Source organism: Somniosus microcephalus, chromosome 19, assembly GCF_052327205.1.
Source record: "Somniosus microcephalus isolate GS21.2 chromosome 19, FLI_Smic_1.0, whole genome shotgun sequence".
In the NCBI taxonomy this organism is placed as follows: Eukaryota; Metazoa; Chordata; class Chondrichthyes; order Squaliformes; family Somniosidae; genus Somniosus; species Somniosus microcephalus.
The window spans coordinates 19,686,917-19,831,095 of NC_141005.1; the positions used below are offsets into that span (position 1 = coordinate 19,686,917).

The 144,179-nt window shown below is 46.8% G+C and overlaps 2 protein-coding genes across 2 annotated transcripts in view; one reads left to right on the forward strand and one right to left on the reverse strand.

Moving 5' to 3' along the window:
- Positions 1 to 919, forward strand: part of unga (uracil DNA glycosylase a) — a 10,031-nt gene extending 9,112 nt beyond the window's left edge. Inside the window, exon 7 of the mRNA XM_086012054.1 lies at positions 250 to 919. Coding sequence (XP_085868180.1) covers positions 250 to 390 — 141 coding nt within the window. The 3' untranslated portion in view covers positions 391 to 919. The remainder of the gene's footprint in view (positions 1 to 249) is intronic.
- Positions 920 to 9,023: 8,104 nt separating this feature from the next.
- myo1ha (myosin IHa) lies at positions 9,024 to 80,965 on the reverse strand. The gene is made up of 29 exons (XM_085961308.1): positions 80,767 to 80,965; positions 76,236 to 76,316; positions 71,664 to 71,843; positions 66,911 to 67,009; positions 65,492 to 65,605; positions 62,217 to 62,288; positions 59,872 to 59,991; positions 59,441 to 59,508; positions 56,507 to 56,612; positions 53,294 to 53,374; positions 51,332 to 51,423; positions 49,285 to 49,379; positions 46,967 to 47,013; positions 45,580 to 45,660; positions 42,546 to 42,651; positions 41,854 to 41,971; positions 40,506 to 40,619; positions 38,509 to 38,585; positions 35,661 to 35,729; positions 34,010 to 34,094; positions 33,124 to 33,286; positions 31,824 to 31,907; positions 30,480 to 30,573; positions 30,330 to 30,385; positions 28,117 to 28,252; positions 23,583 to 23,653; positions 21,930 to 22,027; positions 16,498 to 16,597; positions 9,024 to 9,794 (listed from the first exon to the last, which is right to left on the reverse strand). Exons 1-29 carry the CDS (start codon positions 80,932 to 80,934, stop codon positions 9,768 to 9,770), a joined length of 2,802 nt encoding a protein of 933 aa, XP_085817434.1. The 5' UTR covers positions 80,935 to 80,965; the 3' UTR covers positions 9,024 to 9,767.
- Positions 80,966 to 144,179: the final 63,214 nt, after the last annotated feature.

The following is a 144,179-nucleotide window of genomic DNA, read 5'->3' on the forward strand; positions in this document are numbered from 1 at the left end:
TGGGGATTGAACCGGAGACCTTTTGCTCTGTGTGGCTTTATACCACACTGGACCAATGGGGGAGCTTGGGGTGTTTGCCTTTACCTGAATAATGTATGAGCCTGTACTGTATATACACAACTGCTCGATTCTGGGTGAGGGGTGTGTTGACGCTATGAAGCGTAGAAGCCCCTCCCACAAGACTGCGTGCTGCACTAGGAAGAGGCGCTGTCCACAGTCTCTCTAACTGGGATTGCCCCTTTGTTACAGAAACGCCACCACGTCCTGCAGACAGCTCACCCGTCTCCGCTCTCTGTGCACCGGGGCTTCTTTGGCTGCAGGCACTTCTCCAGGACCAACGAGTTGCTGAGGAAATCGGGGAAGACTCCTATCAATTGGAAGCTGCTGTGAGCCCAGCCTTCACACAGGAACGGGAGAGGGTGGGAGGAGAAAGGGAGCGTTGGTGGGATCATCCTGGGGCCTAATGACTGAGTAATTGGGGATTTACCATTAGCCAGACCTGGGCAGGATAACTGAGTTCATGCTAACTGTGGGTAAACGGGCCTTGTTACTAGATATTTACACAATTTGAAATCTATTAAACTTCTCTTGGAGTATAACACTCACTTGACAGATTAGATTGAGATTTTATTGTCTTCCAATGGCTCATGTGTATCTGGGTGTAGGTGTAAAATTCTTTTAACTACAGCATTGCCACAGAAATGTCGGTGACATTAGTCCATGGCTAAGTTTTTTTTTAAATGTAACTTCATTGTAAATATGTCTCTGTGCACCTCTGCGTATTTCAGATTTCCAGCATCCGCAGTATTTTGCTTTCGCCTCTGTGCATTTCATTTGTTCCTCTGTTAATGTTCCGCATGCTGTAAACTGCTTTTGCGTTGACTTGTGAATATGTTAAATAAAAGATTTTATTTCTTTATTTTTGCATTGCTCATTCATCATGCGTTTTGAAAATAATTGTCTTTAAAATGCTCACGTCTTAATGTTCACAACTTTCATAAGAAAAAGACTTGCATTTGAAACGCACCCTTCATGTTCTTTTGGCTGTGGGGCATGTCGGGCCACTCAAATCCATTAATTTTGAAACGGTAGTCGCTGCTATTTTGGCAAATGTGGCTGCCAATTTGCACAAAGCAAATCCCACAAACGACAAGGTAAATGTCCAGTTAAGATGTTTTGGCTGAAGGATAAATGCCCAACAGGGCACCGGATCGATTCTGTCCACCTGTACAGCAACACGACATCGGGTTTAATGTCTCGGCTGCAACACACCGCCTCAGACCATGCGCCATTACGACAGTACTGCACCGAAGTGTCGGCCTGGATTAGGGTGAAATCATGCAGTGGGGCCTAAGCTCTCAACCTTTTTGTCTCTAAGGCAAGAGTGCTACCTGAGCCAAGCTGACACCTTTTTTAAATTCCTCTTAATTTTGCTACGTCGCCACAAGTATTGACCTGGATTTATCTTCTCTGCCGTTTTGAGTGGAATGAGTAGAGTTCAAAGTGCGGTTGAGTATTGGGCTGGGTGAATTGGAAAGGGACATGATTCAATAGCCATTCTTTTACTCTTCAACTTCAATGGTCTGTACTAAAATATGAAGCAAGTCTAAGGTTGTAATTGACATGCTGGGTTTGGGAACACAAACCGTTTAACAACTGAACATTGTGAAGTCTTCATGAAAAATATTAGATACACCGGCAATGTATAACCCTGCAATTTCAAGTTACAGTTCACTCCTGGCCATCTTCTGAACCTGTGGATTGGACTGCAGCTTGTAAGCATTGACAGGTAGTCACTGTAAATGCTATTGAGGTTTCATCTGTTAATCTGATCAAGGTGAAGTAGCTGGAGAATGAAACAGTCAAGCATTCCTAAGCCAATGATCTACCTTACCCCTGCAATTAATGGATCCGCCCCAATCTCAAAAGAGCACCTCATAGTCTTTTTATTCGTTCATGGGATGTGGGTGGTGCTAGCATTGCCCTCGAAGGTGGTGGTGAGTTGCCGCCTTGAACCGCTGCAGTCCAGGTGGTGAAGGTCTTCCCACAGTGCTCTCTGAGGGAGTTCCAGGAGATTGGATCGGCGATATATTTCCAAGTCAGGATGGTGTGTGACTTGGAGAACTTGCAGGTGATGGTGTTCCCATGTGCCTGCTGCCCTTGTCCTTATAGGTGGTAGAGGTCACAGGTTTGGGAGGTGCTGTGAAAAAAGCCTTAGCAAGTTGCTGCAGTGCATCTTGTAGATGGTACACACTGCAGCCACGGTGTGCCGGTGGTGGAGGGAGTGAATGTTTAAGGTGGTAGATGGGGTGCCGATCAAGTGGGCTGCTTTGTCCTGGATGGTGTCGAGCTTCTTGCGTGTTGTTGGAGCTGCACTCGGAGTATTCCATCACACTCCTGACTTGTGCCTTGTAGATGGTGGAAAGGCTTTGGGGAGTTGGGAGGTGAGACACTCTCCGCAGAATAGCCAGCCTCTGACCTCTTGTTGCCGCAGTATTTATGTGGCTGGTCCAGTTAAGTTTCTGGTCAATGGTGACCCCCCCACCCCAGTATGTTGATGGGGGGATTCGGCAATGGTAATGCTATTGAATGTCAAGGGGCGGTGGTTAGACGCTCGCTTGTTGGCGATAATCTGATTTATTTGTTACCTCCAACAGTCACCCTTGTGGATTTTCTGAGTGTGGCAAATTGATAGGTCAGTGAGTGTGGCGAGCTGGGTTGAAACTGCCCAAACTCACTTCAGTTAGGACCCTGTCCAGTAGATTTGAGCGACAGGTTTTAAGATAATGGGCAATTCACTTTACTATTCCTCAGTGCCATATTCCTCCATTTTTGAACAGCTGGGGTCGAATATTCAACGGTCTGTTCTAGTTTGGACCCTCAACGTCCCTGCAATAGGCCCGAACTTAAAACTCAACAGCATCCCTACTGCGTGTAATCTCTTTTATTTCATATACGAGCCTCGGTGAATGAGGCTGATCATTTGGCGATGAATTATGGACACGTGCCATGGAAGAACATGTTCAGATTTGTTTCACTTGGCCTGTTACCTGGTGGAGATAGGAAACTCCTCCACTCAGCCTGGGTTGGGTTTGAACCTAGGCCCAGAGGTGAAGCCTGATCTCTCCTGTTGAAGGCATTGTAACTGTCGTTACTTCAGTTATGTGGAGTGAGGAATCTCTGCTTGCAACGTTTCAAACTCTACTGCTGATGGCGGCCTGCTCCTTCATTAGTGGGTTACGGCAGGGGGCTGATTTATAGTGACTGAATAAATCAAACTCTTAAATCCTGCTCTTTGAGAATTGTTCCAGTTACGGTCCAATTAAGGGTTTTCTTAATGAGACACAATGATGGTCAGCTTTAGTAATGTGGAACGTCATTGGGAGTCTTTCAAATGGAAGTTTGGTGTCTCTGAACTGCAGAAGACTGATCAACTGCATGCACCACTTGTGGGCAAGAGGCTGTCTGCTGCCAAGCTGCATGATTTTAGCCGTTTTATCTCCAGCAGTATGGGTACAAAAGTCGAGGCTTTTGACGAGCTTCAGTGTTCTGGGTTTGGGTTAGTGCATGTGTGCACCTATGGGGAGAATGTGCACCCTCTGTCAAGCAAACAGAAACTTGAGTAGCTTAGTTTGGAGACTCGCCTATGGTGCTGGGACTCTACCTGTTAGACATCTGACTACAAGGTTTCGTGTGTCTGCAGTGGTTTACTTCAAATGTGTGGCGTTATTCATCTTGGCTTGCAATGTCTCCTGCTGATAGCGACCTACTCCTTCATTATTATTCCAGATGGACGATTATAGCGACAGAATAAATCCAATTTCGAGGGATACTGGGATTTTTGGTGATATTTTAGCGGTTCAATTCCTCAACTGTTTTCCCATGAGAATTGCGACCTTGTTCCTCCAATTTTTCACGGAGCTGCCCACGAACTCCAGAATCTGGTTTCCTTGCAGAACTGGGGCCACCAAAACAACTTGGTACATTGAAATTTCAGCACGGAAACCAGGCCATTCAGCCAAACAAATGCGTGTCGGTGTTTATCCTCCAGACCTCCACGCGAGCAGTAATGCTAATCCCGTGCGCGCCGCTCTCTTCCCCATATTCTTATTTATGGGGAGCGGGCGGGGAAGTGGAGTTGAGGCCAAGATCAGATCAGCCATGATCTTCTTGAATGGCAGAGCAGGCTCGAGGGGCCAAATGACCTACTCCTGCTCCTACGTCTTATATTCTTATCCCTTTATTCCCCTTTCTTTAAACCACCTATCTAACCTATTCTTAAATGTCGACATTGACTCCACGTTAATCGGCAACTCTGGTTAGTGCATCCCTGTTAACCCGGAGAGACTTGCTTCGAATCGTAGAATGGTTACAGCACAGTAGGAGGCCATTCGGCCCGTCGAGCCCGTGCCGGCTTTCTGCAAGAGCACCGATGACACTTGAGCAAATGTGCTCAGTGTCACTTAGAAAACAAATCTAACATGAATATTTTTAAATAAAATTTTCAAATGCAAAACACTGGTCACAGATTATTCTAGAAAGCATAATTACACTTTTATTTTTCTTCTATGGAATGTAACAACATTCATATTATGTACACAAATTCTTACTGGTGTATACAATACTATTCATTGCTTCCATGGATAATATATATATATTTATTTATTCTATTTTTGTCACATTTTCACAGATTAAAGATGACACAAATTAAAGGTTCCCACCCCCCATGCTTTTCAACTTCATAGTTGAGCTGTTTTACGGTTCCCAAAAGTGACCTTTGCCCCGAGCCTAACATCTGAGTCGCACCCACTGTGGGTTAACATCACAAGTACAGCTTCATTTAAATAGCGAGGGTGATTCATTTCTATTTTAAACTGTTAAAACGAAGGGTGGGCCACAGAGGTAAACAACAGCGTACACATATTTCTATTTTACTTTTAACACGAAGGAGGTCCCAAGGTACTTCACAGATAGGGAAAGCTGACGCCAGTTCGGGGAAGGCGGTTCAGAGGAGGGGGGACGAAGTTTTGTTGAGGTTTTTGAAGGAGGAGAAACATAGAAACATAGAAGAGCAGGAGCAGGAGTAGGCCATTCGGCCCCTCGAGCCTGCTCCGCCATTCAATGCGATCATGGCTGATCATCCAAACTCAGTACCCTGTCCCTGCCTTCTCCCCATATCCCTTGATCTCTTTAGCCTTAAGAAATATATCTAACTCCTTCTTGAATATATTTAATGAATTGGCCTCAACTGCCTTCTGTGGTAGAGAATTCCACAGGTTCACCACTCTCTGGGTGAAGAAATTCCTCCTCATCTCTGTCCTAAATGGCTTACCCCTTATCCTTAGACGGTGACCCCTGGTTCTGGACTCCCCCGCCATCGGGAACATCCTTCCTGCATCGAGTAGAAGGAAGGAAGAGAGGTTTAGGGAGGGATTTCCAGAGGGCAGAACCCAGGTGGCTGAAGGCTTGGCGACTAACAGGGTGAAAGGGGAGGGCAAGAGTTCAGAGTCAGAGGAACAAAGGCCCAGAATTTGAATCATGCAGCTTCCGTTTGCAAGCCAAAAAATGGGTGCTGCAGGGTTCAAGATGGCGTGCAATGTGCGCACTCACTTTCCGCCAAGTACGTGCCACACACCATATTGGTTAAGGTGCCCTGTAGTCTTTAGACCGTTGCATATGCAAATCAGGCCACTTTAGGAAATTGCTTCACGGTATGTGGCCAGTTTTCTCAAGTGATAGGCAGTCAAACCAGCGGCCTTTAAAGGGACCGCCGGAGGCTGCCAGCAAAATGGCAAGCATTTTTTTTTACTCACCTGAATGTGGAGCCAGGAGAGCGGGAGGTTCTCCTGGCTCCACATTACAATTGCCAGCCGCTATCAGCCACCTCTCCTTGTCGTCGCCCCACTGCGCGCCCCCCCCCCCCCCCCGGCACTTGACGTGGATCCGGTGGTGTCATCCCCTCTGGCCGACTTTTGTCCACTTCAGGATCAGCGACTGCCTCATAGGGCGCGACCTGATGTTCCCCGGTCGGGTCCTGATGCCGCATGAGGACCAATCTCGTGTGTGGGCCCCTTGCGCATCAGTTTTGGCGCACTGGTTTGAGGCAAAGGCGCTGGGGTATCGGGCTGGAGGAAGATGCGGAGGTATAGCGAGGTGAGCCTGTGGAGGAATTTAAAGACACGCACCAGGATTTTAACTTTCAGATGGGGATGGGTAGCCAATGTAGTCCAGCGAGGACAGGGGTGATGGGTGAGTGAGGCTTAATATCGGACAAGATACATGCAGCAGAGTTTTGGACAATCTGGAGAATGGAAGGCCAGCAAGGAGAGAATTGGAGTAGTCTGGAGATAACTAAGGTATAAGGGTTTCCGTGACGGGGGAGTGGCTGAGGTAGGGGGCAGAATTCAGCAGTGTTGGGGAGGTTAATGTATGCGGTCTTTTTGCTGGACAGAATGCGAGGGTCTGAAGCTCAGCTGAGTGGAATAGGATTCAGAAGTTGCAAACAGTCCGATTCAGACTGAGAAAGTGGCCAGGGAGGGTGATGGAATCAGTGGCAAGGAACTAAAGATTGTGGTGAGGGCCGAAGATGATGGCTTTAGTCTTCCCAATGTCGAGCTGCAGAAGTTTAGACTTGTGCAAGACTAGATGTCAGACAAGTGGCAGCACGGTGGCATAGTGGTTAGCACTGTTGCCTCACAGCGCCAGGGACCCGGGTTCGAATCCGGCCTCGGGCGACTGTCTGTGTGGAGTTTGCACATTCTCCCCGTGTTTGCGTGGGTTTCCTCCGGGTGCTCCGGTTTCCTCCCACAGTCCAAAGATGTGCGGGTTTAGGTTGATTGGCTATGATAAATTGACCCTTAGTGTTAGGGGGATTAAGGGGATAGGGTGGGATATGTGTTGGTGACGGGGATCGGGTGGGATATGTGTCGGTGCCGGCTCGATGGGCCGAAATGGCCTCTATCTGCACTGTGGGGTTTCTGTGATTTCTGTGACAAGTAGTCTGAGAGCACAGAGACGGTGGAGGAGTCAAGAGAGGTGGTGGAGAGGTAGAGCTGGGTGTCATTGTCTGTAGATGATGTTGCTGAAGGGACAACATGTAGATGAGGAAGAGGAGGAAGCCAAGAATAGATCCTTGGGGGACTTTAACTAAAAGTGTGGGGGTGAGAGGAAGAGCCAATGCTGGAGATACTCTGTTCAGATAGGCAGGAAGGGAACCAAACAAGGGCAGACCCAAGGAGCTGAACAATGGAGGAGAGACATTGGAGGAAGATGGCCTGCTCAACCATGTTGGATGCTCAGAAAGGTCGAGGAGGGTTAAAGCACCACAGTCACACAGGATGTCCTTAATGACTTTAATTAGGACCTTTGTGATGCTGTTAGAAGGATGGAAGTCAGACTGGAAAGATTCAAACAGGGAGTTGCAGGATAGATGAGCAGAGTTGACCACACAGTTCCTTTAAGCGACTGAAAAATCTGGTCTGCAGGTCTGAACAAGTTGAATACTGGATGAAGATTGGGTCAAGCTTGGCTCTAATTCCCCCCTCCCCTTAGTGGTCGAAAACCCTACCAGCACTCGCTGTCTAGCTTCACACATGGAAAATTACATTTGGGCAAAAGTATTGAAGGATGAGCGGAACCTGTGGAATCGTATCCCAGGAAGAGTCAGTGAATTCAGGAAAGGGGAAGAAAAAAATGAGGGGAAACAAAAATTACAGTTCCTGTAACTTACCTGGCTTGGAACACTGGATTTTACTTAATTTCTTGACTACCTTTCGCACTCCCTCTACAGCACAGAAGGAGGCCATTCGGCCCATCGTGCCTGTGCCGGCTGTTTGCTGGAGCTATCCAATTAGTCCCCCTCCCCTGCTCTTTCCCCATAGCCCTGTAATTCTTTTCCCCTTCTAGTATTTATCCAATTCCTTTTTGGAAACTGTAGAACTGTTCTTTTACCTTAAGATGTCACTATACAGCAGCAGGAAGTATACGCTCTAGTGTGTCTATTGTACACGCTCAGAGTCCAAATCTCAAACCATGGATCAAACCCAGGATCTCCTGGTCTGTATGATGCAGGTTTACACTGCCTTCACCAACTGAAGCACCGGGGAGTCTACATCCTATTTTTATGGGTACCTCTCCTAGGATAGATTTCTTTCAGAAAATCACATTTTGGGATACAGTATATGAGTCCTTTGAGACACGCCGTGTGGTGAGTGTAGTGTGCTTGGAAGGAAAAAAGTGACTTTGGACCTATGGTTCCCAAAGCTCTCCACTACTGGGGTTTTTCCTTGTGTCATTTCTGGGTCTGTTGTAGACTAATTGATAGAGGTTGATTGCTATGATTAGTCGACAACTCTATTATCGTGCGACTAAACAGGATGGTAGACGGCAAACTAGATGGACCTTGGTCTTTTTTCGTCCTGCAATTCCTATGTTCCCATTGAGGTCATCGACCTGAAACGTTAACTCTGTTTCTCTCACCACAGATGCTGCCTGACCTGCTGAGTATTTCCAGCATTCTCTGTTTTTATTTCAGATTTCCAACATCCGCAGTACTTCGCTCAAGCTTAGGGTTGTTTTTTCTCTCTCGCTATCTCCTCATTTCTCTTAAAGGTGCCGATGCGAGCTGGGAATATGGGTCCACAGGTGCCCCATGGTACTTTGCCAAACTTGACATTTGTTACACTCGAACCCAGTCAGCGTCAACAAGCTATTAATTCAGGGAGGGCAGGAGCACCAAGCACAATCCCGTCCACACACACACATACACGCTTCCCTGCAGGGGTCACTGCACAACCATCAGGAGCAAGAACCCTTACTGATTCTTCTCATCCTCACCGAGGGACGCTGAAGTCAATTGGAACACTGCTACTGCCACCCGGGCTGAGATCAGTTAACAGGACAGGACGGGGACTGGACCAGGGACATCCTGATTTGTGTGGCTGAGTTCACACGCCACCTTTACCAAGATATGCCACCCCCCCCCACCCCCACCCTCGGTCCCCCCCCCCCCCGGTTACCCCCACCCTCGGTTCATTGAATCCAACCACTTCTGTATTGGGCTGTTTGTGGCTTGCAGGCACTGTAGTGCATTGTGCAATGAGTCAGTATTGGATTGGACAGGCCCATTGCCCCTGACATACACTGTACAGGAAGGAAAGAAAGAAAGTCTTGCATTTATATAGCGCCTTTCACAACCACCGGACGTCCCAAAGCGCTTTACAGCCAATGAAGTCCTTTTTGGAGTGCAGTCACTGTTGTAATGTAGGAAACACGGCAGCCAATTTGCGCACAGCAAGCTCCCACAAACTGCAATGTGATAATGACCAGATAATCTGTTTTAGTGATGTTGATTGAGGGATAAATATTGGCCAGGACACCGGGGAGAACTCCCCTGCTCTTCTTCAATATAGTGCCATGGGATCTTTTATGCCCATCTGAGAGGGCAGACGGAGCCTTGGTTTAACGTCTCACCCGAAAGACGGCACCTCCGACAGTGCGGCACTCCCTCAGCACTGCACTGGGAGTGTCAGCCTAGGTTTTGTGCTCAAGTCTCTGGGGTGGGACTATAAACCCACAACCTTCTGACTCAGAGGCGAGGCTGCTACCTACTGAGCCATTGGCTGACACTGTAGGACAACAATTAGCAGGTCATCACGGTGACGGGTCATTGAGTGGGTAACACAGCAATACAACGAATGCCTTTGGGGCTTGCAGCAAATTGATACTTCCCATGAAATATAAAAAAACAGATGAATAATAATGGAAGGTCATCGAGACTTTACCCTTGGGGTCATCTGTGAAAAGGAAAAAAGAGAGAAAATTTGTTACAACAGCTCAGCCTGAATGAAAATTCAACAAGTGTCTGTGTTTAACACACAACGTGATGACCTTCAGATGGGTGCTCTGTGAACTTCTGGTCATTTAATCACAGGCAGGATTTCAGAGGGTACAAAGGTGAGTAGTGAAGATAATTTGGGAATCTGACTGAGGGGCCAGCGAATTCTCAGATCTGCTCAGAAGTTCACTGCTCTTGGGACGAGTTACGTGAAATAGCAAATCACACAGTGTACAAATTCATCTCAGGCCGTGCCAGCTATGAGGGACCGTAGGTTAGGCTTCTTCTTTTTGCAAACTACGAAATTTGAAATGAACTGCTCCCGCACCTGGTGTCCCCCAAGGATCTATCCTTGGCCCCCTCCCATTTCTCATCTACATGCTGCCCCTCGGTAGGGTATCAGGAAGTTAAGTTGGGAGGAAAGCTTAAGGAGGTTCTGACACAAGGTCAACATTCCAAAAGGGAGTTGGCTAAGTACCTGAAAGAAAAAAATTTGCAGGGCCATGCGGAAAGGGCGGTGGGAGTGGGACTAGCTGAAGTGCTCTTGCAGAGCGCCGGCACGGGCTCAACGGGCCAAATGGCCTCCTTCTGTGTTGTAACCATTCTATGATTCTACCTGAAACGTTAGCTCTGTTTCGCTCTCGACAGATGCTGGGCAATGTCGCTGGAAGCTGCACCGCCTCCCCCAATGCGCAGCCGATTCAAATTTCTGCTCACGTGCAGTATCTACAGTGTAAAGGCCTGCACGGGACCTCTCAGACCACGGCACGGCCACGCACGCGCGCACCTTAACGGGAACTCCGCTGCTGAGGGCTTCCAGCATTTTCTGTTTTTATTTCAGATTTCCAGCATCCGCAGTGTTTTGCTTTTGTTCGGGAGGTTGGGCTCTGTTCATACAATCACACAGTACAGAAGGAGGCTATTCGGCACGTCGTGCCTGTGCCGGCTCTTTGAAAGAGCTACCAATTAATCTCACTCTCCTGCTCTTTCCCCGCATATCTGCAAATTTTTCCCTTTCAAGTATTTATCCAATTCCCCTTTTGAACGTTACTATTGAATCCACTTCCACCGCCTTTTCAGGCAGCGCATTCCAGATCACAACAACTCACTGCGTTAAAAAAATCTCCTCATCTCCCCTCTGCTTCTTTTGCCATTTATCTTAAACCTGTGTCCACTGGTCACCGACCCTCCTACGAGTGGAAACAGCGGAATGTTCTTATTCAAAAAGAGGAGACTTATAGATGACCTAATTCATGCTTTCAAGATTAGAAGGGGACTGACACATTTGCTATAACTGGTACACGTACTACCTTGAAACATCTCGGTGACACTCACTGTTTAATTACAAAGAATGGACCAGATTCATGATATCATACAGAGCCATGGAGCCACCTAGCCTCCTTCTTGGATTATTTTTCTCCCCCCCTCCACTGCCCACATCCCCTGCACTGTCGCTGGCTGAGGGGCTGGGCAGGTGACTGGATCCCATGCTCCCTCTGTAACTAGCCACTGTGCGCTAAGTGAGACTGGCATGCTCCCTTTGACCCTTTCTTTCTTTCTCCCCACTGCTCTATTGCCCCTGTACCGAGATGGGGAGCTCGCTCTTGTGTATGTACCTTTAAGAGAGAACTGCTTTTATACTGTAGTACCGGCAGTGACCACACCTGTATATAAAGCCGTAGCAGGCTTCTGTACTTTCAGTTCCAGCATACCCTCTGTTCAGTAAACACTTGTTATTACCGTTCCCCTGCAGTCCGTGTGTTATTGATACGCGGACACTACACTGGCGACGAGCAGGTTCGAACTCACCTGCAGTACTGCATCACCTCACGGGGATCCATCCCTGAAAAGAAGCTTCTTGGAGGTCGAAGTCAGAGCAACGGGCGTCGACCACGGGCAACCGCCCAGTGATCCATCGGAGTTCAGAGAATCGCAGGGGAGGCTGTGGAGAGCTGGGCTTGGCTCCCCAGTCAAGGTGTTCCAGCAAATCGTGCTGGTAGCAGGTAGTGCGCTGACCATTCCAGACTGCGGCGGGCTTGAGCCCGATCGAGCGGCTCTGCAAAGGGGCCGTGCAGCGTCGTCGGGAAGGAAAAGAGAGAGAGAGGGTGGAGCGCACAGGGCGCGGTCGGTGCTCAAGAGCCGGGCAGCGTCGAAGAAGAATAAAACTAAGGAATTTAACTAACAAAAGAGAGACGCGCCGAAGCCGCGGGGCGCCACCATTACTATTTAGAACGCTAGGAGCAGCATTGGCAGCAAGGGGAAGAAGGAAAAGCGCGGGAGGCGCCATTTTAATCCATTGGGGAAGAAGGAAAAGCGCGGGAGGCGCCATTTTAAACCACCCAAGATGCCGAAGAGTGGCAGTATCACTGCTTTCAACAACGAAATAGAAGACTGGACCACGTATGTGGAAAGAATTGAAGTGTACTGCAAGGCAAATGAGGTGGCCGATGGAAAGAAGGCGTCGGTATTATTAAATTTGATGGGCTCGAGAACGTACGGCCTATTGCGGAATTTAATTACCCCAGCTAAACCAATGGAGAAAAGCTTTGAAGAGATTGTCAATATCTTACAGGAACATCTAAACCCTATACCACTGCTGATAGCAGAAAGATTCAAGTTCCATAAAATAAACCAGCACAAAGATGAGAGCAATGCTGACTATCTTACGGAACTACGCAAGTTATCGAAGCACTGCCAGTTCGGAGCAGGACTGGCAGATACCTTAAGGGATAAGTTTGTCTGCGGGCTCCAGAGTGAAGGAACCCAGAAATGACTACTTTCGGAAAAGGACCTGACGCTAGAAAAGGCTTTCAGCGTGGCAGTATCCTACGAAGCAGCAGCACGGGGAGCTGCGGAAATACAACAGAAACCACAAGAATATAGCACCAACGAAATGGCATGTGGAGCAGAAAAGTGCTATCGCTGCGGCAGAACAACCCATGACCAGAAGGACTGCTGGTTTAAGGACAAAGTATGCAGGCAATGTGGGAAAGTGGGACACATAGCAAGAGTCTGCAGGTCGGGAAAGAAAACCAACACTAAAAAGAACTACTAAGGAAAAGTACAAGAAAGTAAAAAAAATGACAGACAGTAGTTCAGAAGAGCAGGAGAGTGATAAGGACTCCGGGAGCAGGAGACTAAGTTGTCTAAAGTTACACAACGTGATCGCAAAGGAGGATCACCGAACCATTTGGGTCACCCTCATGATAGCAGGGTCCCAAGTAAAGATGGAATTGGACACAGGATCAGCCCTAACTGTCATGAATTGACGAGACTATGAGCGGCTATTCTCACACATACCCTTGAAGGACACGTCCGTTGTATTGAAGACATATACGGGGCAAAAAGTCTACCCCAGAGGAAAAACAAGAGTGCCCGTTAAATACAACGGCAAGGAAACACAGAAACTGTATCTATATATACTACAAGATGGAGGACCACCATTATTGGGACGTGAATGGATCCGAAAAATACAATTGGATTGGCATTCCATTCAGGCGCTAACTGTGGCTGACAAAAAGGATGATGATGTCACACCTGGACGACTGTCAAAAATTCTAACTGACACGAAAGAGGTGTTCCAACAAGGACTTGGGACTCTAAAAGGAGTAACAGCAACGATAAAAATTGAAGATAACGCAAACCCAAAATTTTTTAAGGCCAGACCGGTACCGTACGCGATCCACCCAGCCGTCGAAGCAGAGCTGGAGAGTCTGGAGCATTCGGGTGTGCTGTCCAAGGTGGACTGGAGCGAGTGGGCCACACCCATCGTTCCTGTAATGAAGAAATCATTGAGCAGCACGCCTGGGGAGCCGAAGAAGGTTCGCATCTGTGGGGACTTTAAGGTAACTGTGAACCCAGTCCTGCACACAGTACAATATCCACTTCCACGGATAGAAGATATTTTCGCCTCACTATCTGGAGGGAACTGCTTTACGAAGATTGATCTGGCCCAAGCGTATCTACAAATGGAGGTAGAAGAAGCATCTAGGAAATACCTCACGATAAACACTCACAAAGGTCTTTACCAGTACAACCGACTGGTATTCGGGGTAGCATCAGCTCTGGCTATTTGGCAGAGGGCGATGGAACAAGTCCTGCAAGGGATCCCGGGGACCCAGTGTTATTTGGACGACATCCTGGTTACGGGTGAAAATGACAGTGAACACCTTGCCAACCTGGAGCGGGTGCTCACTAGATTACAAGAATATGGGCTACGAGCCAACCGCCCCAAATGCGAGTTTTTCAGGAAACAAATCTCGTATTGTGGTCACATGATTGATGAGGAGGGGTTACATAAGTCCCCAGACAAGATTGAGGCAGTCGTCAAGGCTCCAGCACCGGAAAATGTGTCGCAACTGAGGTCGTTCCTCGGGTTGGTGAACTACTACCATAAGTTCTTGCCGAATTTATCTACAATTCTGCACCCACTGAACGCCCTGCTGCAAACTGGAGTAGCATGGAAATGGAGTGATGAGTGTAAGCGTGCCTTTCAGAAATGTAAATGCCTAATCACTTCAAAAGAAGTATTGGCCCACTACAATCCAACACTACCGATTCGGTTGGCATGTGATGCGTCTCCCTACGGCATTGGAGTGGTGCTGTCACACAAATTCCTTGACGGTTCAGAGAGGCCAATAGCCTTTGCATCGCGCTCGTTAACCTCAGCCGAGCGTAACTACGCCCAGATTGACAGGGAGGCCCTCAGCCTGGTGTGGGGGGTGAAGAAGTTCAATCACTATCTGCACGGGCAGAAATTCACCCTACTGACTGATCATCAGCCTCTGGTCTCCATTTTTAACCCAAAGAAGGGCGTTCCGGTGATGACGGTGCACCAGCTGCAAAGATGGTCCCTTTTTCTAGGGGCACATCAATACGACATAGAGTACAAGGGTACGAAACAGCATGGAAACGCTGATGGGCTGTCGCGCCTACCATTGCCTACGGTGGAGGAAGCACCTGCAGTGGACCCTGTTGAGATATTCCATTCGACCATAGTCGAATGTCTACCTGTTACAAACTCAAGTATAGAGAAGGAAACCCGAAATGACCCGACACTCTCTCGGGTCTATGATTTGACGGTGAAGGGATGGCCAGCACATGGCGACTCACTGTTGCCAGCATTCTTGCCAAGGAGAGAACAGCTGTCAGTGTGCCGGGGGACCTTGATGTGTGGATCCCGAGTGGTAATTCCACCCAAGTTGAGAGATAGAGTGCTCAATGAGCTTCATGAGGGTCATCTGGGAGGGGTAAAAATGAAGAGCCTAGCCAGGGCGCTTGTGTGGTGGCCAGGAATCGATAAAGAAATCGAGGATATGACCAAGAGATGCACAGGATGCCAGAAAGTCCAAAACGCTCCACCACAGGCCCCGCTACACCCATGGGAGTGGCCCTCATCTCTGTGGCAACGGGTACACATTGATTTTGCTGGTCCATTTATGGACTCAATGTTTTTAATCGCTGTGGATGCACATTCGAAATGGCCAGAGGTCATCAAAATGTCCTCCACCACCACGGAGAAAACTATTGCAGTCCTACGGACCATCTTCGCCAGGAATGGCTTGCCAGAACAGATTTGCTCCGACAATGGACCACAGTTTGTGTCCGAAGATTTCCGGAGGTTTTTGAGGAATAATGGGGTAAAACATTACACATCTGCCCCATATCATCCAGCCACAAATGGATTGGCTGAGAGGTTTGTTCAGACCTTTAAAAAAGCAATAAAGGCGATGTATAATGACGACATACCACTACAACACAAGGTGGATAATTTCTTGTTTGCTTACTGGAATGCGACACATGCAGTTACCAACCAAGCTCCAGCCATAATGTTCTTTAACCGAAGGTTAAGATGTCGCCTGGGTTTGCTCAAACCAAACATAAGACGAGATGTTGAGGATAAGCAATTCCAGCACATCAATGAGAAGCCAACCAGGAGCTTCAAGATAGGGCAACCAGTCTTGGCCCGCGACTACCGAACAGAAAAATGGCAGCCAGGAACGATATGCACACAGCAGGGACCACTAATGTACACAGTGGACGTTGGAGAGAGCATCGTGAGACGCCATGCTGACCAGATTCTAGAGTCACAGGAACAAGTCAAACCCATACCACGAGCATGCGCGCCTGGTGATGAACCCGAGGTACAGATTGCGTCTACCTCAGAATCAGTGGTATTGGAAGCTGACGAACCAACCAATGACAATGAGCCAGAATCGACTCCACCGCAAGAACAGGATACGCGAGAAAGGCGCTATCCAGACAGGATCAGGAAGCCTCCTCAAAGACTGAATTTATAAATGATTACTTCAGTTGATGTATATAGTACAGAGAAAATTGTAATTGTAATTAGTTATTATTTAATTGTTAAATGAATGTTATGTACTGCTTATCTAAAAGGGGAGGAATTGTTGTGTATGTACCTTTAAGAGAGAACTGCTTTTATACTGTAGTACCGGCAGTGACCACACCTGTATATAAAACTGTAGCAGGCTTCTGTACTTTCAGTTCCAGCATACCCTCTGTTCAGTAAACACTTGTTATTACCGTTCACCTGCAGTCCGTGTGTTATTGATACGCGGACACTACAGCTCTGTCAGTAATAACATTTCAACCAAATCCTTTACACCAATAACACTGATATAACCATTTGGTCTTCTTACCACCATCAGATGACCATTCTTGCCTTTGAAGACCTGAGACTCATGGCCTGAGGTGAAATCGACTATACCTTCCTTTCCTGGTTGAATTGTGAATTTCAAGCTGAAATGCAATCATTTACATACAGAGTGAGTTATTAAAACCACTATTGAATTATCATATACACAGAATGGTAAATACTTTAGGAGAGAGTAAAAAAAGATATAAAATGCTGCACTTTCTCTGTTACATCTCCTGATCTTATTATAAAGCTCTGTTATAATACTCTCTGTTACATACCCCCTCCTCCACTGTGATATAAGGTTCTCAGTTATATACATGTTCCCCCTCATTATAATAGAATCATCGAATGGTTACAGCACAGAAGGAGGTCATTCAGCCCATTGAGCCTGTGCTGGCTCTCTACAAGAGCACTTCAGCTAGTCTACGCCTCTATTTATGAAGCCCAGGATCCTGTATGCTTTGTTAACCGCTTTCTCAAACTGCCCTGCCACCTTCAACGATTTATGTGCACATATACCCCCAGGTCTCTCTCTTCATGCACCCCCTTTAGGATTGTACCTTTTAGTTTATATTGCCTCTCTTCATTCTTCCTACCAAAATGTATCATTTCGCACTTTTCTGCATTAAATTTCATCTGCCATGTGTCCGCCCATTCCACCAGCCTGTCCAAGTCCTCTTGAAGTCTATCACTATCCTCCTCACTGTTCACTATACTTCCAAGTTTCGTGTCATCTGCATAGACTGTCGGCTGTAACTTTCTCTTCACTGCACTTTAATCCACATAATCACATTGTTAATAGCATCGTCACACCTGCTTCTGTTTGTCATCAATGACACCTGTGAACTACATTAACTTCACGGCTCTGCTACTTCATATACCAGGCAGGTAGCACTATCACTATATTTTTTAATTCGTTCCTGAGATGTGGGCGTCGCTGGCAAGGCCAGCATTTATTGCCTATCCCTAGTTGCCCTTGAGAAGTTGGTGGTGAGCCGCCTTCTTGAACCACTGCAGTCCGTGTGGTGAAGCTACTCCCACAGTGCTGTTAGGGAGGGAGTTCCAGGATTTTTACCCAGCGACGATGAAGGAACGGCGATGTATTTGCAAGTCAGGATGGTGTGTGACTTGGAGGGGAACTTGGAGGCGGTGGTGTTCCCATGTGCCTGCTGCCCTTGTCCTTCTAGGTGGCAACTGCAGTGGTTCAAGAAGAAGGCTCTCCACCATCACCTTCTCAGGGTAACTAGAGATGCTGGCCTTGCTAGTGTCGCCACAACCCCAGATTGAATTTTTAAAAACATTGCCCCAGTTGTGACCAGAATCTCTCCTCTTCACCCTCTTTAGCGCAGTTAAATCGTACCTTTAAAACCTCACCATGAATAGGACATTTTATTTTAACTTGCAAATTTCAATTAACAATTTAAGGAGCACAAAATCTTTGTTGCCGATTCAGCAAACCGTTCAGAAAGTGAAATAAATGCCCCGGGCTCAATCTCAGTCTGTGCTGAGTTGCTGAAATCAGCCAAGGCAGTGGTTGGGACATTACGATTGGCCTGAATACCCCTGGGCTAGGAGGGGGCAAACCAGCCCCAAGGTTCTTACTCATGACTGTTATCCAATGTCCCTGCTGCGAACTACATGTATGTGGAGATCGGGTGATGACAGAATTGCATTCCTGTGGTTGAGCAGCCTGCTGTCGAAGCTCACACATGAAGAACAACCTCATGGATGAAGTACAGGAGGGCTTGTCATGCCAAGCCAAACATGAGTCAATGCCTTCAGAAGGTAAGAAAACTTGGATACATTACACTCAGTCCCTTCATCTAGGTCATTAATATAGATTGTAAATAGCTCAGGCCCCAACACTGATCCTTGCGGCACCCCACTAGTTACAGCCTGCCAACCTAAAAAAGATCCGTTTATCCCTACTCTCTGTTTTCTGTCTGTTAACCAATTCTCTATCCATGCTACTATATTACCCCCAACCCCATGAGCCCTAATCTTGTGTAATAACCTTTTATTTGGCACCTTATCGAATGCCTTTTGAAAATCCAAATATACTACATCCACTGGTTCCCCTTTATCGACCCTGCTAATTACATCCTCAAAAAACTAATAAATTTGTCAAACATGATTTCCCTTTCATAAACCCATGCTGACTCTGCCTAATCATGTTATGATTTTCTAAGTGCCCTGATACTTACTGGGATATGTGTTGGTGTTGGTGTAGGGGTTACGGGGATCGGGTGGGATATGTGTCGGTGCAGGCTCGATGGGCCGAAATGGCCTCTATCTGCACTGTGGGGTTTCTGTGATTTCTGTGATCTGTGATACCACTTCCTTAACAATAGATTCCAGCATTTTCCCGTCGACTGATGTCAGGCTAACTGGCCTGTAGTTCCCTGTTTTTTCTCTCCCTCCTTTCTTGAATAGCGATGTTACAATTGCGACCTTCCAATTCGCTGGGACCATTCTAGAATCTTGGGAATTTTGGAAGATCAAAACCAATGCATCCACTATCTCTTCAGCCACCTCTTTTAGAACCCTAGGATGTAGGCCGTCAGGTCCAGGGGATTTGTCGGCTTTTAGTCCCATTAGTTTCTCTAGTACTTTTTCTCTACTTATATTAATTACGTTAAGTTCCTCACCCTCATTAGACCCTTGGTTCCCCATCATTTTTGGTATGCTTTTTGTGTTTTCTACTGTGAAGACAGATACAAAATATTTGTTTAACGTTTCTGCCATTTCCTTATTCCCCATAATAATTTTGCCTGTCTCAGCCTCTAAAGGACGAATGTTTACTTTTGCTACTCTTTTCCTTTTTACATACTTGTAGAAGCTCTTACAATCTGCTTTTATATTCTATTTTTTCCCTTATCTTCAATTTTTTGGTCAACCTTTGCTGGTTTCTGAAACTCTCCCAATCCTCAGGCTTACTATTATTCTTTGCAACATTATAAGCTTCTTCTTTCAATCTAATGCTATCCTTAACTTCTATAGTTAGCCATGGTTGGATCACTTTTCCCGTGGAGTTTTTGTTTCTCAATGGAATGTATTTTTGTCGAGAATTATGAAATATTTCTTTAAATGCTAGCCACTGCTTATCTACTACCATACCTTTTAATCTATTTTTCCAATTTACCTTAGCCAGCTCGCCCCCTCATACCTATGTAATTGGCTTTGTTTAAGTTTAAGACTCTAGTTTCGGACTTAGGCAAATCATTCTCAAACTTAATGTGAAATTCTATCATATTATGATCACTCTGCCCCAGAAGATCCTTTACTATGAGATTGCTAATTAACCCTGTCTCATTACACAATGCAAGATCTAAAATAGCCTGTTCCCTGGTTGGTTCCCGACATATTGTTCCAGGAAACTGTCCCGAATGCATTCAATGAACTCGTCCTCCAGACTACCTTTGCCAATTTGTTTTGTCCAGTCTATATGAAGATTAAAGTCCCCCACGGTTATTGCATTACCTTTGTTGCAAGCCTCTATTATTTCTTGATTAATATTCTGTCCAACAGTATAGCTACTGTTAGGGGGCCTATATACTACTCCTACCAGTGTTTTCTGTCCCTTGTTATTCCTTATCTCCACCCATACTGATTCTACTTCCTGATCTTCCGAGCCGAGATCCTTTCTCGCTACTGCCCTTATGTCATCCTTTATTATCAGAGCTACTCCCCCTCCTTTTCTATTCTGCCTGTCTTTTCGAAACGTCAAGTACCCTGGAACATTTAGTTCTCAACCTTGGCCACCTTGCAACCACGTCTCTGTAATGGCTATTAGACCAAACCCATTTATCTCTATTTGTGCCACTAGTTCGTCTATCTTGTTACGAATGCTTCGTGCATTCAGATAAAGAGCCTTTAATTAAATTTTTTACCATTAATCCCTGCTTTGACCTTATTCTCTGCTGCACTGCTACAGTTAAACTCTCTGTCCCTTCCTGTCACAGTCTGCTTGTTTTTACCCAAATTGCTGCACTGCTCTATTGCCTTGACCTTTCTCTTTAGATTTCTAAATTTCCCCTCACCCTCCCCCTCCCCCCCCCTTTTTTTAAGTTTAAAGCCCTAACTACAGCCCTAGTTATTCAATTCGCCAGGATGCTGGTCCCAGCCCGGTTTAAGTGGAGCGCGTCCCGACGGAACAGCTCCCTTTTTTCCCCAGTACTGGTGCCAGTGCCCCAGGAATTGAAACCCCTTCTTCTCACACCATTCTTTGAGCCAAGCATTCAACTCTCTGATCTGCTTGACCCTATGCCAATCTGCGTGTGGCTCAGGTAGTAATCCAGAGATTATTACCCTTGTGGTTCTGCTTATTAATTTAGACCCTAGCTCCTCAAACTCCCTTAGCAGAACCTCATTCTTAGTTCTACCTATGTCGTTGGTTCCTACATGGACCACGACAACTGGATCCTCCCCCTCCCACTCCAAGTTCTTCTCCAGTTGCGAGGAGAGGTCTTTAACCCTGGCACCAGTCACGCAACACAGCCTTTAGGACTCTCTTTCACGGCTGCAGAGAACAGTCTATCCCCCTGACTATACTGTCCCCTACTCCTACCACATTCCTTCCTTCTCCCCCCACTTGGATGGCCCCCTGTCCTCCTGTACCACTGTGCTGTGGTCAGTTTGCTCATCCTCCCTGCAGTCCTTTTCCTCATCCATACAGGTAGAAAGTACCTCGTACCTGTTGGACAAGGTCCAGGGCTGAGGCTCCTCCATCATTACATCCTGGGCCCCCATACCTTCCTGACTCGCAGTCACACCCTCCTGCCCCTGACCACTGACGAACTCTAAAGTACCACTTAACCTAAAGGGTGTGACTGCCTCCTGGAACAAAGTGTCCAGGTAACTCTCCCTGTCCCTGATGCATCGCAATGTCTGCAGCTCAACAATCCTGTTCCGCCATTCAGCCCCTCGAGCCTATTCCACCATTCAATTAGATGACGGCTGATCCATATCTTAACTCCATCTATCCGCCTTGGTTCCATTACCCTTAATACGCTTGCCTAACAAAAATCTATCAATCTCAGTTTAGAAATTTTCAATTGACCCCCAGCCTCAACAGCTTTTTGGGGCGAGAGTTCTAGATTTCCACTACACGTTGTGCGAAGAAGTGCTTCCTAACATCACCCCTCAATGGCCTGGCTCTAATTTTATGGTTATGCCCACTTATTCTGGACTCCCCCACCAGAGGAAGTAGTTTATCTCTATCTGCCCTATCAACTGCTTTAATCATCTTCTACACCTCAGTTAGATCACCCCTTAATCTCCTACACTCAAGCGTGTACAAGTCTAGTCTATGCAACCTGTCCTCATAATTTAACCCTTTTAGCCCCGGTACCATCCTGTGGTGCATTATAGCCAAGGACTGGCGCATGCAATGCATTTCCATCTCTGTCATTCTGTGCAGTTTGTTTTACCTACCTGCCCTGTACGATTTTGAAGCTGTTTTGCTTGCTGGCCATTGTACAGAGCTTGGTCACTGTCTCAAACACGTATTCACACTGCAGAATGACATCGCCCTGCATACATGAGACAGACAGTCAGTACAATACCTGGTTGACTGCCATCACCACCATCTTCACATGAGGCACAGACCTTTATCTTAAGTAATGTGTATCACAGCGGCAAGGCACGATACAGCGGAAGCGTGGAAAACATGTTTGCACTTGTGATTCACTACATGGTTGAATTCCCTGATCTTTGCACTGGTGGTAGGGTGAAAACCAGCCTCCTTCCCCCCCAGTAAGAAAGGGAAGAAGCTGATTTAAGCCACATCAAATCAAATCAACTTTTATTGTCATTGTTAGTGCACAAGTGCAGTACAACGAAATGTAGGCTTGCGGCTCCCAAGAGTGTACAATTTGGATTAGGACACTTAAACATTTCAACATACATTTGTACATATATATTAGCATATATATGCTAGATGGAAAAAGACCAAGGTCCATCTAATTCACATTTCGCCATTCTGGTAGTCGCATGATCCAACAATAATGGAGTTGTTGACCAATCATAGCAATCAAAATCTCCATCAATTCATCTACAACAGATGCAGATTAGTCTTCTGATTAACTGCTTTAGAATGGCACTGGGAGACACCTGGAATTATCCACCTCCCTGACTTCAGGTAGGAAGGGTACATCTAGAAAGGGTCAAACTGCAGAAACACTACCCCCTGTTTGAGAATTGAGAGACATTCCCTTAATGTCAGTCGGTGCTGGTGTTAATACTGCAATTAGGAAACAAGTTCGATTTAGACTGAAGTCAGTCTACAAGATGGACGGGTCGATTTTAATCCCCAGTGGGTTTATGGCAGGAATTCACGGGAGTCAGTTACTCTCCGACCCGAAATGAGGCCGCTGCGATTTTAACTGCCGGGCCTCAGTGCCATTCCGCCATTCCACTTCCGGCCCATTCCAGGCAGGAAATAGGCAGGAAGCAACTGCTGGGGCCTTGCGAGAACTGGGCGGCTCATGGCCACCGGCCGGCATACAGGTAGGTGCGGGGAAGGGGGTTCTGTGGGAGGATCTTATGGGAGGGAATGGTGGGGGTGGGGGGGGGGGGGTGGTGGGCGGTGGGGGGGGGGGGGGGGGGGGGAGGTGAATCCGGGGCAATGGAGAACTAAACTTTCCTCGTGGGGCCCGGAGGCGGCCCTGGATCACCAGGAACACGAGCAGCAATATGACAAAATAAAACCTCAAAAAACCCTGGAAGTTGTGGACTTAATGTCCAGCAAATTTATCAGGATTACCGAATTTCTTTTTATTATTATTTGCTATTGTGTTTTTTTGTTTTTTCCCCCCCCCTCCCTTCGTAATACATTCATTTTTCTTTCAGTCACAAAATAACACAGCTCGAATTCTATAGGGGGTCATTTTGACTTGAGGGCGACAGTGTGAAACGGGCGATATATCGGATCAGCCGCCCAATGTACACCCTGCCCAAAGTTCCTTTCCATTGGAGGCGACGGAAATGAAAACCGGGAGAGATTTATAAAGTTTCACACTGTCGCCCCAAGTCAAAATGACCCCGTGTGTGAGAAGAAACTATCGCAGACAGAAGCGGAACCTTTACTTTCTGCTTGTTGTTTTCACAGGGCACATGGACGACAAAGACCCCGTCACTCAGGTTGCTGACAGACACACCTAGAGGAGACAGAGAAACACAAGTGGTCAGCAGTGTGAGGCCAGCACTGTTAAAGAAAGACTTGCATTTCTATCGCGCCTTTCACGGCCACCGGACATCCCAAAGCTGCTTTACAGCCAGTGAAGTACTTTTTGAAGTGGAGTCACTGTTGTAATGTAGGAAACGTGGCAGCCAATTGGCGCACAGCAAGATCCCACAAACAGCAATGTGATAATGAGCAGGTAATCTGTTTTAGTGATAAATATTGGCTAAGACACCAGGATTAACTCCCCCCCCCCCCCCCCACCCTTCTTTGAAATATTGGCCCAGAAATTCGGGTCTCCACGGGTGAGTATGCATGGGGTACTCACCCGTAAGCCCAATGGAAGTGCTGGTTTCCTGCAAGCACTGCGCATGCGCGGGAAACCGGCACTTCCGTTCCCCTGAAAGAAGGCGTTAAGAGGTGGAAAGCGTGCGCAGGAGAGGCAGCGCGTGCGCATCGAACTTAGGTTTTTTTTGCAGGTTTTCCCGGGAAGGTAAGTCTCCAGAAGTTAGACATGTAAAAAGCAGTCGCAAGGCCTGCTTTTTACAAGGTAAGTGGTGAATTAATTAAAATTAAAACATTTTTTCCACAGGTTTATTATTTTTAAATACTTTAAAGAAAGGTAAGTTTATTTTTAGTCCCATTAGAAAATAAAATTATTTTTTTTCAAAAATTTAAATTGTTTAAAATAGTTATTTCATGTAATTTATAGTTTATTTTTAAAATGTGATGGTTTAAAAAAAAATTATTTGAAGATTTAGTGATGTTTTGGGGCTTATAGTATTTATAGGTTTGACAGGTCTTCCTGTCAAACTTATGAATGAAGCATTCCCTGCTACCATTGGCTCTCCATGGCCCACGTGATCCCAGGGGACGCATCAAACTAACTGCGCCCCTGGGATACGCAAGCACTGCGCACCGGCAGTTGGAGGTGGCCCAGGATCGGAATTCCACAGGGGCCCACAGCACAATGGCCAGCGCGCTAGGTAAGTGCAGGTCAGGGGCTTACACCCGCGGGAAGCCCCCGACCTGAATTTCTGGGCCAATTATTGCCTTTTACGTCCACCTGAGAGAGCAGACGGGGCCTCGGTTTAATGTCTCATCTGAAAGACGGCACCTCCGACAGTGCAGCACTCCCGCAGCAGTGCACTGGGAGTGTCAGCCTGGAATTTTTGCGCTCAAGTGTCTGGAGTGGGATTTGTACCTCACAACCTTCGGACTCAGAGGTGAAGGTGCTACGGTACCAACTGAGCCACTGGCTGACACTGTTCTCCGATTCACACAAAGCCTCTGGGCAGGGTGATAAATGCAGCTTCCTTGTTTTAATAACCAAGGCCTAGTTTTATCACGGGGTGGAGTGGGGGAAAGGGACGGGTAAAGCTGTGTTACTGTTTCTGCGATGGGTTTACCTGGCCTCTGACCAGCAAAACTGTATGGCTCTTGGTAGTGGGCACGATGATGTTAGTGCCAGGCGGGCAGAGCAAAGCAATCGGAAACACGAAGGTGAATTACTGCCCTCCTCCTATTCGTGCCCCCTGGAATAAGAACAAAACCACCACCAAAGAAAAATACGCAGCCACTATCAATATATTGATTACATTTTTTTTTCAACACAGCCGAATACAAACCCAGTCCCAGAGGTGAAAGGACGTTCTTCTAAACCCACTGTGCCACCCAAAACAGAAACTTGTATTTATACAGCACCTTTAACATATGCTTTTAATTAAAAATATATATAACAGTTCCGTAAAGAATGGATTCGGTTGCTGAAAAATGCTCCAGGTAAATATTCTAGCAACTCCCTCAGCTAAACAACAATAACAACTGGCATTTCAAACGTCCCAAGGCGTTTCACAGGAGCGATTATCAAACAAAACTTGACACCGAGCCACATAAGGAGATCTTAGGACAGGGCTTGGTCAAAGAGGCAGGTTTTAAGGAGCGTCTTAAAGGAGGAAAGAGAGAGGCGGAGAGGTTTAGGGAGGGAATTCCAGAGCTTGGGGCATGGGCAGCTGAAGGCACAGCCACCAATGGTGGAGCTATTAAAATCAAGGATGCTCAACAGACCAGAATTGGAGGAGTGCAGAGATCTCGAACGGTTGTAGGGCTGGAGGAGGTTACAGAATAGGGAGGGGGTCGACCATGAAGGGATTAGTTCACCGACTTTAACACTGGAGCAGCTTCCTTTAAAATGCATTTTGACCCTACCCACAGGCACCTGTAGACAACAACAACAACTTGTATTTCTATAGTGCCTTTAAGGTAATAAAACATCCCAAGGCGCTTCACAGGAGCCTTATCAAAAACAAAATGACACCATGCCACATAAGGAGATGTTAGGGCAGATGACCGAAAGCTTGGTCGAAGAAGTAGGTTTTAAGGAGTGTCTTAAAGGAGGAAAGAGAGGGAGAGAGGCAGAGAGGTTTCGGGAGGGAATTCCAGAGCTTAGGGCCTTGGCAGCTGAAGGCATGGCCGCCAATGGTGGAGCGATTAAAATCAGGAATGTTTAAAAGGCCAGAATAGACAGAGCGCAGAGATCCAGGGGGTTTATAGGGCTGGTGTGAGGACTGATCCCAGCTCTCTCTGTCACTCGGCACGAAGGGGTAAATTTATAGGCCTAGAAATTGGGTTGGGGCGCCAAAGTGGCGCAAAAGTCGCCTGAGCGCAGGATTTAGCGCAGCGTTCGCGGCTTTAGCGATCGTCAGATATTCAGTTTCATTGCCCCTCGAGGGACACGGGGCGAGACTCGAGGCGCTCCGCGTCCCTCTTAGGGCGATGAAACTGAATATCGCAGCGCAACGTGCCGCAGCGCCACACGCTGCGGCACAGCACGCTGAGGTACTGCAGGCCTTCCTCCCACTGTTAAGGGGGAGGGGCCTGCAACAGCGCGATCCCCGCTCGCGAGTGCCGGCAAACGAGCCCGGCACCAAGGAGAAGTGCTGGGCTCTCGGGAAACAGCCGGCAATGCCGCGGGGGGGGGGGGGCGTTAGGAGGCCGGGGACGGAGGTGCTGGCAGGCGTCCGCCGAAAAAGGCGGCCACCCCGCACCTCCACCTTAACGTGCACCACTGCCGGCACAGTAAGGCCCCGTGAACCGGGCGCGGGTAGCGAACGGCGCAACTGCGCCGTTCGCTACCAAATATCGCAAACGGGGCGCGAATGGGGCGCTGCGCACACCGATCACGTCATCGGTGGCGGCGCAGCGCAAATGGCCAACGCCACCATTAGCGCCCCTACTGAATATCACGGGAGGCGCAGCCAGTGGCGCTACAGCCACTGACTGCCTATTTAGGCGCTAACAGGTGTCGCTACTCACCCAATTTTTCCCCCAAACAATCTAGTGACCCTGGCGCAGAGCCTCATGTGACACCCATTGGGAATTTGTGTACACAGGTCAGGAGGCACGATTTGCAGCCTACATGAATTTTCATCCATTAAAGGAACATCCATCCCCAAGAGTCCAGCGTGTGAAAGCATTTCTTCTCCGCCTCTGATCTCCCCTTCTCAGCGCAGACAGCAAGAGCTCACCCGTGAAGGAAGCAGGGGTGTTAACCCAAATCCCACCTCTCTGCTTCACAACGATAATGTTGAAGTAATATTTTCACCATTTGGCCTAAACTAGGCTGACCATTGCGTCCCCGTTTTCCAGGGACAGTCCCTGGATGAGGTCCTGTGTCCCCGGGCAAACAACGTGCCCAGAAGGGTCTCTGGTTCATGAAACTCGTGCCCAAATAGACTAGAGCCATATTCATTGGAATATATGTCTATCATACCATTATACAGATTCACAGTTTCGGTCAATGGACTGAACAGTGTTGTTGTATTATTTATAAATGGTATCTGAATGCTCTTCAATAAAGGGGGCGCCCTTTTCGAACTGAGATGAGGAGGAATTTCTTCTCTCAGAGGGTTGTAAATCTGTGGAATTCTCTGCCCCAGAGAGCCGTGGAGGCTGGGTCATTAAATACATTTAAGGTGGAGATAGACAGATTTTTGCAAGATAAGGGAGTGAAGGGTTATGGGGAGCGGGCGGGGAAGTGGCTTTGAGCCCAAGATCAGCCATGATCTTATTGAATGGCGGAGCAGGCTCGAGGGGCCAAGTGGCCTATTCCTGCTCCTATTTCTTATGTCCTTAATAGTGTGATGTCACATCCGCGGTAATTTGTTTTCCATTTGTGGCGTATATGTGCAACTGTTCAAATATAAGCTGCTAAAAAAGTTTTGCCTTGCTACGCTGCGCAACCTACATTTCCCGTCCTGGCTACACTGCGGTGCTCCCACCCTGTGTGTCCCCGGATTCGGTTTAGAAACTGGTCACCCTAGTCTAAAGCTGGCCTCAGCCTGACCCTGACCTGCCACCTGGGGCAATTGAACCTGTGGGGGTCAGACCTATTATTTACCCGTTAGAGGTTTGATGATTGCAGTGACCAAAGCCTATTACCTTTGATAGTCGCATAATCGATTTTCTGTTTGATTTTGTCCTCTTCAACTATGTAGGCTTTCGTCTGCATCAAGAGCAGCTGCCTCGGCCTTGGTTTGAACCCGTTTCGGTTGTATTTAATTACGGGAACACCGTACTGAAAGCAAACGAGCACAGACGTTATCAAAAGCTCGCCATCACAATCAGGCTGTCCCTATAACACCTTTCCTGTAACTCCTTGGCCCGTTTCTCTCTGCCTTTCACTGTCTTTGCCCATAAGTAAAGATGTAGGAGCAAAGAAAATCCTGAAAGAGCTGGGATATTCTCCTAAACAGCAAAGAAGCCCAACCTGGAGGGAAACGCCCCCTCTGGAACAGTTGATGAATCATCTGCCCAGCGTGAAACGGAGCCATGCAGACCCAGTAGGTCTGAGGTTTGATCTCTGGTCTATGTTGCGTTAACTGAACTCAGTTGGAGTGCAACAATTAGCTTCATGTTCCATTGCCTGCAAAGGGGAAAGACATCGGCTTCTGATACCGATCTTGATGCCTGGACCACAGGTGTGGACGTTGGGCGTGGAATTGCTTTCCAACATTAGCCGCACCTTCTGGAGAAGAGAGGGGGAGCTTAAAAATAAAACAGAACTTCACTGTGTTAAGTGTGTCCTGAACATCTAATTGGACTGTGACATTGGTTTAGGTCGCCTGAGGAAGAGAGTGTTTGAAGACCAGGGCCTCAAACCCGGCACCAAGCTCATGGTCTACAGAGCAGTAGTGATACCTGCCCTCCTGTATGCCTCAGAGACGTGGACCATGTACAGCAGGCACCTCAAAGCACTGGAGGTACCACCAACGCTGCCTCCGCAAGATCCTGCAAATCCATTGGCAGGATAGGTGCACCAACGTCAGTGTTCTTGCTCAGGCCAACATCCCCAGCATCGAAGCTTTGACCACGCTCGATCAGCTCCGATGGACAGGTCACATTGTCCGCATGCCCGATACGAGACTCCCAAAACAAGTGCTCTACTCGGAGCTCCGACACAGCAAGAGAGCCCCAGGTGGGCAGAGGAAACGCTTCAAGGACACCCTCAAAGCCTCCTTGAAAAAGTGCAACATCCCCATCGACACCTGGGAATCCCTGACCCAAGACCAGAGCACAAAGTGGAGGAGAAGCATCCGGGAAGGCGCCGAACACCTCGAGTCTCTTCGCCGGGAGCAAGCGGAAGCCAAGCACAAGGAGCGCACGTCAACCCAAGCACCCCACCCACTCAACCCTTCAACCACCGTCTGCCCCACCTGTGACAGAGACTGTAGGTCCCACATTGGACTCATCAGTCACCTGAGAACTCATTTTTAGTGTGGAAACAAGTCATCCTCGGTTCCGAGGGACTGCCTAAGAAGAAGAAGTCCTGAACACCTAATTGGACCGTGATATTGGTTTAGGTCCCTGTGTAAATTTGAGGTGAGACCTGCCATCCCAGTTGGAACGGCATGTACCTGCTGAGAGGCCTCCAGCTGTCAGGAATTTTCCTTCGTGAAGGGCAATGCCCAGCCTCTGTCAAATCTCACACTGGGCACAGCTGACATCTTGCAATTCAAGATGGGGAAGGCTTAGAACCCGTTGGCCCTGACAGGACGGAATACACAGCGCCACATGTCCTTTAACCCAGTGCCCACAAGGGCAGTGCCACCATGGTAAAAAAGTCTTCGCAGGGACACCTTGCTGTGTTTTCACGCCAAGGATAGCGCAGTCACCCGATTGGGATACGCTAAATTCATCGCATTGGCGGCGCTTGTGACGACCGTTAATCCAATTTTATCTTTTAAGAAGTCCAGCTAAAGATTGGGAAAATGTCTTTCAAAAAAGGTCGCACTGCAGCAGAAATGGGAGACAATTGTAACTGAACCACCCCTCCGTCGGGAGCAGGTGGGAACGGGGGCAACGCTGCTTTTACACCCCGCCCGATTTCACTCTCCGGTGAAGTCAATGGAGAGCGATAACGGGCGGGATGTAAACCCGGCCTTCCACCCGATCCCACGGGTTTCCCAGCCGGCCAGTTGGGTTAAAATCAACCTGCGTATCTGCGACATTTTGCATTTGCCCCTGACCATCTCCCCCCGCCGCCCCCCACCGGCCTCCGATATTCTCAGCTGGTACCCAACACAGGGTCATTGCCTCTTTAACCGTGCACCCTACCAGACAAGGCCACATTGGATTGAAATTTGGAACTTTACCCAGAGTCTCTCATTTCGGATCAGCTGAAGAACCTTCGGGTTGATGTCCTGTTCACCTGAGGATGGAGAACATGCCACATTGAGAAGGAACTGGCCCTGGGAATTTGCTGCTGTTTCTTTGTGCCCAGAAGAAGCTCAGCATGTACTTACAGAGTCTGCTGTCACTAAAGGGTTTGTTCACGCTCTGTAGATATCCGTCCTTCTTTCCTTTAAACAGTGTGCTGGCTACAACCTTTTGTTGCATCTGTGCAAAAACACACGTTAATTACAAAAAGAGAGTTTTTATAATTTATTTCCCCCTCCCACCCCCCGTGAACGGGGCGCAAATTCAGTGGGAGGTTAGTGGCGGCGCTAACCGGTAGCGCCCCGCGGCGCTGCGCTGCCGGCTATGACGTCATTGACGTGCGCAGCACCCCGCTCGCGCCCCGGCCGCAATCTTCGGTAGTGCCCCCTGGCTTACCGCTGGACGCTTTGTCCGACAGGGTCAGGGGGACCTACCTGCGGCCGGGGAGGCGCAATTTAAAGGCGAGGTGCGGGGCGGCCATTTTTGTTGCTGGCCGCCTGCCAGCACCTGCTTCCGCAACCGTTCCCGGCCTCCTGACCCGCCCCCTCCCCGTGGAGTGCCGGCTGCGCTCCGTGAGCCTGGCACTTCTCTTGAGTGCCGGGCTCTTTTGCCGGCACTCCTGATCCCCGGGGCCCAACTGGGTCCTGGGACGCACTGCACAAGGCCCCTCCCCTTTAAGAAGGGGAGGAAGGCCGGCAATAGCGCGACGCGATGTAGGTAGTGCATGGCGCTGCGGGACGTAGCACCGCGATATTGACTCGCAGCGCCCCAAGAGGGATGCGGGGCGCTTCCAGTAGCGTCCCGTTTCCCTCTTGGGAAGCAACCACTCAAAATCCTACAGACACCAACAAACCGAATGACAACACAGGATAGTTTCGATAAAGTTTAAACTATGACCTGCTGAGCAATGTTCCCTGTGAGCTGCGCTTTGTTCTGCGCGGCCTGTTTCTTTTAATGCGCGCGGTCCCTTTAAATTTCTGCGCATGGGCGGTATTTACAATGGAGAAGACGGTGAGCGGCCTGCGCGGGACCCTTCCCATCACTGCGCGGCCGTGCGTGCGCACACACCTCAGCTGAGTATTTCCAGCATCTTTATTTCAGATTTCCAGCATCCGCTGTATTTTGCTTCTGTTGCAATGAGGAGAGCAACCTTCTGGCCCGGGGATAAGGGCCACTGAAGTGTAGCTAACACGCAGAGGGAAACACTATTCCTGCCAGGTTGCTGCTTTGTTGTGAACTGATTACCCTTGAAAAAGAAAATTGGTATATGACGGTCGCAGGGCTACGGGGAAAGAGCAGGGGGAGTGGGACTAGTTGGACAGCTCTTTCAAACAGCCGGCACAGGCACGATGGGCCGAATGGCCTCCTTCTGTGCTGTAAGATTCTATCTCGTGAATGTACAGAAATAGGCGACTGAAGGGAACGATTACCTGCAGCTTGCGTTGGGCTGAGATTCCCTTGCAGTATTTCCGCACCAAGGTCCGTGTATGCAGCTTCCTCAGCAGCTCTGAGGTCTGTCAGAACAGAACGTTTGGCAAACATTATCTTCCTTTTGTTGGCGGGAAGGCCCTTTATTTTTCACTTGTACCTTCTCTGTGTTGAGTCTCACCAGGCGACATGGCTGCAACCTTCTCCCTGCGCCCCTAGTGTAGTTCTTCAACCAGCCACTAGGAGGCAAGCCTAATCACAACTCTCCCTCCAATTTTATCTGCTTCCTCTCAGCAGACATGCCGAGATAGGGAACTCAGTAGGGTTGCCAACCCTCCAGGATTGTCCTGGAGTCTCCAGGAATTAAAGATTAATCTCCAGGACACCGCTGCCAGAAAAATCATAAGGGGCATTAAACCAAAATATCGTGTGTTTTGTTCATTTTCTTTGAACACTTCCGTTTGCTAGTTATGAAAATATTGGAGATGGGGGAAAAAGGCCGTTTGACCGGGCGGGGCAGTTGGAGGCGGGCAGTCACGTGATGAAACCTCCAGGAATACGTCCAACCAGAGTTGGCAACAATAGAACTCAGAACTGTAAGGGATTCAAACCTGCATCCTTCCACTCAGCCCATTATGTAGCTCAGAACGAGTCAGTAATTTCAGTAGAAGAGGGAAAGAAAAGATAGCCTTGCATTTCTATAACGCCTTTCACAACCACTGGGCGTCCCAAAGCGCTTTACAGCCAATGAAGTACTTTTTGAAGTGTAGTCATTGTTGTAACGTAGGAAACACGGCAGCCAATTTGTGCACAGCAAGATCCCACAAAACAGCAATGTGATAATGACCAGATAATTTCTTTTAGTGGTGTTGATTGAGGGATAAATATTGGCCCCAGGGAGAACTCCCCTGCTCTTCTTCGAAATAGTGCCGTGGGATCTTTTATGTCCACCTGAGAGGGCAGACGGGGCCTCGGTTTAACATCTCATTCAGAAGTCAGCACTGCCTCAGCACTGCACTGGAGTGCCTGCCTAGATTTTTGTGCTCAAGTCTCTGGAGTGGGACTTGAACCCACAACCTTCTGACTCAGAGGCGAGAGTGCTACCATCTGAGCCACTGGCTAACACTGTGGGGGGAAATAGTCGCATCATTTAAAAAATATCGCACCAAGCAATTGTTGCTAATCATTTTATAATTGATTATCCAGTGCCCCTGTTAAATTAACTGGCCCCTGTAATACTTCTGGCGCCATAAAATGAGGGAAAACATTTATTGTAAAACTTCTGTGTCAACCTCGCCCTACCTTTTCCAGGAAGGCAGGAGGTTTGAGCCATGTTTTTTTATCCAGAACATTCCGCGGCCGTTTTTTCCTGAGGTTCAGCAGGTAGCTTGACCGAGCGAAGGCCAAGAAATCTTTATTTTCCGGACAAACTGGCTGGTTTCTGAGCATGAAGCCTTTTATAAATCTGAAGAAAAAAAAATACAAGTCTTTAGACGAGCAGCTCCTGAAAGGGGCAGTTCCTTAAAGGGGCAGTATTCCTTAAAGGGGCAGTATTCTTTAAAGGGGCAGTATTCCTTAAAGGGGCAGTATTCTTTAAAGGGGCAGTATTCCTTAAAGGGGCAGTATTCATTAAAGGGTAGTATTCTTTAAAGGGGCAGTATTCTTTAAAGGGGCAGTATTCATTAAAGGGTAGTATTCCTTAAAGGGGCAGTATTCCTTAAAGGGGCAGTAACCTTAAAGGGCCAGTATTCCTTAAAGGGACAAAACATCTTTATCACCATGGTTGATGGTAGAATGGCTGATTTTGTTATTCGACCAGCAAATACCTAACAATTAAAAATATTGCTTTAAAAAATATATTTGGGATTTTTATCCTTTAATTATTTCCCTATTTTAGTCCCTTCTGGTCTCCGCTAGCCATTAATCACCTGCGCCTCCCAGGCCTGTGTCAATGTTGCTCTCCACTGGCAGCGTGGAGGCGTGGGGGAACATCTGAAGATGACTTGTTCTCTGATTTTCCCCTCTCCTGCTCCGCGCAGAGGCAATAAACCTCCGATTACTGCCTGTCCACAATGAGGTGAATTTCGGTGAAGTGCGGGCTCGAACCTGCATTCCACGACACCTGGCGTTAGTGGGCCGCAGCGCCTCCAGTAAAAAAAAAAGCTGATTTAAATACGAGGCCACCTACTTTTTGATTACTTTTACGGCCCAGGCTCTCTTCCCTGCATCCTGCCTTGCCTGAATTCCTCTCCAGCAGGTCTCAATCTTGATCGCTGCAAGAAATAAGACGTGCATGACCAGTATCTCTTTACTGGGGAGTCAAATATTTTTACCAAGAGTTGCCAACTCCGGTGGGACATATTCCTGGAGGTGTCATCACGTGACCTCCTGCCGCCAACCGCCCCGCCGCCCCCCCCCACTCACCCGCCATTGGTCGACCAACACGCTTGTACTAGCGGTGCACCAGGCCAATCAGGAAGCGAATCAATCCTTTATTACCTGATTGGATGATTCTTGATCCTCAGTCAAACAGCCCTTTTTCCCCATGTCCAATATTTTTATAATTAATAACCAAAAAGTCTTCAAAGCAAATTTAAAAAAAAACTTTTTTTTATTGTACCGATGATTTTTCTCCTGAGTCTGCTTGCAGCTGTGACATGGAGATTGATCTTTCATTCCTAGAGACTCTAGGGCCAAGCTTGCAGGGATGGCAACTCTATTTTTTTTTTACCCCTTTTGTGTGTATTCGAACGCTAAAGGGTGAAAATCCATTTGGCCACCCCAGCTTGCCCTGTCGTGTAGGCCCACACAGAGAACCTGCTGAGGCCATTTGACCTCCTTCCTACACTGGTACCTCTCCGCGTCCAGAACCTGCACATTTCTTTTTTTTTTTTGAATGCTTTTGTTGAATCCCCCATCAAATGTGCTCAATGTCATGAATCTCACCATTCAGGTAGAAATGACTCATGAGATAACGCTGGGTGGCCAGCTGGTGGCGCCGTCCAAAGAGTATAAATACTCGGGCGTGGGCCCAGCTTGCTCAGGACGTTTTTGTAACCAGGAACTAGTGATGTAACTAGAAATCTCATGGTTGTGAAACAGTTGATTAAAGCCTTGTTTTATTCTCAAACCAAGTGCTTAGTAGTTTTCTTACATCACTCATTAAAGCCGTGGCTGTCAGTACTGGGGAATGGAACACTCCCCGTATTGCACCCATCTCTGCAACTTGCCCTCCCCCCTCCTTGTTTTTCCAATTGTCAGTCGAAGACGTGGGCAGGGCCCCTAGATCGCTCTCTGTGTCACAGGAGAATGGATGGCGTGCACGTGAGCAGGTTCTAAAACAGCTAGAAAAGATGCTGAAATAAAAACAGAAAATGCTGGAGATGCTCAGCAGGTCAGGCAGCATCTGTGGAGAGAGAAACAGAGTTAATGTTTAAACGTTAACTCTGTTTCTCTCTTCACAGATGCTGCCTGACCTGCTGAGTATCTCCAGCATTTTCTGTTTTTACTTCAGATTTCCAGCATCTGCAGTATTTTCTTTCTTTTTCGAAAAGACGCTGGATGTTTTAGAAATCTCGGGGGTGATTTTAACTTAACCCGCCCATCGGGTAAACCCCTCGGGGATCGGGTGTGACGCTAGTTTTACTCCCCCCCGCCCAATGTGCCTATTGGTTGACCTCAATGAAGAGCAAGGTCGGTCGGGGTGTAATAGCAGCGTTGCACCCGATCTGCTCAGTTTGCCGACGGGCAGGTGAGGTTCAAATCGCCCCTTAGGTTGTGAAGGGGGAAAAAAAAGGTGAGTAGAACAGCTCCAGAGATGCTGCTTCTGTGCCTCTTACCTGCCTTTTTCTGTCTCTGAAATTCCCCCCTTTGGATTTTGCCCTTGTATTTGGCCTGGAGCTTTGCAACTGAAAAAAAAAGTACAAGGTGAGAACAATTTTGTAATTGGCAACATTCAGGAAAAGTGCAAACAGCAAAACAATCAGCCGCTCTTAATCCAACACCATATGGACTGCAGCGGTTCAAGAAGGCGGCTCACCACCATCTTCTCAAGGGCAATTAGGGATGGGCACTGAATGCAGGCCTAGCCAGTGTCGCCCACATCCCAACAATGAATTAAAAAAAAAAAAAAAAATTCTCTTCAATGATGCAAAGTATATATTTTTACCTTCATTTTGATCTCCAACAACTGGGTGAGGACCGTCTGATATGGAATAGAGCCTTACAACAACAACTTGCATTTATATAGCGCCTTTAACGTCGTAAAACGTCCCAAGGCGCTTCACAGGGGCGTTATCAAACAAAATTTGACACCGAGCCACAGAAGGAGATAATTAGGACAGGTGACCAAAAGCTTGGTCAAAGAGGTAGGATTTAAGGAGCGTCTTAAAGGAGGAAGGAGAGGTAGCGAGGTGGAGAGGTTTAGCAAGGGAATTCCAGAGCTCAGGGCCCAGGCAACAGAAGGCACGACCACCAATAGTGGAGCGATTAAAATCAGGGATTGGAGGAGCGCAGAGATCTCGGAGGGTTGTATGTCTAGAGGAGGTTACAGAGATAGGGAGGGGCGAGGCCATGGAGGGATTTGAACACTAGGATGAGAATTTTAAATTCACGGCACTATTTACACACTAGGAAAGTCCCACATGTAATCCTAGGTCTGCGTTCAGTTAGTTGAACTAGGCTAGAGTGCCGGTCAGAGAACTATAATCCCTGGAGCACTCTAGGCTAAAGAGGGAAAACAACAGCCAAGTTTTCCGCTCCCGATTGCCCTCCGGTGAACTGTAATGGAACGTGTATGGACGTTAGGTGTAAACAGGATCAGTTTTGGTTACGATGCACACCATGGTGAATAGCCCACTGACACGTGCTGTCATGGCTAACCTGTGAAGAGTGGTTACTTGGGTGAGATACTGGAAGACTGTCATCACCCCAGCACAAGTCAGCACCATTTGGAGGGAAAGGAAGAGAATTAAACATAGAAACATAGAAGATAGAAGCAGGAGTAGGCCATTCGGTCCCTCGAGCCTGTTCCGCCATTTAATGCGATCCAAATTCAGTACCCTGTCCCTGCCTTCTCCCCATATCCCTTGATCCCTTTAGCCTCAAGAAATATATCTAACTCCTTCTTGAATATATTTAATGAATTGGCCTCAACTGCCTTCTGTGGTAGAGAATTCCACAGGTTCACCACTCTCTGGGTGAAGAAATTCCTCCGCATCTCAGTCCTAAATGGCTTACCCCTTATCCTTAGACTGTGACCCCTGGTTCTGGACTCCCCGGCCATTGGGAACATAGTTTTTAAACTTACTTTTTCAATGTTTTAGCATAAGTTTCCTAATGCTCCCTGTCATTTTATCCTTTTTCTTTCTCAAACCTACCTGGCGTTTGAGCCTCATTTGCTGCCGATGCCTTGCGTAGACGACTGCCAGTGCGTGCCAGGGAGAATGCAGACGTGACTCTCTCACCTCCTATTTCCCCATCTCCATTGCAGAGAGAATGCAGCCTCTGTTTGATCCTTCCCCCAGTGCGGAGGGTTGGGATTGAGGAGAGCGGGATTACAAACCTGTGCTCACCTTTGCTCCGTGACTCTGAACGTTAGTGGGGGTAACTCTCGATTCTATTTCTCAGTGCCACTGAACGGTCCCCGGGTAGAAGTATTTTAAAGAGTGAAAGATGAAATGCTAACTGATGCATTTTGGGAGGAAGAATAAGCAGAATACGTACGCAGTAAATGGTAAAACTTTAGAAGGAGTAGAAGAGCAGACATATTTTGGGGCTCGAATACACAAATCTTTAAAAGCGGGAGGACACATTAATTCAGCTGTAAAAAGGTGTACGGGATCGAAGGTTTTATAACTAGGAGTACTCCTGCTATAGTGTTAGCTGTGGCTCAGTGGGTAGCACACTTGCCGCTAAGTCAGAAGGCTGTGGGTTCAAGTCCTACCCCATGGAACTTGCGCACAAAAATCTAGGCTGACACTGGAGTGCTGCACTGTCAGAGGTGCTGTCTTTCAGATGAGTGTTAAACTAAGGCCCCATCTACTCTTTGGATGTAAAAGATCACATGGCACTATTTCAAAGAAGAGCAGGGGAGTTATCCCTGGTGTCCTGGCCAATACTTCTCAACCAACAGAACAAAAACAGATTATCTGGTCATTATCACAGTGCTGTTTGTGGGAGCTTGCTGTGTGCAAATTGGCTGCCATGTTTCCCACATTACAACAGTAACTCCACTTCATTAGCTGTAAAGTGCTTTGAGATGTCTGGCGGTTGTGAAAGGTGCTATATAAATGCAAGTCTTTCTTCTGCTCCTGGCCCACAAGAAACCTTTTTAAAAATGTATTAAGATCCACTTAGTTGGGCCTCCTGTGGCCTGGATCCTGGTGGGATAGAGCCATGCAGGCCTAAGTCAGGCCTGCAGTTAAAATGGCGGGCACGTCCCGATGACGTCATCGAGAGGCGGCACTGCCATTTAAATTAGGCCCCCCGCTCCTCTGGGGCGGGTGGCCTTCCTGTGCCTGAAGTCAGGCAAATAAAAATGGTGATTCCAGGAAGGTGTCGGGATTGAGGCATGAACCCCACCACCCCCCATCCCACACCATTCCTGCCAGGCTGGGGTGATTAAAATAGTCCCTTGTGTTTCTAAAATAAGTCAGAAAGTTCGAGAGAGAAGGTCTGCGATATCACCTAAGGCATTCTTGCTGACTTGATACGCATCTTCAGTGGCGAACAACGTCTTTGGAAAACGGATAAATATCTTTGTTCTAAAAAAACAAAAAAAAATCATCTGTAGCATCTTTATCAAAACTCCTCAACTTTCCAGTGCTGATAGAAGGTTGCATACCAAATAATGGGATGGGGCTTGATTTAGAGGTGGCACCAAAACACAAGAAAAACTGAGAGATTCTTTTTTTAAGAGGTGTTTTAATTCACGATAGACTTGTATATGAAAGACTGAACAGGCTGGGGCTCTTTTCTCTAGAAAAGAGAAGGCTGAGGGGTGACCTGATAGAGGTCTTCAAGATTATGAAAGGGTTTGATCGGGTAGATGTAGAGAAAGTGTTTCCATTTGTGGGGGAGTCCAAAACCAAGGGCCATAAATATAAGAGAGTCACTGATGAATCCAATAGGGAATCCAGGACAAGCTTCAGAGACTGGTTAGAACGTGGAATTCGCTACCACAAGGAGTAGTTGAGGTGATTAGCATAGGTGCATTTAAGGGGAAGCTGGATTAAAACATGAGGGAGGAAGGAATAGAAGGGCATGCTGATAGGGTTAGGTGAAGAGGGGTGGGAGGAGGCTCGTGTGGAGCATAGACCAGTTGGGCCGAATGGCCTGTTTCTGTGCAGTACATTATACGTAATTCTATGTATATAATTCGAGTGTGAGTTGTGATGGTCCTCGTGATGCTCATGAGGAGCTCCTGAGACCTGCTGACTGTCTGCCTGAGAAATGCTCAAATCCACTTGTCAGTTGTTCAATGATGAACGAATGATCAACCTCCTTGGGAGGAGGTATTTGGGTCGAGGTGGCTTCAAGGTGATATACTTAGAGAATTCTGAGTGGATTCCTCAGCAGCTTGGCTTGGAGACTCTTAAACGTGGTTTCTGTGCGTGACAGAGGAACAGCTGACCAAAAAATAAAAAAAATGAGGGCAGCCACCTTTTAAATTAACATTTGGATCAAGTTAGTGATTCTCACTTACCTAAGGCACTGTGTACATTTTAAATGCCCTCCTGCCTGATAGGTCCACTCTGAGGCCCAGGTTTCCTGAGCTGGTGAATTAGCCTGTCGACCACAGAGTGGAGCAGAGGCCTTCTGTGTCCTTTTGAACAGGGTAATGGAGTTACTGCCTGCTTCAGATGAGATGTGCGGGTTAGGTTGATTGGCCATGATAAAAATTGGCCCTTAGTGTTAGGGGGGATTAAATACGTGGGGTTACGGGGATAGGGCTTGGGTGGGATGGCTGTCGGTGTAGGGACCGGGTGCTAGGGTTTGGATGATCAGCCATGATCTCGTTGAATGGCGGAGCAGGCTCGAAGGGCCGAATGGCCTACTCCTGCTCCTATCTTCTATGTTTCTATGTTTCTATGTTTCCAACACCAAGTCATTGGTGGACCAGGAGCCAATGTGGGTCAGCGAGCATAGGAGTGATGGGCTAGCGAGACTTGGTGCGAGTTAGTTTACGGGCAGCAGAGGTTTGGATGAGCTTAAGGGTAGAAGATGGGAGGCCAGCCAGGACAGCATTGGAACAGTTGAGTCTAAATACATCCATCTGTAACTGGCCCAGCGTTTCTGACATCCAATAGAAATGACGCAGAAAAATCAGACGGTTGGTAAGATGGGTGGGAATCTGCGTAGAGGGTTCTGATCTCATTGTCCATCCCCCTCTGCCCCAGGAGCGCCCAAAGATCAGGTGCTATGGAGGAAAACTTACTCTTGTAAGTCCAATGTACGTTCAGAGAAGGGCTTTACAATACTTTTAAGGACATAAGAAATAGGAGCAGGAGTAGGCCATACAGCCCCTCCACCATTCAATAAGATCATGGCTGATCTTCTACCTCAACTCCACGTTCCCGCCCGATCCCCGTATCCCCCGAGTACCTTAGTGTCCAAAGAAAGGATGATTTGATTTTGATTTTACAGTTGTATGGTGACATTTTCCGCACGGATTCCTTACATACCTTCCCATTTTGTATTCCTCCTGTTTGTAGCCAATATGTTTCACCAATTTCTCAACCCCTTCTGAGGCAGGTCCATGCCAATTCGGCCAAGTGTCGGGACACAGTAACTTATACCTACAGGAAAAGGACACTGAAGTGTGAATGTGTATCTCTTCGTAATCTGTACAGTATGTTAAGGTGGGGGGTCCAGAATATTTCCGCGTCTCTGTTTGCATTCACCCTCCCCCTCCTCAGCGTTTGGCTGGTTTGTTTATAAATTTGAACCATCAGGGAAACAGAGTAAGAATGAGGAATTATCAGTTAACTTTTCACTATCTGAATCTTTCCTCACCGGATAATTTAACACATTGGTGCCTGCGAGTCACTCCCCTTCACCTGGTGCCCTCAACAGAGGTTCTGTTCCATGTGCCTATGGATATCGGTCAATGGTCTACCCAGCTGTGGGATGTGGCCAGATGTGGCATTCAGCACTGTTTCATCTCCCTTTCCGATTCTTCAGCGAGAGAAAGCCAAGGGAATACTATTAGGAGCTGGGACTCCCTCAGCTTCCATTTAGGAAGTGAAAGGGCTCTATTAAAACTAGAGGACCTGTAGCTGTAAAGGAACTGTTGGCCCTATATTTCCCCCTATGGCTAAGTATCTAGCAAGTGCCCACATGTTGCATGATTAAAACCAGGAGCCCATCCTGTGGAGATTTGAGGGCAATAGACCCATATTCCATTCCTCTGTGGTGTGTTGGACCATTCCAGAGAGCGGCCCTTGAGCAAGGTACTTCTTGGGGTAGCTTCTCTGATGCCTGTGTTAATTGAGCAGTGCGTGGCTGGGTCATCCCGACCAAGGTTCTGGTCTGTGCTGAGCTAGTCCCAGTCTGATTCTTGGACCAATCAGTGTTAATCTTCTTTTAGGCAGGGTGGCAATTAGGGCGCTAATTCTGGCCTCAGTGCCTTTAGGCTAAAAAAAAAGAGGCGAGGCGGGGGGGCTGGTAAATTCACAAGGGTTGCCACTCCTGCTGTGCCAGGCTGGAAAGTGCTTGTGTGCAGACACTGAATGAGGACAAGATCAGGCTCAGGTGTGATGGCAACCCCCAAAGGTTGGACATCCTGCTGACACCCAGTGCTTAGGCTCCCAGAGGAAGAATAGCCAATGGGGTGAAGTACTGGAGGCTGGTTGTCCATCATGGAACCAAAACCCAGCAAGTGTCAGTACCCTCACAATAGGGGGAGAGAATGTCAGAGGGAGAACATGTCCGCGTTTGTTCCATTCGAGTGGCCTGCTATTGGAAGAAAAAGGTTCTTAGTTCTTAAAGGGGCCAATTCAACAACCTTATCCATTTGTCTTATTCTGTTACCTCTTTAAGAAGGCATCAAACTTTCTGCGGTAAGCGAAACCCGCTCGTCTCACACGCAGGTGTTCCATGAGGCCCAAGTACTTCACCTGATGTCTTACTAGCGCGTCATCAAACCTGCCTGCACAGGGAGAGAGAAAGATGGGGGGGAAGTGAGAGAAGGAGAATAAATTCAGTTGGTCGGTAACTAATGCGTGTACTTACAAAATAAATTGGATGATAGGTTAAACCGAGGCCCCGTCTACCCTCTCAGGTGGAAGTAAAAGATCCCATGGCACTATTTTGAAGAAGAGCAGGGGAGTTATCTCCGGTGTCCTGGCCAATATTTATCCCTCAATCAGCATAACAACAACAGTTTATCTGGTCATTATCACATTGCTGTTTGTGGGAGCTTGCTGTGCGCAAATTGGCTGCCGTGTTTCCCACATTACAACTGTGACTGCACTCCAACAGTACTTCATTAGTTGTAAAGCACTTTGAGACATCCAGTGGTCATGAAAGGCTCTATAGAAATGTAAGTCTTTCTTTTCTTTATCCCTGTATCTTGTTATTAAAATCTCCTGCTGTCATGTGCTGACGAAGGTGAGGGATATGAGCACTGGGAAATGGAACGCTTGTCCATTTTAGGCACCCTGAGGGATCTTGATGCAACATTCGACAATATTCAACATCTTGGTCCAACGCCTGAGGCTTACCTGGCTGCTTGGCATCGTTTGGTTTGATACACCTGACATACGAAGGCTCCTTCGACATCAGGATTTCAATCAGACCCATCAAGCTGTACTTGAACTGTGTCGCCACCTAGTCCAGGAGAAACAATTGTGGGATTGAGCAGCAGGTCAGAGCCCGAGGCTTTTGAGCGCGCGTTGTCTGCAATAACTTGTACAGAAATAAATTGTTTGCAATTATTATTTAGAATTAAAGCCCGCTAGAGTTTTAATGACGAACATTATCTAAAAGAAAGACTTGCATTTCTATAGCACCTTTCAGCACCTCAGGACGTCCCAAAGCACTTTACAGCCAATGAAGTACATTTAAAGTGTAGTCACTGTTGTAATGTGGGAAACACGGTAGCTAATTTGCGCACAGCAAGCTCCCACAAACAGCAAAGTGATAATGACCAGATCATCTGTTTTTCAGTGTTGTTGGCCAAAGGATAAATATTGCCCAGGACACTAGGGATAACTCCCTTGCTCTTCTTCAAAATAATGCCACGGGATCTTTTACTTCCACCTGAGGGGGCAGACGGGGCCTCGGTTTAACATCTCATTCAAAAGACAGCACCTCCAATAGCACAGCACAGCACTCCCACAGCCTAGATTTTGTGCTCAAGTCTCTGGAATGGGACTTGAACCCACAACCTTCAGACTCAGAAGGACAAGAGTGCTACCCACTGAGCCATGGCTCATGTAGTTATGTTGCAACAAGCCATGGCAGGCCTTAATCCGAATATCAATTTCAGTCAAGGTGATTGTTGGCAACAGGTCTGCATTATTTTGAAAGAATTCAAAATTACTTACAATTCCCTGGGTGGGTCAATTGATAGAAGCAGAATATAAGTGAGTCACACAGACCAGGAGGCCTGCCTGTGCTAAATTAACTGAACTCAGCCAGGGTGGCAGTAGAGGACAACATCCTCTGGATGGGACACATTGTCCACATGCCCGATCCGAGACTCCCAAAACAAGTGCTCTACTCAGAGCTCCAACATGGCAAGAGAGCCCCAGGTGGGCAGAGGAAACGCTTCAAGGACACCTTCAAAGCCTCCTTGAAAAAGTACAACATCCCCACCGACACCTGGGAATCCCTGGCCCAAGACCGCACAAAGTGGAGGAGAAGCATCCGGGAAGGCGCCGAACACCTCGAGTCTCTTCGCCGGGAGCAAGCGGAAGCCAAGCGCAGGCAGCGCAAGGAGCGCACGTCAACCCAAGCACCCCACCCACCCGCCCCTTCAACCACTGTCTGCCCCACCTGTGACAGAGACTGTAGGTCCCGCATTGGACTCATCAGTCACCTGAGAACTCATTTTTAGTGTGGAAGCAAGTCATCCTCGGTTCTGAGGGACTGCCTAAGAAGAAGTGGGGGCACAACAATTATTCTCGAGGCTCCTGGGTTAGAGAGGGGAAAGTCATCCAGTATTCTGTGGCTTAGTGGGTAGCACTCTTGCCTCAAGAGTCAGAAAGGTTGTGGGTTCAAATCCCACTCCAGGGACTGAACATATAATCCAGGCTCAATGCTCACAGTGCAGTACTAAGGGATGAGATGTTAAATGGTAGGTCCCTGTCTGTGTTCTCAGGTTGATGTAAAAGATCTCATGACACTATTCAAAGATGAGGAGGAGAGTTTGACCTGCTGTCGTGGCCAATATTTATCCCTCAACCAATGTGTAATTAAAACAGATTATCTGTTTGTGGGAGCTTGCTGTGCACAAATTGGCTGCTGTGTTTCTTACATTACAACAGTGACAACACTTCAAAAGTACTTCATTGGCTGTGAAGCGTTTTGGGACGTCGTGAAAGGCGCTATATAAATGCAAGTCTTTCTATTGTTCATTCTGATCACTGTCAGTGAGCCCTGCTGGAAACTCATTTTGTGCCAATGTTGATTAACTGCGACAGACTTCTGCCCCACCCCTCACACAAGGTAGTATTGTACACCGACATTTACTGTCTTGGCTTTCATGTGAAGAATGGCCACGTAACTGAGGTGCCTTCTGACATAACACCTTCAGGAGAGGAGCAAGAGAAAATTGGTCAGAGACCTCGGGCTGGAATTTGTCAATGGGGAGCTTTTGGAGGCGGGACTCCCACTTGGCGGGTTTCAGTCCCGCCTCCATCAACTTCTGGCCAACCCACGCTATTTTCCTTTGATTGACCTTGTTAAACCCGCCCAGCGGGCTTAGCAGGCCAATTAAGGGAAAGCCGGTTACAGAGAACGTCAACGTATGACATTTCATCTGTCAAAAAATTTTGACAGATGAATTGTCATTGTTTGACAGCTCTGTGAAGCTGTCAAACACTGACAGTCTTTGTAATTTGATGAGTTCTTGAATTCAAGACCTCATCAAACCTCTTTCTTTTGCAGAAATGAGATGATTGTTGCATTGGAGAATGCAACGGCCATCTGTCATCTCTGCCGCGGAGGTCTGAGACTCTCCGCATACCCACCGATTGAAGCCTGCAGGAAGAAACAAAGGTAAGTACACTATTTCTAACACTTTGCACTTACCTCACATACTCCCCTCTCCACACGTGCACCCATCACTTAACTCCACAGCGCACCTTTGCACCCGCAGACCCCTGCAGACCCACTACTCGCCTCGGTGACCCTGGCGGGTTTCGGAGCCCGTCGGGAAGCCCACACTTGTGTGGGTAAAATGGGGATAATCCTCTTATCTGCCTGTTAACTACCTGTTAACAGGCAGCTAAGTGGCTGTAATCCCCTTTCCGCCTCCAAGGAGTTGGGAGCTGGCGCGGGTTGGCTACCCGCCTCCTGGCAAGATAGCACGGAGGCGGGTTGGGTACCCGCCCCCAAATTCTGCCATTTTCCCGGCAGTCCCTCCTCCAAACCCGCCTCCTCAGGGCTGGCAAAATCCAGCCCTTTATGACTAGAAATAAACTATTAACAAACCACTGGTGAGCTGGCCTGTGCGAGGTATAAACCACAGAAAACGTATTTACAGCCAATCGTGATTTAAACAGACTGAGCAACAGCAAAGTCAATACGCACCGTCTCAGGTCTTTTCTTGGTACCCAGTTCAGAGATGCTGAAACACTCTTTAACTATGAGGTTTGTAGAGCTACACATCACCTGCAGAGAGACAGAGAGATATCTGTTCCACACTTACAATTCGGTACTCTCTCGATGTTATGTATGAGAACGAGAGCTGTTTGTGTTTGAAGTGAAGAATTAAAATACATCGGAAGGCAGGCTGTGCAGTGCGGCTGTGCTTTAGAGCTTCAATAGGCTACACACAGAACAGTGGGACGCACGTTTGCCCTTGTTATACTGCTATCGGTGGAAGCAAGGTAAAACGCTCATAAGCAGGGAGGGAGATTCGAAGAGACAATCATCCGTCTTCTCTCCCTCCCCGCAATCCAGTCCAGTGCACCTCTTGGCAGATAGTCTAGGCCGAGGCATGGATGTAGTTTGCCTGTAAAGACTGAGGCCTAGGAGGAGGTTGCTTGGAGTAGACTGGTTGCATAAGCCAAGGCCTGGTAGTCTATCGCCTGCATAGGCCAAAGCCTGGGAGCAAGTTGCCTGCATAGGCTGATTGCCCCTGTTCCACCACCCTTCCTCGCTCCACCCCACTGCTGAGGAAGGCTGGCGTGTGTGGCCCAAGGATTTTAAATCTGATAAAAAAATACTTGGAATTTCTATAGTTCACCTAAAATTGGCTAAAACATGGATGGAGTTCTTACATAGAAACATAGAAGATAGGAGCAGGAGTAGGCCATTCGGCCCCTTGAGCCTGCTCCACCATTCAATGCGATCATGGCTGATCATCCACACTCAGTACCCTGTCTCTGCTTTCTCCCCATATCCCTTGATCCCTTTAGCCTTAAGAAATTCAAGCGTCCTTCCTTGTACAATCTTTAAAACTCAAACATGGTTTCACCTAATCACAATTTCCTGATTTACCTTATTGTTCCACTTACTCTTTTGAACCCGGGTGCTGCCCTGGACCATGGACACTGAGGCCTTCACTTACTTCTCTCAATGTTCTTTTTAAAAGAAGCACTCGCTGGTAGGAGGCATTTTTTCTTTTAAACTTATTTCTCCTCTTTCGCAATGACCTGCCATGTGAGATCGCCAGATTCACCGGCGAGCTGCTCCACTAACCATTCCTATGTGACCATCTGCTCGACAGAGCGGCCACCACCCCCCCCCCCCCCTTTCGGTTATGCGGACATCTCCTGGCTCGGATGTCTCCTGTTAATCACTATTCTGAAGATTACCACAAGGGGGTGTGGGGGAAAGCTCTTGGCATCTAACTGCTGGGTATCCTGTGAGTTGGCCCCACAGAGTTTCTGTCACGAATGATTTCTTCTTGCATGGTGACACCACCCCTTTAAGGAAGGAGCCATTGGAAGTGCTATCCCTGAGCTGTGCTTACCTCTTTGAGATTCCTGTACAGGAGGTCATTGTTCTTATCTAGAAACCCTAGTTGAAGGGAGAAAGAGTCATATATTTTCAGAATATGAATAGGCACCAATTTTACCAGCATAAACTATTTAACAAAGAAACCTCTTCTGATATCATGAAGTTTCACAAAGTCTGTGCTCTCAACAGAACAAGGGAAGTGATGCCACCATTTTATTAAGTATGGGACTCTCCTGTCCCGTGACCTCAGGACCTGGCTGCTTGCGAAAATCCAGAGCTTTCAGCAACACTCACAATCTTCAAATAGAAAATTAGAGGGGCAAAGAGAGGGCATGAGAATAGAATGGCAGCCAACATAAAAGGTAATCCAAAAGTCTTCTATAAATAATAAAAAGGGTCGTAAGAGGAGGGGTGGGGCCAATTAGGGACCAAAAAGGAGACAGAGGATATGGCTGAGGTACTAAACGAGTGCTTTGCATCTGTCTTCACCAAGGAAGAGGATGCTGCCATAGACATAGTGAAAGAGGAGGTAGTGGAGACACTTGATAGGATAAAAATTGATAAAGAAGAGGTAATAGAAAGGCTGGTTGAACTTAAAGCAGAAAAATCACTAGGAGCGGATGGGATGCATCCTAGGATGCTGAGGGAATTGAGGGCAGAAATTGCGTAGGTACTGGCCATAATCTTCCAATCCTCCATCAATACGGGGGGGGTGGTGCCAGAGGACTGGAGAATTGCAAGTGTTACACCATTGTTCAAAAAAAGGGTGTAAGGATAAACTCAGCAACTACAGGCCAGTTAGTTTAACCTCGGTAGTGGGGAAGCTTTTAGAAACAGTAATCAGGGGCAAAATTAACAGTCACTTGGCTAGGTGTAGATTAATTAAGGAAAGCCAGCACAGCTTTGTTAAAGGCAAATCGTGTTTAACTAACTTGATCGAGTTTTTTGATGAGGTAACAGAAAGGGTTGATGAGGGCAATGTGGTTGACGTGGTGTACATGGAATTCCAAAAGGCATTCAACAAAGTGCCACATAATAGGCTTGCCAGCAAAGTTGAAGTCCAAGGGACAGTGGCAGCGTGGATACGAAATTGGCTAAGTGACAGGAAACAGAGTAGTGCTGAACGGTTGTTTATCGGACTGGAGGAAGATATACAGTGGTGTTCCCCAGGGGTCGGTTCTAGGACCACTGCTTTTCTTGATATATATTAATGACTTAGATGTGGGTGTACAGGGCACAATTTCAAAATTTGCAGATGACATAAAACTTGGAAGTATAGTGAACAGTGAGGAGGAGAGTGATAGACTTCAGGAAGACATAGACTGGTGAAATGGGCAGACACATGGCAGATTAAATTTAATGCAGAAAAGTGTGAAGTGATACATTTTGGTAGAAAGAATGGGGAGAGGACATATAAACTAAATGTACAATCCTAAAGGGGGTGCACAAACAGAGAGACCATGAGGTATGTGTACACAAATCGTTGAAGGTGGCAGGGCAGGTTGAGAAAGCAGTCAAAAAGGCTCACGGGATATTGGGTTTCATAAATAGAGGTACAGTATAGAGTACAAAAGTGTGGAAATTATGATGAACCTGGATAATACACTGGTTCGGCCCCAACTGGAGTACTGTGTCCAATTCTGGGCATCACACTTTAGGAAGGATGTGAAGGCCTTAGAGAGGGTGCAGAAAAGATTTACGAGAATGATTCCAGGAATGAGGAACTTCAGTTACATTGATAGACTGGAGAAGTTGGGGTTGTTCTCCTTGGAGCAGAGAAGATTGAGAGGAGATTTGATAGAGGTGCTCAAAACCATGAGGGGTCTGGACAGAGTAGATCGAGAGAAACAGTTCCCATTGGCAGAAGGATTGAGAACCAGAGGACACAGATTTAAAGTGATTGGCAAAAGAACCAAAGGCGACGTAAGAAAAAACTTTTTTACGCAGCGAGTGGTTAAGATCTGGAACGCTCTGCCTGAAAGGGTGGTGGAGGCAGACTCAATCTTATCTTTCCAAAGGGAGTTGGATAAGTATCTGAAGGAAAGAAATTTGCAGGACTACGAGGAAAGGGCGGGGGAGTGGGACTAGCTGAAGTGCTCTTGCAGAAAGCGGCATGGGCTCGACGGGCCGAATGGTCTTCTTCCGTGTTGTAACCATTCTATGATTCTATGTAATTAAATCAATGACAAACATTATTATTAACCCTGAGTCAATTCTTCTCAGGTAGATTAATGAACGGTGGTTCCACATGTTGTATACAAGGAAGGTTAGAGATGGTTAGGAGTGGCCACCAGTTATGAGCTCGCTCTCGGTCCATAGCTCCTGACTCACCTATAACATTGTAAGTGACTTCTCCCGCATAGTGTAGCAGCCTGAAGTCACCACGGCACATAGTCTTCCTTGTCTTCTGATTTGCCAGCTTGTGTCTGTAAGGCACAATGGGGCAAATATTACCTCAACTGGGCAAAGGCTTTCACAAACCCTTCTAAAAGCCATTCTTCTGATTAGATCCTTGAGTACTGAAGTTTCAATCAGGGTTAAAAAAAAATCTTCTATAACTGAACAGATGCTTTCCCCTCCCTTCCTCCAAGAATAATGATGGTTTTACTTCACCATGCGCCCCTTCATTTTCTCCCCTCTTCTCCGGAAGGTGCTTATTCATGCGGTTCCACAGGCGCAAGCAGCTCTTTGGTACGTCAGCCATGTGAAATTCCAGACAGAGAGGAAACTATCTAACTATAACGCATCAAAACTAAACCCAACGCTGTGTCCAACTGTTGTCCGTGCACACCTTCACTTTCCAGACGGGGCAACTAGCAAGCAGCAGAACCCAAGCGGATTTCCAGGCCGAGGGCCACTGAGTCAATTTGTTATTCCACTTCTGTCCTAGCTGAGATCAGCCAACTCAGCACTGACCAGGGATTGAACCCCGGCTTTTGAGAGCTGTATGGCTCAGTAGCATAGTTTGTTTGGTCAACTGCGTGTCTGACAGTCACGGAGACTTACAGTCAAAAGTTTTCAAATCAAACCACCGAGAGTAAGTGTAACCAGAATGGTTCTTGCTGGGAAAATGATTAAAAAAAACTATTTCTGTCTCGAGTGTGGAGATGCCATTTCCGAATCAAAATTTTTTAATAGAATTGAAATCAGAAGGCTGCTTGGGCACTTACAGAAAACCAAGGGACAAAAAAATACCAATTTCAGATACAGATACACGGAAGAAACACTGAACATCCAACAATGGGGATGCAGTGCCAATATTTGGGGCCCTTTAGCAATTGGTTGGTGGAATGTGCAGCTCCCTGGTCTCTTATCTGTGGGACCAGGGTTTGAATCCAACCAGACTGATGGAATGAAAGTCTTCTCCTCTATGGTTGCGCAGGTCCAAGTGCTCGGTGTTTCTAGTGAGTGGAAGTTCACATTCCAAAATTCACCGCTTCATTGACAGTTTCACTCAGAGACATTAAAGGGATGACTGGTGTGGGAAATGGAAATGTCACGTTGAGGTAAGTAGGTCAGGCCCCCTTTCCAGATTGAGCCTAAGAGTAGAGGGAGCTTCACCTTGGATCGGGCTCATGATGTGCCGGACCTGGGAAAGCTTGATGTGAGCATCAAAATATAGGAAAATGGAAACTGGATAGCTCAAGTTTGGGACCTCGGTTCCAACCCAACTTGTTCTGATGAGATGAACATCTCAGAGGGTGGTGAACCTGTGGAATTCCCCACCACAGAAGGCTGTGGAGACCAAGTCACTGAATATATTGAAGAAGGATATAGATAGATTTCTAGACACAAAAGGCATCAAGGGGTATGGGGAGAGAGCGGGAGTATGGTATTGAGATAGAGGATCAGCCATGATCATATTGAATGGCGGAGCAGGCTCGAAGGGCCGAATGGCCTACTCCTGCTCCTATTTTTCTATGTTCTATGTTCTCTGTCTGCTGGCTGTAAAAGATGCTAAGTGAGGAGTTTGGGTTGTCTCAGTCTAGTTCCTTGTGAGCTTGGGTGCACAGCGCCAAACTGCCCCTCGTTTTGTAATAATTAGCAATGTACAGGATGGCCGGTGTTGGAATTGGACAATTGGACACTGATGCTCTTCTGTGGGCGGGACTGAGGTACATTATTGTGGGAAACCTGGTCTGGGCATGCTCAATCTTGACACTGGGGCACTCAAATTAAAGCACTGTTCCATTCTCCAGCAGTACACCACGATGAGAACAAACGTCGCAATAATAAAAAAGGTAAGAAAGCAGTCAGTTCCCAGTTATTGAGCATGCTCCTTCCCACCTCCCCCCCCCAAATAAATGTTTTAGTCTTAAAGTCGGAGTCTTGGGGGCTGGCTAAAGCGGTGGTCTTACACAACACATCGGGTACCCACGTTAGGAAGTGAGGGTGGGCTCCCACTTTCTCCTCCAGCCTGTCCAGAAAAGTAAGATCTGTGGCTTCTCCAGGTCTCAGACACTCTTCATCCTCATTGGGAAGGAAAAAAAAGTTCACTCAGATAGCAGGACGTTACATGGAAATACCAAAAAAAACATGCGCTATACGAAGGAACCCAGACAGGTTGAAGAATGGGAGGGGGTTGGAGGAGAACAAGAGGGGGTTACTGAATATTAAATTCCATCATGACAACAGCACGTAAAATCATAGAATCTTACAGCACAGAAGGAGGCCATTCAGCCCATCGTGTCTGTGCGTGTGCCGGCTCTTTGGAAGAGCTATCCCATTAGTCCCACTCCCCTGCTCTCTCCCCATGGCCCTGCAAATGTTTCCTTTTCAAGTATATATTCAACCCCCTTTTTGGAAGTTTCTATTGAATCCACTTCCACCACCCTTTCAGGCAGTGTATTCCAGCTCGCTGTGCAAAACAAATTCTCCTCATCTCCCCACTGGAACATAGGAACTGGTGAAGGCCATTCAGCCCCTCGAGCCTGCTCCCCCTGCTGTGAACTAGATGTACGTGGAGATCGGGTGATGACAGGACTGCGTTCCTGTGCTCCAACAGCCTGCTGTCAAAGCTCACATATGAAGAACAACTTCATGGGTGAAGTACAGGAGGGCTTGTCATGCCTAGCCAAGTCTTCGATTTGAAACGTCAACTCTGTTTCTCTCTCCACGGATGCTGCCTGGCCAGCTGCGTTTTTCCAGCGTTTTCTGTTGTTATATTAAAATAAAGCAGATTGATCCTGTCAAAGTTTCAATGTAGGGTCCTGGTGGGAGAACACAGGAACAGGAGTAGGCCATTCAGCCCCTTGAGTCTGCTCCGCCATTCAGCCCCTCGAGCCTATTCCACCATTCAGCCCCTCGAGCCTGTTCCACCATGCATTTAGATCATGGCTGATCTGTATTTTAACTCCATTTACCGGCCTTGGTTCTGTCACCCCTTAATACCCTTGCCTAAACAATAATCTGATTCTGACTTTTGCCAATTATCTTATATCTATCTGTGTCCTCTGGTTACTGACACACCTACCAGTGGAAACAGTTCCTCCCCATCTACTCAATCAAAACCCCTCATAATGTTGAGCGCCTCTATTAAATCTCCCCTTAACCTTCTCTGTTCTAAAGAGAACAACCCCAGCTTCTCCAGCCTCTCCACATAGGGTTACGGGGATCGGGTGGGATATGTGTCGGTGCAGGCTCGATGGGCCGAAATGGCCTCTATCTGCACTGTGGGGTTTCTGTGATTCTGTGATTCTGTGATAACTGAAGTCCCTCCTATGGTGTAAGAGAGAATTACTAACGTTCATCTTTTTATCTGCAGCAACATATTTAATTATATTGTGGCAACATTTTGTAAGTTGCCATATAAGGGGTGATTCCCTGATTGCACGCTCTCAGCAGAGTGGGGGGCGGGTGCACTCACAGGGAGCATGGATCAGAGACTTGGGGCTATACTGTTGTAACTGCCTGGGTGATCGAGTAGCTGCCTGAATTTAACAGAGAAAACATTTAAGAAGAAAGAACTTGCATTTACTCAGCGCCCCATCACATCCCCAAACTGTCCCAAAGTGCTCCACACTCAACGCACTACTTTCTGACATACAATCAAGTTATTCTGTAGGCAAACCTTATATGGGAGGAAATCTTGCTCTCTGTGATATTAATATACGAATGTGTAAAAAATCTCTCGGCCCATTATTTTAACTGAAGCGTTAATCTATTTAATGGGTTAATATGTCCATTAAAACGCCAAAGGAAATGATAAGCTCCTTCCATCTTTCATTACCTCTCACAGGTAGGAGGAAGAATGGTACCGGTGGTTAGGAATGGGATATAGGGAATGTCTACAACGATAGGTGGTGATAAAAATGATACAGAAAAAGCCTTGTTTTCTTACCAGGACGGAGATAATTCCTTTGTGTTTTTGCTCCACCAGGTCACAGATGATCTTGTTGTTGAAGTACTGGATTGGCTCCCACTGCAGGCACAAGAATGAATGATGTCAGACTTACATAGAATGTTACAGCACAGAAGGAGGCCATTTGACCCATCGTGCCTGTGCCAGCTCTTTGGTAGGCCTATCCTATTAGTCCCACTCCCCTGCTCTTTCCCCATAGCCCAGTGCCTACTGGGTCAAGAAGGTTGTGGATTCAAGTCCCACTGCAGAGACTTAAGTACAAAAATCTAGGCCGACACTAGAGGTGCTGCCAAGGCTTCTTCGGCAGCACCTCTCAAACCCGCGACCTCGTCCACCTAGAAGGACAAGGGCAACAGGCGCATGGGAACACCACCACCGCCAAGTTCCCCTCCAAGCCACACACCATCCTGACTTAGAAATATATCGGCCGTTCCTTCATCGTCGCGCGGTCAAAATTCTGGAACTCCCTACCTAACAGCACTGTGGGAGTACCTTCACTACACGGACTGCAGTGGTTCAAGAAGGCAGCTCACCACCACCTTCTCAAGGGCAATTAGGGATGGGCAATAAATGCTGGCTTTAAATGCTCCTATAAATGAATTAAAAAAAACACTCCAGTGTAGTACTGAGGGAGTGCTGCACTGTCAGAGGTGCTGTTTTTTGGATGAGATGTTAAACCGAAGCCCCGTCTGGCCTCTCAGGTGGATGTAAAAGATCCCATGGCACTATTTCAAAGTAGAGCAGGGGAGTTATCCCCGGTGTCCTGGTCAATATTTATCCCTCAACCAACATCACTAAAACAGATTATCCGGTCATTATCACTCTGCTGTTTGTGGGAGCTTGCTGTGCGCAAATTGGCTACCGCATTTCCTACATTACAACAGTGACTACACTTCAAAAAGTACTTCATTGGCTGTAAAGCGCTTTGGGACGTTTGGTGGTTGTGAAAGGTGCTATAGAAATGCAAGTCTTTTTATTTATCCCACCCATTCCCTTTTGAAAATTGAATCTGCTGCCACCTCCCTTTCAGGCAGTGCATTCCAGATCACATCATGGAGATACCCATTTAATTCCATGGGTTGGGTCGACTACAGAAGTTTCTGGTCTATATTGCGGCAATGTGGCGGCGAAGCACGTTGATGAGCCACTATGACATGCTATGGAATAGTATGGCTCAGGTTCATCCCTAGCATTCCTGCTATGGACTTCACACTCTCAGGAGCTGGCACCAAGCAGAGACACATCTCAGGGAGGGACATGATAGCTGATGGTGAGTCATCCTGGCCCAACCATATCACTCTTAAAAGAAAGAACCAGGAAAAAAATCAATCATTGGATATACAAGAACCCTCAGGTGGGGCTGACTGCACTGGGATACAAGCTTAGAAACTTAAACCAACATTGGGTGATATTTTTTTGTCTTTCATTTTTGAGGCGTTCTTCAATGGCTATTTTTTAATTCTAAATTTTGGGTGAGTTCTTATCAAAGTGAGGTAGCATTTTCCCAATGTTACCACTGGGCACTCCCATGTCGGCTGTCACATGAGTTAAGTGCAGGATAAATCGCCCTCTGACTCACCCCAGCCACAGAAGAGGGTGCCCCGATGTGACACTTGTGCTATTCCCACACCGGCCGTCCTTGTGACCTCTCTTGAGCTCTTAGTATCAACTGATGCTGGATTGCGTGTTTGTTTTGCGCTGTGAACTCACACTGACTGGGGACGGGATTGAGTCGATGGCATCCTATTAACCCGAGCTGAATTTAAATCCAGACCCCGGCTCAGGAGATGTGAGGAAAAGTTCAGCCTCTGACAGCTGATGCGGACAATCGGGCGCCAAAGTCATCGCGTTCCATTCCTCGGCACTTCTCACCTGACGAAGCACAACAATTCACCCCAAGAAAAGAATCTGAATTAAAAATGGTGGCTTTCTGTAGCCAAAGGTATTAAGGGATATGGGCCAAAGGCAGGCAGATGGAGTTAGGCCACAGATCAGCCATGATCTCATTGAATGGCGGAACAGGCTCGAGGGGCTGAATGGCCTCCTCCTGCTCCTTCTAACTGTACTGTTCTCAACTGGTCAATCTCGTCACACTGGAAGCACTCACCACAGTTATGGTGATGTTCCATCTTCTTCCTGCAGTGCTCTCTGATTCAGGTTTCCAATAAGTCATAATGTTTTTAAGGACACGGGGGAAGATTTACTCCGTGCACTACGTGTAACGACGTTGTAAACTCGTTCATAAAGAACGTTTTACCGATTTCCTTACACGTCGGCAATCATCTCCCATTGTCTGAGGAACATGGTCTCAACATACAGTGTTGGCCAACCTTGACAGAATGAATAACGTGTCGCGCTCATTTGTCCAGTTTCCCTTCATTTTCTCTTGGGGGTGATGAGTCCGAGAGTCCTCTGGTACCTTGTCCAGTCGGCCATTGCCCCTAAACAGTGAGTGTCAGCAGGGTATTTAGCTCTGACGGGGCTTCAGAGCCAAGCCTGATCTTGTCCTCACTCGATGTCCTCACACCCACCCCTCCCATCAGGGGGTCACTGGATTAGAAATTAGATGCAGGAAGCCCAGGGGACGCGACGGCCAATTGTGGCACCCACACTGCTGTCTTGCCTATGCTCAGCTAACCAAGAATCATACCTCGGGCCTTAGTGGTCCATATGGCTCAATGTATGATGCATTCATCAACTGAGCCACGGGTTGGGGGGGGGGGGAGTGCCTCGCTACCTTTCCCTTCTCCTTTAAGACGTTCCTTAGACCTTGCCTTTTTGACCAAGCTCCTGTCCTAATATCTCCTTATGTGGCTCGGTGTCAAATTTTGTTTGATAATCACCTTGGGATGTTTTACTATGTTAAAGGCGCTATATAAATGCAAGTTGTAGTTGTTGTTGTTTGGTGCTTGCTTTTGTTTTATTTGTTAAACCGGCCATTTGGGAGTTCTCCCCCCCCCCCACAAAGTAGTTTAAAAAAAAGATGGAACATTGCTATGTTACAGGGTGGATTTCCCCAGAATAAATCAGAATGTGGTGAGCAGAATTTAACATGGAGGAAAAAAAACAATGAATGGAAATTCATCATTGAGGTCACCGTGATCCAAACGGACTGTCTTCAAAGTGAGTGATGAGGTATTTGCACGCTTGGCATTGTATAAATTGAAGTAATACAAGTGGGACAGACTGTACCTGGATTCCTTCCGCCTCGTATTCCTCCTGCTCCGATTTCATTGTCAATTCAATCAGCAGCTGCTGCAGCTTCTCATTACAGTAATTAATACAGAACTGCTCGAAACTGGAGAGAAAGAAGTCATTCACGTGATTGAAGCCGCTCTAGAGGAAAGACAGTGTTTCATTTCCGTTTTCCCCAAATTTGCCACCCTCTTCCCTGCATCCCGTCCCTGGTTCACGCGAGGTTCCCATAAGCCGTTTCCTGAACCCAGACACCGGGCCACTCCCGTGCAATGTCTTGCCCTCTGATTTTTCTATCCATTCGGCAGCTCCCCATCGGTCTGGTTCACCACGAGAAGGCTCACCAGCGAGACCCTGCACCTTCCCGCACTTTACCACAAAAGGTTAGGTCAGCGCACGATGCTCTGTGACAGCTAGAACAGGAGGACAAGGAAGGAGGGCGTGTGCGTGTGATATTTTTGACCAGTACCCCCCTCCCGTCTCTCCCCTTTCTTGAGGCGCTCGCTCATATTAGAACATAGTTCCAAGGGTGCTGGCCGCCAGTACTTGGCCAAAATGGCCGTTCGTCACGTGTGAGCCTGGTGAGTGGTGGCAGGCTATTTGACCGCGGGGTGCAGCACACCTAACCCTACTCTCAGCCTTACCCGAAGCCCACCGACGTAGACTTTCCAGGCACAGTCGCTAGATAATGTTCAGGAACAAAACGCCCTGACTGATTCATTCCCCCCTCCCTAGCCCAGGAGACGCTGAGGCAAGTTGTCGCATCCCACCAACACGCCTGCTGTGATCAGGCAGCTCAGCTCAGCGCAGTCCGACTGGCTCAGTTACAAACGGTGGTTACAAACTGAGCTTTCGGGCAGATGTGAAGAATAAAGGTAAGGTAATAAAGCTGAGCATTCAATGATTACAGTTACTCCCACAATTAATTTATCATGCGTAGCCGTGTACACACAGGTGTCATGTTCAGGAGATTAGTGATACGACACACCGCCCTCTAGTTACTGTACAGCTGTCATTTGTATTAAGAGAAATGAATATTCACCAGCAAAGCACCGGGCAAGTCTGTCAGTGAGAGAAGAGAAGTGCCGACACATTAACAATGCACCAGTTTGAAGTATCTAAAATGGCAATGCATTGGAATCTGCCAGGATTTCTATGGTAATGTGTTGGACGTTTTAAAAGATGCAATTTGGATCTATTCTTCACTACGTTATACAGCCCAGTGGAGGTCTCCATCCCACCTCATTAGATTAGGTTCAAATCTAGGCTCCAGAGGTTAAAAGTCAGGGTTCTAATTCCACACCAGGGAGCGGAGCGTCAACACTTGCGCCTGGGTTAGCTTTGACCTCAGGTGTCGGAGATCAAAGGCCAGTGTTCTAGTTCACCTTATTACCCTAGTCCGTTCAACAAGATTGCAGTATGTTGGAAAACACGGCCTAGAAATTGGTCTCGGGGCGGTGGCACAAATCGGGCGATGTCGGATTGGCCGCTCGTTATACGCCGAGCCCGATATTCAGTCCCACTGCAGTCAATGGGAGTAAATATCAGGCGCGGCGTATAATGGGAGGCTAATCCGGCACTGCCCGCTTCGCCCCACCGCCCGAGGCCGATTTACTAACCCCACATGTCCACATCCAAGGGGTGTAATCGACCAATCCAAGCCCGATGATAATTTCACAATCCCTCTGCCACTAGACTCTAATATTTGGACAAGAATTTAGCCCATTGTCTAAACTCTGCCATTTTGTAGTTATTTGGTACAAACTGAACTCACTGGGGGGGTAATGTTAACTTTGGGCGATATTGCAAAATGGGTGATATCCAATTGACTGCCCATTACACTGACTTTCCCTTTCATTGACTTAGAAAGAAAGACTTGCATTTATATAGCGCCTTTCACAACCTCACAAAGTGCTTTACAGCCAATGAAGTACTTTTTAAAGTGTAGTCACTGTTGTAATGTGGGAAACGCGGCAGCTAATTTGCACACAGCAAGGTCCCACAAACAGCAATGTGACAATGACCAGATAATCTGTTTTTAGTGATGTTGATTGAAGGATAAATATTGGCCAGCGGGGAGAACTCCCTGCTCTTCTTCAAAATAGAGCCTCAGGATCCTTTACGTCCACCTGAGAGAGCAAACGGAACCTCGGTTTAACATCTCATCTGAAAGGCAGCACCTCCAACAATGCAGCGCTCCCTCAGTACTGCACTAGAGTGTCAGCCTAGATGGTTGTGTTCAAGTCCCTGGAGTGGGACTGGAACCCACAACCTTCTGACGGCAGAGGCGAGAGTGCTACCCACTGAGCCATGGCTGACACGGCAATTGAAAGGTGAATCGGGCATGGTGTATAATGAGTGGCTAATTCGCTATCACCCATTTCATGCCATCGCCCAAAGTCAATATTACCGCCATTCTGTACCACAGCAGCACATTATCTCACTTATTAACAAAAATTCTGTATAATATCTCATGATATAAAGGTTTAGGGAAGTTTTTATGTCCATGCAAATATAACCAAGCAGCTTAGTTATTCTGGTTGTTGGGGGATGATATTCATTTGATCCAGAAATGGCTTCTTATGAGTAAAGATTCTACCTAATGTATCAGGTGGGGCCTCCGGCTGCAGCAGAAAGTATACCAGACATTGTCAATAAATAATGGCTGGATTAATAGCAGAATTCACTTCTACTGGGACAGAACTCCCATTAGGTTCAGTAGATCACCTTAAAGGCAAGGAGCAGGCTGGTTTACGGAAAGCTGGTTAAGTAGAAAGTTAAGCGGAGTAGTGCTTGAGCCAACTGTCGGCCTCGGACTCAGCTCGAGAAAGGGATGAAGAAGGCAGGAGTACAAGTGCAGTATTTATCCTGGACTTGACACTATGTTGACATCCCTCAGAAACGACAAGGTGCATCACAAGAAGCTCTTACCTGTTGACATCAAAGACTTCAAATCCATAGATATCCAATAGTCCAATCACTGTTTTTCTGCTTGGGTCCTACAAAAGAAAACTGAAATCATGAATCACCCCTTGATCACTTGCCAATAACCAGGAGTTAAAATCGGGGCCTCGGAATTGACATTGAGTTGGTCATCTCAGTTAGGGATATCACAAAGGTGGCTGGGTGGTATGGAGATGGCAAACATTCACACAGCGGCAATTGCTCTCCTGAAGGTTGGGCCAAAGGTGGTGCTTGGAGTAAAGGCTGTATTACTCTGTATCTACCATTGGGGGGAGCTCAATCCTGACAATCAGTCAGTGCCCAAAGTGGAAACGTCTTCCATTCCCCAACTCTGACTCATGCCACAATAAATTAATCAAAAGATGCAAGTTTTTTTTTAATGGAATGCTTGTCCTCACCTGATTAGCGAGTGATTTATTGATCTTGTTAACGAGCCAAGTAAAAGTCCGTCCATAAATAGCTTTTGCTAATGCATCCCGAGCACAAAAGGCTTGTTCAACACTCAGAGGGCTCAAAACCTTTGAAAAACAAACAATACATTCATTGGTATTTGAAGAGTGTAACTCTTTTTTTCCTTTAAAATTTTCGTTTTCATTTTACTTGTTTCTTTTTTCTTTCAGCAAAGTTGTTAAACATTTTAATTTAAAGCAGAAATAAACTATTAGGGTCGGCTGCCTTCAAATAAAGCAGGGCCACACTAGTGAGGCTATGGCCATAAGACCAATCCACAGCCTCATGGGACTGAGTTACGGGAAAGGCTGGAGAAAGCTGGGCCTAGAAATTGGTCCGCACAGCTCCTGCTTTTCGGGCGTTACTCAGCCTACAATATGGCAGGCAGGAAGCGTGCGCACATTTCCGACTGGAAGTGCACCACCCGCCATATTGGGCAAGGACAAACAAGAGGCGTCCTATACTCGCGCGCATGCAAAGAAGGGGGCTAACACCTGCTTGAGATCCCCTCTGCAAGATTGGTTCGCCCTGCGGCAGCCAGCGCCATTGCAGGCCGCACCCAGGGAAACCAAGCCTGGGGCTCGCCTGCAACAAAGAAGGTAAGCAACCTACCCGAACGTGGAGCCAGGAGGAGCAGGAGTGCTCCTCCCAACCCCACATTAAAGGAAATGAGGATGCCAGGAATTTGACCTTCACACAAAGAGTGATCGACACGTGGAATGAACGCCTGGCTAGGGCGTTGAAAGCAAAACCCCTGAAATCAACTGAGAAACAGCAGGATGTTGAGATGAGGTGGGGGAGCGGGGGCAATGTCGGGTCGTTCTGGAATGATGACCTAAGCTGGATGGAATGGTCTTTCTTGTCCATAAGCATCTGGTGATTTGTTTCTATACAAATGCCGTTAGGGAGCAGGTGTGCGTAGGGAGGGAATGCACGATTACAGGCCAGCATGGTGAACTTCTTCTAATATTGCACACATAACATCGGGACTGGCAGTGCCCTGTTCATTAAGTGTCAGCCGTGGCTCAGTGGGTAGCACGCTCAGCTCTGAGTCAGTAATTTGCAGGTTTAAGTCCCCACTCCAGAGACTTAAGCACAAAAATCTAGACTGACACTCCAGTGGAGTGCTGCAGTGTTAGAGGTGCTGTCTTTTGGGTGAGACAATAAACCGAGACCCCGTCTGCTCTCTCAGGTGGACGTAAATGATCCCACTGTTGGAGTCGCTAGAAATCAACAGGCTCTGAGACTTTTGTTGCAGCAAAGGCAAAACGCGTGTTACTTTATTCACTCTCCATGAGGACTGAGGGACTCAGCCTCGTTGCAGGGCTATGACGTCATCACGCTACCGACGGATGACGTCATCATGCTACCAACGCTCTTAAAGGGACCCTGCCCCGATAACCCAACCAAGTACGTACATATAACAACATTGACTATACATAGTGAATTGTGTTTAGGTACATATAACCACATTGACTATACATTGTGAATTGTGTTATTGTCCCTATGTGGTCTCCGCCACACCACGGCACTATTTCAAAGAAGAGCAGGGGAGTTCTCCCCGGTGTCCTGGCCAGTATTTATCCCTCAATCAACATAACAAAAACAGATTATCTGGCCATTATCACATTACTGTTTGTGGGAGCTTGCTGTGCACAATTGGCTGCTGCGTTTCCTACATTACAACAGTGACTGCACTTCAAAAAGTACTTCATTGGCTGTAAAGCACTTTGGAACGTCCAGTGGTCGTGAAAGGCGCTATATAAATGCGAGTCTTTCTTTTAACAGATTTGTTTTTGAATGAGGCTGATTTTTTCCCCCTCTTTTGACTTCTCCCTTCCTCTCTTGGAGGTGCTGACTCACCTTGAGTCTGATTCCACAGTTGCTCTCTGATATCTCACCCATGTTCTTCATCTGACCAGGCAGTGAAGGCTGGCTATTCAGCTGCAAGGAGAGCATCCTGGCTGAGCAGTTTGCGGTAGGGGGTCACCGGATAGTGGCCAGGAGCAGGGACTCTGGCTCATTTTACACCTTCCCTAGCTCCAGAGTACTCTTTCTGCCACCCTAGCTGAGACCCAACCTGGAGCCTTCCAGGTCTGAGTCTCAGCACCGCACTTATCAGCGCATTTACCCACTAGGTCATCATAGGCAACGCATGGGCTACATCTTAATGTCCTTTCAGTGTTCAATACTCTTTCAGGCAGACTTCTGCCATTTTCAGGTCCATGAGTTCCCTGCCTCTGCTTTTCTTGTAAGCACCCAGCAAGAGTTTCTGACGCCAATCCTTTGGTACCTCATCAGCTTTGGTTTCAATCTTCTTGTGAGTTAAACCTTCTTGCAGGACTAAGACGTGCACACCCAGCAGCTGCAAAACAAAACAGTGAAGAAAAGAGGCGTGAAACGTCTATTTGTTCAGTTGTTGCTCAGTTCCTACTGTAACGATCCAGAGGGGCTGGGCTGTGGGAAGGGGGAGCTGTGGCCCCTCCTGTCCCGGGGAAGGGGAAGGGGAAGGGGAGAGTTGGGTATATGACGCAAAGCCCAGAAGGTGGAGGAAGAGAGCAAAGTGTTGGCGCAATTTTAAAAGTCTACCACTATTACTGGTTATTATTAAAAACACTGGGGTCAATCTCTGTCTTCACCACATTTTGTGAGAATCTGCAATCAATGGAATGAAAACTGGCCGGGTTCTATAAGAGGTGGGCGATCCACTCCATGTGATCATGGCCCATCTGGTGAAGGAAAAGATTTACCCAACTCTGTAACTGCATTTGGAGTTTTGTGTGGAAAAATTTGCCGACACTTATCCAGTTCTTACGGTGCTCTTCACACTATAATAAAAACTATTGACAGCGATTTTCTTTCTCTGACTATCAGACGTAATACTGCCATAGACCCCGTGATAAGACGACTGAAACTTTTTCCCCCAAGTTCTCCCTTCCAGGCTCTGTTCTGGTCCTAAAGGCAGCAGATGTCCTGCAGTAACTCGCCCAAGTGACCATTCTTCATAAGTGTGATGTATTATCACATGGTTTGGTATGAGCATGCTCAGTCCGCTCTGGCCTAGTAAAGCGAGCTCATGGACTCGCAACTCACCGAGTCTCTGTCCTTCATTTGTTCTACCCACATATATTACATTTTAGGCGACGAGAATGGAATCCCAAAGCCATTTTTAGGGATCATGGAAGGACGGTGTTCAACCTTCGAGTGGAAAAGCTTAAGGTGAATTTGTGACACCTAAACTGAATCTTTTTGTGATGTGAAGTGAAATCATCAGCGAGTACATTGTAGCTCTTAAAAACCTGTCTTTCCATTGTAACATTTTTGGATCGTGCGTTGCGAGATAAGTTTGTGTGTGGACTGGTGGATGAGCGCACACAGTCCAAGTTACTAAACACTCCAAACCTAATGTTTGACACAGCATGCAAAATTGCCCTAACTATGGAGATGGCGTCTAAGAATATTAGGGAGCTCTGTCCAACTCAAGTTACTAGTGCAGCTGAGGTCTACAGTCAAAAAGCCACTGCCGAACCTAAAGCTGTGAGACCGAGTCTTGGACTGTGTGCGCTCATCCACCAGTCCACACACAAACTTATCTCTCAACGCACGATCCAAAATGTACTGATGTTACAATGCAAAGACAGATTTTTAAGAGCTACAATGTACTCACTGATGGTTTCACTTTGTTTTTGGTTTCTGGTACCAAACTTATAGCTCTCTGCTATTTCTAATGGTTTTGGGTCGAAATGGTCCTCGAGTTTCTTGACAATGTCTTCAAATGACACATCCTTCGCTTTCCCTGGTGCGAGTAGGTTTGTCAACATTCCGTAGACATCTGGCCCAATCTCCGTTAGAAAAATTGCTTTTTTCCGTTCTCGAATTACTTTATTTGAGCTTGAACATTCTCATCTGCACCTTCGGTCTCAGTAATGTTATTGGCCTTAAAAACATCTCCATCTGCTCAATGTAAGAACTGAATAGTTTGCGAGCTCGGTCACATAGGCCAAGGCTTCCGATGAATCCCGTAGGCGCGGCCATGATTGTCCTGATCCCATTGAACAGTGACTCAGCACGCTACCTGTGTACCTGTGAGAATCAGTGCCGCTGTTGCTGTGTATACATACACGCGAAGGCGAAGCACAGACAATTCTGCATCAGCATTAACGGTAAAACGTCGCAAAGATTCAGTTTAGGTTTCACAAATTCATCTTAAACCTTTCCACTCGAAGGTTGAACACTGTGTCCTTCCATGATCCCTAAAAATGGCTTTGGGATTTCATTCTCGGCGCCAAAAAGGTAATATATGTGGGTAGAACAAATGAAGGACAGAGACAGGAAGAGTTGCTCGCCAATGAGCTTGTTTACTAGGCCAGAGCGAACTGAGCATGCTCGTACTAAATCATGTGACAAACCATGTGATAATACCTTACACCATCGATCTCAGTCTTGAACATACTCAACGACTGAGCATCCACAGCCACTGGGGTAGAGAATTCCTGAAGTTCACAACCCTCTGAATGAAGAAATTTCTCCTCATCTCAGTCCTAAATGGCCGCCCCCTTATCCTGAGACTATGCCCCCTAGTTCTAGACTCTCCAGCAAGGTGAAACAGCCTCTCAGCATCTAGCCTGTCAATCTCCCTCAGAATCTTATACATTTCACCTCTCATTCTTCTAAATTCCAGAGAGTAGAGGCCCATTCTACTCAAACCCTCCTAGGCGTTTGGAGTGATTGAGGCTCATTGCCAGGTGTGGAGTCTCAAGTGAAACGTTCACCCTCGAGTAGGCTATTCGACACCAGAGGGCATCACAGCTGCCCCCCCCATCCCGGCCTCACATGACATCCATACACATGCCTGTTCCAGCCGGTGTCACTGGGTCAGAGCAGGAAGCCTGGCTGATTTTTTTTTTTGCCTTCCCTAGCGCCAGGGTGCTGAGGCCTATCGTAGCACCCCAACTGAGATCGGCCATTTCAGCACAGGTCCATCTGGCTCTGCCAGACTCAATTTCAGAAAGGGAACTGCACAGACCATATGAGCCATTGGGCAAGTATGTCAAAGTTCCTTTTGCGGGACTGATTCTAACAGCGTTTTTCTAGACAATTTTCCACTGCTTTCTATGCTGCTGTTAAGCCGTCTGATCTGTAATTATGGCAGTGATTTGGCTCTATTAATCCCCACAGAACAGAAACACCATGTAGCTCCTTTACATAGGAAGGAAAATAGGAAGGACCACAGGAAGAGGAATTCAGCCATCGAGCCTATTCCACCATTCAATTAGATCATGGCTGATCTGTATCTTAACTCCATCTACCCGCCTTGGTTCCATAACCCTTAATACCCTTGCCTAACAAAAATCTCAAACTTTCAGTTTTGAAATTTTCAATTGACCCTCAGCCTCAATAGTTTTGTTGGGGGAGAGAGTTTTAGATTTCCACTACCGTTCGTGTGAAGTGCCTCCTGACATCACCCCTGAACGGCCTGGCTCTAATTTTAAGGTTGCGCCCAATTGTTCCTGGACTTCATCCCCACCAGAGAAAATAGTTTCTCTCTATCTAACCAATCAACTTTACCTTGGCGATCCACCTGATTTGCTTGTCGACGGTGATGTCGGCATGTCCTTGGCCATCCACACTGAACTGGATGTTTCCCAGATGCAGAACGCTGGCTATGATCCCCAACAGGTCCTGGCACACAAAGGCAATGTTATCAATATTTGAAGATAAGTCAGGGGCCTGAGCTAGGGAATTTAGTCATCAAAAAAAAAATGGCCAACAAAAAGATGGCCGCTTGCATTCACTTGACATCATCAAGATATGGAACCTGATCGCTCCACGAGTCATCAGGTACCTCTGACAAATATTAGTCATTAGGATTTACTGGTTTTATTTGTGTACTGAAGCCCAGTGCGTCTCCCAGGATGTTCCAAGGCACCACATGCAATGAATTACTTTGAAGTGCAGTCACCGCCCTCCTGTTAGCGAATGCAGCAGCCATTTTGCATACAGCAGGGTCCCACAAACAGCAGCGAGCCGAATGAATAGTTCATTTTGTTTTCGATGGTACGGGTTGAGGGGTAGAAATCTGGGAGAACTCCCTACTCCTTGACCAGCGTCATGGAATTTTTTAGGATCCATTTGAATGACAGGAGCTGGCAGAGGGAGCCTCAGCTTAATACCTCATCCAAAGGGCAGCACTGATGGCATTAACGTTCCCTCTAAGCTGTGCGGACATGCGGGGGCACAGCTGTCTGTCGGTCCCGCGCAGCCCAGGACCGGCTTTGCCAATGTGAACTTTCACACATGCGCGAAACTGTGAATGGGACCCAGTAAAAAAAAAATTAGGGGAATATTGGATGACATTCATTTTTTAAAATAAAATTTAATCTGCAGCTCTGTGATGCTGAGTTCAAAATGCAGAAGACCACAACATCTTAAAGCGCTGAAACTTAAACTACAAAGTACGGAGCAGAGTCAGAACGGTGCTGGTCGATGGACAGCTGAGGGCTCTACGAATGGAAGCAGAGTTGTTGTTCCAGCAGCACTAAACTGCGTTAACCTAGACTCAAACCGTTCCGTGCTGGAGGGGTAGCCTAGCGGCAAGTCCTGGAGTGGGATTTGAAACCCACAAACTTTTTGCTCAGCAACAGGATCCTAGTAAGCGAGCCAAGCAGTCACACATTGGAGCCTTTCTGTCGTAACACATTGGCAGCAGGCGCATGGGAACATCACCACCTCCAAGTTCCCATGTCCAAGTCACACACCATCCCGACTTGGACATATATCACCACCGTCGTTCCTTCATCGTCGCTGGGTCAAAATCCTGGAACTCCCTCCCTAACAGCACTATGGGAGCACCTTCACCACACGGACTGCAGTGATTTAAGGCGGCGGCTCACCACCATCTTCTCAAGGACAATTAGGGATGGCCAATAAATGCCGGCCTTGCTAGCGATGCCCATGTCCCCAGAATGAATTTTTTTTAAAACTCACGTCAATGTTGCTGTCAGTGAAGTCAATCACAGACAATGCTTTTCGAACAGTCTTCCAGCCACTTTTGTCATTGATGGAACTCACTTTGGCACACTCACCCTATTGAGAGACAGCAAAAACAAACCTTTGTGACCAAGTAACAGGACAGAAAATGGAACGAAATCAGGACAGTAAATATTGGAAACCGCAGATCAATTTGAAGCAGCAGGCATGGACCTCTTGGGCTGAATGGCCTGTTTCTGTGCTGTAAATACTTTGCAATATGAACATTCTGACTCTCTAAGGACTCCCAGGCCGGAATTTTGCTCAGAGTGCGGAATTGGAGGCGGGACCGCTGTCAAAATCGCAAAGATTGACAACGGGTAGGAAACCCGCTGTCAACTGCCTCCAATAAATCTTCCCAAGTGTCAGGTCCCCGATTTGTGCATGGACCCGACACCTAGCGGCGGGAAGAGGATTATAGCCACTTAGCTGCCTGTTAAAATGTACTTGATACTTGTTAACAGGCTCTTTTTCAATTTTGCCGCTTCTGCCTCGGGCTTCCTGACGTCCGGACACCACGCCAGGTAAGTGTGGCGTGTTGTGAGTCTGCTGTAATGTTTCTGCATTGATACCAGCTGCAGAAGTGGTGTGAAGGATCCAATGGTACACTGGTGAGTTTCAGAGGTAAGAAAATGCTGGGAAAATCATTTTTAATGCATTTGCACTTTTCTGTAGGTAACAAGTTTTGAATTGACTGTCTAGCCCCACCTCATTGGGAGAACCTCTCTCACCAGTGACAGATCGCTTCTGTAACCTCACCTGCAGCTGCCATCTGTTCTATCCTATGGAGGGAGTCACTGGAGAGCCTGGGTGCAAGAGCTCACCTTTGTACAGTGATTGTCAGTGTTTGCAGCACCTCAATGCTGTCAAACACTGAGAAATAAGCTGTCAAAAAAAATTGTGCGTGGTCCCTTTAAGAAAACCGGCAGATGGCGCGTCATCAAATGATGTCATCTGACCAGCTTCCTCTTAATTGGCCGGCAAGCCCGCAGGGTGGGCTTAACAAGGTCAATCAAGGGAAAATCATGTCCGTGGGCCGGATGCAGTTGGGGGCGGGACTGGAACCTGGAAACCAGCTGACCCGCTCCCAAGCCGCATCCATTTACAAAATCGTGGCCCTAATATTTAAACACCTTTCTCTGATTCAGAGCTCTTGATTTTAAAATTTGGTCCTTAGGCTCTCTCAAAGGCTCAGCGAGTTTACTCAGTGAGAAACTGAGTCATTCAGAGCAGGAAGGTTCCACATTCATTCTTCAATCTGTGCCGATCTCGCCAGCATCAGCCATGGGGGCAGTTAGAAGTGTTATCATTGGCTTCTGTGCCCCCTTGGATTAGGGTGGGAGGAAAATCAGCCAGGTTTCTCCCCTCACCCCCCCCCCAACCCCCGCCATCCCCACCCCTGATGGCCATTCAGTGACGCCCCCCTGCTGAAAGTTCACGTGCTTGGATGGCAAGTGAGGGCAGGGTCGGATTTGGCTGTGATGTGGCCCACAGTCGACTAACCTGCCAACTCTCATTGTCTAAGCTCAGACATGAGGAACATAGGAATGGCCATGTGGGCAAGGTACATTGGCACCTCAGCAAAGAGTCAGTGTTTCCGAGAAGAGGAAGGGAAAGCGTTTGTGAGAAATAAGTAACGTTATCAAAAATAAATGGTGGTTTATGCAAATCAGGCCCATTTAAAATGTATTTCTCACACTCCAACCTAGGTTTTAGATTTATTTTTCTACTCTTCTCCCATCATTGGCCTGTTCACAGATGGACAATTTCCCCTGCAGCCGGACACCAGGAGGCACCAGAGACCCCGGCCTAACCTGTCCGCCTGATTTCCTCTCCACCGCCTGCTCCACAAATATCAATGCTTCTCAGGTGAGAATGTGAGCAGAACAGGGATTGGAGCAAGGATCAAACCTACGTTCATCCCCATTCCAGGCCTTTTGAGTATTAGTGCAGTTACATTCATCATTACCTCCAGCGACTGATGAATACATTTCATTTATTTAAAAATAAACCACAAACTACAATAAGGAACATTCAAAATGAACCTAAGCGGACATCCAGCCCAGGGTGTCAAACATGGGAAAGTACTTGTCCCTTTCCAACTGTGGTGATACACTTATACCTTCCCTGTATTCTAAAATGCCAGTGTCTCTAGATTCAGATCCTTGGGGACTGTATTCACCCAGTGACTCCCTTGATCACCATGCCAAGACAATGAGCCTTTTCACCATCAGCCATCCCTATCAACTTATCCAGTATGAACAGTGTGAAGCTTTCACCTCCGACAGCAGTGTCAATAAACACATTTTAGGATTATTATCAATGGCCATGTGCCCTCCTTGGTTATGGCACTCGCCACAGCCCCAAAAGGGTGAGATTTGAGTAAGGTGCCACAACGTGTGAAGAAGGGTACCCTGTTCTAAGTCACAACACCAACATCTGTCCTCAGACGAGTTGACCAATGTTGCCATTTTATGTGAGGTACATTAGATCCGCAAGATCCTGCAAATCCATTGGCAGGATAGGTGCACCAAAGTCAGTGGACGGGCCACATCGTCCACATGCCCGATACTAGACTCCCAAATTAGTTACTACTAGAAAATGCAATAATAAAATACTTGCTAAACTACTAACTACACAGAGGCTTTAAGAATTGAGTTTAAACTCAGAATGACACCTCGTTGTGCTTCAGGTTGTGGTTAACCCAGGTGAGGCAATTCTTACCAGTGGCGGCTGGTGACCTTTTCGACAGGTGAGGCACACGCTGTACCTGATTAACCCAAGCCAGCTTGTTACCACAGCAACCGGCCCTTCAGGCCATGCGCAACACATTTAATTTCTTGTCAGTAGCGATCCTTCAGTATAAGAAGAATGCAAGGTCAAAGAAAAGAGCAAGAGGAAAACCGATAAACGGAGGGGAGGAGAGGAAGCCAGTAATTATATTGGCAAAGCCAGCTCCTGTTCCATTGGCAGCCCTCCCTCTAATCTCACAGCCCAGGCCTCTGTCTCCTCTCCGGGCCTCCGTCGACTCTGTGTCTGGGCTGGCCCATCACTCTCCTGGCAGCCCAACCTGTGGTGGGACCCCACACACCGTGATGTGGCGTACGGCTCCCACTTCTTGGCCTCATCAGGATGGATCCAGGGCTGCTGGCGCCCGGGTTATGGAAGGGACGTGGTCAGGTTGTATACTTTGGCTTGGAGGTTCGAGAGAGATTTTCACACTTGCATAGAACAAAACCAGAGCACGAATCACAGCTAGGTGTGACGTGAAGTGAACCAAAAATCACCGGGGATTAATAAACATCAGGCCCCACACTTTAGGAAGGAGGTCAAGGTGCAGAAGAGATTTACGGGAATGGTACCAGGGATGAGGGACTTCAGTTATGTGGAGAGGCTGGAGGAGCTGGGATTGTTCTCATTAGAGCAGAGAAGGTTAAGAGGAGATTAGATAGAGTTGTTCAAAATCATGAATGGTTTTGATAGAGTAAATAAGGAGGCTCAGTAACCAGAGGACACAGACTTAAGGTAATTGGCAAAAGGACCATAGGTGACATGAGGAAACATGATTTTCCACAACTTAGCTTCAGAAGCAGCGGCCTAGGGTCATGACTGGGTGCCGGACGTAAGGGTGGAAATTGGCAATGCCAGTTCCCTGCCCACCTCGTAGAATGTGCATCAGATGGTTTCGCCCAATAGCAGGGGTTTAATTTTAATCTAACAAGTTGTATAAGCATCTACTCGGGGCAGCACCGTGCTTACCTCCAGGTTTTACTCTGAAACTAAGTGGATCGAGAACAGGAGTCCGAGAATATGCCTTGGAGAGGGTGCGGAGGAGATTTACTAGAATGGTACCAGGGATGAGGGGCTTTAGTTATGCGGAGAGACTGGAGAAGCTGGGATTGTTCTCCTTAGAGCAGCGAAGGTTAATTCTCTACCCCAGAGAGCTGTGGCTACTCAGTCGTTGAGTATATTCAAGACAGAGTTTGATAAAACTTTGGATACTAAGGGAATCAAGGGATATGGGGATAGTGTGGGAAGGTGGAGTTGAGGTAGAAGATCAGCCATGATCTCATTGAATTGCGGAGCAGGCTCGAAGGGCCGAATGGCCGACTCCTGCTCCTATTTCTTATGTTCTTATGTTAAGGGGAGATTTAATAGAGGTGTTCAAAATTATAAGGGGGTTTGATAGAGTAACTAGGGAGAAACTGTTTCCACTGGCAGAAGGGTTGATAATCAGAGGATAGAGATTTAAACAGATTTAAGGCAATTGGAAAAAGAGCCAGAGGGGCGATGAGAAGAACCATTTTTACTGAGCGAGTTATTATGATCTGGAATGCGCTGCCTGAAAGGGCGGTGGAAGCAGATTCGACAGTAACTTTCAAAAGGGAATTGGATAAATACTTGAAGTGGAAAAATTTGCAGGGCTGTGAGGAAAGAGCAGGGGAGTGGGACTAATTGGATAGCTCTTTCAAAGAGCCGGCACAGGCACGATGGGCGGAATGGCCTCCTTCAGGGCTGTATGCTCCTATGAATATAGACAGAGCACAGAGTGTTCTCTTAGAGCAGCCGACAGGGACACCCACTCCTGGCTCGGGGGGTGCGCAAACAGGCCTTCTGTTTTGGCCGGACATGACAGCAGGAAGTCTGTGACAGGTCTAGTTGAGATGGTGCCACACCCAATGATGCCGCCTCCCCCCCCCCTGGTTCTTACCTGGATAAGATAGTGGTACTGCAGCGGGTTGCGCTCTAGGCCCAGCCAGCAGAGCAGCTTGTCCTCTGCTCCCTCCAGCAGCTGGTAGAAGATATGAAAGTTCCGCTCTCCGTGATTCTGGTGGGCCACCCTTGACTTCTCCAGGAGGTAGCTCAGGATATGGCCACCGACCGGAGCTCCCTGGAAAATGAGCAGTGGGATGGGGTTTGTATCGACAGTGAATACATAGATAGAGAGGGGAGGGGGTCCTCAAAGCATTATAACATCTACATCAACGTCAGAGTTCATTAGGAAGTATCACAGAATAACGGAATCAGAAGGTTCTCAACAACAAACAACAGCAACAATTTGCATTTATATAGCGCCTTTAATGCAGTAAGACGTCCTGGGCGCTTCACAGGAGTGTTCTCAAACAAAATTTGACACCGAGCCACATAAGGAGATATTAGGGCTTCCAGAGCTTAGGTCCTCAGCAGGTGAAGGCACGGCCACCAATGGTGGAGCGATTAAAATCGGGGGATGCGCAAGAGGCCAGAATTGGAGGAGCGCAGATATCTCGGAGGGTTGTAGGGCTGGAGGAGGTTACAGAGATAGGGAGGGGCGAGGCCACAGAGGGATTTGAAAACAAGGATGTGAATTTTAGAACAACAACAACTTGCATTTATATAACGCCTTTAATGCAGCTTGGTGGAATCTGTGCTAATTTTTCTCTCCGTCCCGTCAGTCCTTTCCTTTGCTTGGGCAACGTGTCTTGAGGGGATGGTTAAGCTTGACAACTGAAGAGCACATGAACGTCAATGTGTGGTATTTCAGTCTCCCAAAACAGAATGGGTTAACTTGGTGCATTCTGCAATTAGCCTCCTTTAATATCATAGACCGATAGGCTTGGACCTTGTGCACAGGCCTAGAATTGGCTGGCTTCCCCACAGCATCAACAACATGCGTTAGATGTTGCGGATTTCAGCGATAGAAGCGTGGTAACTCATAGAATCATAGAAATTTACAGCACAGAAGGAGGCCACTCGGCCCATCTTGTCCGTGCCGGCCGACAAACAGCTATCCAGCCTAATCCCACTTTCCAGCTCTTGGTCCGTAGCCCTGTAGGTTGCTTCAAGTGCATATCCAAGCACTTTTAAATGTAGTGAGGGTTTCTGCCTCTACCACCCTTTCAGGCAGTGAGTTCCAGACCCAACCACCCTCTGAATGAAGAAATTTCTCCTCAAATCCCCTCTAAACCTCCTACCAATTACTTTAAAGCTATGCCCCCTGGTTATCGACCCCTCTGCTAAGGGAAATAGATCTTTCCTATCCACTCTATCTAGGCCCCTCATAATTTTATACACCTCAATTAGGTCTCCCCTCAGCCTCCTCTGTTCCAAAGAAAACAACCCCAGCCTATCCAATCTTTCCTCATAGCTAAAATTCCCCAGCCCAGGCAACATCCTCGTAAATCTCCTCTGCACCCTCACTAGTGCAATCACATCCTTCCTGTAATGTGGTGACCAGAACTGCATGCAGTATTCTAGCTGCGGCCTAACTAGTGTTTTATACAGTTGAAGCATAACCTCCCTGCTCTTATTTTCTACGCCTCGGCTAATAAAGGCAAGTATCCCGTATGCCTTCTTAACCACCTTATCTACCTGTCCTGCTACCTTCAGGGATCTGTGGACATGCACTCCAAGGTCCCTCTGATCCTCTGCATTTCTCAGTGTCCTACCATTTATAGTGTATTCCCTTTCCTTGTTAGCCCTCCCCAAATGCATTACCTCACACTTCTCCGAATTGAATTCCATTTGCCACTGTTCTGCCCACCAGACCCGTCCATTGATATCTTCCTGCAGTCTACAGCATTCTGTTTCATTATTAACCACACGGCCAATTTTTGTATCATCTGCAAACTTCTTAATCATACTTCCTACATTCAAATCCAAATCATTGATATATACCAGAAAAAGCAAAGGACCCAGTACTGAGTCGGTGCAGGCTCGATGGGCCGAAATGGCCTCTATCTGCACTGTGGGGTTTCTGTGATTCTGTGAGCCCTGCGGAACCCCACTGGAAACAGCCTTCCGGTCACAAAAACACCCTTCGACCATTACCCTTTGTTTCCTGCCTCTGAGCCAATTTTGGATCCAACTTGCCACTTTGCCTTGGATCCCATGGGCTTTTACTTTCGTGACCAATCTGGCATGCGGGACCTTATCAAAAGCCTTGCTAAAATCCATATAGACTACATCAAAGGCACTACCCTCATCGACCCTCCTTGTTACCTCCTCAGAAATGTAATCAGGTTAGTCAAACACAACCGTCCCTTAACAAATTCGTGCTGACTGTCCCTGATTAATCTGTGTCTTTCTAAATGAAGGTTTATCCTGTCCCTTAGAATTTTTTCCAATAATTTTCCCACCACCGAGTTTAGGCTGACTGGACTGTAATTACTCGGTCTATCCCTCTCTCCCTTTTTAAACAAGGGTACCACATTAGCAGCCCTCCAGTCCTCCGGCACCACACCTGTAGCCAGAGAGGATTGGAAAATGATGGTCAGAGTCTCTGCTATTTCCTCTCTTACTTCTCTTAAGAGTCTGGGATACATTTCATGCGGGCCTGGGTATTTATCCACTTTCAAAGATGCTAAACCGCTTAATACTTCCTCTTTCACCATGTTTATTTCAGCTAATATTTCACACTCCTCCTCCCTGATAGCAATGTCTGCATCGTCCCTCTCTTTTGTGAACACAGACGCAAAGTATTCATTAAGAACCGTACCCATGTCTTCCGCCTCCACACACAGGTTACCTTTATGGTCCCTAATAGGCCTTACTCTTACTTTAGTTATCCTCTTGCTCTTAATGTATTTATAAAACAGCTTTGGGTTCTCCTTGATTTTACTTGCCAATATGTTTTCATGCCCTCTCTTTGCTTTCCTAATTTCCTTTTTAATTTCATCCCTGCACTTTCTAAACTCCTCTAGGGTTTCTTCAGTATTGAGCCCTCGGTATCTGTCATAAGCTTCCCTTTTTATCTTTATCCTTCCCTGTATGCCCCTTGACATCCAGGGAGCTCTAGATTTGTTAGTCCCACCCTTTTTCTTTAAGGGAACATACTTGCTCTGTAACCTCACTATCTCCTCCTTGAATGCCTCCCACTGCTCTGCCACCAATTGACCTTCAAGTTTCTGTCTCCAGTCCACTTTGGCTAAATCACATCTCAGCTTAATTCTAGGGAATGTAGCCGGGCAAGTGGCAGAAGTGTCAGTAGGAGAGCATATTGGTGACAGTGACCATAATTCGGTGAGATTTAAGGTAGTCATGGAAAAGGACAAAGATAGACCGGAAATAAAGGTTCTAAATTGGGGGAAGGCCGATTTTAATATGATAAGGCAGGATCTGGCCAAAGTGGATTGGGATAAGCTACTTGTAGGAAAATCCACATCAGAGCAGTGGGAGTCTTTCAGAAAGGAAATAAAGAGAGTACAACGCCAACATGTTCCCGTAAAGGTCAAGGGTGGGACCAACAAGCCCAGGGAACCCTGGATGTCAAGGGATATAGAAGAATGGATTAGGAAAAAAAGGGAGGCTTTTGGCAGATACAAAGGACTGAAAACAGTGGAAGCCCTAGAGGAGTATAGAAAGTGCAGAGGGTACTTAAAAAAGAAATTGGAGAGCGAAGAGGGGGCATGAAAAAACACGCGGGCAAAATAAAGGAAAATCCCAAGGTGATTTATAAGTATATTAAGGGCAAGAGGATAACCAGGGAAAGAGGAGGGCCCATTAGGGACCAAAGTGGCAATCTGTGCGTAGAGCCGGAAGATGTGGGTGAGGTTTTAAATGAATATTTTGCATCTATGTTCACTATAGAGAAGGAAGATGTAGGCATAGAAATCAGGCAGGGGGATTGTGATATACTTGAGCAAATTAGTATTGAGAGGGAGGAGGTACTAGCGGTTTTAGTGGGCTTAAAAGTGGATAAATCCCCAGGCCCAGATGAGATGTATCCCAGGCTGCTGTGTGAGGCAAAGGAGGAGATTGCAGGGGCTCTGACACAAATTTTCAGAACCTCTCTGGCCACAGCGGAGGTGCCAGAGGACTGGAGAACAGCTAACGTAGTACCATTATTCAAGAAGGGTAGTAGGGATAAACCAGGGATTTACAGGCCAGTGAGCCTAACACCAGTGGTAGGGAAATTATTGGAAAAATTTCTGAGGGACAGAATTAGTCTCCACTCGGAGAGGCAAGGATTAATCAGGGATAGTCAGCATGGCTTTGTCACGGGGAGATCATGTCTAACCAATTTGATTGAATTTTGAGAGGGGGTGACTAGGTGTGTGGATGAGGGTAGTGCAGTTGATGTAGTCTACATGGACTTCAGTAAGGCTTTTGACAAAGTCCCGCATGGGAGACTGGTCAACCCAAAGTTGACATTAACTGATCGCTGTTTCCTGATTTGCCCCCACCACCCCCCCACCCCCGCCTCGTCTTCTCTTTTATTCTCATCACCCTTGGTGGTGTATGCACTGAGGGCCTTGATCATTCAACTTGGCTTATAAATTAAAAACAATATAGAGGCTCATACCGTATAGCTGAACTGGATGTCCATGTATTTCCCAAACCGGCTGGAATTATCATTCCTTAGAGTCTTGGCATTGCCAAACGCCTGAAATAAAACATGAAGAATCAATACAACCCATTGGAAACTGTTATTTAGAAAACACATTTGCAGGGGGCAGGGTTGGGGGGATGTGCCTGTTCCTCTTTTCTAAGACCATGTTCCTCCACAGATTGTCTTCATTGGCCTGTACCAGCAGAGGCAACTTTACAGTCCCAGCATTTCAACAGGGGACCTCAGAGCAGCGCGGTTATCAATTCAATTCAATTCAATTCAAATCGCTTTATTGGCATGACAAGTTACATCTTATGTTGCCAAAGCATCGAAAAACATTCATGTTTGTACACAAAAACACAGCTCTATCCATACAGTGTATAAACAGATATATCCCTGAGTGTATAAATATACTTTCATATAATTTATATATACTCTTTCATCACTCATGGGGTATTTCAGATCAACAGCAACAGCAAAAACTTGTGACATGAATCTTGTCATTCATGTGGAAATGACTTATGAAGTAATACTGGGCGGCCTGCTGGTGGCGCTGTCCAGGAAGAGTATAAATACTCGGGCTTGGGCCCAGCTTGCTCAGGACATTCTTTAACAGGAACTAGTGAAGGACACAACTAGATCTCCATGTTGAAAAACAGTTGATTAAAGCCTTGTTTAACACTTAGACCAAGTGCCTAGTAGTTTTCTTACATCAACTTGCATTTATATAGCGCCTTTAGAATGGTAAAACGCCCCAAGGCACCCCACAGGAGCGTTAGCAAACAAAATTTGACACCGAGCCACACAAGGAGTTATTGGAGTTAAGGTGGAGATGAGGTAGAAGATCAGCCATGATCTTATTAAATGGCGGAGCAGGCTCGAGGGGCTGAATGGCCTACTCCTGCTCCAATTCTTATGTTCTTACTGGGGCAGATGACCAAAAGCTTGGTCAAAGAGGTAGGTTTTAAGGAGCATCTTAAAAGAGGAAAGAGAGGCGGAGAGGCTTAGTGAGGGAATTCCAGCGCTTAGGGCCCCGGCAGCTGAAGGCACGGCCGCCAATGGTGGAGCGATTAAAATCGGGGATGCGCAAGAGGTCAGAATTGGAGAAGCGCAGAGATCTTGGAGGATTGTAGGGCTGGAGGAGGTTACAGAGATAGGGAGGGGCGAGGGCCATGGAGGGATTTGAAAACCAGGATGAGAATTTTAAAATCGAGGCGTTGCCGGACCGGGAGCCAGTGTAGGACAGCGAGCACAGGGGGTGATGGGTGAACGGGACTTGGTGCGAGTTAGGATATGGACAGCAGAGTTTTGGATGAGCTCAAGTTTACGGAGGGTGGAAGATGGGGCACATTAATTGTGTAGAGAGAGCTCCACAACTAAGTTAGGCCTGGTGCCGGGAGTTTGTTGGCGCAGGAGGCAAGAAATAGTGCAAAGTGCAGCTCTTAAAGATGGCCGCTGCTATTTAAAGGGATTCACGGGAATTGTTGCTGTGCACAACAGAAAACATGGCTGCAGCAAGGAGCAGGTCTGCTCCGACGTCTGATGCTTCTTTGCAGGTGCTGTTGCAGGAAGTGCAGCAAAGGGGAGTTGCCCTCTTTAGCACAGAGCCGCAAGGGTGCTGACAATGATGCCCTTGATTTCGGGGGACTCTTACCAACTGGGAAAAAGTGCCCGCTCAATCTGCAGCCTGTTGCCCACGAGGAAAGTGACATTCTTTTTCTGCAATGTACAAAAACATCAGTTACCTGCTTGATTCATTCTCTTCTCTTAGGCAGTCCCTCGGAACCGAGAATGACTTGCTTCCACACTAAAAATGAGTTCGCAGGTGACTGATGAGTCCGATGCGGGACCTACAGTCTCTGTCACAGGTGGGGTAGACGGTGGTTGAAGAGGCGAGTGGGTGGGGTGCTTGGGTTGACGTGCGCTCCTTGCGCTGCCTGTGCTTGGCTTCCGTTGCTCCCGGCAAAGAGACTCGAGGGGTTCGGCGCCTTCCCGGATGCTTCTCCTCCACTTTGTGCGGTCTTGGGCCAGGGATTCCCAGGTGTCGATGGGGATGTTACACTTTTTCACGGAGGCTTTGAGGGTGTCCTTGAAGCGTTTCCTCTGCCCACCTGGGGCTCTCTTGCTATGTCGGAGCTCCGAGTAGAGCGCTTGTTTGGGGAGTCTCGTATCGGGCATGCGGACGATGTGGCACGTCCATCGGAGCTGATTGAGCGTGGTCAAAGCTTCGATGCTGGGGATGTTGGCCTGAGCGAGAACACTGACTTTGGTGCGCCTATCCTGCCAATGGATTTGCAGGATCTTGCGGAGGCAGCGTTGGTGGTACCTCTCCAGTGCTTTGAGGTGCCTGCTGTACATGGTCCATGTCTCTGAAGTGATTCATTAGTGAACTGCAGATTGACAGATGTTGCTGATGTTCGCTGTAGAAACTCAGAATGAGCTGTGACGGAAAGTATCCTCTCTTAACAGACTGCAACAGTTTAGATGAAGTAAGTATTTGGGCTGTCACTCTAAAACACATGGCACTACACTGGCATTCTCACTCAGAGAGTTATAAGGATAGCTTGTGTGGGAATGCGCTACACTGACAACAACAACAACAACTTGTATTTATATAGCGCCTTTAACGTAGTAAAACGTCCCAAGGCGCTGCAGAGAAGTCTTTTAAGACAAAAAATTTGACGCCGATCCACATAAGGATAAATTCGGACCGGTGACCAAAAGCTTGTTTAAAGAGGTAGGTTTTAAGGAGCGTCTTAAAGGAGGAAAGAGAGGTAGTGAGGCGGACAGGGTTAGGCAGGAAATTCCAGAGTTTAGGGCCTAGGCAACAGAAGGCACGGCCGCCAAAGGTTGAGCGATTATAATCAGGGATGCTCAAGAGGGCAGTTAGAGGTGCTGTTTCGAGGTTGAATCTCAAGGTATATCGGTGGAGCACAATAGAGAGAGCTTTACTCTGGATCTCATCTACTCTATACTTGACCTGAGAGAGCTTAGTGCTGGGGGTCAAAAATGGAAACGTTCCATTCCCTAGGATATTCTTCACCTTCGTGAACGTAAAAGCCCACAAAAAGGCAAGACTGTTCTTAAGTACCCTTTTTAAAATAACATCCTTCATGCTATAAAATGTTTGTGATGTAGGAGCAAGCCTTTGCTGTACAGTGAGACAAGAAACACCTGGACTGAAGAACTGTAAAATGGAGCTGGCCAGATCCTAGGATCTTGGGACTCGTGAGGTCTGCATGCTGCGTAGTAAAAAGATGGTTCATTCCATGTTGAAAACTTAGCAGAAATGGCCACAGACAAGGCCAAAGCCACCAAGGAAGGACATCACCTAGTGAGGAAGCATAATTCTGACTGGTTTTAGAAATACCCTGAGCAATCCGAAGTAGTCATAACGTGATTTTGCGGCTGACTGAGAATAAACGTGTAACATGCTCTGAAATGGTCATATAAAGGACAACACTAGTTGTTTGGGTGCTGTCTGAAACAGATACAATGCAGCCTGTGGTATAACAGCATTTCCTGGTAATTTGAAAATTGCTCTTCAATCTGCCAGTGGTTGGTGGAAACGTTCTGAAACTCCCTCTGTATCTAAAGAGTGAAAGTCCTGATATATGTCCAGCTGGATTTAAAGACCAACATGACTGGCTTTGCCAAGCAATGTTCAGCCCAGGAGTTTCCTGTGTACAAAAAAAAAGTGCAAGGAAAGTGCAAGGCACGGTGGCATAGTGGTTAGCACTGTTGCCTCACAGCGCTAGGGACCCGGGTTCAAATCTGGCCTTGGGCGACTGTCTGTGTGGAGTTTGCACATTCTCCCTGTGTCTGCGTGGATTTCCTCCGGGTGCTCTGGTTTACTCCCACAGTCCAAAGATGTGCAGGTTAGGTTGATTTGGCTATGATAAATTGACCCTTAGTGTTAGGGGATTAAATGCATGGGGTTACAGGGATAGGGTGGGATATGTGTCGGTGCAGGCTCGATGGGCCGAAATGGCCTCTATCTGCACTGTAGGTTCTGTGTGCGTACTCTGTCACTATGTTCCATTAGAAAGAAAGACTTGTATTTATATAGCACCTTTCATTTCATGACCTCAGGGCGTCCCAAAGCACTTTACAGCCAATGAAGTACTTTTTTTGAAGTGTAGTCACTGTTGTAATGTGGGAAATGCGACAGCCAATTTGCGCACAGCAAGCTCCCACAAACAGCAACGTGATAATGACCAGATCATCTGTTTTAGTGATGCTGATTGAGGGATAAATATTGGCCCCAGGACACCGGGGATAACTCCCCTGCTCTTCTTCAATATAGTGCCATGGGATCTTTTACATCCACCTGAGAGAGCAGATGGAGTCTCAGTTTAACGTCTCATCCTAAAGGTCACTCCTTTCCAACATTGTTCTCTACTTAGTGCCCTTCACGTGTACAAACGGTGATCCTCTTACCGAGACTAACACTGTGGACAGAAGCACCAAGCATCATGCCATACTCTCCATTCTGGGTGCTCACCTCTAGTACGGGGTTGGACAGCAGGAGGCGGTCTCGCACCACCTGCAGCTGCTCTGTGGTCTGGCAGGTCTTGGCATAGAACTCGAGGATTTTCTTGGAGGCTTCTGTCTTCCCTGCTCCGCTCTCTCCAGAGATCAGGATGAAATGGTTGTTGTACTCGGTGCACATCACCCGGTACGCGTTGTCGGCAATGGCGTAGCTGAAAGGGGGAAGGAAGCAGTTGGGTCTCTTTCACAGCGAATCGCTCTTTTCATTCCTCCCACCTCTCAACCCCGTGACCACCACCACCTAGGGGGAGAAGGGCTGCAGGTGGATGGGAAACACCATCACCACCAAGTTCCCCCCCCCCAAACGCACACACCATCCTGACCTGGAAATATAACACCCATTCCTTCATCGTCGCTGGGTCTAATTACTGGAACACCAGACCTAACGACACTGTGGGAGCACCTTCACTACACGCACTGCAGCGGTTCAAGAAGAGGGCCCACCACCACTTCTCAACTAGAGATGGGCAGTAAGTGTCGGCCTTGGCAGCGACGCCCACATCCCGAGAATGAGTTTTAAAAAAAAACTTCTCGCCCTTGCTCTCCCCTGAAGGAACAGATCCATGCTGGGGTACCATTCCATGGGCACTGCAAGCCCTCTCGTAACTTGTAACATTCCCCATATGGGACCCTAAGTAGTAACCATCAGCAGGCCAATCAACCATGGGGGAGAGGGAATCACAATTGAATCCGATCGTGGCCTCACCTAAAGTCCCCGCGCAGTTTCCAGCACAGATTACTGGATTGCGATCAGGAACCCCAGCTGATTTTTCCCTTTCCCGAATGTCAAGGGAACAGTGAAGCCAGTTGAAGGGACCTCCACTGCCTCCGTGACTGAGGTCAGCTCACTCAGCGCAGATTTGGAAGCAAATCCGGTTGGGGCCTTCTGTGGGGCAAGGTCCATCTCAGCGATATCGTAAACTGCGCAAAGGTTATCTCTGAGTGCTACTTCTAGCGCAACCACAGACGTATTCTTCTACAACCCCTTTACAATCGCAATAGAAACAGCGAACATGGGAAATCTTCCCACTACGTTTGCGATGTTGTTGACACTTAGTAAGCAGAATAAATCTTCCCCCCCCCCCCCACCCCCACAAGCTCTGTTGGGCTCAGTACCGCGCCAGTTTACTGTAAGCGAGCAGCCCTTATTTTTCTGTGGGGAGAGGAGGAATTTCCGATGAAGCTTCTCTAAACGAGCAAGTGGCGCAGTCGCTTGATCTAAGGTGCTGGATTTAGGCTCCAGTCACACTGATGGTTTGGGTCCTATTTCTGTTAAGCAAAGGTATCAAGGGATATGGGGCAAAGGCAGGTACCAGAAGCTTGACACCATCCAGGACACAGCAGCCCGCTTGATTGACACCCCATCCACCACCTTAAACATTCACTCCCTCCACCACTGGCATACCGTGGCTGCAGTGTGTACCATCTACAAGATGCACTGCAGCAACTCGCCAAGGCTTCTTCGGCAGCACCTCCCAAACCCGCGACCTCTACCACCTAGAAGGACAAGGGCAGCAGGCGCATGGGAACACCACCACCTCCAAGTTCCCCTCCTGACTTGGAAATATATCGGCCAATCCTTCATAGTCACTGGGTCAAAATCCTGGAACTCCCTCCCTAACAGCACTGTGGGAGCACCTTCACCACACGGACTGCAGCGGTTCAAGAAGGCGGCTCACCACCACCTTCTCAAGGGCAACTAGGGATGGGCAATAAATGCTGGCCTTGCCAGCAGCACCCATATCCCATGAACAAATTTTTTTTTTAAATGGAGTTAGGCCACAGATCAACTATGATCGCATTGACTGGCAGAATAGGCTTGAGGGGCCAAATGGCCTACTCCTGTTACTAAGCGCAGAGTAGAACAGTGATCGGACACAGTGGTGCTCTGATGTGCTGTGCGACAGAGTAGCAGGAATAACAGGCTCCCCAGTCTGTGTCAATCTCAGCTTGGGGCAGGGCTGGAGTGCTACAATTGCCTTAGTGCCCCAGAGAAGGGAAAAATCACCTAGGGTTCCTGCTTTTGATCCCCACCCAATGACCCCTGCTGGAAAGGACCGTATGTGAATCTCAGGTAAAGACAGGAGTAGGCCCAGCTGTAATGTTTGATGTCTTAGTGGTCCAAAGCCTGCCAATGGTCACTGTCTAGACTCACACATGGGCTCCCTCATCTTCTGCCTGTGATACTAGGCTACGGACCAAGTGCTGGAAAATGGGATTAGGATAGTTAGGGCTTGATGGCCAACACAGACACGATGGGCTGAAGGGCCTCTTTCTGTGCTGTATAACTCTGTGGCTCTATGCCCGATATGGCACTCCCCAGTCTAAGGTCCATATCAACAGCCAGGAAGCAACGAGCAGCGGAAAGTTGCTTCTCCGCAGGTAAAGAGGAAGAGAAAATCAGAGGGAGGAATAAAATCACAGCCACACTTGGGACTGCTCCTCTGTGTCCCCTAGTGACTGATGCCAGGGCGAGAGTGGCAGGGAAGCAAAAGCAAAATACTGCGGATGCTGGAAATCTGAAATAAGAACAGAAAATGCTGGAAACACTCAGCAGGTCAGGCAGCATCTGTGGAGAGAGAAACAAGAGTTAACATTTCAGGTTGATGACCTTTCATCAGAACTGAAAGATGTTTGAGTTGAACAGCTTTTAAGCAAGCACAGTGCCAGGGGAAAAGGGGTGGTGCAAGGAAAGAACAAAAGGGGAAGGTCTGTGATGGGGTGGAGGGCAGAAGTGATTAAATGACAAAAGGGATGACGGTGCGAGGCAAAGGGAGCTGATAATGGGGCAGTTATGGAAACAATGGATGGGTTAGAGGAGATGTAAATTGGAGCATCATAGAATGATACAGCACAGAAGGAGGCCATTCAGCCTATCATGCCTCTTTGAAAGAGCTATCCAATTAGTCCCACTCTCCTGCTCTTTCCCTGTAGCCCTGCAATTTTCTTTCCTTTTTAAATATTTATCCAATTCCCTTTTGAAAGTTACTATTGAGTCTGCTTCCACCACCCTTTCAGGCAGCGCATTCCAGTTCACAACAACTAGCCGAGGAAAACATTTCTCCTCATCTTCCCCCCTGGCTAATTATGTTAAATCTGTGTCCTCTGGTTACCGACCCGCCCTGCCAGTGGAAACAGTTACTCCCCAACCTAATCTATCAAAACCCCTCATAATTTTGAACAATCCTGTAAACGGTTACAGGATGCCCAAGAGAAAATGGGAGCGGTGGTTAAGATCCAACGATTGTCAGTGACTGTGGGATTGGTCTCCCTCCTGTCCCCTTGTCCAGAGATGGCAGTGTGGTGGGAAAGCTTGCATAGAGGGAGGGGGGGGGAAAAAATCATTCACAATCTTACGACTCACATATGAGGTGGGAGTTCAAAGAAATTCACCCCTTGGTACAGGTCCTTCTTTTTGTGTGTATATATATCCAGCTCCTTATAAGGATTCACAGACACCAGCAGAGTCCCAATATATGTCTGAAGGATAAAAGAGATTTCAATTAGAGAAAGGGTAAAGTGTAATACTGCTGTACAAAAGGTTATTGATGTGCCCTTACATTTCAAAGATTCATATCAGATTGAATGATAACGCTCCTGTCAAGCGCTACGTTGAAGGTGCTATATAAATGCAAGTTGTCATTGTTAGAAACAGAAAAAAAGGAGCAGGAGTCGGCCATTCGGCCCTTCGAGCCTGCTCCGCCATTCAATGAGATCATGGCTGATCCTTTATCTCAATACCATATTCCCGCTCTCTCCCCATACCCCTTGATGCCTTTTGTGTCTAGAAATCTATTTATCTCCTTCTTAAATATATTCAGTGACTTGGCCTCCACAGCCTCTGGGGTAGAGAATTCCACAGGTTCACCACCCTCTGAGTGAAGAAATTTCTCCTCATCTCAGTCCTAAATGTCCTACCCCGTATCCTGAGACTGTGACCCCTGGTTCTAGATATCCGAGCCAGAGGAACCAGTTGTTGAGTATCTATAGACAGTCCCATAATCAGCCTCTGACAATGTACCAATTAGACGCCTGGTTAGAGCCAGACTGCATGGCCCTGAATTCTCTCGGGTCATGAGTCCGGCGGTTCCTCTGGGCTCATGCCTGACCTCTGACCTAGCTGGAGTTTGTGGGGTCAGTGGGAGGGCACCTCAGTGGCATGTTGCTGGAAACGCCACCCTTGGGGAGGGGTGGGGGTCACCCAGGGCTCCCAGACCTGATCGCCCTGAGCAAGTGGGCCAATCTGGCTGCATTCGAGTTCCAAAGCCGCTTGCCTGGGCTGGACCCAGCGGAAGTCCCGTGAATTAGACCGGAGCCCTCTGCTCAGATCTCAGCCTCCTCTGGGAATTTCCGCAGGGCTTTGTTAGGACCTCCGTCTGCCTGTAACATGCCCGTATTGGTGCAGATGCCTGCCAACCTTACGTTAAAGAGGGAACCTCCCCACGATCTTGGGCACACCGATGAGATTGGCAGTGGTCAAAGGCTCGTGGATTTTCAGGGCCCTAGTTCCGATTTGCCAGAGGGCATTCCAGCGGCAAGACTGCTCGACTCAGCTTCCCCAAAGGCTTAAAGGGTAAAGGCACCATGACATGTAGTACTGAGCCATTGGGCCAGACAGTCCCAGGTTCCACCCCTGCTCTGTGCTGAGTTAAAGTGAACTGCTAATTAAAGTGAGCTGGGGCAATGATAGGGGTGTTACAGTTAGCCTCGGTGCTATTAGCTTATCAAGTTAAAAAAATCGGCCAAGTTTCAAATTTGGCCCCGATTTTAACTCCAGGGGGATTCCCTGCTCAGACCTGAGATAAAATTACAGTCGGGTGTCAGTGATGTCATCGGGCCACAACATGAGTAATCAAAGAAGGACCCCGTTGGCTCCGGGCGCCTGACCTTGTCGCCTGCTCAGGAGAGCAGGTTAAAATTGCAGATGTTGCGATCACAGCAGCTTTCAGACAGGGCGATTTTAACTGCCCCACCCGCCAGGTTTCTGCTGAGTGAGTAGGGTTAAAATCACCCCCGTTTAACAGCTGCCAGAAAGTGAGCGGGTGCGGATATTGGGTGAGGCAGGAGAGGGTTTTGCTATTATGCCCTCCAAGCTTGAATAGCCTGCAGACACGCTAGGCTCACACATGAAGTATGTGGGTCAGATCCTGGAGCGATGTAGGTGCTAGTGCAAGGTACCCAAACACGAGTCCCTCCCCTTCTGGAGAGGAGATGGGGAACAAGCATTTCTACTCTCTCAGCCAGTTGGCCATCAGTTTATGCACATCAACATTCCCAGTCTGGCTCCCTAAACTAAATCGTTCATCCTCAGGATTATATCGTTTCAAATGAAGCCTCTAAATCATAAAAAAAATCTAAAGCAGAAAACAGTTATTTCTAGCAAACATATTTTCCCACCACAACAAAGAAAGGCCGTTTTCAAAAATCTATAGGCAAAAAGTAAATATCAGACCAATCAAAAATTGCTATAAAAACCCCTCTGCCTCATGTACTGACCTCATACTAGATAGGAAATTTTTAATATGCATTTTATTTATTAGTGTCAGTTTACCGTGTCAGGAGCAGAACCAACAGAGCAGATATGGTCTACGTTCTTCGCCCCCACCATTGGCGGCCGTGCCTTCAGCCGTCTAGACCCTAAGCTCTGGAATTTCCTCCCCAAACCTTTTTGCCTCTGCACCTCTCTCTCTCTCCTCTTTTTAAAAAAATCTGCCTACCGAGCTTTTGGCCACCTGTCCTAATGTCTCCTTCTTTGGCTCTGAGGCGAGACTGTTGTCTGTTTAGGCTCCTGTGAGGTGCACTGGGCCATCTTATTACATTCAAGGCGTGATATAAATCTAAGTTGTTGTTGAAGGGGAGGTACCTAAAAGAGGGTGAGGGCAGCCATGGAATGGGCAACCATTGATGGGGTGCAGGGAATTGAATGGTGGAGGTCACATGCCTGTTTATAGCGGCTGGGCCCCATGTGATTTTGGATTGCCTTTCCGCTACCTGCTATGGTGGAGTTCAGAAAATGTATGGTGATGAATAAGAATTATATCATGGATAAATTGGGTCCACTTAAAATGGGCCGTTAGGTGTTTCTAGGTTGGGCAAGTGATGAACTTGTTTGTTTTCTTTGTGGAACCAGGCAGTATAAAGTAGCAGTTACATAGATAAGATTCTCTTGGAAGCGTTTGCGAAGGTTGTCCAGAAAGGCAGTCTCGCTGGTGTAAGAATCCAGTAGGACAAAATCTTGCACTCCCACTCTGTCACGAGCTGTCAGCGCTCCTTCCATGTTGATGGGGAATCTGCTTTTCGTTTCCTTCTGCTGAAAGAGAAAAGAGAGCGAGCAAAATGAAGCTGGTTCCCCAGAGGCAATAAAAACATTCAACTCAGTTCCCACCAACAACCTTTTCAAGAACTGCAAATGCTCTCAATAATATCTACACTGAAATGTGCCATTAATGTGTAGATGAAGTGATAACATTTTTTTAAATTAGCTCTGGTTGAGGCAGTGCGTGGTTAATATAAGATAGTCACAAACAATGTTCCTGCTATTGTTTTTTGGGTGTGCAGCCCCTTTAAGGGACTGCCTGACCCATCCAAATTATCGCGCACGTGTGGTTTTTGCCAATAGAATGAGGTTGAGCCGGCTGCGCGGGAGCTGCAGATCACTGCTCGAGACCAGCTGATCACTGCACAGGACCTACTTATCACTGCGTGGGAGCTGCAGATCACTGTGCGGGACCTGCTGATCACTGCGCGGGACCAGCTGATCACTGCAAGGGGCCTGCAGATCACTGCACGGGACCAGCTGATCACTGCGCGGGACCAGCTGATCAATGTGTGGGAGCTGCAGATCACTGCACGGGACCAGCTGATCACTGCGCGGGAGCTGCTGATCACTGCACGGGACCAGCTGATCACTACGCCGGAGCTGCTGATCACTGCGCGGGACCAGCTGATCACTGCGCGGGAGCTGCAGATCACCGCGCAGGACTGGCAGATCATGGCAGGGGACCTGCAGATCACTGCACGGGACCAGCATATCACCGCGCAGGACCTGCAGATCACTGCGCGGGAGCTGCAGATCACTGCACGGCCGCACAGCTTAAAGGGACTATTGGTCACAAATAAATCCAACAGGAAATTTCGGAGAAAGTTCTTTACCCAGAAAGCGGGGAGAATGTGGAACTCGCTACAACAAGGAGTAGTCGAGGTGAATAACATAGATACATTTAAGGGGAAGCTAGATAAGCATATGAGGGAGAAAGGAATAGAAGGATATGCTGATAGGGTGAGATGAAGAAGGGTGAGTGTGGCCTCATGTGGAGTGTAATCACCGGCCATGGGCTGGTTGGGCCAAGAGGCCTGTTTCTGCGCTCTAGACTCGATGTAACTCGATGTAGCTGAGCCATACAGACCAGAAGGCCTTGGGTTCAAACCTTGGTCTGTGCTAAGTTAAATGATCTCGGCCAGGTTAGTTCTTCTAAACTCTAGCAAATATAAGCCCAATCGACCCAATCTCTCCTCATACGTCATTCCTGCCATCCCAGGTATCAGTCTGGTGAATCTTCGCTGCACTCCCTCCATGGCAAGAACATCCTTCCTCAGATAAGGCAACCAAAACTGCGCACAATACTCAAGATGTGGTCTCACCAAGGCCCTGTACAACTGCAGCAAGACATCCTTGCTCCTGTACTCGAATCCTCTCGCTATGAAGGCCAACGTACCATTTGCCTTCTTAACCGCCTGCTGCACCTGCATGCTTACCTTCAGTGATTGGTGCACAAGGACACCCAGGTCTCGTTGCACTTCCCCTTTTCCCAATCTATTGCTGTTCAGATAATAATCTGCCTTCCTGTTTTTACCACCAAAGTGGATAATCTCACATTTATCCACATTATACTGCATCTTCCATGCATCTGCCCAATCACCCAACCTGTCCAAATCGTACTGGAGTTTCTCTGCATCCTCCTCACAGCACACACGCCCACCCAGCTTTGTGTCGTCTGCAAACTTGGAGATATTACATCTAGTTCCTTCGTCTAGATCATTAATATATATTGTGAATAGCTGGGGTTCTAGCACCGATCCCTGCGGTACCCCACTAGTCACTGCCTTCCACTCGGAAAAAGACTCATTTATTCCAACTCTTTGCTTCCTGTCTGCCAACCAGTTTTCTAACCAAGTCAATACCTTACCCCCAATCCCATGTGCTTTAACTTTGCACGCTAGTCTCTTATGCGGGACCTTATCGAAAGCCTTCTGAAAGTCCAAATACACCACATCCACTGGTTCTCCCTTATCTATTCTACCAGTTACATCCTCAAAAAATTCCAGTAGATTAGTCAAGCATGATTTACCTTTTGTAAATCCATATTGACTTTGTCCGATCCTGTCACTGTTTTCCAAGTACTCTGCTATTACATCTTTTATAATGGACTCTAGCATTTTCCCCACTACCGATGTCAGGCTTACTGGTCTATAATTCCCCGTTTTTTCTCTACCACCTTTTTTAAATAGTGGGGTTACATTAGCTACCCTCCAATCCATGGGAACTGTTCCAGAGTCTATCGGATTTTGGAAGATGACCAGCAATGCATCTATTATTTCTAGGGCCACTTCCTTAAGTACCCTAGGATGTAGATTATCAGGCCCTGGGGATTTATCGGCCTTCAATCCCATCAATTTCCCTAACACCATTTCCCTACAAATACTGATTTCATTCAGTTCCTCCCTCTCATTAGACCCTATGTTCCCTGGCATTTTTGGGAGGTTATTTGTGTCCTCCTTTGTGAAGACAGAACCAAAGTATGTATTTAATTGGTCTGCCATGTCTTTGTTCCCTATTATAAATTCCCCTGATCCTGACTGTAAGGGACCTACGCTTGACTTCACCAATCTTTTTCTCTTCACATATCTATAGAAGCTTTTACAGTCAGTTTTTATGTTCCCTGCAAGCTGATTCTCATGCGTCGTGGAATACTATCCTGGAATGAGCCAGTATTTTCAGGAAAAGGTGGAGAGAGAATGTGAATCAATGCCAGGAACTAGTTATACAGATATAGAAGTTAGGAGCAGGAGTAGGCCATTCGGCCCCTCGAGCCTGTTCCGTCATTCAATGCGATCATGGCTGATCATCCAAATTCAGTACCCTGTCCCTGCCTTCTCCCCATATCCCTTGATCCCCTTAGCCGTAAGAAATATATCTAACTCCTTCTTGAATATATTTAATGAATTGGCCTCACCTGCCTTCTGTGGTAGAGAATTTCACAGGTTCACCACTCTCTGGGTGAAGAAATTCCTCCTCATCTCAGTCCTAAATGGCTTACCCCTTATCCTTAGACTGTGAGCCCTGGTTCTGGACTCCCCCACCATCGGGAACATCCTTCCTGCATCTAATCTGTCTAGTCCTGTTAGAATTTTATAAGTTTCAATGAGATCCCCTCTCATTCTTCTAAACTCTAGCGAATATAAGCCCAATCGACCCAATCTCTCCTCATATGTCATTCCTGCCGGGGGAGTGCTCGCTATATTTAATAGAAGTTGCTCGGTTCCTTTTGTTTCCAGTTAATAGAATCTCAAATGAGGAGGTTAAAAATAGTTCAAGGCCTCAAACAACAACAACAACAACTTGTATTTATATAGCGCCTTTAACATAGTAAAACATCCCAAGGTGTTTCACAGTATTATAAGACAAAAAATTTGACACTGAGCCACGTAAGGAGAAATTAGGGCAGGTGACCAAAAGCTTGGTCAAAGCGATAGGTTTTAAGGAGCGTCTTAAAGGAGGAACGAGAGGTAGTGAGGCGGAGAGGTTTAGGGAGGGAATTCCAGAGCTTGGGGCCTAGGCAACAGAAGGCACGGCCACCAATGGTGGAGCGATTATAATCAGGGATGCTCAAGAGGGCAGAATTAGAGGAGCACAGATACCTCGGGGGGATGTGGGGCTGAAGGAGATTACAGAGATAGGAAGGGGCAAGGCCATGGAGGGATTTGAAAACAAGGATGAGAATTCTGAAAGCATTAGCATAGATACACATCCACCCGACCAAATGTGAACACACAAATGGTGAGGCCTTGAGTCCTGCCTCGTAGCACTAACTATTCAAGAATTATTTTTAAAAATCTGCTCACAATAAATAATTACCAAAGTTCATCTAGGGAATTGTTACAGGAGAGGAATTTGTTTATTTTATTAAGTTAGGGCAAAATTGCCTCTTAAAAGATATACACATCGCTTCATAGTTAGTCCAGCGCATCACTAACACAGTCAGTCTCGCCTCCATATTGATCAGATCTGACACAATACAGAACCTAATGCCTCACTGACTATATGAAAAAAAATAACTTGCATTTATATAGCGCCTTTCATGACCACCGGACGCCCAAATCGCTTTACAGTCAATGAAGTACTTTTTGAAGTGTAGTCACTGTTGTAATGTGGGAAATGCAGCAGCCAATTTGTGAACAGCAAGCGCCCACAAACAACAATGAGATAATGACCAGATAATCAGTTTTACTGATGTCGGTTGAGCGATAAATAGAGAGAGCAATATAGAGGGTTAAAATTCAACTGTGGCAGGGGAGCAAAACTGGTAATAGCGGATCAGCCACTCGTTCGGCCTAATGTTCACCCCCAATTTTCATCGCTCCACCATTGGCGGCTGTGCGTCTCAGCTGCCTAGGCCCTAAGCTCTGGAATTCCCTCCCTAAACCTCTCCGCCTCTCTACCTCCCTCTCTCCTCCCTTAAGACGCCCCTTAAAGCCTACCTCTTTGACCAAGCTTTTGGTCACCAGTCCTAATATTTCCTTATGTGGCTCAGTGTCAAGTTTTGTTCGATAGCCCTCCCTTGAAGCACCTTGGAACATTTTTACTACGTTAAAGGCTCTACACTAATTGCAAGTTGTTGTTGTTATATACACCACCTGATTTTCTTTTCCGTGGGCATTCGATCTGCGACCCGTTCATTTTGAGCCCCTCACCAACGTTGAATTTTACCAGTGAGGGAACAAGACTGAGAGACAGAGAAGAAAGGTTGTGATGAAGAGAGAGAGAGACGAGCTGAAGAGTAGAGATAAGGGAAAGAAAGAAAGACTTACATTTATATAGGCACCTTTCACGAACACCGGACGTCTCAAAGCGCTTTACAGCCAATGAAGTACTTTTTGAAGTGTAGTCACTGTTGTAATGTAGGAAACGAGGCAGCCAATTTGTGCACAGCAAGCTCCCACAAACAGCAATGTGATAATGACCAGATAATCTGTTTTAGTGATCTTGGTTGAGGGATAAATATTGGCCCCAGGACACCGGGGAGAACTCCCCTGCTCTTATTCGAAATAGTGCCGCGGGATCTTTTACACCCACCTGAGAGAGCAGGCGGGGCCTCAGTTTAGCATCTCATCCAAAAGACAATGCAAAACTCCCTCAGCACTGCACTGGAATGTCAGCCTGGATTTTTGTGCCCAAGTCTCTGGAGTGGGACTTGAACCCACAACCTTTGGACCCAGTGGTGAGGGTGCTACCCACTGAGCCACAGCTGATAAGGAGCGTCTTAAAGGAGGAGAGAGAGGTAGAGAGATGGATAGGTTTATTGAGGGAATTCCAGAGCTTAGGGCCCAGGCAGCTGAGGGCACGGCCGCCATTGGTGGAGCGATGGAAGTTATTGCCAATGCTAGAATTGGCAGAAAGCCAACAATACTTGCTCCCAAAAGAGCTGCCCAAACTGCTGCCCGTGGGAAAGAGCCTCCTGTCACTGCAGGAAGCGCAGGTTCCGCAACCTCTGCCTGTTTTAGCTCTAATTAGCAAAACTCTTTGTTGTTCATGTTTCTAAAAATATGAAATATTTTTCTTCTGCTATTTCCTGAGACAACGGTTACTTATCGTGCTCCAGCTGCAACTATCTCCAAATGTGGACATGAATCTTATGAGGAGTTCTCTTTTAACAAACTGAGCAAATTATTTTCCACGAGCTGGGGTGCAAAGTTGGATTCTTCGCAAAGGAAGGTGGAATTTTACAGTGGTCACAATAGGGGCAGGGTTTTCTACTCGTCGATCGCGCATGACCTCACTAGAGACTGGCTATCTGGCGCCGTCATGTGTCTCAGTCTCTCGCTGTGTCCTAGCTCAAAGAAAACCAGGCGCGGTACAAAAAATGGCCGCCCATTCGCCATTAGCCCGTCTCGCGCGACTGGTGTAGACCAATTTCACACCCCTCATAGTTATATAGCAGCTTTATCACTTTGTCAAAAATGTCTTAAAGTGCTCCACGCAATTAATTATTGGAGTGCGGTGACCATAAGGAAGTACGGCGGCCATTGTGTACCAGCAGCCGCCACAAACAACAATGAGAGGAATGGCCAGTTAATCTATTTTTGATGCTATTTGTTGCGACGAATGTTACCCAAGACTCCAAAGAAAATCCTTGTTTTTTTTAAATCCGATCAGCGCCAGAGGATTTTTAATGTTCTCCTGAACAGACAGGTGGAACCGTGGTTTAACTTCTTGTCTAATGGACGCCTTCTCTGACAAAGCAGCACTCCCCTCGAGTGGCAGTCTGGTTTACGGGCCCAAGTCTAGGTGTGGGGCCCAACAGGACAGTGCTACCGAGTGAGCCAAGCAGACCAGCTGTTCGAAGGTGTGCCATGGTGCATCCGCAGACGTGACCCTACCTCCCATTCCTCTGAGTAATCATAGAATCAGACAGCACAGAAGGAGGCCATTCGGCCCATCGTGCCTGTGCCGGCTCTTTGAAGGAGCTATCCAATTAGCCTCAGTCCCCTACTTCTTCCCCATAGCCCAGCAAATATTTTCTTTTCAAGTATTTATCCAATTGCCTTTTGAAAGTTACTATTGAATCTGCTTCCACCACCCTTTCAGGCAGCGCATTCTAGATCATAACAATTCACTGCGTTAAAATATTTCACCACATCTCCCCCTCTGGTTCTTTTACCAATTGCCTTAAATCTGTGTCCTCTGGTTGCCGACCCTTCTGGCACGAGAATCAGTTTCTCCTTATTTACTCCAGCAAAACCCTTCCTAATTTTGAACACCTTTATTAAATCTTCTCTTAACCTTCTCTGCTCTAAGGAGAACAATCCCAGCTGCTCCAGTCTCTCCACATAACTGAAGTCCCTCATCCCTGGTACCATTCTAAGAAATCTCCTCTGCATCCTGTGTAAGGTCTTGACCTCCTTCCTAAAGTGTGGTGCCCAGAATTGGGCACAATAGCCCAGGTGACGGCCTAACCAGAGATGAATAATGGTTTAACAGAACCTCCTTGCTTTTGTATTGTATGCCGCTATTTATAAAGTCAAGGACCCCGTATGCTTTTTTAACGGCCTTATCAACTTATCCTGCCACCTTCAAAGATTTGCCAGGCCTTTTGCTCAATGATGTTAAGGCTGAGATTGGTATCTCATTGTGTGGGGAATTGTGGGCAAGTCCCACTCCAATGGTGAAGTCCATTGTAGCTCCAACGCCGCTGTAGCTGCCCTCCCCCACAGCATTATTATTTTAAGCTGTCACGAGGATCCAACATGTAGGCCAGTCGCTCCACAACTGAAGTGAGGTTGACCTGTGATCAGGAGATGTTGGGATTGATCTTCCTCTGGCCCCTGTGTCTGAGTCCTGTGTTTGATTCACAGCTTCATGTCATTTGCACGGCCCCAATGATCCCCCGGCCCAGGCCGATCCCCTGCAGCTTCGGCTATGGCTACTACAGTCGGGGCCCGCTGGCTCCTTTCTAGACGCAGCTTCCAGTGTGCCTCCAGCGTGAATCCTTGGCCCAATGTCCTTGTGAAAAAGAAATGTGACTTGGGTGGTTCCTGCCTGCTCCTCTCTGATCCTCCACTTCTTCTGGCCCCCCACCCCTCAAAATATACACACAGTATGAGGAGCAAAAATGAGGCAGGAGAACCAGGAGTGCCCCCTCCCATCTCCTTTAAATGACCGCTCTTAGCTTGCGTCTATTGTAGGTGCAAGCACTCCACCCTCCTTGGGGGAAGCCCCAGAACATCTGCAGCAAAGTAAAGGAGACCTTGGCGTCACAGGTCTCTGTATTGATTTCTTTGTGGGTTCAATGACGAGACATTTATGAAAGAGAATGACTTTTTATCTAAAGTATGTTCAACTCAGTTAACAGCATTTACAGGAGACATCATGCTAGTGATCCTTCTAGAACGAAACTGAAACTAAACTCCTGCTTGTCTCTGTCACATGCCCTCTGCTGGTCAGGCATAAGTAATCAATACATGCAAACATGTTGGTAAGGCATCATAATCAAACAGGCAAATGCCATCACGATTTGCTGATATCATTACATCTCCTTTTCTTAAAACAAAAGTATTTTACTTTTAACTAACAACATGTTTTCTTTGTATTAATCTGCATTTTAACTGTAACACAATGAACTTACATTATCATTATCATGATCAAGGTTTTTTAACCTTGCTTTGTGTGTTCACATGAAATATGTAAATACACTAGAACTTGAAGAAAGAATAAGATAACATTACTTCCTTCTATAACAATAGTCCTTAAATTTGCTCAATGAGTCTCTCAGGAGGCTTCACGCATCTTGAGGATTTTCTGATTGATTGTCCTTGAATCTGAGTTGTTGCCTCAGATGATGTGTTCTCAGCTGTGTGATCAGGTTGTTCAACAGTATCAGTCTTTTGACCTGCTGTGTGATCAGGTTGTTCAACAGTATCAGTCTTTTGACCTGCTGTGTGATCAGGTTGTTCAACAGTATCAGTCTTTTGACTTGCTGTGGCTGGTCCCATGAGAAGATCTCGACGATTTCTTCTCAGAACAGCACCCTCATCTGTCTGAATGGTGTATGATCTTGGTTGAACTTCACTCCGGACAGTTCCCTTCTGAGTCCATGTGTTTGTTTTGTCTTTGAACCTTACTTGGTCACCAGTGTGAAGTTCAGGTAGGTTTTGTGTTCCTCTGTCATAGTAGTACTTTTGCTTTTGTTTCTGTTGTTCTTTGAACTGCCTCACTTTCTCCCCCTCTTTTGTTTTCAGGAGGTTCTCCGGGATGGGTAGGTTTGACCTTAGCTGACGTCCCATAAGGAGTTGGGCTGGTGACTTACCACACTCGAGCGGCGTTGTGCGGTATACAAGCATGCTCTGGTAGAAGTCAGTTCCACTGTCTCTTGCCTTGTACATCAGTCTTTTCACTGTCTGGACCGATTTTTCCACTAGTCCATTGGACTGTGGAAAGTGAGGACTTGACGTTGTGTGGACGAAGTCCCACTCTTTGGCAAAGTGTCGGAAACTTGCATTGTAAAACTGAGGTCCGTTGTCTGTGAAGACCTCGCTTGCCACGCCATGTCTGGAGAATATGGCTTTCATACATGTTATCACAGCATCTGCAGTGGTGGTGTGCCGTCTACAAACCTCTGGATACAGGGAGTAATAGTCTGTGACTACAAGATAGTCCTTCCCTTGACATACGAATAGGTCAGCGCCTACCTTCTGGTAAGGTCTGTCTGGCGCTGGGTGTGGCTTTAGTGGTTCTACCGGATTGCTTGCTCAATATTTCAGGCATATTGTGTAGTTTGACACCTCATTTGTCACATCTTGGTTGATTCGTGGCCAGTACATCACCTCTCGTGCTCTTTTCTTACACTTTTCGATTCCCAGATGTCCTCCATGGATCCTTTTTAGCATCTCTCTTCTCAGACTCTTTGGGATAACTATCTTACTTCCTTTGTAGATGATGTCTTCGACCACTGATAGTTCCGCCCTGCAGTTCCAGTACTCTGCCATGTCAGGTGAGCAGTCTTGCTTCATGTTGGGCCATCCATCCAAGATGCTTTTCCTCAGTCGTCTCATTGTTTCATCTTTGTTTGTCTCAGTCTTTATGAGCTCCATTTTTGCATCTGCTATGGGCAGTGCACTTGTGATCATGTCCATGTAGGTGTTCACTTTTTCATCCATTTTGGTGTTTGCGGGCTCACTTGGGTCTACAGTTCTGGACAATGTGTCTGCTGTATACATCAGCTTACCCGGTGTGTACGCAACATTCAGTGTATAGCGTTGCAGCCTGATCATCATTCTTTGTATTCTAAGCGGACAGCTATTTAGTGGCTTTTGGAACAATGCAATCAAGGGCTTATGGTCAGTCTCTACACTGATTGCTTGTCCTGCCACAAACTGGTGAAATCTTTCACAGGCGTATGTGATGCTGAGCAGCTCCTTTTCTATTTGAGCATATCGCGTCTCCGCGTCTGTCATTGAGCGCGATGCATATGCAATAGGTTGCCAGTAGTCATATTTTTGCAGAAGAACGGCACTGAGCCCACTCTGTGATGCATCTGATGATATCTTGATGGGCCTCGCTGGGTCATAAAACCTCAGAACTGGTTCCTCTGTGAGCAGTTTCTTTAGATCGCTCCATGACTTCTCATGCTCATGATTCCATTCCCATTCTATGTTCTTTTCAGTTAGTCGTCTCAGTGGCGCCATCTTTTCTGAGAGGTTGGATATGAATTTACCCATGTAGTTGATCATTCCATTAAACCTCTGCACGTCCTTTTTGCATTGTGGCTTTGGCATATTCTCAATGGCGGACACCTTTCTGGGATCTGGTCTGATGCCCTCACTGCTGAGGATATCTCCCACGAATGTCAGTTCTGTCACCCCGAGCTGGCATTTCTTTCTATTCAGCTTCAGGTTTGTTTTCCTTGTTGCTTCCAGCACTTTTTTCAGTCTCTCGTCATGCTCAGTTCTCGTGGTTCCCCATACGATGATGTCATCCATTGATGTATCAACTCCCTCCAGCTGCTCATAGATCATATGGATAGTTTTGTGATACACTTCAGGAGCTGAGGCAATGCCAAATGGTAACCTTAGGAATCTGTATCTGCCAAATGGACTGTTGAACGTGCACAGTCTTGAACTTGCTTCGTCCAATTTCATCTGCCAAAATCCTGATGATGCATCTAACTTGCTGAAATACTTTGCACTTGCAAACTGTGCCATGATTTCCTCACGTGTAGGAAGCTTGAAGTGCTCTCTCTTTATTGCTCTGTTTAGATCTCTTGGATCCAGGCAAATTCTGAGCTTTCCATTCTTTTTGTCCACAACGACGAGGGAACTCACCCACTGAGTTGGCCCATCTATCTTCTGAATCACGTTCAGGCTTTCCATCCTGTCCAACTCTGCCTTCAGTTGCTATTGAAGAGCAAACGGAATTTTTCTGCATGGATGTATGACCGTTGGCATACTTTTATCTACTCTGATCGTGTGTTCTCCTGGCAGGCAGCCTAGACCCTTAAATAGGTCGTTGTACTCTTTCATGAGTTCATCATAGACTGTCTCTCCTTCGCTTTCCACAACGAGGACTCTCTTTACCAGGTTCAGTCTCTCACAGGCTTTTAAACCTAGTATGGCTTGCACATCCTTTGGCACCACGATTAATGCTAGCGTGTGCTCTCTGTCCTTGTGTGTTACTTTGACAATGCATCTTCCTTTCACTGGTATTTCAGTACCTGAGTATCCTGTCACTTTCACTTTGATTCCATGCATCTTTGGTCTGGGTCTAATTTTCTTAAAATCAGTCTCTGATATCACATTAACTTGTGCTCCAGTATCCAATTTAAATGGAATGTGTATGTCATTCACTTTTAGTGTCAACATCCAGTCTCTTTCTTCTTTTTTGTTTTCAGACACAACATCTACATAGAACTCCTCTATCTCGCTTTCATCTACTGTATGGACCTTGCTTTGTTGCGCTTGGTTCTTACAGCAACGGGCATAATGGTTGTTTTTGTTGCAACTATTGCATGTTTTACCATATGCTGGACACTTTCTTGGTGGATGCTGTGTACCGCATCGACTACATGACTTTCGGTTGCCCCTTTCATTTTTGTTTGCTGGCCACGCCTCTTTTTTCACATTGGCGCTCTTTTTGTTAAACGGTTTGTATCCGTTCTTTCTCACTGCATCCACGTTGCAGCTACTGTCACTGAACAACTCCTTTGCCTGCGACTTCACAGTCTCTGTAGCCCTACACAGTGCTATGGCTTTTCCCAGGTCTAGATCTTGCTCTCTTAGCAGTCTTTCCCTTAGACCATTATCTGGAATACCACACACCAGTCTGTCTTTTATCAGCGAGTCTGTCAGTCCCCCAAATTCACACGATTTGCTTCTGTTTCTCAGTTCAGTCACATACTGATCAATAGTCTCTCCCGTTTTCTGTACACATGTGAAAAATCTGTGCCTCTCAAACGTCACGTTACGTTTAGGTATGCAGTAGGCCTCAAACTGTTCCATTATTTTATCTAGCTTCATTTTGTCTCCATCAGCAGCGAATGTGAAGTTATTATACACTTCCAGCGCTTCATCACCCACGACATGTAAGAACAGTGATGATTTCCTTTTATTACTTTTCTCGTCAGCTTCGATTGCCGCTAAATACAACTCTAAACGTTGTTTGAATCTCCTCCAATTTTCAGCCACATTACCTGTCAACTGAAGCTTCGCCGGTGGGAGTAAACCTTCCATTTTTCACTTCGTTAGCTATTCTCTAATGGTAAGTAACGATGTTCTCTTTTGGCTTGCTAATATGTGGAGAGCTGATTTAACTTCAGATTTTTCCTCTTCATCTCTTTCAATCACTTCTGACACCATGTATTGATTTCTTTGTGGGTTCAATGACGAGACATTTATGAAAGAGAATGACTTTTTATCTAAAGTATGTTCAACTCAGTTAACAGCATTTACAGGAGACATCATGCTAGTGATCCTTCTAGAACGAAACTGAAACTAAACTCCTGCTTGTCTCTGTCACATGCCCTCTGCTGGTCAGGCATAAGTAATCAATACATACAAACATGCTGGTAAGGCATCATAATCAAACAGGCAAATGCCATCACTATTTGCTGATATCATTACAGTCTCCACCCCTATTTTCTATTCCCCATTCCCCGGACGTTAAACATGGGAAAATCAGTCCTTAAACCTTGTCGGTATAATCAGTTTGTTTTGAGTATAAATCAAGCAGTTCCCATCGTGAAACAACTTATTAAGGCAAAAGGAAATATCTTCGACAAGCACTTAAGAGTTCAACATGAATTTGGATGAGCACCTAAGTACTGTCCACTCTGTAATATATCAGTTTGAGTAGGGAATCGCAGAGATGTTCGTTTAACATCAGTAAGTGCTGGTGTCAATACTGCAATTGGGCAGTCAGTGTTGTAAACTCACAGTGAGCTGGTGAACACTGCTGCACTAAAGGTGTTAAAACCGTGATAAATCTAGCTTTTCTCTTTTATCATTTGAACTCGGATTAAACACGGACAAGACTGAAGCGATCCTGTTCTGCTCTATCAAGAAACTCCGCATCCTTTTTCCCTCAATTCCCTGGCTATCCCCACCCCTCACTCAGGCTGAGCTCAGTGATATGCAACCTTGGTGAATTTTTCAGTTCTGAGCTGAGCTGAGCTGAGCTGAGCTTATCTCCATCTAAGAAATAATCGCCTATCTCCATCCCTACCTCGCACCCATCACCACTGAAATCCTTATCCACACCTTTGTCATCTCCAGGCTCCAATAATCCAACCCCTTCCTTGCCCACTTCCCAAGTACCACTCCACACAACCTCCATGTCATGCAGAACTCTGCTTACATCCTATCCAGTACTAATTCCCGCTCGGCATCACTCCCGTCCTCAACAACCTCCGTTAGATCCTCGTCCTCCAGGGCAGTGAATTTAAAATCCTTGTCCTTGTTTACAGATCTCTCCATGGCTTTGCTCCATGCTCCCTCCTCCATAGAAACATAGAAACATAGAAGATAGGAGCAGGAGTAGGCCATTCGGCCCCTCGAGCCTGCTCCGCCATTCAATGCGATCATGGCTGATCATTTAAATTCAGTACCCTGTCCCTGCTTTCTCCCCATATCCCTTGATCCCTTTAGCCTTAAGAAATATATCTAACTTCTTCTTGAATATATTTAATGAATTGGTCTCAACTGCCTTCTGTGGTAGAGAATTCCACAGGTTCACCACTCTCTCGGTGAAGAAATTCCTCCTCATCTCAGTCCTAAATGGCTTACCCATTATCCTTAGACTATGACCCCTGGTTCTGGACTCTCCCGCCATCGGGAACATCCTTCCTGCATCTAGTCTGTCTAGTCCTGTTAGAATTTTATAAGTTTCAATGAGATCCCCTCTCATTCTTCTAAACTCCAGCGAGTATAAGCCCAATCAACCCAATCTCTCTTCATACGTCATTCCTGCCATCACAGGTATCAGTCTGGTGAATCTTCGCTGCACTCCCTCCATGGCAAGAACATCCTTCCTCAGGTAAGGCGACCAAAACTGCACACAATACTCAAGGTGTGGTCTCACCAAGGCCCTGTCGGCTCCAGCCCTCCACCCAGCTGGCACTGCCTACTGTTCTGAATCTGGGCTCCAAATTTCCACAGGCCTCCCAGTGCACTCTCACCGTACATTAGGCGGGAATGTGGCAGAAGACCCTGGATTTAGTCTGGGACCTGGATATGCGAGGCCTGGGCCTTCACTGCCAGTTTCTGTGGGGCTTTGTTTAGGGTGAAACCTCCAACTGCCCCAAGCAAGGTACTCATGCAGAGGGGAATGTGGCCCGTGGGAGTGGGGGGACTCCCAGGCCCAGAGTTTCCATAGCCCTAGCTTGGAATCTGCTGGTCAGCTGGTGCACTGGTTGGGAAGGGGCATACCAGCCTTCCGGTCGTTGAAAAGGGGAACCACTTGGGGTTTCAGGCCTGGGTTGCGGCCTGGAACCCCAAAGATTTTGGAGGAAAAAACAAATTTCAGCACCCTTATAACGAGGGCTGATGGGGGCTTACCTTCGCCCTCTATGGGCTGGTGGCACTGGCATGGCAACGAGCAGCTAGCCAGTGCCGCATTTCCCACATCCCTTCTTCTAGTATTACGAGATACATCTGTAGTTACAAGAGTGGCCGCCATGTTTAGTTAAATCAGGGAACCTTCCCCTGACCCCGGATACTCTAGCAGGATCAGGAATGAAGATTCCCAGTGGGCGCATCCCGGCACTTACATTGGGATGGCGGCCTCACGGATTTTTTGGCCGCCTTCCCTTCCTCCCATTATTGGTATTGGAACCTTCAGCGATCACAACTCTATGCTCTGAAATTTCTCTCCTTAAACCTCTCCTTCTCGCTATGTCTCTCCTAACTTCAAAAGCCTTCAGTTGTTCTGGGTTAATTTTCTTCCCCTTATGTTATTATCTTCCCCTCCCACCACCACCATGTGATGCACTTTGGGAGATCTCACTATGTTAAAAGTACTATATGAGTATAATTACATAGTATTTACAGCACAGAAACAGGCCATTCAGCCCAACTGGTCTATGCTGGTGTTTATGCTCCACACGAGCCTCCTCCCACCCTACTTCACCTCACCCTATCAACATATCTTTCTATTCTTTTCTCCCTCATGTGCTTATCTAGTTTCCCCTTAAATGCATCTGTGCTATTCACCTCAGCCACTCCCTGTGGTAGCGAGTTCCACATTCTAAGCTGATGTTGAGTATTAGGAACGCCAAAAATACTATAACGTACGGACAACACGAGTTCTGCTTCAAGCGCATACATCTTATAAAACTTGGCAAGGCATTTCCCTGTGTTTTCCAAAGCATTGTTCTTTAATGGTTCCACTCACAGTGAAATGCAACATTTAATCACAAATAGGTCATCGCAATGCTTGCGCAAGAAATCACTGCACCAAAACTGACAGGCACTGTTCTGACTGTTCCCTCCTTCCAGTGACCAGGACAGAGCTTTGTTAAGTCGACAATTCTTATTTCAAAAAGAAGCGAGAACGTCTTCTCCATTTCTCACCAAGTCTGACACACAAATGAGTGCTTATCTCTGTTGCAAGCTGCCAATATGTTGTCCCCACTGCAGCGCTTGTTAAAAGCGAATAGTTTAAAGCCAGTCCAAGTATCATTCCCAGGTCTGCAAAATGCCGCAAAACTCTTCCACAACATTTTAAAAATCACACTGCAGATTAACTCAGTTATTGAATGACAGCATGTACATGCTTTGCCCTCAAGTACCAATTCCTAATATATTGATAACCCTCTTTTAGAATATTAATGCTTCACATCAACAGGACTGCATTATTGAACTCATAAATGACCAAAATCCTTTCTCACTTCATCATAGAACCATAGAAAGTTACAGCACAGAAGGAGGCCATTCGGCCCATCGTGTCCGCACTGGTCAACAAAGAGCTATCCAGCCTAATCCCGCCTGCCAGCTCTTGGTCTGCAGCCCTGTAGGCCACGACACTTCAAGTGCACGTCCAAGTTCTTTTTAAATGTGATGAGGGTTTCTGCCTCTACCACCCTTTCAGGCAGTGAGTTCCAGACCCCCACCATTCTCTGGGTGAAAAAAATTCTCCTCAAATCCCCTGTAAACCTCCTACCTTAGATCTATGCCCCCTGGTTAGTGACCCTTCTGCTAAGGGAAATAGGTCCTTCCTATCCACTCTATCTCGGCCCCTCATAATTTTATACACCTCAATTAGGTCTCCCCTCAGCCTCCTCTGTTCCACTTAACAATCAGCAGCAACACACAGTGTAAAACAAAACTACACAGAAAGCCGGTCAGCATCTGTAAAGAGAAAAAAGGAGGTTAATGTTTTGAGGGAAAACCTTCTTTATCAGAACTGATAGTTCAGAACAGTTCCTTCAAAGGATCTCCACCAGAAACTTGGACCTGTTTTTCTCTTCTCGTAATGATGACGGACCCGTTGTGAACTTCCAGCATTTTTCATTTCTTTCACCGATTTCCAACATTTGCAGTTTCTCTTTAACATAATAAAATCCTTTAATCTTACCTCTCCCACGTTCCCTGCCGTCTCGGTCTGGATTTTTGTTTCTCTGTTCTGCTATTCTGATTTTTTTTCTTAAGCGTACTGCATATGCATTTATATGGACTGTACGCCTAGAAGAAGATTGTATAAGACGTGAATCTGTATGCAGGAAAATATTAGCGGATCGAGATCAGGGCCCTACCAATAGGAAGCCAAAGTTATTATTTATTATAACTTGAAGGGTGGATGTTGGGGGGAGGTTAGAGATCGAAATGTGCATTCTGATAACACGAGGGCTTGGAAGAAGAAAACAAGAGATAGGCCATGACCTCTGGACAGGAAGTCAGGAGGAGAGACTGTCAGTATGAATTACAGTGGATGAAGCTTAGTGTGGAGGGAACGTTCAAGGACAACTGAAATGTGCAAAAGGCCAAATAAAGTGTTGAGTCTGGTGATCGAGAAGGACCTAATTATTATTTTTTGCTTCTCATGTTTCCTGCGAACATCATTTAAAATAACTAAACACGATTATGACAAGATGCAAAGAGAGAGTGTGCTGGTCATCCATTGAAGACGTCAATGATTTGGCTACAGGTCCATAGAATCATAGGCATTTACGGCACAGAAGGAGGCCATTCGGCCCATCTTGTCCGTGCTGGACGACAAAGGACTATCCAGCCTAATTCCACTTTCCAGCACTTGGTCCGTATCCCTGCAGGTTGCGGCACTTCAAGTGCATATTGAAGTACTTTTTAAATGCGATGAGGGTTTCTGCCTCTACCACCCTTTCAGGCAGTGAGTTCCAGACCCCCACCACCCTCTGGATGAAGAAAGTTCTCCTCAAATCCCCTGTAAACCTCCTACCAATTACTTTGAATCTGTGCCCCTTGTTTATCGACCCCTCTGCTAAGGGAAATAGGTCCTTCCTATCCATTCTATCTAAACCCCTCATAATTTTATACACCTCAATTAGGTCTTCTCTCAACCTCCTGTGTTCCAAAGAAAACAACCCAACCTATCCAATCTTTCCTCATAACTAAACTTCCCCAGCCCAGGCAACATCCTCGGAAACCTCCTCTGCACCCTCACTAGTGCAATCGCATCCTTCCTGTAATGTGGTGACCAGAACTGCACGCGGCACTCTAGCTGCGGCCTAACTAGTGTTTTATACAGTTGAAGCATAACCGCCCTGCTCTTATATTCTATGCCTCGGCTAATGAAGGCAAGTATCCCGTATGCCTGCTTAACCACTTTATCTACCTGTCCTGCTACCTTCAGGGATCTGTGGACATGCACTCCAAGGTCCCTCTGATCCTCTGCATTTCTCAGTGTCCTACCATTTATAGTGTATTCCCTTCCCTTGTTAGCCCTCCCCAAATGCATCACCTCACACTTCTCCAGATTGAATTCCATTTGCCACTGTTCTGCCCACCTGACTAGTCCATTGATATCTTCCTGCAGTCTACAGCATTCTGTTTCATCATTAACCACACGGCCAATTTTAGTATCATCTGCAAACTTTTTAATCATACTTCCTACATTCAAGTCCAAATCATTGATATATACCAGAAAAAGCAAAGGACCCAGTACTGAGCCCTGCGGAACCCCACTGGAAACAGCCTTCCGGTCACAAAAACACCCTTCGACCATTACCCTTTATTTCCTGCCTCTGAGCCAATTTTGGATCCAACTTGCCACTTTGCCTTGGATCCCATGGGCTTTTACTTTTGTGCCCAGTCTGTCATGCGGGACCTTATCAAAAGCCTTGCTAAAATCCATACAGGTTGAGTGGTGTCCAAATCTGCAGACAATACTAAAACAGGAGGCGTAGTAAATAATCTAAAAGAAGCTGCAATGGGATATTAATGAGATGGTGAAATGGGGAAACAAGTGGCAGAGGGAATTCAATGTCAGTAAATGTGAGGTAAAGAGAAGGTAACCGTTACACTTTGAATGGGGGGGAAGCCGGGTTATAGGGAAGAGCAGAGGGATTTGGGGATTCAGGTTCACAAGACATTAAAAGCAGCATCTCAAGTGGATTTGACCATAAGAATAGCTAACGGAATACTGGGTTTTCTGCCAAAAAGTATAGAATATAAGTTAAAATTTAATGGTGAATCTATATGAAATCTTAATAAGAGCACAGTTGGAGGACTGTGTGCAGTTTTGGGCTCTACCCTATGGGAAAAACGTTGAGGCGATAGAGAGGGCATAGCATAGATTCATTATAGTGTGTGGAAATATAAGTACAAAGAAAAACTTTAAAAATTAGGGTTGATTTCATTGGCACAGAAGAGATTAAGGGGAGATTTGATAGAGATGTTTAAAATTATGAAGGGATGGGACAGAAGGTTAAGTGGTCTAGAATGAGGGGACATAATTATAAGATTAAATGTAAGAGATTTGGGGCAGAGAGCAGGTGAAACCTTTTTACAGAGAGGGCTGTGAGGCTGTGGAATGCACTGTGGGAGTTAGAGATTGAAGCCAAGACCATGTCAACATTACATAGAATATACAGCACAGAAACAGGCCATTCGGCCAAACTAGTCTGTGCTGGTGTTTATGCTCCACACGAGTCTCCTCCCATTCCATCTACCTCATCTCAGTCTTTCTATTCCCTTTTCTCTCATGTACTCATCTAGTTTCCCTTTGAAGGCATCTAAGCTATCTGCCTGAAGCACTGAAGGAAAGAGGAGGAAAGAGGGGTAAAGGGATTTGGGAACAGAGTGGGCACATGGACTACCCCTTGTGTGGATGGTAAATACCAACATGGACTGGTTGGGCCGTACAGCCTGGTTCCATGTTGTAATTTCTATGCAACCGATACTTTTAAAAAGAAATTGTGCTCCTCAAGGTAAGGGGCGTTAGTACTGGGGGCAACAAAGGGGCTGCCCCACTTGGCACTGTAGAGCATTTATTCTAGAGCATAACAGTGCCCCGTGCCTGTCAAGAGGTGGCAGTCACACTCAACAGTCTATGCAATACATGGCTGCCATCTGCTTTGCCCGGTTCTCTTGCGAAACCTGGCAGCCAGGAACTGTTCTCTAACCCATTGAGAGAGAAGAGGCATTCTTCTCCCTTTTGGCCAGCAGTGAGACTGATGTCCTAGAGTTTAAAGGGACAGCCTTGCCTCATTTGGCAGTGTTCAGACAGGTTTAGTTCCAACAATATCCTGCTCACTGCTGTTCCACCACATGTGCCCTTAGTGACCATTTGTGCTGTGCAGACACCGCACCTAACAATGCTAACGTTTACAAAAGATTTCTAAAGGATGGGTTGCATCTTAGTTACTGGGAATGGTAGCATAGTGGTTATGTTACTGGACTAGTAAGCCTAATGATCCGGAGACATGAGTTCATGATCCCACCATGGCAGCTGGGGAATTAAAATTCAGTTAATTAAATAAATCTGGAATAAAAAAAGCTAGCATCAGTAATGGTAACCATGAAACTACCGGATTGCTGTAAAAACCCATCTGGTTCACTAATGTCCTTCAGGGAAGGAAATCTGCCACCCTTACCCGGTCTGGCCTATATGTGACTCCAGACCCACAGCAATGTGGTTGACTCTTAACTGCCCTCTGAAATGGCCCAGCAAGCCACTCAGTTGCACCAATCCGCTACAAAGAACAGCGATTCAAGAAGGCGGCTCACCACCACCTTCTCAAGGGCAATTAGGGATGGACAATAAATGCCAGCCTTGCCATGAACGAATACATTTTTTTAAAAACCTTCCATTGCTGGTGAGTTGTTCATTTCTGATGTTGAAAGTAATATTAATATTACAGCGATAAAACTACTCAAATATCAGGAACAGTTTTATTACTGTAATCTACACAAAAGCACAATTTTACATAAAGTACATTTTTCTGACCTTTTGTCTGCTCTCCTTTTCTCTTTTTTCTTTCCTTACCTTTGTTGATTTTAACTTTAATTTATTTCTCTTCATTAAATTCTCCGACCTGCCTTTATTTGATTGCCCGCCTACTCCCACCATTCATCTTAGAAGGCGGGAGTAAATCTTCCAGCCAATCAAAAGCCTGGATTCCGAAGATTGACACGATCGCATTCTAGATGCAACTGGGCCAATCGTTCAAATGAAAATTGTGTCCAAACTGGAAGGTGCTGCCACTGACGAGTAGCCTTCCTGGTTAGTCCCCGTCCCACAGCCCAACAGCAACAGGGTAAGTAAACTCATCCATGGTGCTCAATGGGTTATCACTGTGTTGTCAGCTACGGTTCACAACCCATCACTGATCACATCATTGTGAACTCTTTGGTTTCCATACCTAGTGAAGTATCTTGCACAATAACTCCGATGCTTGTATCTATGTTACTCTGGGTTATTTGCTGAAATCGTCCCACTTAGAGAATCACAGAATCATAGAAATTTACAGCACAGAAGGAGGCCATTCGGCCCATCTTGTCCGTGCCAGCCGACAAAGAGCAATCCACCCAAATCCCACTTTACAGCACTTGGTCCGTAGCCTTGTAGGTTACGGCAGTTCAAGTGCATATCCAAGTACTTTTTAAATGTGATGAGGGTTTCTGCCTCTACCACCCTTTCAGGCAGTGCATTCCAGACCCCCACCATTCACTGGGTGAAAAAAATTCTCTTCAAATCCCCTCTAAACTTCCGACCAATTACTTTAAATCTATGCCCCCTGATTATTGACCCTTCTGCTAAGGGAAATAGGTCCTTCCTATCCACTCTATCTCGGCCCCTCATAATTTTATACACCTCAATTAGGTCTCGCCTCAGCCTCCTGTGTTCCAAAGAAAACAACCCCAGCCTATCCAATCTTTCCTCATAACTAAAATTCCCCAGCCCAGGCAACATCCTCGGAAATCTCCTCTGCACCTTCTCTAGTGCAATCGCATCCTTCTTGTAATGTGGTGACCAGAACTGCACGCAGCACTCTAGCTGCGGCCTAACTAGTGTTTTCTACAGTAGAAGCATAACCTCCCTGCTCTTATATTCTACGCCTCGGCTAATAAAGGCAAGTATCCCGTATGCCTTCTTAACTACCTTATCTACCTGTCCTGCTACCTTCAGGGATCTGTGGACATGCACTCCAAGGTCCCTCTGATTCCTTGCACTTCTCAGTGTCCCACCATTTATTGTGTATTCCCTTGCCTTGCTAGCCCTTCCCAAATGCATTACCTCACACTTCTCCAGATTGAATTCTACTGATGAGAGTGCCCAAGTAATTCCCACTATAACTACAACAACTTGCATTTATATAGCGCCTTTAACATAGGAAAACATCCCAGGGCACTTCACAGGAGCGTTATCAGACAAAAATTGACACTGAGCCAAAGAAAGAAATATGAGAATGGGTTAATCTAGGTAGGATTCAAGGAGGGTCTTAAACAAGGAGAGAGAGGTGGAGGCGGAGAGGTTTAGGGAGGGAATCCCAGAGCTCCAGGCCTAAGCGGCTGAAAGCACAGCCACCAATGGTGGGAAGAAGGAAGTGGGGGATGCACAAGATGCCAGAGTTGTAGGATCACAGAGCTCTCAAAGGTTGTAGGGCTTGAAGAGGTCACAGAGATAGGGAGTGGTGAGGCCATGGAGGGACTTGAACATGAGGATGAGAATTTTAACATCAAGGCTGATGTAAGAAAGCTACTAGGCTCTTGGTCTAAGTGTTAAACAAGGCTTTAATCAACTGTTTTTCAACATGGAGAACTAGTTGTGTCCTTCACTAGTTCCTGTTAAAGAATGTCCTGAGCAAGCTGGGCCCATGCCCGAGCATTTATACTCTCCCTGGACAGCGCCACCAGCAGGCCGCCCAGTATTATTTCATAAGTAATTTCCACATGAATGACAAGATTCATGTCAAAGGCGTTGGTGGTCTGGGAGCTAATGTAGGCCAGCAAGCACAGGAGTGATGGGTGAGTGGAACTTGGTGCGAGTTAGGACACAGGCAGCAGAGTTTTGGATAAGATTGAGTTTATGAAGGGTGGAAGATGGGAGGCCGGCCAGGAGAGCATTGGAATAGTCGCACTATCCCATAATAGAACTAAAAAGAAAGACTTGCATTTATATAGCGCCTTTCACGACCACCGGACATCTCAAAGCGCTTTACAGCCAATGAAGTACTATTTGGAGTGTAGTCACTGTTGTAATGTGGGAAACGCGGCAGTTAATTTGTGCACAGCAAGCTCCCACAGACAGCAATGTGATAATGACCAGATAATCTGTTTAAGTGATGTTGGTTGAGGGATAAATATTGGCCCCAGGACACCGGGGAGAACTCCCCATTCTTTCGGGGGAAGTGCCGTGGGATCTTTTACGTCCACCTGAGAGAGCAGTCAGCTTAACGTCTCATCAGAAAGATGGCACTTCCGACAGTGCAGCACTCCCTCAGCACTGCACTAGAGTGTCAGCCTAGCTTTATGTGCTCAAGTCTCTGGACTGGGACTTGAACCCACAGCCTTCTGACTCAGAGGTGAGAGTGCTGCCCACTGAGCCACGGCTGTCTCATCAGAGAGGCCTGAAGGGTATGGGCCAATGGCTCAGTTGGCAAAGGCACTGCCCCATTAGGGAGCTGATCCATCCAGGCCAGAAAGGTTCAGGTCTGATTCCTGGACTGTGCTTAGTTAGCAGATCACAGCCCGAGGGGCGGTGAGGGTGCTGCCATTGATCTCAGCTAGGAAGGGGGAAAATAAATCAAATTGCAATCCAGTAGCACCTGTTGGAAAGCTTGTGTGTTGATCAAGGACAGGAACAGACTCAAGTGTTGATCCTCCACAGTTAGTTCCATGCCCTTTAATAGGAGTAGGAAAAAAGGATCAGCCTTGGTTCACACTTCTGATTGCTTTCAATTAACCTGCGCTGGAAATTGCGTATATGGTGTTTGGATAACGACATGATCATGTTCAACTGTAAGGACCCCTACAGTAGAATAGCTGCTGACACTCATTGTCTAGGCCCACATAAGAAGAACAAGTGACTTGACTAAGATGCTTGCACCTTTCGAACTTTACCCCAGCAAGGAGAGGAGGGAGGGCGTTGAAGGGACTGAATTAGATTAGTGATTTTATTCAATTGATTGTCACAGGGTATTTTGACATCCAGCCCCCAAGTGATGGCTTCTGGCCAAGGACCGAAGAAGAATTTCCTGGATTCAGTTTCCCTTATTGATAATCTGAGGCCAAACTAAACAAGGAGCCGCTAAGACAGGATAACGAGAATCCAAATTCCATCCCATGAGCGGGAAGGTCGGAAGCTAAACCTGAAGCCAAAAAGGATTGAATTGTAGTTTTATTCTGAGCAATGTGCTGCTCTTTCCTGAGTAACTTTGCGAGGATAGTACCGTCACAAAAATAAACCTCTGACTGATTTGGAACCTAAGTCTTATCTGGTCTACTTGTGGCTCTGGAAAGATGCTGCCACCTCAGGCGCCAGCTCAGTACCATTGAATGAGGAGGCAAAGCATTGGGGAATCAACGTGCTGCACCCCAGAGTGATGGGACCCAGATGCCACCATGTTGAGGCCCTGAGTTAATGAAAGAAAGAAAGCCTTGCATTTATATAGCACCTTTCATGACTTCAGGATGTCCCAAAGCGCTTTACAGACAATGAAATACTTTTGAAGTGTAATCACTGATGTAATGTAAGAATGTAAGAAGTCACACAACACCAGGTTATAGTCCAACAGCTTTATTTGAAATCACAAGCTTTCAGAGCACTGCTCCTTCGTCAGGTGAAGTGGAGAAATGCATAAAGACACAGCTTATATAGTCAGAGAATAATGTCAGATGTTTACAGGTAATCTTTCCAACTGCCATTTATCACACATCGGCAGAGAGATAATCACAGCAATCAAAGGTGTGAATGGTGTCCAAACAGGTCAGTCAGGAAAACATTACATCAAAGAACAATGAGGTGGGGTCACAAGGGGTCAAATGTTGCAGATGCTGGGGTCTGTATGAAAAACAAAAAAACAGACAAAAAACATTTTTTTTGCTGGAAATCACAGCAGGTCTGGCCGCATCTGTGTAGAGAGAACAAGCCAATGACGACTCGAGTCTGGATGACCGTACGTCAGGTGGGGTTACATGTAGCATGACATGAACCCAAGGTCCCAGTTGAGGCCGTCCTCATGAGTGCAGAACTTGGCTATCAGTTTCTGCTCGACGATTTTGCGTTGTCGTGTGTCTCGAAGGCCGCCTTGGAGAATGCTTACCCGAAGATCGGAGGCTGAATGTCCTTGACTGCTGAAGTGTTCCCTGACTGGGAGGGAACACTCCTGCCTGGCGATTGTTGCGCGGTGTCCGTTCATCCGTTGTCGCAGTGTCTGCATGGTCTCACCGATGTACCATGCTCCGGGGCATTTTGTTGGGAAAGAGGGATGTTACATAGTTATGTTGGGACTACATTGTACAAGCACGGTGGCATAGTGGTTAGCACTGTTGCCTCACAGCGCCAGGGACCCGGGTTCAAATCCGGCCTCGGGTGACTGTCTGTGTGGAGTTTGCACATTCTCCCCGTGTTTGCGTGGGTTTTCTCCGGGTGCTCCGGTTTCCTCCCACAGTCCAAAGATGTGCGGGTTAGGTTGATTGGCCATGATAAAAATTGACCCTTAGTGTTAGGGGGGATTAAATACGTGGGGTTACGGGGTAGGGCTTGGGTGGGATGGCTGTCGGTGTAGGGACCGGGTGCTAGGGTTTGGATGATCAGCCATGATCTCATTGAATGGCGGAGCAGGCTCGAAGGGCCGAATGGCCTACTCCTGCTCCTATCTTCTATGTTTCTATGTCTATGTTTCTATGTAACACTCAAATCAAGTGTAGCAGCACTACGATGCTGGGAAAGTAGTGCGCAGGCGCCGCACAGCACTTGGATATATCACCCCGCAGCAGGCAGCCATTACAACACAAATAAAACAGTAGTTATAATTACAAACTACCGAGTCCAGAGTCGTCTTTACAAAGCACTACGAGCGCTAGAAGACATAACAGACACCAAGAAGAACTCTCCAGCTTTTATCTGAGAGGGCAGAAGGGGCCTCGGTTTAACATCTCACCCGACAGTGCAGCACTCCCTCAGCACTGCACTGGATTGTGTGCTCAAGTCTCCTTGGAGCGGGGCTGGAACCCACAACCTTCTGACTCAGAGATGAGAGTGCTACCCACTGAGCCCCGGCAGACACTAGAAGTGAAGAATTAGAGGAGCGCTCCCCTCAGACCACTCTCACATCTCCAGCGACAGCTGCCAGTTGGAGACAGTGGAGCCCTGTGAGAAGATCAGCAGTGGTTCTCCATCATTGCTGATAGGGCCGCTGAGGGGTTGGGGCAGGTGACTGGGTGCAAGGAAAAGAGGAGAAATAAAATCAGATTGAGAAAAAGTATTTACCGTGGAGCTTGTCCCTATCTGTGGGTCTGCTAGTCTTTATGAGGGGTCATAGCCTGAACAGATCCATAAGATCAGCCCCAGATGTGCTGAGTATTAAACGTGGCACCTCAGCTTGATAAGGGTGTACAAAAAAATCTAATGGAGTTCTAGTTTTTAATCACAAGAGGTGTACAATATAAAAGCTGAGATGAGCATATGTAATGAAGAGCTTACATAATGATGAGCCTATATAATGATGAGCCTATACTATGACAAGACTATATCATAACGAGACTATATAATGATGAGCCTATACAATGACAAGCCTATATAATAATGAACCTATATAATGATGAGCCTATACAATGACAAGCCCATATAATATTGAGACTATATAATGATGAGCCTATACAATGACAAGCCTACATAATAATGAGACTATATAATGATGAGCCTATACAATGACAAGCCTACATAATAATGAGACTATATAATGATGAGCCTATACAATGACAAACCTATATAATAACGAGACTATATAATGATGAGCCTATACAATGACAAGCCTATATAATAATGAACCTATATAATGATGAGCCTATACAATGACAAGCCTATATAATGATGAGCCTATACAATGACAAGCCTATATAATAATGAGACTATATGATAATTATAGTAATCTGGGATGTAATGTTTAAGTTATCCACCAGATGGAGCCAAATATTAAGGGTTCACATTCACCAGTATTTAAGGTAATGGGTCATGTATTCAATGTCCTGGTACACCAATTTATACGGTAATGTGGCATTGCATTATGTGTATGACTCAGAGGTTCATCCTCCATCTTGCCATCATGCAGTAAGAATTGGGTGCCTTGCCTGCAGCCTGTAAGAGATGTTTCTCTGCTACACCGGGTAAATAAACAGTTGGGTTTTGTTCCTAATATCTTGCTTCTCTCAGTTTCTGACCTTACCACTCGGATATCACATATTGGCGACGAGGATAAACAGATCTCATCTTGAAGAAGAAAAAAAAAGAGCACTGAATAATGGATCATTGCTGCTACAGTAGGGAAGATCTCTGCTTTTGATGTTCAGACGCAGACCTGGGATGAATACTGCGAGGTGTTGATACATTTCTTTGAAGCAAATGATACAGATGATGTCGGAAAAAGGAGAGCTATTTTGCTCACTTCCGTGGGAAGTCAGACGTATAGTTTAATGAGAAACTTATGCAGTCCTGCAAAGCCGGGAGACAAATCATTTGCTGACGTAGTGGACTTGCTAAAGGACCATTTCAATCCCAGACCGAGTGAGATTGTACAGCGTTTCAAATTTAATTCACGGAACAGAAAACTGGGAGAGACTGTCTTGGATTATGTAGCGGTGTTGCGAAAATTGACACACGATTGCAATTACGGCAACAACCTGAAAGACATGCTGAGAGATAGGCTAGTTTGCGGGATAATGGATGATCGAATGCAACGGAGATTATTGTCCGAGACTGGGCTTACGTATGAAAAAGCATTGGAACTTGCTCAAGCCATAGAGACAGCGAACCGAGATGTAAAAGATATATAAGGTTCAGACTGGGCTACTACAAAGCAAGTTGCAGGTCAGGTTATTGTGCACAAGTTACACATGCGTCAGAAACCACAACGTGAGCATGTGAAGGCATGTTATAGATGCAATGGCGATCACCTGGCGAGGGAATGCAGGTTTCTGGAGGAAAAGTGCCACAAGTGTGGGAAAAAAGGGCACATAAAACATGCATGCAGGGCAAAAGCAACTATGGAGGAATACAAACCAAAAGGAGGAGGAAAGCAAAACCTAGGAAGAGAAGTGAAAAAACAGGGAGCACATCACATCAGCGGAGAAGCTGAGAAGGAAGACGACATGTTCATAATGCATAGTATGGTAGAGAACATTCCAAAAGTAGATCCTATCACTTTGCAACTGACAGTAAATGACTCTAAGGTCAACTTTGAAGTGGATACAGGATGCGGTGTAACCATAATGAACAGGGAGGAGTACTCAAAATTGTGGAACCGTGCAAAAGTTCCAGAGTTAAAGTCTTGCTCTATGCAGCTTAAAACATATACCGGTGAACGAGTGGTGACATTGGGTACAGCTACTGTAACTGTGCAATACAGGGACACCGTGGAACAGCTACCTGTAGTTGTAGTATTGGGTTCCGGACCAAACCTGTTAGGTCGGGGCTGGATACAAGAACTTAAATTAGATTGGGGAGCAATAAATCAAATAGAGGGAGGCAAACAGTTGTCTTTGCAAGAAGTGTTGATTGAACATGAGAACGTGTTCGAGGAAGAACTTGACACATTTAATGGCCCCCCAGCTAAGATTTATGTAGACAAGGAGGCACTGCCAAGGTTTTTTAAACAACGACCTGTGCCGTATGCCATGAAACCGAAGGTAGTGGTTGAGCTTGATCATCTTTTGAGGGAGAACATACTGGAACCCGTGAAATGTTCAGAATGGGCAGCTCCCATTGTACCTGTTTTAAAACTGGACAATTCGGTAAGACTCTGTGGAGATTATAAATTAACAGTAAATAGGGTGTCTAAACTAGAACAATATCCTATTCCCAAAACAGAGGATCTCTTTGCAAACCTGGCTGGAGGGAAGAAATTCACAAAGCTGGATATGAGTCATGCATACTTGCAGATGAGAAATCCAAGAAGTATGTAGCCATAAATACACACAAGGGTTTGTTTACCTATAACCGCTTACCATTTGGTGTCTCAGCTAGTCCAGCTATTTTCCAGAGGACTAGTGAGGGTGTACTGCAAGGGATCCCACATGTTTCAATCTATCTGGATGACATTCTGGTGATGGGAAGAACCGACCAGGAGCATCTGAGCACTCTGAGAGAGGTACTACAAAGATTGGATAAGGCTGGGTTACGGCTCAAGAGGAGTAAGTGCACTTTCCTGGGGAATGAGGCCGTGTTCCTGGGACACAGAGTGGATGCCACCGGGCTCCATCCAATCAAGGAGAAGGTACAAGCACTGCAGGAGGCCCCAGCTCCTACCAATGTGACTGAGTTAAAAGCTTACCTGGGACTGCTAAACTATTATAACAGATTTTTACCAAACTTGGCAACAGTGTTAGCACCTCTTCACAAACTTCTGCGCAAGGAGACACAGTGGCAGTGGGAAGAGGAACAGAGGGTTTCATTTGAACAGTCCAAGAAACTGATGCTGTCCTCGGATGTGCTGGTTCACTACAATGCAGAGAAAGACATCATTCTCGCTTGTGATGCTTCACCTTACGGGGTGGGGGCGGTTCTTTCACACAGCTTGGAAGATAGAACAGAAAGACCAATAGGGTTTATGTCTCGAACTCTGACACCGGCGGAAAAAAACGATTCCCAGTTAGATAAAGAGGGGTTAGCAGTAATGTTTGGGTTACAGAGGTTTCACAAGTACATATATGGCAGGAAATTCACCATATGCACCAATCATAAACCTCTTCTATCTCTTTTTAATGAAATGAAAGCAGTACCACAGATGGTGTCACCCCGGATCCAGAGGTGGGCAGTGACGTTGAGGGCATATGAGTATGTCATCGTTTACAAGGCGGGCAAGTACCATGGGAACGTAGATGCCTTGAGCCATCTTCCACTGCCAGGTACACCTATCCGTGCAGCTCCAGAGGACAGAGTTTTGATGTTGGAGGACACGGACACGGCAATTGTGACCGCAGAACAAGTAAGGACATGGACCGGTAAAGATCCAGTACTGTCTAGAGTCCGAGAATATGTGATGAGGGGTTGGCCACAGCATCCGGAAGGGACTGATTTCACACCTTACAGTGTCAGGAAGACAGAGCTGAGTGTGCAGGATGGTTGTGTGTTGTAGGGAGCACGAGTGATTATTCCACAGCCAGCACGACAGTCTATCCTAGGGCAACTACATCAGTGTCATCCTGGAGTTTCACGTATGAAAGCCTTGGCAAGGAGTTACTTGTGGTGGCCAAAGCTAGATGAGGAGATAGAAAATCTAGTCAAGACATGCAGCACTTGTCAAGTACACAGAAAGGCACCAGCAGCGGCTCCTCTCCACCCCTGGGAGTGGCCGGATAAACCATGGAGAAGATTACATGTAGATTATGCGGGTCCATTCATGGGAAAGATGTTCCTCATAATCATTGATGCCTATTCCAAATGGATGGATGTTTATCCTGTAAATTCTGCTTCATCTACTGTTACTATAGACTGCCTGTGTAGGAGTTTTAGTAATCAAGGGCTACCGGAGATCGTAGTAAGTGACAATGCCACGTGTTTTGTAAGTACAGAAACAAAAGAGTTCATGAGAAACAATGGCATAGTGCACGTGACCTCAGCTCCATATCATCCGTCTTCAAATGGACTTGCGGAGAGAGCCGTACAAACATTTAAGGAGATGATAAAAAAAAGTGCGGAAGGGTGTTTGGCAGCCAAGGTGTCACGAGTTCTGTTCAGCTACAGAATAACACCTCAATCTACCACAGGACTCTCTCCTGCTGAGCTGTTGTTAGGACATCGACTACACTCCACTCTTGGCCTGGTTCACTCAGACCTAAAAAGGAAGGTGGAAAACCGACAAATCAAACAAAAGGAGAACCATGACAGAAGGACAAAGAGCCGCAGTTTTGGAGAAGGAGATGCGGTCCTTACCAGGAATTTCAGTTATGGTCCAAAATGGATTCCTGGCATCATAGACTCAATGACCGGTCCAGTACCATATACGGTCATGGTGGGAACTGGTCAGGTAGTACGCAGACATGTAGATCAGATACTGACCAGACAAGGGGAAATCGAACTGGAGGTTCCAGAGGAAATGTTGGAGGACAAGTTGGCCCCCAGTTATCCAAATGCATCGGTGGTACCACCACCACGAACAGAGCCAGTTCCACCTGGACCCCTTCATCAAGAGGAAACCATCGTAGCAGAGTCAGATACTCTGAGTACTGCTCAGGAGCAGCAGGTGGCTCTACCATAATCAAGCAGGGACTTGACTGTAAGATGTTCACCAAGGTCTCACAAGCCACCAGAGAGATTGGTAACGACCTGCTAGATTTGTTCAGTATGGACTATCGTTAAAGGAGTTTCCTTATGGGACTTTTTAAGAATGTTGTTAAGAAATTAATGTTCAACTTAAGAGGGGAGGGATATAGTAATCTGGGATGTAATGTTTAAGTTATCCACCAGATGGAGCCAAATATTAAGGGTTCACATTCACCAGTATTTAAGGTAATGGATCATGTATTCAATGTCCTGGTACACCAGTTTATATGGTAATGTGGCATTGCATTATGGGTATGACTCAGAGGTTCATCCTCCATCTTGCCATCGTGCAGTAAGAATTGGATGCCTTGCCTGCAGCCTGTAAGAGATGTTTCTCTGCTACACCGGGTAAATAAACAGTTGGGTTTTGTTCCTAATATCTCGCTTCTCTCAGTTTCTGACTTTACCACTCGGATATCACAATAATGAGCTGATATAATAATGCCCATATATAATGGTGAGCAACATTCGCTCTAATTTTTTTCGGTGTGGTCCCTTTAAGTGGCTGTGTGGCTCATTCACATTTTCGTGCATGCGCGGTTTATTCCATTTAAAAGCCAGTGAGTGGCCTGCGCGGGACATCCAGACCGCCACGCGGCTTAGCGGGAACGTTGCTGGTGAGCCTATATAATGATAAGCCTATATAAAACCTTAATACGACCTCAGTTAGAGCCCTGTGTGCAGTATTGCACTCCGCACTACAGAAAAGATAATGCGGCTTTAGAGCGGCTACACTGCAGATTCACTACGAGGCTTCTTAGTATGAGGAAATACAATTACGAAGAAAGACGTGGAAAATTGTGGGTTTTTTTTATTTATAACAACGCAGATTACAGGATGAAATGTTAGAAATGTTTAAACTTATGGAAAGGTGGGACAAGGTAGATAGAAGCAGACCGTTTCCAGTAGAATGAGGGACCATAAATACAAGATTAATTCGCTCTTTCAAAGAGCCGGCAGACACAATGGGCCAAATGGCCTCCTTCTGCGCTGTATGATTCTAAATGTAAGACGTTTCACACAGAAAGAAAGAGAAACTTATTTACACAGAGAGTTAGTTGTGAGGCTGTGGAATTCATGACCAGGGTTGATGGTTGAGGCAGAAACGGCGCCAACATTCACGATTAGATTAGATAAGTGGACAAAGGAAAAAAGGGATGGAGGGAGATGGAAACAGCAACAACAACAACTTGTATTTATATAGCACCTTTAATGCAGTAAAACCTCCCAAGGTGCTTCACAGGAGCGTCATCAAACAAAATTTGACACCGAGCCACATAAGGGGCTATTAGGACAGGTTAGTCAAAGAGGTAGGTCTTAAGGAGCATCTCAAAGGAGGAGAGAGAGCTAGAGAGGCCGGGATTTCCAGAGCTTAGGGCCTAGGCGGCAGGGGTGGTTGGGTGTGATGAAGACTATTGGCTCTTGTGCACGGTAAACACCGGATTGGACTGGTTGGGCCGAATGGCCTAGTTCTGTGTTGTAATTTCTGTGTATTTTTATGCACAAACAGCTCTCAGTTTCTTGGCACTAATTCTCTTTGCTCTGCTTTGCCGTGGGGATTTGCTGTTGAATGGAGCCATTTATTTCAGGAAAAGTTAATTTACCGCAGGCCTCTTTTCCCTCCCCTCCTCTCTCCATCTCCTAGGATGTGTTTGTGTGGTTATTCTTCACGTGTGTAAGCTGGCTATTTCACTGTAGAGGGCATTACAGTCCTCACCCAACATCCACCAATGGAGCTCACTGGATAGCCATCAGAGGATTAAACCTTGCTGATTAATGCAGGTGCAGCAGGCAGTTAAGAAGGCAAATGGTATGTTGGCCTTCGTAGCGAGAGGGTTTGAGTACAGGAACAAGGATGTCTTGCTGCAGCTGTACAGGGCCTTGGTGAGACCACATCTTGAGTATTGTGCGCAGTTTTGGTCGCCTTATCTGAGGAAGGATGTTCTTGCCATGGAGGGATTGCAGTGAAGATTCACCAGACTGATACCTGGGATGGCAGGAATGATGTATGAGGAGAGATTGGGTCGATTGGGCTTATACTCGCTGGAGTTTAGAAGAATGAGAGGGGATCTCATTGAAACTTATAAAATTTTAACAGGACTAGACAGACTAGATGCAGGAAGGATGTTCCGGATGGTCGGGGAGTCCAGAACCAGGGGTCACAGTCTAAGGATAAGGGGTAAGCCATTTAGGACAGAGATGAGGAGGAATTTCTTCACCCAAAGAGTGGTGAACCTGTGGAATTCTCTACCACAGAAGGCAGTTGAGGCCAATTCATTAAATATATTCAAGAAGGAGTTGGATATATTTCTTAAGGCTAAAGGGATCAAGGGATATGGGGAGAAGGCAGGTACAGGGTACTGAATTTGGATGATCAGCCATGATCTCATTGAATGGCGGAGCAGGCTCGAGGGGCCGAATGGCCTACTCCTGCTCCTATCTTCTATGTTTCTATGATTTGAGCCACTGCAGTCGGCCCCACTTCTCCCCTAGTTGAGATCAACTAACTCAGTGCAGGCCTGGAATCAAAACTGGGACCTTCCTTGTCTGCTGGCTCAGAGTCACACCATCCAAAGCATTCTACCTACAGTCAATTCAGGGTTAACACATTGCCCCACATCCCTCCTCCTCCGTATGGAAATTTACAGCTTCCCGGAGCTCCGCACAATAGCAAAGTGAGGCAGTGAAATGACAAGTGAACGGCACAAGACTAACTTAAGAAAAACATCTGCGTTTTGGCATAGTGCCAAAGCATAGCGACACGGCACTTTACATTGGTAGAGTGGGCTGGGGTACCAATATGCTGGGCAGTGGTCGGGCATGCACGCGAGATCCACACCCACTGAGTTCCTGATCTCAGCTGAGTCATCAAGAAAGAAGGACTTGGATTTATATAGCGCCTTTCACGACCACCAGATGTCTCAAAGCACTTTACAGCCAATGAAGTACTTTTTGAAGTGTAGTCACTGTTGCAATGTAGGAGATGGCACAGCCAATTTGCACACAGCAAGTTCCCACAAACAGCAATGTGATAATGGCCTGATAATCTGGGTTTTTTTGTTATGTTGATTGAGGAATAAATATTGGTCAGGAATAACTCTTCTTCGAAATAGTGCCGTGGGATCTTTTACACCCACCTGAGAGAGCAGACGGGGCCTCAGTTTAACGTCTCATCTGAAAGATGGCACCTCCGACAGTGCTGCACTCCCTCAGCACTGCGCTGGAGTGTCAGCCTGGATTTTTGTGCTCAAGTGGCTGGAGCGGGACATGAACCCACAACCTTCTGACTCAGAGGGTGCTACCCACTGAGCCACAGCTGACACTGCAGGTGGATGTAGGGTCGCCAACCCGCCAGGATTGCCCTGGAGTCTCCAGGAATTAAACTCTAATCTCCTGGACACTGCGGCGAGCCAACCAGGAGAAAGATCAGAGGGGCGTTAAAAAAAACGGTGTTTTTTTTTCATTTTCTTTGAACATTCGTTTGTTATTTATAAAAATATTGGAGATATTAGGGATAAAAGGCTGTTTGACTGAGAGTCAAGAATCATCCAAGTGGGTAACGAAGAGTGTTCGCGTTCTACGGGAGGCCGGGCGCCGTGTGGATGGACATGTCGGGTGATCAATGGCGGGAGCGTGGGGGGCGGGGCGGTTGGAGGTTGGAAGTCATGTGATGAAACTTCCAGGAATGCTTTTAACCAGAGTTGGTGACCCTTGGTGGATGTGAAAGCACAACGTGTGTCCAGGTGTTCTGCAACATCGAGGCCGGGAAAGACAAAATGACTGCGGCGGAGAAACTTGAGGCGCGCTGGAAACTGCGTCCAAAGACCTCGGCCCAGGGCTCGCTGGGAATTGGTCCTCGGGGCTTCGCCTACATAAAACTGGTGCGCTGTAGACGCCCATCGGGCATCCTGATGTAGCTTGCCGGTCGGGTCCTCAGGAAATTCGACCAGCTCTGAGCTGAGAGACGCTCCGAACACAGAGAAGGGTGATAAGTCCAGGCCAGCAGCGTCCCGCGGTATTTTGGTGAAGCCAGGAGCAGCACACCTGTTACTCCTGGCTCCACGGGAAAAAAAGTATTACCAAGTGACTTATCATTTTGTGGGCGGCCTCCAGTGGGCCCTTTAAGGACCATGGTTAGGCCGCCGCAGAGCCGGAAAAATTGAGCATTCGAGGACGAATTTTGAGCGGAGTCTTAAAACAGGCGTTAGGACCCTGATTGGCATAGTCAAGATGCCTAACATCTGTTTCAGTTGGGTGCTCTCTCTGGACCATTGGAAGGAACTGGTTCCCAATTTGGCACCCGACGCACTTCCGGCCGAGATTGTTGCGAGGGATCACGACACGATGATAATTTTTCACCCAAAAAACCCGTGCAACAAGGAGCAATTTCTAATCCGCCCCCAGTGAGTTTAATCAGGGGACTGTGCTGCAAATGAAAGTTCTTGGTTATAAAAAAATTTGGAGTTCAACTGATGTCTGAGAAAATTGTCCTGTAACCGAAGCTGCCCCAACCTTTAGAGGGGGGGAGGGAAAATTGGAGGGTGAGAGTGAGGGAAATCAGTCCAGTTTCGAGTGATAAAGCTTCTACGTTATCTCCTTTCAGTTAAAGGGTGCGCTAGGGCAGGGATTTATAAATGCAAGCCTCGTTTCTGTTCTCTTTGGTCCTTCCAGCTTGGGACATTGTAGGCAAGGCTAATACACAGGGATACTTTATAGGCGAATGGGAGTTTTATTTTGTAGATTGCTGGGTCAGAATGTCAACATGTGTACTGTACGTGGCTCTGCCTGCAATAACAACTATGACTGCACTTCAAAGCCATTCATTGCATGTGACGCACTTTGGGGGCTTTTCTGAGCGGCGTGATAAGGTGCTATATAAATGCAAGCTCCTTCTTTGCCCTGGCAGTTAAATCTTCTTCTCCTTCTTAGGCAGTCCCTCGGGAACCGAGGATGACTTGCTTCCACATTAAAAATGAGTTCTCAGGTGGCTGATGAGTCCAATGCGGGACCTACAGTCTCTGTCACAGGTGGGGCAGATGGTGGTTGAAGGGGCGGGTGGGTGGGGTGCTTGGGTTGACGTGCGCTCCTTGCGCAGTTTGCGCTTGGCTTCCGCTTGCTCCCGGCGAAGAGACTCGAGGTGTTCGGCGCCTTCCCAGATGCTTCTCCTCCACTTTGTGTGGTCTTGGGCCAGGGATTCCCAGGTGTCGGTGGGGATGTTACACATTTTCAAGGCGGCTTTGAGGGTGTCCTTGAAGCGTTTCCTCTGCCCACCTGGGGTTCTCTTGCCGTGCCGGAGCTCCGAGTAGAGCGCTTGTTTTGAGAGTCTCGTATCGGGCATGCGCACAATGTGGCCCATCCAATGGAGCTGATCGAGTGTGGTCAAAGCTTCGATGCTGGGGATGTTGGCCTGAGCGAGAACACTGGCGTTGGTGCGCCTATCCTGCCAATGGTTTTGCAGGATCTTGCGGAGGCAGCGTTGGTGGTACCTCTCCAGTGCTTTGAGGTGCCTGCTGTACATGGTCCATGTCTCTGAGGCATACAGCAGGGCAGGATTCACTGCTGCCCTGTAGATCATGAGCTTAGTGCCGGGTTTGAGGTCCTGGTCTTCAAACACTCTCTTCCTCAGGCGACCGAAGGCTGCACTGGCACACTTAATTAAACTTAAATTAAATGCTCGACTGGTCACAAACCTGGCTTTCAACTTGGAAGCTCAGGAGTTTCCTGAATCTGAGCTTTGGCTGCCCAGGCTCTTAAGTTTTATTCCTGATTCCCAGCAGGTATTTTTTATTCTCTTTTTACTTGTGTGTTCCCAGCAGTTTGTCCGTTCAACTACCCGGAATGGTGACAAGTGACATTAGTTGTGTCGAAGTTTGAGACAGGTAGGTAGAGTTGTGACAGACTCTCCAAAAATAGAATTTCATTTCACTTGCATGATGCTGTTTCTACCACTAGAGGGAGCTGCTTCCAACACACACGCTTACATGCACACAAAACACACACACACAGACATAGGCACACACACACACACACACATGTACACACACACACGTACATGTGTGCACACACACGTACGTGCACACACGCAAGCACATACATGTACACACATTACACATGAAGTTGCTGTTTTTCTAAAGTTGGAAATAAAATTAACGTTCCTGCCTTTATATGGAGGCAACATTTTGGTGATGAGTTTTATATCGTCTAAAGGTTTATTGACAAGGTCAAAAGACATTAGGATTTTCTGACTGTGGCCGTAGATATGAAGACAGAAATCTATCGCTTGACCTCAGTTGCAAGAGCAATATGCAGATAGCAGAAGGATCCTCCTAATACTAGGTTTTGTTTGGACATTTACCAATTCTGTGACCACAATCCAAATTAAAATGCCAGCTTTTATCTGCTGCTCTCAACATTGTAAAGACATGTATGATGTCTGCGCTTACTCCTTTTCGCTATGTTGCAAACAGGATCAGCTCCATGAGTCTCTCTTTGTCATTTAAAGCACTATTTTTATTATCAAAGTCCTGGCTTCCTCTTTGCTGTTCTTCTCTGAACCCCCTCCAACGCACAAATAGCTTTTTTAGGCCACATAACAATGTGCCCCCACCAACGATTTATACCAGGTTAGAGTGACTTGCAGTCTAATGCCTTGGAGGTGCTTCCCTGTGCCTGCTTAGCTCTGCTTATAACAGCTTCACATTATAGAAACACAGAAACACATTGACCGAATACTTGCAGTGAATGGCCTTGAAAGCATTCCAGTCTCCTTCTGTTGTTTGATTAAACAGCTAGTAAACCACCCATTGCCGCTGCATTGTATCGTAGAGTAAAGCAGGTCATTAAGACAGCAAAAACTAGTCAATAGCAAACTTGTCCGCACAATGACTTCACATAAAGATCAGTGTCAGTCTTGGCCCAGTAGCAACACCCTCCCCGTCTGAGGTAGAAGGTTTGTGGGTTCAAGCCCCACTCCAGAGACTTGAGACCCTAATCTAGACTGACACTTGAGGGAGTCTTCGTCTTAGGCAGTCCCTCGGAACCGAGGATGACTTGCTTCCACACTAAAAATGAGTGCTCAGGTGACTGATGAGTCCAATGCGGGACCTACAGTCTCTGTCACAGGTGGGGCAGACGGTGGTTGAAGGGGGCGGGTGGCTGGGGTGCTTGGGTTGACGTGCGCTCCTTGCGCTGCCTGCGCTTGGCTTCCGCTGGCTCTCGACGAAGAGACTCGAGGTATTCGGCGCCTTCCCGGATGCTTCTCCTCCACTTTGTGCGGTCTTGGGCCAGGGATTCCTGCTGCACAGTTGGAGGGATGGCCTTTTGGATGAGATGTTAAACCAAGGCCCCATCTGCCCTCTCAAGGTAGATGTTAATGATCCCACGGCACTGTTTCAAAGAAGAGCAGGAGAGTTCTGCCTGGTGTCCTAAACATTATTTACCCCTCAAACAATGCCTAAAACATGATCTGGTGATTTATTGAATTGCTGTTTGTGGGACCTTACATTAATAGAGTGACTACACCTCAAAAGTACTATAAGATCGGGCCCTGGCTTGGCCTCCCCCAGATCGCCTCCCCCCCATCCCTTCCAATTGCCTCCTGCCCCGCCTCGCCCTCCCCGGACTTACCTGAAGGCCGACGCTGCTGACATTAGTGGCCCAAAATTGAACCCTGCTTCGCCAGGTCTTATTTAAGTGAGGCCCGAGGCCCAATTTTGAGCGTGCCTCAGGCCTACCCATTCTGGCGCAGGGCTCATTCCCTGAGCCCAGTTCACGGTGCCAGGCCAGTGCTATCCAATGACCCCCCTGTTGTTTTTTACAGCTGGATCTATTAAAATGAGTATCACTTGTAAAAAATAAACATTTAAAATGAAATAACAACAGAAAATGCTGGAAAAACTCAGCAGGCCAGGCAACATCCGTGGAGAGAGAAATAGAGTCAACGTTTCAAGTCGAAACCTTTCGTCCTGAAGAAGGGTTTCGACCTGAAACGTTGACTCTATTTCTCTCTCCATGGATGTTGCCTGCCCTGCTGAGTTTTTCCAGCATTTTCTGTTGTTATTTCGGATTTCCAGCATCTGCAGTATTTTGCTATCGTACAAACACTTAAAATGCATGGGCTGCAATAGATGGAACTCCTGCAGCATTGTGAGCATTGCAGAACGGGGTGGGGTTTCCCATGGGGAGTTCCTCATTAAGGCTAAAATGCCATGTTGGAAAGGGAGTAAAACAATGACTGAGCCATCGCTCCCTGGCCCTTGGGTTCTTGCCAATCACAGAGCAGAAGCCATGGAGAACGAGCACAGGGCAAAGGTCAGTACAGCAGAGCAAGCGCTACACTTTGGAATTAGAAAAAAGGAACTGGCTTCAAAAACAAGAGAGGCAACTTTTGTTGGATAGGATTTTTTTTCTCTCTACTCCTCTCTTGATTCAGACGGTGCCTGAGCTGATCAATTGCAGATGATGGCAAATTGTGGGGGGGGGAGGGGGGTATAACTAATAATTCGGAGGACTGCACCAAAATACAGCAAGACATACACAGGCTTGCAAGTGTCAGCTGTGGCTCAGTGGGTAGCACTCTCACCTTTGTAGACCAAAAGGTTGTGGGTTCAAGTCCCATTCCAGAGACTTGAGCCTAAAACCCAGGCTGACACGCCAGGGGAGTGCTGCACTGTCGGAGGTGCCGCCATTCGGATGAGATGTTAAACCGAGGCCCCGTCTGCTCTCTCAGGTGGATGTAAAAGATCCCGCGGCCACTATTTCGAAGAAGATCAGGGGTGTTATTCCCAGTGTCCTGGTTAATATTTATCCCTCAATCAACATCGCTAAAACAGATTATCTGGTCATTATCACATTGCTGTTTGTGGGAGCTTGCTGTGCGCAAATTGGCTGCTGCATTTCCTACATTACAACAGTGACTCCACTTCAAAAAATACTTCATTTGCTTTGGGAGTGTAGTGTATGTACTTTGAAGAAGGAACTATATTCTGTAGCCCCTGTATACTGCAGTACCAGTAGTGACCACCCCTGTATATAAGCCTGTGTAGTAACCTTGTATAGTAGTTCCAGTTTTGTCTCCACTCAGTAAACACCTGTTATAACCAACTCCTGCAGTCCGTGTCTCAATTACACACGGACATAACAGGGAGGTTGTGAAAGGTGCTATAGAAATGCAAGTCTTTCCTTATTTCATGGATAAATGGCAAATGAAATTCAATTCAGCAAAGTGGTCGGAGGAATAAGGAGGCCATTTATTCCTTGGAAGGTAAGAAATGAAATGCGGTAGAGGAGCAAAGAGATCTCGCAGTAAATTACCAAATGTAGCAATGCACATTGATTAGGACATAGTGCTAATAACGTATTGGGGTTCCTTTCTAGAGAAAGAGAATACAAAAGCAGGGAGGCAAAGAGCCGTAGTTAGACCACTCCTAACAGGATATTGAAGCACTGGAGAAAGTGCAGAAAAGACTTACAAGGATGTTACCAGAATTGAGAGGATGCAACTATCAGGAAAGATTGAGCAGGCTGGGAAAGAAACAGAGTAGTGACGGAGATGTCAATTGGGGATGGACAATAACTGCTGCCCTTAGCCAGTGATGCCCATCAATGAATTTTTAAAAAAGGAAATCGGCTGAATTAGAGTCAAATCAGGTACATAAAGAGAGGGAAAGAAAGATTGGATTAAGAGAGGGAGAGAAAAGGGGTAGAAAGGACAAGTGAAGACTAAGAGGAGACCTGATAGAGTTCTTTACAATTATGAAGGCGTTCAATAGGTTGGACGAGGAGAAACTGTTTCCGTTTCTGGGTGAGTCCAGAACAAGGGGGCATAAATATAAGATAGTCACTAACAGGTCAAATAAAGAACTTAGGAGGACTTTCTTTAGACAGAGAGTGATGAGAATGTGGAGCTCACTGCCACATGGACTCGCTGAAGCAGAGAGCACTGATGCATAGAATTACATCGGGTTTTACAGCACAGGAACAGGCCATTCGGCCCAACAGGTTTATGCTCCACACGAGCCTCCTCCCACCCTACTTCATCTCAACCTATCAACATATAAGGGGAGGTTTGACGCATGCATGATGGAGGGATACGGGGGGGCAGGGTGGGAAGAGGTAATCAGAGCAGGAGGAGGCACGTGTGGAGTATAAATTCCCTCCTATTTTTTTCTTTCACCTAATATATAAATTTCTAATAAAAATTAACAAGAACAAAGTTTTTTTAATGAATAATATGCCCGCTGGAAATATCAATCAGAGGAAATCTATCATGAACACGTTTACGATATCACTACAGAAGACAACCAGAGCAACTGGTCTCCTTCAGTTCACTGAATCGCTCCCAAAGGAGACAGCAGTGAAAGGGTTAATCTAAAGCTCTGAGTGTCTGAGGAAATTTAAGCTGAACTATCAGTTTTGCCCTTAAAAGCTTTGAATATAAAAGCAGAATAATGATTATAAATCCCTTTGGCCTTTGTGAGAAAACTTTCAGACTGTCAATGGGGCTTTTTCATAGGCCTTCCTTTAGAGTAATACTGTTTTTGTCAACAGATGCTCTGATTCTCCGTTTTATATTTAAAGCCCTGTGTTCAAAACCCTTTGAACCAAACTGCCTCAAAAGGCCTTCAGCTGTCAAAGTAAAACTTGTGTGGATAATTGAGAAAAGCTCAGCGTTTTTCGCCATAAAATAAAAGTTCCACAGAGTAACAATCCACTACAAATATATTTCGAAATTTGCTTTGAATATATATTCATTAGAAAGCATTTAACGTCAGGCCGCATTTCACACTGGCTAGTTTCAACACCGCTCTTCACAAAGGAAGGGCTCTTTTCCTTTTTATAAGCCACTGAAGACCCACTTCTAATCTGAGAGACTCAGAGTGAGGCGGGGTCTGCTCCAGACAACAGGCAGACTGGACGTGCAGTTAACGGTCAGAGCCCCCCTACCCGCTTAGACCCTCATTTAAAAGCTGAGAGGAACAATGGAGGCTTGTTCTCGGGGGCCTCCCTGCCTCGTCGTGAGGTCGACGTTGCTCGGGCCAGTCAGCACAATGGGAAAGGAGGGAGACTGCACTCTCCACCTGCCAGGCGTGTAACCGCAGGCCCCCCCCCTCCCCTCCCCTCCCCTCCCCTTCCCCCACCCAACCCTTCCTCAAGTCAGTCCGCCCTCACTTTAACCAAATGAGACAGGTGAACAATATCATTAAAGTAGCACCATCACAAATGTCAGGTCTAATATCACAATTGTCTATCACAGCCCGGCACAGACTGGGGCTGAGCTTCCACAGCATTACAAGGAGCCTCTGTTCCAGTACTGGGATTTCCTGCACCTCGCAAAGCACTTAAGAAATAACTGAAGTTATTAGAGGGTGGGAGAAGGGGGCGGGAGGCATGTCCAGACAATCCTCACCACCACCCACCCCATCCCCCTCCTTTGCCCCACACTCTTGCAAAACAGCAATTATATGAAAACTAAATTGACTGAAGGTGTTGCAAAAGGCTCCATGAACCTTTTCACTAATTACACACTGGGTTTCATTTGCAGTTTTTTTTCCACTTTTACACACACTGCTGAGCCCAATACATTTCGTAAACATTAATTAACGAACACAGGTCTTCTACTGAATTCTAAAACACAGAGAAATGCATCGCAGTCTCTTTCATCTGGAATTACAGCTAAAAATCTGCTATTGAGACACTATGGCAGGAATTCAAATGGCCCTATTTCTCAGACTATCCCTAGTAAGCAAGTTGGGAAATATTGATTTAAATACACTTTAGTTCACATTAATAAACTCCTGTATTCCAGAACTCTTTTGCATTCGTTCTGTTGTACAGAATTCCTTGGCTGGTCCCTCAATCCATAGTTCCTCCTCCACAGATACAGTGTTTTCCCTTTACCCTTCCAAAGGATTCAGGCCAAAATCAAACTCTGTAGGGTAGAAATCGCACATTTTCGGAGTCCAAAACAGGCGCCGCAAAGTCAAATTCAGCAGCGCGGTGCCCCACGCTGGAAGTGCGCGCGACGCCATATTGGCGTTCGATGTCCGCTCGATAGGCGCCTGCAGCATCATTTAAATATGTTAATAAGGGTCCGGCGCCTGAATCGGGGGTGCCATTACAATAGCAAAATACTGCAGATGCTGGAAATCCGAAACAACAGAAAATGCTGGAAAAACTCAACAGGCCAGGCAACATCCGTGGAGAGGAAATAGAGTCAATGTTTCGGGTGAAAGCCCTTTATCAAGACTAAAGAAGCACAGGAAATGAAATAGATTAGGAGGCCAGGCTGGGAGAGAACAAAAGAGAAGAGACATTAAGAGGTATTCAAAACCAGACGAGATGGTGATCGGACTAGTGGAGACAAAAGACGGCTCTAGATTAGGTGTGAAATGCGCTGGCAGAATGAGAGACAGCTGCCATGTGGGAGAGAGAGGAAAAAAAAGAAAGGGGGGTGGGGGGAAAGGCCAAAACAAAGGTGTGTATAAAAAATATAAGTAAAAATGTAATAGGGGCCGAGGTTATGATCTGAAATTGTTGAAGGGGGTGCCATTGTTGAGTTGGTGTCCGTGCGCACCCGAAACGCCACTTAACACGCCCGGCAAATCATGGTAGGAACAACGAGCGGGCATCTTTCACAAGCGGTATGGAGTGACGCAGCAGAGTGCTGGGATAGGGATCTCATACTCACGCTGCCCCCCCCACCACCACCCACCACAACAAAACCCGCTGCCGCGTCACTGTGGAGAAGGGCACTACGGACGGTACTCGCTTTCCCAAAGGGAGGAGCAAAAGAAAAGCAGAGGGCGGATGCTTTCATCGGCCTCCGTTCTCCTGGCAATCAAGTTAAAGCAGCATTGGCGGAAACTGGGCAACCATCCCTTCGGCTGCATTGGTGTGTGACAGTTCGACAGGGTGACAATGGGAAAGCCAGTGGAGAAGAAAATAACTTTGAAAAGGGGGTTTGGATTCTTGCACACAAAAAAGAGGTTTCGCATCATTGAAAATGAGCTAAATGGTAGGTTGTTATTTTACAAAGTTTACACTGAGGTAAGGGTTTCCAGATAATTCTTTATTACATATGTTTGATACTATTGCAGGCGCTGTGATACCATTGATCGGGTTTCCTTTTTGAACCCTATATGGGGACGTAGCCAAAGGTAAGAACAGCTGTCTTGCAAAGTTTGTTGGGAGCGCAGAAAAGCCCAAAGGGCTTCTGAGCGACCGCATAGTTTAACATGTCTTCCACCAAGTCTGGTTCAGGAGGTCACAGTTAACTCTGCGTTTGAATTCCATCCTACACAGGACAAAAATGCAGGTGAAGGCGGTATCTGGGGAGGAGTGTGGGAGGTAGGAGAAACATGGTGACTAAAAAAATTATAAAGATGATTTTTAAAATTATATGGATGACTAAAAAAATTCTACGGGTGACTAAAAAAATTCTAAGGATGACTAAAAAAATTATAAGGATGACTAAAAATATTATAAAGAGGGAGAAGATAGCTTATGAGCGTAAACTAGCAAATAACATAAAAACAGACAGTAAGAGCTTCTACAGGTATATAAAAAGGAAGAGAGTAGCTAAAGTTGGTCCCTTAGAGGATGAGACTGGGGAATTAATAATGGGAAATAGAGAAATGGCAGAGACTCTAAACAATTATTTTGGATCGGTCTTCCCGGTAGAAGACACTAAAAACATCACAATAATAATAGATAATCAAGGGGCTATAGGGAGGGAGGAATATAAACAATCTCTATAACTAGAGCAAAAGTACTGGGCAAACTAATGTGGCTAAAAGCTGACAAGTCCCCTGGACCTGATGGTCTGCATCCTAGGATCTTAAAAGAAGTAGCTGCAGAGATAGTGGATGCGTTGGTTGTAATCTACCAAAATTCCCTGGATTCTGGAGAGGACCCAGTGGATTGGAAAACCGCAAATGTAACGCCACTATTCAAGAGTGGAGGGAGACAGAAAGCAGGAAACTATAGGCCAGTTAGCCTAACATCTGTCATTGGGAAAATGCTGGAATCTATTTTTAAGGAGGTAATAGCAGGACATTTAGAAAATCATAAGACAATCAAGCAGAGTCAACATGGTTTTATGAAAGGGAAATCGTGTTTGACAAATTTGCTAGAGTTCTTTGAGGATGTAACAAACAGGGTGGATAAAGGGGAACCAGTAGATGTAGCGTATTTGGATTTCCAGAAGGCATTCGATAAGGTGCCACATAAAAGGTTACTGCACAAAATAAGAGCACACGGGGTTGGGGGTAATATATTGGCATGGATAGGGGATTGGCTAACTAACAGAAAACAGAGAGTCGGGATAAATGGGTAATTTTCCAGTTGGCAATCAGTAACTAGTGGGGTGCCACAGGGATCAGTGCTGGGGCCTCAACTATTTACAATCTATATTAATGACTTGGATGAAGGGACCGAGTGTACTGTAGCCAAATTTGCTGATGATACAAAGATAGGTGGGTTAGCAAGTTGTGAGGAGCACACAGAGTCTGCAAAGGGATACAGATAGGTTAAGTGAGTGGGCAAAAATTTGACAGATGGAGTATAATGTGGGAAAATGTGAGGTTATCCACTTTGGAAGGAAGAATGAAAAAGCAAATTATTATTTAAATGGAGTGAGACGACAAAATGCTGTGGTACAGAGGGATCTGGGGGTCCGAGTACACGAAACACAAAAACTTAACATGCAGGCACAGCAAGTAATTAAGAAGGTTAATGGAATGTTGGCCTTTATTGCAAGGGGTATGGAGTATAAAAGTAGGGAAGTTTTGATGCAACTGTACAGGGCGTTGGTGAGACCGCACCTGGAGTACTGCGTACAGTTTTGGTCTCCATATTTAAGGAAAGATATACTTGCATTGGCGGCAGTGCAGAGAAGGTTCACTGGGTTGATTCCTGGGATGAAGGGGTTGATGTATGATGAAAGGTTGGAGCAGGCTGGGCCGATACTCATTGGAGTTTAGAAGAATGAGAGGTGATCTTATTGAAACATATAAGATTCTGAGGGGGTTGGACAGGGTGGATGCTGAGAGGATGTTTCCCCTAATACAAAAGCAAAATACTGCAGATGCTGGAAATCTGAAATAAAAATAGAAAATGCTGGAAATACTCAGCAGGTCAGGCAGCATCTGTGGAGAGAGAAACAGAGTTAACGTTTCAGTTCGATGACCTTTTGTCAGAACTGGAAAAAGCTGGAGATGGAACAGGTTTCTAAGCAAGTGCAGGGGCAGGGAAAGGGGGGAGGGGAGGAAAGAACAAAAGGGAAGGTCTGTGATAGGATGGAAGGTGGGAGAGATTAAGAGACAAAAGGAATGATGGTGCAAGGCAAAAGGAGATGGTAATGGGACAAGTTAAGAAACAAAAGATGGCTCTAGATGAAGTGTAAATGGTGATGGCAGAATGAAAGACAGCTGCCCTGTGAGAGAGAGAAAAGAAATGGAAAAAAAGATAGGGGCAGAGGTTATGGTCTGAAATTGTTGAACTTGATGTTGAGTCCAGAAGGCTGTAAAGTGTCTAATCGAAAGATGAGGTGCTGTTCCTCGAGCTTACATTGGAACAGTGTAAGAGGCCAAGGACCGAGAGGTCTGAGTGGGAGTGGAGCGGAGAATTAAAGTGATGTTTCCCCTAGTGGGGGTATCTAGGACTATGGGGACATAGATTCAGAATAAGGGGTCGCCTATTTAAGATGGAGATGAGGAGGAATTTCTTCTCTCAGAGGGTTGTGAATCTTTGGAATCCTCTACCCGGGAGAGCTCTGGAGGCGGAGTCATTGAATATATTCAAGGCGGAGATTGACAGACATTTGAACTACAAGGGAGTCAAGGGGTATGGGGAGAGAGCGGGAAAGTGGTGCTGAGGCCAAGATTGGATCAGCCATGATCTTATTGAATGGCGGAGCAGGCTCGAAGGGCTGCTTGGTGTTGTGTATGTACCTTTAAGAGAATAACTGGTCTCAGACTGCAATACCGGCAGTGATCACCCCTGTATAAAAGGCGCTAGAGAGCCTCTGTTTTGTTAGATTCGTTTATGCCTTTCACCAGTAAAGTTCTGTTTGTTTCTCTCCTGCTAGTCCGTGTCTCAATCATTCATGGACTTAACACTGGCGACGAGGTAGAAAGAACTACCTGCAACTCAGCAGCAGCTCCGACGACGTTGAAGGTCGGAAGAAGAAAAAAAAAAGAGTCCATTGAAACTCGAGGAACGGGCGTTGACCGTTCATCAACGGGTTCAAGGCTTTGCAGGAGCGACTTTCCAGAGCCAGGCTGGGTTCCTCGGTCCGTGGTTTCCCAGCTAATCGGGCTGGTGGCAGGTAGTGCTCTGATCCTTCCTGGGCTGCAACGGGGCCGGGCAGCGAGTCGGGAAGCAAGGAGAGAGAGAGAGGGTGGAGCATACAGGGCGCGGCCGGTGTTTCGAAGCTGGGCAGCGTTCGGACCTCAGAAGAGGGAAGGAAGTGTTCCAGAGGGTCCGCTCCACGACGGGAAGATAATAAAAGAAAACAAATTAATATTTAACGCGCAGGAAACCGTGGAAAGCAGCGCTAACAACAGCGGGGAAGAAGGAAAAGTGCGGGAGGCGCCATTTTGTTAAATCGGAGAAGAAGGCAAAGCGCGGGAGGCGCCATTTTAGATTTGCAAGATGCCGAAGACTGGCTGTATCACTGCTTTTGATAATACATTAGAGGACTGGACCACGTATGTGGAAAGAATAGAGGTATATTTCGAGGCAAACGATATAGCGGAGGGGAAAAAGGCATCGGTATTGTTAAACTTAATGGGCGCTAGAACGTACGGCCTATTGCAGGACCTGATTACTCCAGCCAAACCGAAGGCGAAGAGTTTTAATGAAATTGTTGCTGTTCTACAGGAGCACTTAAACCCTGCACCGCTGTTGATAGCAGAAAGATTTAAATTCCACAGGAGAACTCAGCACAAAGATGAGAGCAATGCTGAGTATCTTACGGAACTATGCAAGCTATCAAAGCACTGCCAGTTCGGAGCAGGACTGGCAGATACCCTGCGGGATAAATTTGTCTGTGGACTCCTGAGTGAAGGAACACAGAAGAAGTTACTCACAGAAAAAGAGCTGATGCTAGATAAGGCTTTCAGCGTGGCAGTATCGTATGAAGCAGCAGCCAGGGGAGCTGCAGAAATTCAACAAAAACCACAGGAATACAGCACCCACGAAATGACACGGGGATTTGCAAAATGTTATCGCTGCGGCAGAACTAACCATGACCAGAAGGACTGCTGGTCCAAAGACAAAATATGCAGACAATGCGGGAAGATTGGACACATTGCACGAGTTTGTAGGTCTGGGAAGAAGACCAGCGACAACAAAAAGGCTACTAAGGAACCGTACAAGAAAGTACAAAAGATGACGGACAGTAGTTCCGAAGACCAGATGAGCGATAGTGAATCCGAGAACAGGAGATTAAGCTGTCTCAAACTTCACAATGTAATCGCAAAAGAGGATCACCGAACCATTTGGGTCACCCTCATGATAGCAGGGTCCCAAGTTAAAATGGAATTGGATACAGGATCAGCGCTAACTGTCATGAATCGACGAGACTATGAGCGGCTATTTTCACACATACCCTTGAGAGAGACATCCATCGTCTTGACGACGTATACGGGGCAAAAGGTATACCACAGAGGAAAAATAAGGGTGCCTGTCGAATACAATGGCAAGAAAATACGGAAATTGTATCTCTACATACTGCCAAATGGTGGACCACCGTTATTGGGACGGGAATGGATCAGGAAGATAAACTTAGATTGGCATTCCATTCATGCAATGACGGTGGACGGTAAAAAAGATGAGGACGTCACTCCTGGACGATTGTCAACAATCTTAGCTAACGCCAAAGAGGTATTTCAACAAGAACTGGGCACGCTTAAAGGCGTAACCGCCTCGTTAAAAATAGAAGAGAATGCAGTTCCCAAGTTTTTCAAAGCGAGACCGGTACCATATGCAATTCGTCCAGCTGTCGAGGCAGAGCTGGAGAATCTGGAGAAGGCGGGCGTGTTGTCTAAGGTCGACTGGAGCGAGTGGGCGACACCCATCGTTCCTGTCATGAAAAAAACGTTAAGCAATAAGTCCGGAGAGCCAAGGAAGATTCGCATCTGTGGGGATTTCAAGGTGACGGTGAACCCAGTCCTTCACACAGTACAATATCCTCTTCCAAGGATAGAAGACATCTTCGCCTCACTGTCTGGAGGGAAGCGTTTTACAAAAATTGACCTAGCAGAAGCATATTTGCAGATGGAGGTTGAAGAGTCCTCTAGGAAGTATCTCACGATAAACACTCACAAAGGTCTTTACCAATATCATCGATTGGTATTCGGAGTAGCATCGGCTCCGGCGATATGGCAAAGAGCGATGGAACAAGTCCTGCAAGGGATTCCGGAGACTCAGTGTTACTTGGACGACATCCTTGTAACAGGTGAAGATGACAGTGAACACCTTAACAACCTAGAACAGGTGCTCACTAGACTACGGGAACATGGGCTGCGAGCCAACCGCCCCAAGTGCGAATTTTTTAAGAAACAGATATCGTATTGTGGCCACATGATTGATGAAGAGGGGTTACATAAGTCCCCTGACAAAATTGAAGCGGTTGTTAAGGCCCCAGCGCCTGAAAATGTGTCGCAACTGAGGTCATTCCTCGGGTTGGTGAATTACTATCATAAGTTTTTGCCGAATTTGTCGACAATTCTGCATCCACTGAACGCCCTGCTACGAACGGGGGTAGCATGGAAATGGAACGATGATTGTAAACGTGCTTTTCAGAAGAGTAAGGACTTAATCACTTCGAAGGAAGTATTGGCTCACTACAACCCAGCACTGCCAATCAGGCTGGCGTGTGATGCGTCTCCCTACGGCATTGGGGCGGTACTGTCACATAAATTCCTTAATGGTTTGGAGAGGCCGATAGCTTTTGCGTCACGCTCGTTAACTTCTGCCGAGCGTAACTACGCCCAGATTGACAGAGAGGCCCTCAGCCTAGTGTGGGGGGTGAAGAAGATCAATCACTATCTGCACGGTCAAAAATTTACTCTACTAACCGATCATCAACCTCTTGTCTCCATTTTCAACCCTCAGAAGGGCGTACCGATAATGACAGCACAACGGCTGCAGAGATGGTCCCTTTTCCTAGGGGCACACCAATATGACATCGAGTACAGGGGAACTAAACAGCATGGAAATGCTGATGGATTGTCACGTCTACCGTTGCCGACGGTGGAAGAAGAAGACCTTGCATTGGATCCAATGGAGTTATTCCACTCGACCATAGTCGAATGTCTCCCTGTGACGAATGCAAACATAGAAAAGGAAACACAGAATGACCCGACACTATCCTGGGTCTATGATTTAACGGTGAAGGGATGGCCAGCACATGGCGAACCACTGCTGCCAGCATTTTCGTCAAGAAGAGAACAGCTGTCAGTGTGCAGAGGAACCTTGATGTGTGGATCCAGAGTAGTAATTCCACCTAAGTTGATGGATAGAGTGCTCAATGAGCTTCATGAGGGTCATCTGGGTGGGGTAAAAATGAAGAGCTTAGCCAGAGCGTTTGTGTGGTGGCCGGGAATCGATAGAGAAATCGAAGAGATGACCAAGAACTGTGCAGGATGCCAGAAGGTCCAAAACACCCCACCACAAGCTCCTCTGCATCCATGGGAGTGGCCCTCATCCCCATGGCAAAGGGTGCACATTGATTTTGCTGGTCCCTTCATGGACTCGATGTTTTTAATTGCGGTGGATGCACATTCAAAGTGGCCAGAGGTAATAAAAATGTCCTCAACCACCATGGAAAAAACTATCGCAGTTTTACGAACCATATTCGCCAGGAATGGGCTGCCTGAACAGATTTGCTCTGACAATGGACCACAGTTTGTGTCTGAAGAGTTCCGGAGGTTCTTAAAGAACAATGGTGTTAAGCATTACACATCTGCCCCATACCATCCAGCCACTAATGGATTGGCCGAGAGGTTTGTCCAAACATTCAAGAAGGCTATCAAGGCAATGTGTAATGAAGATATACCCCTACAACACAAGGTGGACAACTTCTTGTTTGCCTACCGGAATGCGACACATGCGGTTACCAACCAAACTCCAGCCATGATGTTCTTCAATCGAAGACTACGATGCCGCTTGGATTTGGTTAAGCCAAACGTCCGAAGAGATGTGGAGAACAGACAGTTTCAGAATATGAATGAAAGGCCGACCAGGAGTTTTAAGATAGGTCAACCAGTTTTGGCCCGGGACTACCGCACTGAGAAATGGCAGCCAGGAACGATTTGTACACGGCAAGGACCTCTCATGTATACCGTGGACGTTGGGGAGAGCATTGTAAGACGCCATGCTGACCAGATTCTAGAGTCACTGGAAAACGTCAACTCCACACCACGACCTGATACACCTGGTAATTAAATCGACGTTCCAATTGCATCTACCGCAGAACCGGTAATATTGGAAGCAGATGAACCAAACAACGACATTGATTCCGACTCAACATTGCCAGAAGAACCTGATACCCCAAAGAGGCGTTATCCAGACAGAATCAGGAAGCCTCCTCAAAGACTGAACTTATAATTGCTTAAACTTAACCAATGTATCTAGCAACAGTAATTGTGATTGTAATTCGTTATCATTAGTGTTAAATGAATGTTATGTACTGTTTATCTAAAAGGGGAAGAATTGTTGTGTATGTACCTTTAAGAGAATAACTGGTCTCAGACTGCAATACCGGCAGTGACCACCCCTGTATAAAAGGCGCTAGAGAGCCTCTGTTTTGTTAGATTCGTTTATGCCTTTCACCAGTAAAGTTCTGTTTGTTTCTCTCCTGCTAGTCCATGTCTCAATCATTCACGGACTTAACACTTGGCCTACTCCTGCTCCTGGTTCTTATGTTCTTATGGTCAAGTTTCACTGTTAACTATAGGCTGTATCACTGTATTTTTCTCCACTTTTCCCCGCTCCCCTACCAAAGCCTTGGTGAGACCACTCTTTGAGCATTGCGTGCAGTTTTGGTCGCCTTCTCTGAGGAAGGATGTTCTTGCCATGGAGGGAGTGCAGCGAAGATTCACCAGACTGATACCTGGGATGGCAGGAATGACGTATGAGGAGAGATTGGGTCGATTGGGCTTATACTCGCTGGAGTTTAGAAGAATGAGAGGGGATCTCATTGCAACTTATAAAATTCTAACAGGACTAGACAGACTAGATGCAGGAAGGATGTTCCCGATGGCGGGGGAGTCCAGAACCAAGGGTCACAGTCTAAAGATAAGGGGTAAGCCATTTAGGACAGAGATGAGGAGGAATTTCTTCACCCAGAGAGTGGTGAACCTGTGGAATTCTCTACCACAAAAGGCAGTTGAGGCCAATTCATTAAATATATTCAAGAAGGAGTTGGATATATTTCTTAAGGCTAAAGGGATCAAGGGATATGGGGGGAAAGCAGGGACAGGGTACTGAATTTGGATGATCAGCCATGATCTCATTAAATGGCGGAGCAGGTTCGAGGGGCCGAATGGCCTACTCCTACTCCTATCTTCTATGTTCTATAAAGGCACTATTGCCTCCTGGGCTATGCTTTCACAAGTACCACATTGGCTGCCATGTTTGCCATGGGGAGTTACCCCTGGTGTCCTGGCCAATATTTATCCCTCAATCAACATAACAAAAACAGTTTATCTGGTCATTATCACAGTGCTGTTTGTGGGAGCTTGCTGTGCGCAGATTGGCTGCCGTGCTTCCTACATTACAGCAGTGACTCCACTTCAAAAAGTACTTCATTGGCTTTAAAGCGCTTTGGGACGTCCTGCGGTCGTGAAAGGTGCTATATAAATGCAAGTCTTGCTTTCTTTTCTCGACTGTAGACAAAGACTAGCTCAGGGCATCCAAAATCACAACACTCCAGATCCAAATTTGAAACATCAACCTGTTTACCAGGGAAGACAACACACGGGACCATCAAGGGTTTGATTATACATTCACCACAGAGCTGTGCATAAGACTTTGATGTTTTCACTACTGGATAAAGCAGATTTAAATGGATAAACAATAAATCTCTTAACAAATCGCTAATGAAAATTTCACCTACCTTAAAAAATCACGCACTGGCACTGCTACCAGTCATTTATTGAGAACCCCAAAACTTTTGGCAGAGCAGAAAAAAAATTGTCACTGTATTTAAAAAAATTTCAGCTTTTTTTTAAAAAAGGGACTGGTCTTCAACAAGCAGACCCAAATCCAAAATTGGACTGAACTGGACCAGATCCAGATTCATGAAAAATAAATTCAGATCCACTAGGAATAGTCCTGCCAACCCAACGCATGTCCCTCCAGCACACAACTTTTCAGGATTGGGATTAAAATATTTTAGCAGCCCAATCTACTACTCTGTAGCCAAACCTATAGAGAACAGCTCAGCCTGATGCATCCAGGATTATCTCGAAGTAAGACGTGTGATTTCAAGGCGCTTACCCCCTCCAAGATGGTAAACCCTCTGCCGACTCTCGACGTTCCACCGCTCCTCGATTATTTCCCCTCTGGCACACTGTGGCTCCTTACAGTGTGAGAGGAGTTCACTACCCTCCGAGACAACACCTAGGGTTAGTGTACCTCGCCAGATACACACACACACAGAGAACCCGTTTAAACATTCATGACATCAGGTACATTTCGTGTCTTTTCATTTTAACTGGTACAGGGAAATGCACAAATTGGTACCCTACACCTTTCAGAACCAACAATTGTACTTTATAACTTAATAGGGCTGTCTGTCCCTACTTTGATTCTATTGGGTATCGACTTTAATAAAATTCAATTGTACCCCCCCTTCCCCGTCCCCACCCCAAAGTCAATAACTTAAGCACAGACACAACTAACCTCAATGAATCCTCTTCCCCCAAATTTACATTGTAATACAACACCTCTCTTAAAGGGATATTTTCGACCACATTTAATCCAACAGAGGGAAAGAACTCATCGTACTTTAAATCATTAATTTGTCTCACTTCAGTACTTTATCATAATCTTTTAAAATATATCGAAAAGAATACCTGCATTGTGAATATATTATAAGGTCTTCTGTTCAATTAATCGCATGTAAATGAGTAAAAGATCCTCGTTCCTCAATCTTGCATTGCATTGCATTCCACTGCTAAACAAGACACACAGGAGAGTTACCTGGTACAACAGCGAGTGATTAATAATTCACCAGCTGCAGTAATGTGTCTGTGTGTCCCACAGTTACCTGCACGACAGGAACACATTCAGGCTCTCTCTCCTTATCTCTCTGTAATGTAACCATCAGAAATGATCTCTCTGTGCATTCAGTTTCCAATAACATTTGCCCTGTTTTCTTTGGCTCAATTCCATTTATTTGTATTTCCCTCCAATATTGTCCTCTCTTCTCTTGAAGGTGACGACTCCTGCTGGCATTTGGTGCCGACTTCTTCCTTCTTAGGCAGTCCCTCGGAACCGAGGATGACTTGCTTCCACGTTAAAAATGAGTTCTCAGGTGACTGATGAGTCCAATGCGGGACCTACAGTCTCTGTCACAGGTGGGGCAGACGGTGGTTGAAGGGGCGGGTGGGTGGGGTGCTTGGGTTGACGTGCGCTCCTTGCGCTGTTTGTGCTTGGCTTCCTCTTGCTCCCGGCTGTTGTGTATGTACCTTTAAGGGAATAACTGGTCTCGGACTGCAGTACCGGCAGTGACCACCCCTGTATAAAAGGCCCTAGCAGGCTTCTGTACTTTCAGTTTCCAGGTTGTCTCCATTCAGTAAAGACTTGTTATAATCAACTCCTGCAATCCGTGTCTCAATTATACACGGACATAATATTGGCGACGAGCAGATACGAACTTACCTACAGTCTGCACCACCTCATGGGGATCCATCCCTGAGGCGAAGTTAGCAGAGGTCGAGGCCAGAAGGAAGAAAGAAACAGTAGAAATGGGCGTCGACCGTGGGCATCCGCCTCTGAGTCAGCGGAGTTGAAGATTTGCAGGAGAGGCTGTCGAGAGCGGGGCTTGGTTATCCTGTCGACGGTGCTTCAGCTAATCAGGCTGGTGGCAGGTAGTACACTGCTCCTTCCTGGGCTGCAGCAGTCTAGAACTCGAGCGGGTGGCTTGCAACGGGGCCGAGCAGCGTTGTCGGGAAGAGGAGAGAGAGAGAGGGTGGAGCACACAGGGCGCGGCCAGTGCTACGAAGCCGGGCAGCGTACAGACCCGAGAAGAGGGAGGCAAGAGTCCTGCAGGGTTGTTCCGACGACGGGGAAATAATAAAATAAAAAAAATTAAACGCGCAGAAAGCCGCGAGGAGCTGCAGTTGCCACGGAAACCGCGGAGAGCAACGCTAGCAACAGCGGAGAAGACAGAAAGCGCGGGAGGCGCCATCTTAATCCAGCGGGGAAGAAGGCAAAGCGTGGGAGGCGCCATTTTAGATTTCCAAGATGCCAAAGACTGGCTATATCACTGCCTTCGATAATGCAATAGAAGACTGGACCACGTATGTGGAAAGAGTCGAGGTATATTGCGAGGCAAACGAAATAGCCGATGAGAAAAAGGCATCGGTACTGCTAAACTTAATGGGCGCAAGAACGTACGGCCGATTGCGGGACCTGATTACTCCAGCCAAACTGAAGGCGAAGAGTTTTAACGAAATTGTTGATATCCTACAGGAACACCTAAACCCTGCACCGCTGCTGATAGCATGAAAGATTTAAATTACACAGGAGAACTCAGCATGAAGATGAGAGCAATGCTGATTACCTTACGGAACTACGCAAGCTATCAAAGCACTGCCAGTTCAGAGCAGGACTGGCAGATACCCTACGGGACAAATTTGTCTGTGGACTCCTGAGTGAAGGAACTCAGAAGAAGTTACTCTCAGAGAAAGAGCTGACGCTAGATAAGGCTTTCAGCGTGGCAGTATCGTACGAAGCAGCAGCCAGGGGAGCTGCGGAAATACAACAAAAGCCACAGGAATACGGCACCCATGAAATGACACGGGGATTTGCAAAATGTTATCGCTGTGGCAGAACAACCCATGACCAGAAGGACTGCTGGTCCAAGGACAAAATATGCAGGCAATGCGGAAAGATGGGACACATTGCACGAGTTTGCAGGTCTGGGAAGAAGACCAACGACAACAAAAAGGCTACTAAGGAACCGTACAGGAAAGTACAAAAGATGACGGACAGTAGTTCCGAAGACCAGATGAGCGATAGTGAATCCGGGAACAAGAGACTAAGCTGTCTCAAACTTCACAATGTAATCGCAAAAGAGGATCACCGAACCATTTGGGTCACCCTCACGACAGCAGGGTCCCAAGTCAAAATGGAATTGGATACAGGATCAGCTCTAACCGTCATGAATCGACGAGAGTACGAGCGGCTATTCTCACACATACCCTTGAGAGAGACATCCATCGTCTTGAGGACGTATACGGGGCAAAAAGTATACCCCAGAGGAAAAATAAGGGTGCCTGTCGAATACAACGGCAGCACGGTGGCATAGTGGTTAGCACTGTTGCCTCACAGCGCCAGAGACCCGGGTTCGAATCCGGCCTCGGGCGACTGCCTGTGTGGAGTTTGCACATTCTCCCCGTGTTTGCGTGGGTTTTCTCCGGGTGCTCCGGTTTCCTCCCACAGTCCAAAGATGTGCGGGTTAGGTTGATTGGCTATGATAAATTGACCCTTAGTGTTAGGGGGATTAAATGCGTGGGGTTACAGGGATAGGGTGGGATATGTGTTGGTGTAGGGGTTACGGGGATCGGGTGGGATATGTGTCGGTGCAGGCTCGATGGGCCGAAATGACCTCTATCTGCACTGTGGGGTTTCTGTGATTTCTGTGAAAATATGGAAATTGTATCTCTACATACTGCAAGATGGTGGACCACCGTTATTGGGACATGAATGGATCAGAAAGATAAGCTTAAACTGGCACTCCATTCAGGCAATGACGGTGGCTGGTGAAAAGGATGACGACGTCACTCCTGGACGATTGTCAAAAATCTTAGCTAACGCCAAAGAGGTATTTCAACAAGAACTGGGCACTCTTAAAGGCGTAACCGCCTCGATAGAAATAGAAGAGAATGCAATTCCCAAGTTTTTCA

What these genes read in the sequence shown, in the direction of transcription:
- myo1ha (XM_085961308.1), bottom strand. Translation starts at nt 80,934, where the DNA reads ATGTGCACCGAGTACAACAACCATTTCATCCTGATCTCTGGAGAGAGC. An exon ending in CTTTAGTGACAGCAGACTCT is followed by an intron (nt 30,386 to 30,479) that starts GTAAGTACATGC and finishes CTCCATCCTCAG; the next exon opens with GTGAACAGGACATCAACCCG. An exon ending in TTCAAAATCGTACAGGGCAG is followed by an intron (nt 16,598 to 21,929) that starts GTAGGTAAAACA and finishes ATTGCATTTCAG; the next exon opens with CTTGAAATTCACAATTCAAC.